The sequence below is a fragment of the Pristiophorus japonicus genome, chromosome 19, assembly GCF_044704955.1.
Source record: "Pristiophorus japonicus isolate sPriJap1 chromosome 19, sPriJap1.hap1, whole genome shotgun sequence".
NCBI classification, from domain to species: Eukaryota; Metazoa; Chordata; class Chondrichthyes; family Pristiophoridae; genus Pristiophorus; species Pristiophorus japonicus.
Genome location: NC_091995.1, coordinates 177,468 through 321,646, shown reverse-complemented (window position 1 = coordinate 321,646; position 144,179 = coordinate 177,468). Strand labels below are relative to the sequence as shown.

Here is a 144,179-nt window from a genome sequence, read left to right as displayed (position 1 = left end):
CTGCAATCAGCGACCTGGCTTCACAGCCGTCGCCCTCCTGCAGCACGCACTGCTCCCTGCAGTGGTATGCACCGCACGCTGCTCCCTCCAATGGCCCCGGCCTGCTGATAGTCTTGCAGGCTGGGACCACGCCGATTTCCGGGCCATCTGCAAATTAACAAATAAATGTTAAAGGGAACCTTAACATGTCAAATGATGCACTCCAGACTCTCACCGGCAGACACCGCGTGCTCCATCTCCAGGGCACACCCGGGCGCAAACATAAAGAAAAACGTGCAATTATATATCATCATCACAGGCAGTCCCTCGGGATCGAGGAAGACTTGCTTCCACTCTAACAGTGAGTCCTGAGGTGACTGAACAGTCCAATACGAGAGCCACAGTCCCTGTCACAGGTGGGACAGACAGTGGTTGAGGGAAGGGGAGGGTGGGACTGGTTTGCCGCACGCTCCTTCCGCTGCCTGCGCTTGGTTTCTGCATGCTCCCGGCGACGAGACTCGAGGTGCTCAGCGCCCTCCCGGATGCACTTCCTCCACTTAGGGCGGTCTTTGGCCCAGGGACTCCCAGGTGTCGGTGGGAATGTTGCACTTTATCAGGGAGACTATGAGGGTGTCCCTGTAACGTTTCCTCTGCCCACCTTTGGCTCGTTTGCCGTGAAGGAGTTCCGAGTAGAGCGCTTGCTTTGGGAGTCTCGTGTCTGACATGTGGACAATGTGGCCCTGCCCAGCGGAGCTGGTCGAGTGTGGTCAGTGCTTCGATGCTGGGGATGTTGGCCTGGTCGAGGACACTAACGTTGGTGCGTCTGTCCTCCCGGGGGATTTGTAGGATTTACATAGCGACTTTCACGACCACCAGATGTCTCAAAGCGCTGTACAGCCTATGAAGTAATTTTGGAGTGCAGTCACTGTTGTAATGTGGTAAATGTGCGGAGGGGGGAGCGGGCAGGTCAGAGGGCCTCCTCGTAGGACTGCTCCTGGGCCTCGAGGGGGTCATTCAGCCTGACTGCCTGCCTCTCTTCCGTGGTTACATCCGGGCCAGGTTGTCCCTGGAGATGGCCCGGTATATCGCGGCCTTCTGCGATAGGTGGGTGCCGGAGGGACTGCAGTGCATCATCACCCCCGGCAACCAAATTTTAATTTTATTTGTTTAATGTTCAAAGTTTAACTTGTGAATTTTTGCTTCTAGTGCCCCCTTTTAAGGGGAGCACTTGATTTATAGTTTTACTTAAAATAGTTGTAAGGTGGGAAATGCGGCAGCCAATTTGCGCACAGCAAGCTGCCACAAACAGCAATGTGATAATGACTCAGATAATCTGCTTTTTGTGATGTTGGTTGAGGGATAAATATTGACCAGGCAATGAATGAATGAATCTTCATAGAATCTCAGAAATTTACCGCACGGAAGGAGGCCATTTCAGCCCAGCGTGTCCACACCAGCCGACCAAGAGCTATCCGGCCTAATCCCACTTTCCAGCTCTCGGTCCGTAGCCCTGTAGGTTATGGCACTTCACGTGTTTATCCAAATGCATATCTTCGAAATGGTGCCAAGGGATATTTACATCCAGCTGAGATGGGCCCTCAGTATAATATCTCATCTGAAAGACGGCCCCTCCGACAGTGCAGCGCTCCCTCAGTACTGACCCTCCGACAGTGCGGCGCTCCCTCAGTACTGCCCCTCCGACAGTGCGGCACTCCCTCAGTACTACCCCTCCGATAGTGCGGCACTCCCTCAGTACTGCCCCTCCGACAGTGCGGCACTCCCTCAGTACTGCCCCTCCGACAGTGCGGCACTCCCTCAGCACTGCCCCTCCGACAGTGAGGCGCTCCCTCAGCACTGACCCTCCGACAGTGAGGCGCTCCCTCAGTACTGACCCTCCGACAGTGCGGCACTCCCTCAGTACTGCCCCTCTGACAGTGCAGCACTCCCTCAGTACTGCCCCTCCGACAGTGCGGCACTCCCTCAGCACTGCCCCTCCGACAGTGCGGCACTCCCTCAGTACTGCCCCTCCGACAATGCGGCACTCCCTCAGTACTGCCCCTCCGACAGTGCGGCACTTCCTCAGTACTGCCCCTCCAACAGTGTGGCGCTCTCTCAGTACTGCCCCTCTGACAGTGTGGCGCTCCCTCAGTACTGCCCCTCCGACAATGCGACTGGCTGGGGACTCCCAGGTGTCGGTGGGGATGTTGCACTTTATCAGGGAGGCTTTGAGGGTGTCCCTGTAACGTTTCCTCTGCCCACCTTTGGCTCGTTTGCCGTGAAGGAGTTCCGAGTAGACCGCTTGCTTTGGGAGTCTCGTGTCTGGTATGTGGACAATGTGGCCTGCCCAGCGGAGCTGACCGAGGGTGGTCAGTGCTTCGATGCTGGGGATGTTAGCCTGGATGAGGACACTGATGTTAGTGTGCCTGTCCTCCCAGGGGATTTGCAGGTATCTTCCTTCTGACCCACAACCTTGTGACTCAGAGACGAGAGTGCTGCCCACTGAGCCACAGCGATGAGTAATATTTGCGGCGATTGTTAGCGGCCTATGTGTGCACAGGTTTGACACTGCCTGCAATTTCTGCGGTCTGGAGGAGTCCGTGCTCCACGTGTATGTACAGTGTGCGAGGTTGCAGCCCCTGTTTTATTATTTAAAGGGGCTGCTCCTCAAATTCTGGCTGCACTTCAGTCCCACCCTCCTGATCTTTGGGCACCCTGTGCGGAGGGGAGCGGGCAGGGCGGAAGGCCTCCTCGTAGGACTGCTCCTGGACATGGCCAAGATGGCCATTAATCGGTCCAGGCAACAGGCGGTCGAGGGGTTCATTCAGCCCGACTGCCTGCCTCTCTTCCGCGGTTACATCCGAGCCAGGCCGTTCCCGGAGATGGAGCACGCGGTGTCCACCGGTACGCTCGCGGCCTTCCGCAAGAGGTGGGTGCCGGAGGGACTGGAGTGCATCATCACCCCCGGCAACCAAATTTTGATTTGATTGGTTAGGTTCTCTTTGAACGTTTTTGGTTAGTTTGCAAGTTCCAGTGGCTGTGCCCCTTTAAGACTCTGAGGGGGCTCGACAGGGTGGATGCAGAGAGGATGTTTCCCCTCGTGGGGGAATCTAGAACTAGGGGGCCTAGTCTCAGAATAAGGGGCCACCCATTTAAAACATAAATGAGGAGGAATTTCTTCTCTCAGAGGGTCGTGAATCTTTGGAATTCCCAGAGAGCTGTGGAGGCTGGGTCATTGAATATATTTAAGGTGGAGATAGACAGATTTTTGAGCGATAAGGGAATCAAGGGTTATGGGGAGCGGGCAGGGAAGTGGAGCTGAGTCCATGATTGGATCAGCCATGATCTTATTGAATGGCTGAGCAGGCTCGAGGGGCCGAATGGCCGACTCCTGCTCCTATTTCTTATGTTTTGTTCTTATGTTTAACAAGAGGGCACAGGATTGAATTCAAATGGCAAGTCGCCTGTTTTTAAAAGAGTTGTGAGTTAGTAACTGATAATGCAGTTGTAACTTGTTTGATTCTCAAAGGGTATATTTTAGGCACAAGTTTGAATGAACTCTGTGTTTTCATTCATTGCACATGGATTACTTTTGTCTATAAAATACTGGAATCGAATATAAAAGCAAAGAAATCAGGCTCGAACTTTATAAATCACTGGTTAGGCCTCAGCTGGAATAATATGGACAATTCTGGGCACCACACCAGCAAAGATGACCACTTAGCCTGACATCGGTAGTGGGGAAAATATTGGAATCAATTATTAAAGATGTAATAGCAGCGCATTTGGAAAGCAGTGACAGGATCGGTCCAAGTCAGCATGGATTTATGAAAGGGAAATCATGATTGACAAATCTAGAATTTTTTGAGGATGTAACTGGTAGAGTGGACAAGGGAGAACCAGTGGATGTGGTGTATTTGTACTTTCAAAAGGCTTTTGACAAGGTCCCACACAAGAGATTAGTGTGCAAAATCAAAGCACATGGTATAGGTGAGTGGGCAAATACATGGCAGTTGCAGTATAATGTGGATAAATGTGAGGTTATCCCCTTTGGTGGCAAAAACAGGAAGGCAGAATATTATCTGAATGGTGACAGATTAGTAAAAGGGGAGGTGCAACGAGACCTGGGTGTCATGGTACATCAGTCATTGAAAGTTGGCATCCAGATACAGCAGGCGGTGAAGAAGGCAAATGTTATGTTGGCCTTCATTGCGAGAGGATTTGAGTATAGGAGCAGGGAGGTCTTACTGCAGTTGTACAGGGCCTTGGTGAGGCCCCACCTGGAATATTGTGTTCAGTTTTGGTCTCCTAATCTGAGGAAGGACATTCTTGCTATTGAGGGAGTGCAGCGAAGGTTCACCAGACTGATTCCCGGGATGGCAGGACTGACATATGAAGAAAGACTGGATTGACTAGGCTTATATTCACTGGAATTTAGAAGAATGAGAGGGGATCTCATAGAAACATATAAAATTCTGATTGGATTGGACAGGATAGATGCAGGAAGAATGTTCCCGATGTTGGGGAAGTCCAGAACCAGGGGTCACAGTCTAAGGATAAGGGGTAAGCCATTTAGGACCGAAATGAGGAGAAACTTCTTCACTCAGAGAGTGGTGAACCTGTGGAATTCTCTACCACAGAGAGTTGTTGAGGCCAGTTCGTTGGATATATTCAAAAGGGAGTTAGATGTGGCCCTTACGACTAAAGAGATCAAGGGGTATGGAGAGAAAGCAGGAAAGGGGTACTGAGGGAATGATCAGCCATGATCTTATTGAATGGTGGGGCAGGCTCAAAGGGCCCAATGGCCTACTCCTGCACCTATTTTCTATGTTTTTATGTTTCTAAGTTTATTGTAAACACTAATTGCAAAACATTTTTAAAAACTTGGAAAAATACATATTTTTTGTAACACATTTATTAACTTTAATTGAAATGAATGTGGAGTTTTTTTTATTTTTTATTCGTGTTTAGGTGTTGGGGGGGCAGGGTTTCTCATTCATAATAATGAGAACTCCTACTTACTTACCAAGCTTCTGGTCTACAGGCCGGTTTTGATACCCACCCTCCTTGTCTACTGGTGTCTACTGTACATGGTCCATGTCTCTGAGCCATACAGGAGGGCGGGTATTACTACAGCCCTGTAGACCATGAGCTTGGTGGTAGATTTGAGGGCCTGGTCTTCAAACACTCTTTTCCTCAGGCGGCCGAAGGCTGCTCTGGTGCACTGGAGGCGGGGTTGAATCTCATTGTCGCTGTCTGCTCTTGTTGATAAGAGGCTCCCGAGGTATGGGAAATGGTCCACGTTGTCCAGGGCCGCGCCGTGGATCTTGATAACTGGGGGGCAGTGCTGTGAGGCGAGGTCAGGCTGGTGGAGGACCTTTGTCTTACGGCAAACGAGCCAAAGGTGGGCAGAGGAAACGTTACAAGGACACCCTCAAAGCCTCCCTGATAAAGTGCAACATCCCCACCGACAACTGGGAGTCCCTGGCCAAAGACCGCCCTAAGTGGAGGTAGTGCATCCGGGAGGGCGCTGAGCACCTCGAGTCTCATCGCCGAGAGCGTGCAGAAACCAAGCGCAGGCAGCGGAAGGAGCGTGCGGCAAACCAGTCCCACCCTCCCCTTCCCTCAACCACTGTCTGTCCCACCTGTGACAGGGACTGTGGTTCTCGTATTGGACTGTTCAGTCACCTAAGAACTCATTTTAAGAGTGGAAGCAAGTCTTCCTTGATTCCGAGGGACTACCTATGATGATGATGGCTCAGAGACATGGACCATGTACAGTAGACACTTCAAGTCGCTGGAGAAATACCACCAACGATGTCTCCGCAAGATCTTGCAAATCCCCTGGGAGGATAGACGCACCCCAAGTTAGTGTTCTCAATCAGGCCAACATCCCCAGCATCGAAGCACTGACTACACTTGATCAGCTCCACAGGGTAGGCCACATTGTTCGCATGCCTGACACGAGACTCCCAAAGCAAGCACTCTACTCGGAACTCCTTCACGGCAAACGAGCCAAAGGTGGGCAGAGGAAACGTTACAGGGACACCCTCAAAGCCTCCCTGATAAAGTGGAACATCCCCACTGACACTGAGCCCTCCACATCCTTTGCGAATTATTTTAAATCTATGACCTCGCACTATTGACCAGTGGGAATAGTTTGACTCCATCTCCTCTATCAAAACCTTGCATTATCTTGAAAACCTCAATTACCTCTTGACCTTCTCTGTTCCAAGGAGAAAAGTTCTAAATGTTCCAACATCTCTTTATAACTGATTACATCTCTGTAATCTTCTCTAACCCCATTATATAAGAACATAAGAAATAGGAGCAGGAGTCGGCCATTTGGCCCCTCGAGCCTGCTCCGCCATTTAATACGATCATGGCTGATCCGATCATGGACTCAGGTCCACCTCCCTGCCCGCTCCCCATAACCCCTTATTCCCTTATTGGTTTAGAAACTGTCTCTGTCTTAAATTTATTCAATGTCCCAGCTTCCACAGCTCTCTGAGGCAGCGAATTCCACAGATTTACAACCCTCTGAGAGAAGAAATTCCTTCTCATCTCAGTTTTAAATGGGCGGCCCCTTATTCTAAGATCATGCCCCCTAGTTCTAGTCTCCCCCATCAGTGGAAACATTCTCTCTGTATCCACCTTGTCAAGCCCCCTCATAATCTGATACGTTTCGATAAGATCACCTCTCCTTCTGAATTCCAATGAGTAGAGATCCAACTTCCTCAACCTTTCCTCATAAGACAACCCCCTCATCTCCAGAATCAACTGAGTGAACCTTCTCTGAACTGCCTCCAATGCAAGTATATCCTTTCGTAAATATGGAAACCAAAACTGCACGCAGTATTCCAGGTGTGGCCTCACCAATACCCTGTATAACTGTAGCAAGACTTCCCTGCTTTTATACTCCATCCCCTTTGCAATACAGGCCAAGATTCCATTCACTGATCACTTCAGGTGCACATCCAGGTACTGTTTAAAAGTGGTGAGGGTTTCTGCCTCTATCACCCTTTCAGGCCGTGAGTTCCAGACCCCCACCACCCTCTGGGTGAAGACATTTCACCTCAAATCCCTCTAAACCTCCACCCCCCCCCCCACCCCGCAATTACTTTAAATCTCTGCCCCCTGGTTGTTGACCCCTTTGCTAAGAGGAAACAGGTCCTTCCTATCCAGGCCCCTCATCATTTTATACACCTCAATCAGGTTTCAGTTGTGATCCTGACCAACAGATCCATTACAGATCCAATCCACGTCCGGACCCGGGGTCAAGCAGGGCTGGGTCATCGCCCCAACCCTCTTCTCAATCTTCCTCGCTGCAATGCCCCACCTCACACTCAACAAGCTCCCCGCTGGAGTGGAACTAAACTACAGAACCAATGGGAACCTGTTCAACCTTCGGCGTCTCCAGGCCAGATTCAAGACCGTTCCAACCTCTGTTGTCAAGCTACAGTACGCGGACGACGCCCGCGTCTGCGCACATAGAGAGACTGAACTCGAAGCTTTATATATGCAACACTATGTAACCAGCATTCTACCACCACCAGAGGGCGTATCTGTTGGAGTCCCAAGGGATCCCAGCATCCCTTGGGAGCACTGTATACCTCACATGCTGTACCAACACTCTGGAGTCAGAATAAAGAGACTAAGGTCACACTTACTCATGTCTACAGTACTCAATCACATTACTTTATTCTGGACATAACAACTGGCGACGAGATAATGAACAATCACGCGAATGCAGAGAACTGTTGGTATCCTGGAGAAATTCTCAGAAGGGGACGATTGAGAGGCCTTCGTGGAGCGACTCGACCAATACTTCGTGGCCAACGAGCTGAAAGGGAATGAGAACGCTGCCAAACGAAGGGCGATGCTCCTCACCGTCTGCGGGGCAACAACCTATGGCCTCATGAAGAATCTTCTTGCTCCGGTGAAACCAACAACCAAATCATGTGAAGAACTTTGTACGCTGGTCCGGGAGCACCTAAATCCGAAGGAGAGTGTTCTGATGGCAAGGTATCGATTTTACACATGTCAACGGTCTGAAGGCCAGGAAGTGGTGAGCTACGTCGCCGAACTAAGGCGTCTTGCAGGACATTGCGAATTCGATGGATTCCTGGAGCAAATGCTAAGAGACTTTTTTATGCTTGGCATTGGCCATGAGGGTATCCTTCGCAAACTATTGACTGTTGAAACACCGAACCTGAGCAAAGCCATAACGATAGCCCAGACATTTATATCCACCAGCGATAACACCAAACTAATTTTGCAGCACAAAGATGTTTCGGCAAGTACTGTACACAAAGTAACGGTGTTTTCAGGCAGGAGTGCATAGGGCAGAACGTACACACCTGCAGCTGCACGACCTCAGATGACCCAGAGTCCGCCATCAAACATTAATGCGAGGCAGTTAACACCTTGTTGGTGCTGCGGAGGTGATCATCGAGTCCATCAATGCCGCTTCAAACACTATGAGTGCAAAGGCTGTGGAACAATGGGACACCTCCAGCGAATGTGCAGACGAGCTGCAAACCCTGCAAACCACCACGTTGCAGAGGAGGATCGATCCATGGCGGATCAAACTGAACTAGAGACTTGAACCAAGGAGGCGGAAGTGTACGGGGTACACACCTTCATCACGAAATGTCCACCGATCATGTTAAAAGTTTAACTAAACGGAATTCCAGTATCCATGGAACTGGACACGGGTGCGAGTCAGTCTATCATGAGCAAAAAGGCCTTTGACAGGCTGTGGTGCAACAAGGCACACAGGCCCAAGCTGAGCCCCATTCACACCAAGCTGAGGACTTACACCAAAGAGCTGATCCCTGTAATTGGCAGCACAGCAGTAAAAGTCTCCTATGATGGAGCAGTGGACGAACTCCCACTATGGATAGTACCAGGAGATGGCCCCACACTGTTCGGCAGAAGCTGGCTGGGAAAAATCTGCTGGAACTAGGACGACATCCGAGCGCTTTCATCCGTCGACGACGCCTCATGTGCCCAGCTTCTGAGCAAGTTTCCGTCGTTGTTTGAGCCAGGCATTGGAGGTTTCTTGGGGGCGAAGGTGCAGATCCACTTGGTTCCTGGTACACGTCCCAACCACCACAAGGCACGGGCAGTGCCATATCTGATGCAAGAGAAAGTGGAAATTGAGCTGGACAGAGAAGGCAACATCGCTCCGGTGGAGTTCAACGAGTGGGCCAGTCCGATTGTTCTGGTTCTCAAGGGCGATGGCATGGTCAGAATTTGTGGGGACTATAAATTAACGATTAACAGTTTTTTGCTGCAGGACCAGTACCCGCTACCCAAGGCAGACGACCTATTTGCGACGCTGGCATGAGGAAAGACGTTCACCAAGTTGGACCTGACCTCAGCCTACATGACGCAGGAACTGGTGGAATCTTCGAAAGGCTTCACCTGCAGCAACACGCACAAAGGTCTGTTCATCTACAATAGATGCCCGTTTGGGATACGATCGGCCGCGGGCTATTTTTCAAAGGAACATGGAGAGTCTGCTAAAGTCGGTTCCGCGCTCCGTGGTTTTCCAGGACGTCACACTGATCACAGGTCGGGACACCATCGGACACTTGCAGAACCTGGAAGAGGTTCTAAGTCGGCTAGATCGTGTGGGACTCAGGTTGAAACGCTCGAAGTGTGTTTTCCTGGCACCAGAGGTCGAGTTCTTAGGGAGAAGAATCGCGGCAGACAGCATCAGACCCACCGACGCCAGGATGGAGGCCATCAAGAACGCGCCAAGACCACAGAACGTGACGGAGCTGCGGTCGTTCCTGGGACTCCTCAACTATTTTGTTAATTTCCTACCCGGGTTAAGCAGCTTGCTAGAACCCCTACATGTGTTGCTATGCTAGGGAGATGACTGGGTATGGGGGAAATCACAAGAGACTGCTTTTGAGAAAGCCCGAAATCTGTTATGTTCCAACAAACTGCTTGTCCTGTAGGATCCTTGTAAACATTTAGTGCTAGCTTGTGATGCGTCTTTGTACAGGGTCGGGTGTGTTACAACAATCAAACGAATTGGGAACATTGCAACTGGTCGCTTCTGCGTCCAGGAGTCTGTCCAAGGCCGAAAGGGCCGACAGCATGATTGAAAAAGAAGCTCTGGCATGTGTTTATGGGGTAAAAAAAAATGCATCAGTATCTGTTTGGGCTTAAGTTTGAGTTAGAAACTGACCATAAGCCGCTCATATCGCTATTCTCAGAGAGCAAAGGTATCAATACCAATGCCTCTGCTCGCATCCAAAGATGGGCGCTCACGCTGTCTGCCTATAACTATGTAATTCACCACAGGCCAGGCACAGAGAACTGCGCTGATGCTCTCAGTCGGCTACCATTGTCCACCACCGGGGTGGAAATGGCACAGCCTGCAGACTTGCTCCTGGTGATGGATGCATTTGAAAACGAAAAGTTACCCGTTACGGCCCGCCAGATCAGGACCTGGACCAGCCAGGATCCTTTACTGTCCTTGGTAAAAACTGTGTCCTCCATGGGAGCTGGTCCAGTATCCCAGCGGAGTTGCAGGAAGAGATCAAGCCATTCCAGCGAAGTAAAGATGAAATTTCCATGTAGGCGGACTGTCTTTTGTGGGGTAATCGCATAGTTTTGCTCAAGAAAGGCAGGGAAACATTCATATGCGACCTACACAGTACCCATCCAGGCATAGTAATGATGAAAGCTATAGCCAGATCCCATGTGTGGTGGCCTGGCATCGACTCATATTTAGTGTCATGTATGCGCCAATGCAACACTTGCTCTCAACTGAGCAATGTACCCAGGGAGGCACCGCTAAGTTTGTGGTTATGGCCCTCCAAACCGTGGTCTAGGATCCACGTTGACTTCGCTGGACCGTTTCTAGGCAAAATGTTCCTGGTTGTTGTGGATGCTTATTCAAAGTGGATTGAGTGTGTAATAATGTCTGTAAACACGTCCACTGTCACCATCGAAAACCTACAAGCCATGTTTGCCACACACGGCCTGCCTGATGTCCTTGTGAGCGACGAAGGCCCGTGCTTCACCAGCGCTGAATTCAAGGAATTCATGACCCGCAGTGGGATCAAGCATGTCACATCTGCCCCGTTGAAGCCCACATCCAATGGCCAGGCAGAACGGGCAGTCCAAACCATCAAGCAAAGCTTGAAATGCGTGTCGGAAGGCTCCCTGCAGACCCGCCTGTCTCGAGTCCTACTCAGCTACTGCACCAGACGCCACTCACTCACCGGGGTTCCCCCAGCCAAGCTGCTCATGAAAAGGGCGCTCAAAACAAGGCTGCCTCGAGCCTGATTTCCATGATCACGTGGAGGGCAGGCAGCATCAACAAAGCATGTACTATAATCGCACAAATTTGTCACGCGATACTGAAGTCAATGACCCTATATTTGTATGCAACTATGGACATGATCCCAAATGGCTTGCTGGCACTGTTATAGCCAAAGAAGGGAGTAGGGTGTTTCAGGTCAAACTCGCAAATGGACTAACTTGCAGAAAGCATTTGGACCAAACCAAACTGCGATTCACAGACAGCCACGAGCAACCTGAAGAGGACACCACCAACTTCGACCCTCCGATACACACACAGGTGGCAACCGACATCACGGTTGACCACAAAGCTGAACTCAGCAGCCCAGCAAAGAACCAACCAACTTACCTGCACCTGCATTTGTACCGAGACGATCGACTAGGGAGCAAAAGGCCCCAGGTCGTTTCACCCTGTAAATAAGTGCACTATTGACTTTGGGAGAGAGTGGTGTTATGTATGTAACACCGTGTAACCAGCATTCTACCGCCACCAGAGGGCGCATCTGTTGGAGTCCCAAGGGATCCCAGCATCCCTTGGGAGCACTGTATATAAGCAGGCCTCCCATGCTATACCAACTCTCTGGAGTCAGAATAAAGAGACTAAGGTAGATTATAGAGATTATATAGATTATAGAGACGGGGTAGACTTGAGGAGGAATTCATAGAATGCATACGGGATTGTTTCTTAGAACAGTATGTTACAGAACCTACAAGGGAGCAAGCTATCTTAGATCTGGTCCTGTGTAATGAGGCAGGAATAATAAACAATCTCCTAGTAAAAGATCCTCTCGGAATGAGTGATCACAGTATGGTTGAATTTGTAATACAGATTGAGGGTGAGGAAGTTGTGTCAGAAACGAGCGTACTATGCTTAAACAAAGGGGACTACAGTGGGATGAGGGCAGAGTTGGCTAAAGTAGACTGGAAACACAGACTAAACGGTGGCATAATTGAGGAACAGTGGAGGACTTTTAAGGAGCTCTTTCATAGTGCGCAACAAAAATATATTCCAGTGAAAAAGAAGGGTGGTAAGAGAAGGAATAACCAGCCATGGATAACCAAGGAAATAAAGGAGAGTATCAAATTAAAGACCAATGCGTATAAGATGGCCAAGGTTAGTGGGAAACTAGAAGATTGGGAAAATTTTAAACGACAGCAAAGAATGACTGAGAAAGCAATAAAGAAAGGAAAGATAGATTACGAAAGTAAACTTGCACAAAACATAAAAACAGATAGTAAAAGCTTTTACTGATATATAAAACGGAAAAGAGTGACTAAAGTAAATGTTGGTCCTTTAGAAGATGAGAAGGGGGATTTAATAATGAGAAATGTGGAAATGGCTGAGATCTTAAACAATTATTTTGCTTCGGTCTTCATAATGGAAGACACAAAAACCATGCCAAAAATTGCTGGTCACAGGAATGTGGGAAGGGAGGACCTTGAGACAATCACTGTCACTAGGGAGGTAGTGCTGGACAGGCTAATGGGACTCAAGGTAGACAAGTCCCCTGGTCCTGATGAAATGCATCCCAGGGTATTAAAAGAGATGGCGGAAGTTATAGCAGATGCATTCGTTATAATCTACCAAAATTCTCTGGACTCTGGGGAGATACCAGCGGATTGGAAAGCAGCTAATGTAACGCCTCTGTTTAAAAAAGGGGGCAGACAAAAGGCAGGTAACTATAAGCCGGTTAGTTTAACATCTGTAGTGGGGAAAATGCTTGAAGCTATCATTAAGGAAGAAATAGCGGGACATCTAGATAGGAATAGTGCAATCAAGCAGACGCAACATGGATTCATGAAGGGGAAATCATGTTTAACTAATTTACTGGAATTCTTTGAGGATATAATGAGCATGGTGGATAGAGGTGTACCGATGGATGTGGTGTATTTAGATTTCCAAAAGGCATTCGATAAGGTGCCACACTAAAGGTTACTGCAGAAGATAAAGGTACGCGGAGTCAGAGGAAATGTATTAGCATGGATAGAGAATTGGCTGGCGAACAGAAAGCAGAGAGTCGGGATAAATGGGTCCTTTTCGGGTTGGAAATCGATGGTTAGTGGTGTGCCACAGGGATCAGTGCTGGGACCACAGCTGTTTACAATATACACAGATGACCTGGAAGAGGGGACAAAGTGTAGTGTAACAAAATTTGCAGATGACACAAAGATTAGTGGGAAAGCGGGTTGTGTAGAGGACACAGAGAGGCTGCAAAGAGATTTAGATAGGTTAAGCGAATGGGCTAAGGTTTGGCAGATGGAATACAATGTCGGTAAATGTGAGGTCATCCACCTTGGAAAAAAAAACAGTAAAAGGGAATATTATTTGAATGGGGAGAAATTACAACATGCTGCGGTGCAGAGGGACCTGGGGGTCCTTGTGCATGAATCCCGAAAAGTTAGTTTGCAGGTGCAGCAGGTAATCAGGAAGGCGAATGGAATGTTGGCCTTCATTGCGAGAGGGATGGAGTACAAAAGCAGGGAGGTCCTGCTGCAACTGTACAGGGTATTGGTGAGGCCGCACCTGGAGTACTGCGTGCAGTTTTGGTCACCATACTTAAGGAAGGATATACTAGCTTTGGAGGGGATACAGAGACGATTCACTAGGCTGATTCCGGAGATGAGGGGGTTACCTTATGATGATAGATTGAGTAGACTGGGTTTTTACTCGTTGGAGTTCAGAAGGATGAGGGATGATCTTATAGAAACATTTAAAATAATGAAAGGGATTGACAAGATAGAGGCAGAGAGGTTGTTTCCACTGGTTGGGGAGACTAGAACTAGGGGGCACAGCCTCAAAATACGGAGGAGCCAATTTAAAACCGAGTTGAGAAGGAATTTCTTCTCCCAGAGGGTTGTGAATCTGTGGAATTCTCTGCCCAAGGAAGCAGTTGAGGCTAGCTCATTAAATGTATTCAAGTCACAGATAGATAGATTTTTAACTGCATCTGCCATGTATTTGCCCACTCACCTAACCTGTCCAAGTCACCCTGCAGCCTCTTAGCATCCTCCTCACAGCTCACACCGCCACCCAGCTTAGTGTCATCTGCAAACTTGGAGATATTACATTCAATTCCTTCATCTAAATCATTAATGTATATTGTAAAGAGCTGGGGTCCCAGCACTGAGCCCTGCGGCACCTCACTAGTCACTGCCTGCCATTCTGAAAAGGACCTGTTTATCCCAACTCTCTGCTTCCTGTCTGCTAACCAGTTCTCTATCCACATCAATTCATTACCCCCAATAACATGTGCTTTAATTTTGCACAACAATCTCTTGTGTAGAATCTTGTCAAAAGTCTTTTGAAAGTCCAAATACACCACATCCACTGGTTCTCCCTTGTCCACTCTATTAGTTACATCCTCAAAAAACTCTAGAAGATTTGTCAAGCATGATTTCCCTTTCATAAATCCATGCTGACTTGGACCGATCCTGTCACTGCTTTCCAAATGCGCTGCTATTTCATCCTTAATAATTGATTCCAACATTTTCCCCATTACTGATGTCTGGCTAACTAATTTCCCATTTTCTCTCTCCCTCCTTTTTTAAAAAGTGGGGTTACATTAGCTACCCTCCAGTCCATAGGAACTGATCCAGAGTCAATAGACTGTTGAAAAATGATCACCAATGCATCCACTATTTCTGTACTGTAGCTCGATGACAGAGCAAGTTATTAATTAAATGGAGAAAGATTGCAAAGTGCTGCAATACAGCGGAACCTGGGGGTCCTTGTGCATGAAACAAGGTACAGCAAGTGATCAGGAAGACCAATGGAATCTTGGCCTTTATTGCAAAGGGGATGGAGTATAAAAGCAGGGAAGTCTTGCTACAGTTATACAGGGTATTGGTGAGGCCACACCTGGAGTACTGCGTGCAGTTTGCTTTCCATATTTACGAAAGTATATACTTGCTTTGGAGGCAGTTCAGAAAAGGTTCACTAGGTTGATTCCGGAGATGAGGGGGTTGACTTATGAGGAAAGGTTGAGGAGGTTGGGCCTCTACTCATTGGAATTCAGAAGAATGAGAGGTGATCTTATCGAAACGTATAAGATTATGAGGGGGCTTGACAAGGTGGATGCAGAGAGGATGTTTCCACTGATGGGGGAGACTAGAACTAGGGGGACATAATCTTAGAATAAGGGGCTGCCTATTTAAAACTGAGATGAGGAGGAATTTCTTCTCTCAGAGGGTTGTGAATCTGTGGAATTCGCTGCCTCAGAGAGCTGTGAAAGCTGGGACATTGAATAAATTTAAGACTGAGATAGACAGCTTCTTAACCGATAAGGGAATAAGGAGTTATGGGGAGCAGGCAGGGAAGTGGAACTGAGTCCATGATCAGATCAGCCATGATTGTATTAAATGGCGGAGCAGACTTGAGGGGCCGTATGGCCTACTCCTGCTCCTATTTCTGATGTTTTTGTATCATCATAGGCAGTCCCTTGGAATCGAGGAAGACTTGCTTCCACTCTTGAAATGAGTCCTTAGGTGGCTGAACAGTCCAATACGAGAACCACAGTCCCTGTCACAGGTGGGACAGATAGTCATTGAGGGAAGGGGTGGGTGGGACTGGTTTGCCGCACGCTCCTTCCGCTGCATGCGCTTGATTTCTGCACGCTCTCGGCAATGAGAGTCGAGGGTGTCCTTGAAATGTTTCCTCTGCCCACCTTTGGCTCAATTGCAGTGAAGGAGTTCCGAGTAGAGCGCTTGCTTTGGGAGTCTTCTCTCGGGCATGCGGATAATGTGGCCCGCCCAGCGGAGCTCATCAAGTGTGATCTATGCTTCAATTCTGGGGGCATTGGCCTGGCCGAGGACCCTAATGTTGGTGCCTTTGTCCTCCCAGGGAATTTGTAGGATCGTTGGTGGGATTTCTCCAGCGACTTGAGGTGTCTACTGTACATGGTCCATGTCTCTGAGCCATACAGGAGGGCGGGTATCACTACAGCCCTGTAGACCATGAGCTTGGTGGTAGGTTTGAGGGCCTGGTCTTCAAACACTCTATTCCTCAGGCGGCCGAAGGCTGCACTGGCGCACTGGAGGCGGTGTTGAATCTCGTTGTCAATGTCTGCTCTTGTTGATAAGAGGCTCCCGAGGTCTGGGAAATGGTCCACGGTGTCCAGGGACGCGCTGTGGATCTTGATGACTGGGGGACAGTGCTGTGCGGCGAGGACAGGCTGGTGGAGGACCTTTGTCTTACGGATGTTTAGCGTAAGGCCCATGCTTTCATATGCCTCAGTAAATACGTTGACTATATCCTGGAGCTCAGCCTCTGTATGTGCGCAGACGCAGGCGTCGTCCGCGTACTGTAGCTCGACGACAGAGGTTGGGACAGTCTTGGATCTTGCCAGGAAGTGACAAAGGTTGAACAGGTTCCCATTGGTTCTATAGTTTAGTTCCACTCCAGCGGGAAGCTTGTTGAAAGTGAGATGGAGTATTGCAGCGAGGACGATCGCGAAGAGTGTTGGTGCTTGACCCCGGGTCTGGACGTGGCTTGGGTTTGTGCTGGATATGTTGGTCTGGATCACGGCTTGCATGTCATCCTCAGACCTGATTGAGGCGAATAAAATTATGAGGGGCTTGGATATAGTTGATAGGAAGGACCTGTTCTCCTTGGCAGAGGGGTCAACAACCAGGTATAAATTCACGGGATTGGGGGTAATATATTAGCATGGATGGAGGATTGACTAACTAACAGAGAACAGAGTCGAGATAAATGCTTCATTCTCGGGTTGGCAACCAGTAACTAGTGGGGTGCCGCAGGGATCAGTGCTGGGACCCCAACTATTTACAATCTATACTAACGACTTGGAAGAAGGGACTGAGTGTAACGTAGCCAAGTTTGCTGATGATACAAAGAAGGGAGGAAAAGCAATAGAAACATAGAGAAACAGAGAAAATAGGTGCAGGAGTTGGCCATTCAGCCCTTCTAGCCTGCACCGCCATTCAATGAGTTCATGGCTGAACATGCAACTTCAGTACCCCATTCCTGCTTTCTCACCATACCCCTTGATTCCCCTAGTAGTAAGGACTTCATCTAACTCCTTTTTGAATATATTTAGTGAATTGGCCTCAACAACTTTCTGTGGTCGAGAATTCCACAGGTTCACCACTCTCTGGGTGAAGAAATTCCTCCTCATCTCAGTCCTAAATGGCTTCCCCCTTATCCTTAGACTGTGTCCCCTGGTTCTGGACTTCCCCAACATTGGGAACATTCTTCCTGCATCTAACCTGTCTAACCCCGTCAGAATTTTAAACGTTTCTATGAGGTCCCCTCTCATTCTTCTGAACTCCAGTGAATACAAGCCCAGTTGATCCAGTCTTTCTTGATAGGTCAGTCCCGCCATCCCGGGAATCAGTCTGGTGAACCTTCGCTGCACTCCCTCAATAGCAAGAATGTCCTTCCTCAGGTTAGGAGACCAAAACTGTACACAATACTCCAGGTGTGGCCTCACCAAGGCCCTGTACAATTGTAGCAACACCTCCCTGCCCCTGTACTCAAATCCCCTCGCTATGAAGGCCAACATGCCATTTGCTTTCTTAACCGCCTGCTGTACCTGCATGCCAACCTTCAATGACTGATGTACCATGACACCCAGGTCTCGTTGCACCTCTCCTTTTCCTAATCTGTCACCATTCAGATAATAGTCTGTCTCTCTGTTTTTACCACCAAAGTGGATAACCTCACATTTATCCACATTATACTTCATCTGCCATGCATTTGCCCACTCACCTAACCTATCCAAGTCGCTCTGCAGCCTCATAGAATCCTCCTTGCAGCTCACACTGCCACCCAACTTAGTGTCATCCGCAAATTTGGAGATACTACATTTAATCCCCTCGTCTAAATCATTAATGTACAGTGTAAACAGCTGGGGCCCCAGCACAGAACCTTGCGGTACCCCACTAGTCACTGCCTGCCATTCTGAAAAGTCCCCATTTACTCCTACTCTTTGCTTCCTGTCTGACAACCAGTTCTCAATCCATGTCAGCACACTACCCCCAATCCCATGTGCTTTAACTTTGCACATTAATCTCTTGTGTGGGACCTTGTCGAAAGCCTTCTGAAAGTCCAAATATACCACATCGACTGGTTCTCCCTTGTCCACTCTACTGGAAACATCCTCAAAAAATTCCAGAAGATTTGTCAAGCATGATTTCCCTTTCACAAATCCATGCTGACTTGGACCTATCATATTACCTCTTTCCAAATGCACTGCGATGACATCCTTAATAATTGATTCCATCATTTTACCCACTACCGATGTCAGGCTGACCGGTCTGTAATTCCCTGTTTTCTCTCTCCCTCCTTTTTTAAAAAGTGGGGTTACATTGGCTACCCTCCACTCCATAGGAACTGATCCAGAGTCAATGGAATGTTGGAAAATGACTGTCAATGCATCCACTATTTCCAAGGCCACCTCCTTAAGTACTCTGGGATGCAGTCCATCAGGCCCTGGGGATTTATCGGCCTTCAATCCCATCAATTTCCCCAACACAATTTCCCGACTAACAAGGATTTCCCTCAGTTCCTCCTCCTTACTAGACCCTCCGACCCCTTTTATATCCGGAAGGTTGTTTGTGTCCTCCTCAGTGAATACCGAACCAAAGTACTTGTTCAATTGGTCCGCCATTTCTTTGTTCCCCGTTATGACTTCCCCTGATTCTGACTGCAGGGGACCTACGTTTGTCTTTACTAACCTTTTTCTCTTTACATATCTATAGAAACTTTTGCAATCCGTCTTAATGTTCCCTGCAAGCTTCTTCTCGTACTCCATTTTCCCTGCCCTAATCAAACCCTTTGTCCTCCTCTGCTGAGTTCTAAATTTCTCCCAGTCCCCAGGTTCTCTGCTATTTCTGGCCAATTTGTATGCCACTTCCTTGGCTTTAATGCTATCCCTGATTTCCCTTGATAGCCACGGTTGAGCCACCTTCCCTTTTTTATTTTTACGACAGACAGGAATGTACAATTGTTGTAGTTCATCCATGCGGTCTCTAAATGTCTGCCATTGCCCATCCACAGTCAACCCCTTCAGTATCATTCGCCAATCTATCCTAGCCAATTCACGCCTCATACCTTCAAAGTTACCCTTCTTTGTATGAGGAGGACACAAAAAACCTGCAAAAGGACATAGACAGGCTAAGTGAGTGGGCAAAAATTTGGCAGATGGAGTATAGAAACATAGAAAATAGGTGCAGGAGTAGGCCATTAGGCCTTCGAGCCTGCACCACCATTCAATATGATCATGGCTGATCATGCAACTTCAGTACCCCACTCTTGCCTTCTCTCCATACCCCTTCTCTCCATGCTTCCTGATCCCTTTAGCCGTAAGGGCCACATCTAACTCCCTTTTGAATATTTCTAATGAACTGGCCTCAACAACTTTCTGTGGTAGAGAATTCCACAGGTTCACAATTCTTTGAGTGAAGAAGTTTCTCCTCATCTCGGTCCTAGATGGCTGACCCCTTATCCTTCGACTGTGACCCCTGATTCTGGACTTCCCCAACATCGGGAACATTTTTCCTACATCAAACCTGTCCAATCCAATCAGAATTTTATATGTTTCTATGAGATCCCCTCTCATTCTTCTAAATTCCAATGAATATAAGCCTAGTCGATCCAGTCTTTCTTCATATGTCAGTCCTGCCATCCCGAGAATCAGTCTGATGAACCTTCGCTGCACTCCCTCAATAGCAAGAATGTCCTTCCTCAGATTAGGAGACCAAAACTGCAAACAATACTCAAGGTGAGGCCTCACCAAGGCCCTGTACAACTGCAGTAAGACATCCCTGCTCCTATACTCAAATCCTCTCACTATGAAGGCCAACATGCCATTTGCTTTCTTTACTGCCTGCTGTACCTGCATGGCCAACCTTCAATGACTGATGAACCATGACACCCAGGTCTCGTTGCACCTCCCCTTTTACTAATCTGTCACCATTCAGATAATAATCTGCCTTCCTGTTTTTGCCACCAAAGTGGATAACCTCACATTTATCCACATTATACTGCATCTGCCATGCATTTGCCCACTCACCTAACCTGTCCAAGTCACCCTGCAGCCTCTTAGCATCCTCCTCACAGCTCACATCGCCACCCAGCTTAGTGTCATCTGTAAACTTGGAGATATTACATTCAATTCCTTCATCTAAATCATTAATGTATATTGTAAACAGCTGGGTTCCCAGCACTGAGCCCTGCGGCACCCCACTAGTCACTGCCTGCCATTCTGAAAAGGACCCGTTTATTCCCACTCACTGCTTCCTGTCTGCCAACCAGTTCTCTATCCACGTAAATACACTATCCCCAATACCATGTGCTTTGATTTTGCACACTAATCTTGTTATATATGTAAACCTGTAAATACCTTGTTTAACCACCAGAATCCCACAATTACTTGGGAGCACCTGTACATAAGGAGGCCTCACAGGCTGGAGAGGCACTCTGGAGACCTGTAATAAAGAACTACGGTCACACATTACTTGAAGCTTACAGTATCTGGTCAGATTCTGTATTCAAGACATAACAGCTGGCGACGAGATACAGATGACGAACCCCACCGCAACAATGCAGAGCACCGTGGGCATCCTGGAGAAATTTTCGGAGATGATTGGGAAACCTTCGTGGAGCGACGCGACCAATACTTTGTGGCCAACGAGCTGGAAGGAGAAGCGAACGCTACCAAATGAAGGGCGATCCTCCTCACCATTTGCGGGGCACCAACGTATGGCCTCATAAAAAATCTGCTCGCTTCAGCGAAACCCACAGAAAAGTCGTACGATGATTTGTGCACACTGGTCTGGGAGCATCTAAACCTGAAGGAAAGCATTCTGATGGTGAGGTATCGGTTCTACATGTGCAAGAGGTCTGATGGCCAGGAAGTGGCGAGCTACGTTGCCGAGCTAAGGCACCTTGCAGGATATTGCGAATTTGAAGAATACATGGAGCACATGCTCAGGGACATCTTTGTACTTGGCATTGGCCATGAAGTAATACTTCGCAAACTTTTGACTGTAGAGACCCCAACCTTGAGTAAAGCCATAGTGATAGCCCAGGCGTTCATTGCCACCAGTGACAATACCAAACAAATTTATCAGCACATGAGTGTTGCTGCAAGCACTGTGAACAAAGTAATGTTGTTTTTGAATCGTAACGGAGAGGGCAGGACTCACATGCCTGCAGCTGCACATCCGCAGATGTCTCAGAGTCCACCATCAAGAGTGGTGAATACAAGGCCATTAACACCTGGTTGGCGCTGCGGGGGTGATCATCGTTTCTGTAGTGTATGTAGGCACCTTTAGTAATGACTCCACGAGGCAGGGTATGGTACTTAAACTTTGCAGACCTGCAGTCCTTTATTAGCAGCTCCTGAGTGCTGACAACAAGCTGTGTGTTCCTTTTTATACTGGGTTACCTGCCGTGTGCAGGCAACCCCTGGGTCTCCAGCAACAGCACCCTCTAGTGTACCAGTACGGTGTGTACAGTACTAGGCTACATTCAATGTTGCATACAGTGTTACAGACATCACACAGTGAACAGGCATGCCTACACAACAATACTCCCCCTTGAGCATTTTTCATATCCTAGTTGTCATGACTAGGGGAGGTGATCAGTGGTGAGCTGGAATACGGGATCACGAACTACACGCTCAACATGTCTAACCTCAGCAACTTTCAGCATTTTACAGAGGGGGGGAAGATTGGGATACTTTAGTGGAAAGATTGGAACATTTCTTTATAGCCAACGACCTGGACGGGGACACACAGGCCACACTACTGAACAAACGCAGGGACATCCTGCTTAGCAGTTGTGGGCCCACCATCTATGGTCTCATCAGGGACTTACTAGCCCCGGAGCAGACAATCACCAAGAGCTATGAGGAACTTGTAACAATCATACAGGAACAGCTAAAACCGAAAGAAAGCATCCTCACAGGCACTGGTTCTACACTTACCGGCGACCTGAGGGCAAAGGCATTGCCAAGTACACTGCACACTTAAGACGACTAGCTGCACCGTGTGAGTTTGGCGACCACCTTAATGAAGCACTAAGGGATATATTTGTCATGGGAATCGGCCACGAAGGCCTCCTACACAAATTGCTCTCGGTGACATCACGGTCACCCTGCAGAAAGCAATTCAAGTGAGCCAGGCCGACATGATTTCGGCCAGCGACTCCAGGCGAATACTGAGCCAGGACTCTACACCGGCGAGCACAGTGCACCGCATGGACACTTCTAAAGACAGAAATGCTGCCCCGAGTCCCGCAACCCTGAGTCTGCCACATGGGGCAAACCCGATGGTCCACCAGTGCCGCTACAAAGACTATGCATGCAAAGGCTGCAAAGAAAAAGGGCACCGTCAGAGAATGTGCAGAAAAGGCTGTACTCACTGTGTCTCTGATGAGTTGGCTGATCACCGGGGCTCTGACACAGATGAAGATGAAGCTGCTCTAACCCTGGGAGAGGAGTATGGAATCTTTACCTGCTCCACCGGGAAGTTCTCCATGGATGATGGAAGTGGACATCGACGGGGTCCCAGTCTCCATGGAGATCGACACAGGGGCGAGCCAGTCTGTGATGAGCCAAAAGACCTTTGAAAAAATTTGGAGGAATCCTGCCACTCGACCAAAACTGTCTCCTATCCAGGCAAAGCTGCTCACCTATACCAAAGGTAAAATCCAAATTGTTGGCAATGTAGACGTCCAGGTCTCCCAGGGCGGCGTGTTGCACAAACATTGCATGACAGTATTACAGACATCACACAGTGAACGGGCATGCCTACACAACAATTTCCATTCATGCCGATTCAAAAGATACGTTTGCAAGGGCTGTGGAACAATGGGACACCTCCAACGTATGTGCAGGCGAGCTGCAAACCCTGCTAATCCTGCAAACCATCATGTTGCAGAGGAGGACAGATCCACAGTGGATCACGATGAACCAGAGCCTCAGATTGAGGAGGCAGCATTTACCACAAAGTGTCCCCTGATAATGCGGAAGGTTGAATTAAATGGACTCCTGGAGTCCATGGAGCTGGACACGGGCGCGAGCCAGTCCATAATGAGCAAAAAGACTTTTGATAAATTGTGGTGCAGCAAAGTCTCAAGGCCGGTCCTGACTCCCATTCGTACTAAACTGAGAATGTACTCAAAAGAACTGATTCCTGTAATCAGCAGTGCTACCGTAAAGGTCTCCTACGATGGAGCGTTGCACAAGTTACCACTCTGGGTGGTACCGGGCGATGGCCCACACTGTTCGGCAGGAGCTGGCTGGGAAAGATACGCTGGAACTGGGATGACGTCCGAGCACTCTCGTCCGTTAACGACACTTCGTGTGCTCAGGTCCTAAACAATTTCCCCTCGCTGTTCAAACCAGGCATCGGGAAGTTCCAAGCAGCAAAAGTGCAGATCCACTTGATTCCGGGGGCGCGACCCATCCATCACAAGGCGAGAGCAGTACCGTACATGATGAAAGAGAGGGTGGAGATCGAGCTGGATCGGCTGCAACGAGAGAGCATCATTTTGCTGATCGAATTCAACGAGTGCGCCAGTCCAATTGTTCCAGTCCTTAAGGAAGACGGCACCGTTAGTTACTTCGTAATCACCACAGATTCTATCAATTGTTTCTCCCTGCAGCATCAATACCCACTACCAAAGGAAGACGACCTATTTGCGACACTGGTGGGAGAAAAACATTCACGAAGCCGGATTTGACCTCGGCCTACATGACGCAGGAGCTGGAGGAACCATTGAAGGGCCTCACCCGCATCAACACACACAGAGGTCTCTTCATTTACAACAGATGCCCGTTTGGGATTCGATCAGCCGCAGCGATATTCCAGAGGAACATGGAAAGCTTGCTGAAGTCGGTCCCGCGCATCGTGATCTTCCAGGACAACATCTTGGTTACAGGTCGGGATACCATCGAGCACCTGCAGAACCTGGACGAGGTTCTTAGTCGGCTTAATCGTGTGGGGCTCAGGTTAAAACGCTCAAAGTGCGTTTTCCTGGTGCCTGAAGTGGAGATCCTGGGGAGAAGAATTGCGGCGGATGGCATCAGGCCCACCGATTCGAAGACGGAGGCAATCAAGAACGCACCGAGACAACAGAACGTGACGGAGCTGTGGTCGTTCCTAGGACTACTGAACTAATTTGGTAACTTCTTAGCACACTGTTCGAACCACTGCACTCTTTACTGCGTAAAGGAGATGAATGAGTATGGGGTAAAAGCCAAGAAAATGCCTTTGAGAAAGCTCGGAAACTGTTATGCTCAAACAAATTGCTTGTGTTGTATGATCCATGTAAGCGTTTGGTACTAGCATATGATGCGTCATCATACGGTGTCGGGTGTGTATTGCAACAAGCTAATGAATCTGAGAAATTGCAACTGGTTGCTTATGCATCCAGAAGTCTGTCTAAGGCCGAGAGGACCTACAGCATGATCAAAAAAGAAGCGATAGCGTGTGTTTATGTGGTAAAGAAAATGCATCAATATCTGTTTGGGCTCAAATTTGAATTGGAAACCGACCATATGCCACTTATAGCCCTCTTTTCTGAAAGTAAGGGGATAAATATGAATGCATCAGCCTGCATCCAGAGATGGGCGCTCACTTTGTCCGCATACAGCCACAGGCCAGGCACAGAAAACTGTGCCGATGCTCTCAGTAGGCTGCCATTGCCCACCACAGGGGTGGAGATGGCACAGCCCGCAGATTTAGTTATGGTAATGGAAGCATTCGAGAGTGAGCAATCGCCTGTTACCGCCCGACAGGTTAGAACCTGGACGAACCAGGACCCCTTACTGTCCTTAGTAAAAAAACTGTGTGCTCCACGGGAGTTGGTCCAGTGTCCTGTTAGAGATGCAGGAAGAACCAGGACCCCTTACTGTCCTTAGTAAAAAAACTGTGTGCTCCACGGGAGTTGGTCCAGTGTCCTGTTAGAGATGCAGGAAGAAATAAAGCTGTACCAACGGTGCAGAGATGAAATGTCTATACAGGCAGACTGCCTCCTGTGGGGTAATCGGGTAGTGGTGCCAAAAAAGGGCAGGGACACTTTCAATAGTGACCTCCACAGTACCCACCCAGGCATTGTAATGATGATAGCGATAGCCAGATCTCACGTGTGGTGGCCCGGTATCGATGCAGACTTAGTGTCCTGCGTTCACAAATGTAATACATGTTCACAGTTAAACAATGCACCCAGGGAGGCGCCACTAAGTTTATGGTCTTGGCCCTCCAAACCGTGGTCCAGGGTCCATGTCGACTAAGCAGGCCCGTTCTTGGGAAAAATGTTCCTTGTGGTTGTAGATGCGTACTCCACATGGATTGAATGTGAGATAATGCCTGCAAGCACGTCCGCTGCCACCATTGAAAGCTTGTGGGCCATGTTTGCCACGCACGGCCTGCCTGATGTCCTTGTGAGTGACAATGGGCCATGCTTTACCTGTGCCGCATTCAAAGAGTTCACGACCCGCAATGGGATCAAACATGTTACATCTGCCCCGTTTAAACCAGCATCCAATGGTCAGGCAGAGAGAGCAGTGCAAACAATCAAGCAAGGCTTGAAGATGGTAACTGAAGGCTCACTGCAGACTTGTCTATCCCGAGTCCTGCTTAGTTACTGCACAAGACCCCACTCGCTCACTGGGACTCCCCTCGCTGAACTGCTCATGAAAAGGGCACTTAAGACAAGGCTCTCATTAGTCCACCCTGATCTACAGGAACAGGTAGAGAGCAGGCGGCTTCCACAGAATACATATCATGATCGCGCAAATGTGTCACGCGAAATCGAGATTAATGATCCTGTATTTGTGTTGAACTATGGACACGGTCCCAAGTGGCTTCCTGGCACTGTCGTGGCCAAAGAGGGGAGTAGGGTGTTTCGGGTCAAACTTTCAAATGGACTCATCTACACGAAACACTTGGACCAAACCAAACTCAGATTCACGGACTATCCAGAACAACCCACAATAGACTCTACCTTTCTCAACCCCCCCCAACGCACACATAAGTGGCAACCGACCCAGCGGTTGACCACGAAGTAGAACCCATCATCTGCAGCAGCCCAGCAGGACTCATCACCCCCAGCAGCCCAGCAAGGCCAGCTGGACAGCAGCCCAGCGAGGGCCCAACAAACAACTCACCAAAACCAGCATTTGTACTGAGACGATCCACCAGGGAAAGGAAGGCCCCAGATCGACTCACCTTGTAAATAGATACACTATTGATTTTGGCCGGGGGGGGGGGGAGTGTTGTTATATATGTAAACCTGTAAATACCTTGTTTAACCACCAGAAGGCTCATCCCCTGGATCCCATAATCCCTTGGGAGCACCTGTACTTAAGGAGGCCTCACAGGTTGGAGAGGCACTCTGGAGACTTCTAATAAAGGACTACGGTCACACATTACTTTAAGCTCACAGTATCTGGTCAAATTCTTTATTCAACACATAACAAATCTTTTGTGTGGGACCCTGTCAAAAGCCTTTTGAAAGTGTGAGGTCATGCACTTTGGCAGAAAAAAAATCAAAGAGCAAGTTATTATTTAAATGGAGAACATAGAAACATAGAAAATAGGAGCGGGAGTAGGCCATTCGGCCCTTCGAGCCTGCACCATCATTCAATAAGATCATGGCTGACCATTCACCTCAGTACCCCTTTCCTGCTTTCTCTCCATACCCCTTGATCCCATTAGCCGTAACTCCCTCTTGAATATATCTAACGAACTGGCCTCAACAACTCTCTGCGGCAGGGAATTCCACAGGTTAACAAATCTCTGAGTGAAGAAGTTTCTCCTCATCTCGGTCCTAAATGGCCTACCCCTTATCCTTAGACTGTGACCCCTGGTTCTGGACTTCCCCAACATCGGGAACATTCTTCCTGCATCTAACCTGTCCAGTCCCGTCAGAATCTTGTATGTTTCTATGAGATCCCTTCTCATCCTTCTAAATTCCAGTTGATCCAGTCTCTCCTCATATATCAGTCCCGCCATCCCGGGAATTAGTCTGGTGAACCTGCGCTGCACTCCCTCAATAGCAAGAACGTCCTTCCTCAGATTAGGAGACCAAAACTGAACACAATATTGCAGGTGAGGCCTCACCAAGGCCCTATACTACTGCAATAAAACCTCCCTGCTCCTATACTCAAGTCCCCGAGCTATGAAGGCCCCAGCGTTTACATTGTACATTAATGATTTAGACGAGGGGATTAAATGTAGTATCTCCAAATTTGCGGATGACACTAAGTTGGGTGGCAGTGTGAGCTGCGAGGAGGATGCTATGAGGCTGCAGAGTGACTTGGATAGATTAGGTGAGTGGGCAAATGCATGGCAGATGAAGTATAATGTGGACAAATGTGAGGTTATCCACTTTGCTGGTAAAAACAGAGAGACAGACTATTATCTGAATGGTGACAGATTAGGAAAAGGGGAGGTGCAACGAGACCTGGGTGTCATGGTACATCAGTCATTGAAGGTTGGCATGCAGGTACAGCAGGCAGTTAAGAAAGCAAATGGCATGTTGGCCTTCATAGCGAGGGGATTTAAGTACAGGGGCAGGGAGGTGCTGCTACAGTTGTACAGGGCCTTGGTGAGGCCACACCTGGAGCATTGTGTACAGTTTTGGTCCCCTAACTTGAGGAAGGACATTCTTGCTATTGAGGGAGTGCAGCGCAGGTTCACCAGACTAATTCCCGGGATGGCGGGACTGACATATGAGGAGAGACTGGATCAACTGGAATTTAGAAGGATGAGAAGGGATCTCATAGAAACATACAAGATTCTGACGGGACTGGACAGGTTAGATGCAGGAAGAATGTTCCCGATGTTGGGGAAGTCCAGAACCAGGGGTCACAGTCTAAGGATAAGGGGTAAGCCATTTAGGACCGAGATGAGGAGAAACTTCTTCACCCAGAGAGTGGTGAACCTGTGGAATTCTCTACCACAGAAAGTTGTTGAGGCCAATTCACTAAATATATTCAAACGGGAGTTAGATGAAGTCCTTACTACTCGGGGGATCAAGGGGTATGGCGTGAAAGCAGGAATGGGGTACTGAAGTGCATGTTCAGCCATGAACTCATTGAATGGCGGTGCAGGCTAGAAGGGCTGAATGGCCGACTCCTGCACCTATTTTCTATGTTTCTATGCCATTTGCCTTCTTCACCGCCTGCTGTACCTGCATGCCAACTTTCAATGACTGATGCACCATGGCACCCAGGTCTTGTTGCACCTCCCCTTTTCTAATCTGCAGCCATTCAGATAATATTCTGCCTTCGTGTTTTTGTTCCCAAAGTGGATAACCTCACATTTATCCACATTATACTGCATCTGTCATGCATTTGTCCACTCACCTAACCTGTCCAAGTCACCCTGCAGCCTCTTAGCATCCTCCTCACAGCTCACACTGCCACCCAGCTTAGTGTCATCTGTAAACTTGGAGATATTACATTCAATTCCTTCATCTAAATTGTTAATGTATATTGTAAATAGCTGGGGTCCCAGCACTGAGCCCTGTGGCACTCCACTAGTCACTGCCTGCCATTCTGAAAAAGACCCGTTTATCCCGACTCTCTGCTTCCTGTCTGCCAACCAGTTCTCTATCCACGTCAGTACATTACCCCCAATACCATGTGCTTTGATTTTGCAAAGTGCTGCAGTACAGCGGGACCTGGGGGTAACTTGTGCATGAAACACAAAAGGCTAGTATACAGGTACAGCAAGTGATCAGGAAGGCCAATGGTATCTTGGCCTTTATCGCAAAGGGGATGGAGTATAAAAGCGGGGAAGTCTTGCTACAGTTATACAGGGTATTGGTGAGGCCACACCTGGAGTACTGCGTGCAGTTTTGGTCTCCGTATTTACGAAAGGATATACTTGCTTTGGAGGCAGTTCAGAGAAGGTTCACTCGGTTGATTCCGGAGATGAGGGGGTTGACTTATGAGAAAAGGTTGAGGAGGTTGGGCCTCTACTCATTGGAATTCAGAAGAATGAGAGGTGATCTTATCGAAATGAATCAGATTATGAGGGGGCTTGACAAGGTGGATGCAGAGAGGATGTTTCCACTGATGTGGGAGACTAGAACTAGGGAGCATGGTCTTAGAATAAGGGGCCGCCCATTTAAAACTGAGATGAGGAGGAATTTCTTCTCTCAGAGGGTTGTAAATCTGTGGAATTCGCTGCCTCAGAGAGCTGTGGAAGCCGGGACATTGAATATATTTAAGGCGGAGTTAGACAGATTTTTGAGCGATAAACATAGAAACATAGAAAATAGGTGCAGGAGTAGGCCATTCGGCCCTTCTAGCCTGCACCGCCATTCAATGAGTTCATGGCTGAACATGCAACTTCAGTACCCCATTCCTGCTTTCTCACCATATCTCTTGATTCCCCTAGTAGTAAGGACTTCATCTAACTCCTTTTTGAATATATTTGGTGAATAGGCCTCAACAACTTTCTGTGGTAGAGAATTCCACAGGTTCACCACTCTCTGGGTGAAGAAATTCCTCCTCATCTCGGTCCTAAATGGCTTCCCCCTTATCCTTAGACTGTGTCCCCTGGTTCTGGACTTCCCCAACATTGGGAACATTCTTCCTGCATCTAACCTGTCTAACCCCGTCAGAATTTTAAATGTTTCTATGAGGTCCCCTCTCATTCTTCTGAACTCCAGTGAATACAAGCCCAGTTGATCCAGTCTTTCTTGATAGGTCAGTCCCGCCATCCCGGGAATCAGTCTGGTGAACCTTCGCTGCACTCCCTCAATAGCAAGAATGTCCTTCCTCAGGTTAGGAGACCAAAACTGTACACAATACTCCAGGTGTGGCCTCACCAAGGCCCTGTACAACTGCAGCAACACCTCCCTGCCCCTGTACTCAAATCCCCTCGCTATGAAGGCCAACATGCCATTTGCTTTCTTAACCGCCTGCTGCACCTGCATGCTAACCTTCAATGACTGATGTACCATGACACCCAGGTCTCGTTGCACCTCCCCTTTTCCTAATCTGTCACCATTCAGATAATAATCTGTCTCTGTTTTTACCACCAAAATGGATAACCTCACATTTATCCACATTATACTTCATCTGCCATGCCCACTCACCTAACCTATCCAAGTCACTCTGCAGCCTCATAGCATCCTCCTCGCAGCTCACACTGCCACCCAAATTAGTGTCATCCGCAAATTTGGAGATACTACATTTAATCCCCTCGTCTAAATCATTAATGTACAGTGTAAACAGCTGGGGCCCCAGCACAGAACCTTGCGGTACCCCACTAGTCACTGCCTGCCATTCTGAAAAGTACCCAGTTACTCCTACTCTTTGCTTCCTGTCTGCCAACCAGTTCTCAATCCACGTCAGCACACTACCCCCAATCCCATGTGCTCTAACTTTGCACATTAATCTCCTGTGTGGGACCTTGTCGAACGCCTTCTGAAAGTCCAAATATACCACATCGACTGGTTCTCCCTTATCCACTCTACTGGAAACATCCTCAAAAAATTCCAGAAGATTTGTCCAGCATGTGAAGGGAGTGAGGGGTTATGGGGAGCGGGCGGGGAAGTGGAGCTGGGTCCATTATCGGATCACCACGATGGTATTAAATGGCGGAGCGGCTCGAGGGGCCGGATGGCCGACTCCTGCTCCTGCTCCTGTTTCCGATGTTCCGGTATAAAGGGAGTTGGATTAGTATTTGAAGGCGGGAAGACTGGCGGGCGGCGGGAGTGGGCCGGGCCGCAGGGCCCTCCATGTCAGGATTGGCCCTCCTTGACCATGGTTCAGAGTGCATGAACCATGACCTCCCCCCCCCTGCCCCCGCGGCTCAACCAATCACCGCCCGCCGCTCCACCCAACCCGACGCCCACCTCAGCGCCAAAAGGCCCAGCCAATCAGCAAAGGGGGCGGGGGGGGGTGGGGAGACGCTGGGACAACGGGAAGCAAAGACGTCGAGCGGCCCAATGGGCGAGCAGAGGCGAAAGGAGAGCTGCCAATCGGGAGAGGGGAAGCGGAGGGGGCGGGTAGGATGGACCAATGGGAAGCGGGCGTGGTGCGGGCGGACCAATCGGGAGAGCAGACGCGCTGGTGGTTGGTGGGGGGGGGGGAACGACCAATGGGAAAGCGGCGTGGAGCTGAACGAACAATGGGGGTGGAAAGCACCAATGGGAAGCGGGCGTGGTGCGGGCGGACCAATCGGAGGAGCAGACGCGCTGGTGTGGGGGGGCGAGGGTGAAGGAACCAATGGGAAAGCGGCGCGGAGCTGAACGAACAATGGGGGTGGGAGCACGAATGGGAGGAGGGGGCTGAGCGGGCGGACCAATGGGAAGAGCTAATAGCGAGGGTTTTGGGGGCCCCGCGCGGGGCGCGGCAGCCAATGGCAGGCGGCGACAGGGTGCGGGCTGAAGGGTTGGCGGCCAATGGGAGCGGCTGTTGCGGCGTGTTGCGCTGGCGGTTGTCCGGCCGGTCGCTGAAGGCGGGGAGAGAAGGGGAGCTTTTGTTGTTGTTGTTGTTGTAGCGTGAGGCGGGGGGGAGGGGGAAAGATGGCGCCGGCCGCCATCGGCCGCTGAGGGGGGAGAGAGAGAGGCGGGGGGGAATGGCGCTGCGGCGGGGGGCCGGGGTGGTGAACCTCCTGTCGGACGAGGACGGCGAGGCCCAGGCCCAGGCCCAGGCGGAGGCCCAGGCCTCGGGGACCCGCGCTCGGCGCCGGGTCAGGCTGCAGCGGGCGGCCCAGGGCCGGGCCCCCGGGGAGGAGGAGGAGGAGGAGGAGCGGAGGGACCGGGACCGCGGCCTGGTGCGCCTCGAGAACCAGCAACTGTTCGCTGAGGTAAGTGAGTGAGGGGGGAGAGGGGAGGGGAGTGAGTGTGGGGGGGGTGAGGGGAGTGAGTGTGAGGGGGGAGTGAGTGAGGGGAGTGAGTGTGGGGGGGGAGTGAGTGAGGGGAGTGAGTGTGAGGGGGGGGGTGAGGGGAGTGAGTGGGGGGGGGGAGTGAGGGTGAGGGGGCGGTGGAGGAGGTGAGGGGAGTGAGTGAGGGGAGGGGGTGAGGGGGCGGTGGAGGAGGTGAGGGGAGGGGGTGAGGGGAGGGGGTGAGTGTGGGGGGGGAGTGAGTGAGGGGAGTGAGTGTGAGGGGGGGGGTGAGGGGAGTGAGTGGGGGGGGGGAGTGAGGGTGAGGGGGCGGTGGAGGAGGTGAGGGGAGTGAGTGAGGGGAGGGGGTGAGGGGGCGGTGGAGGAGGTGAGGGGAGGGGGTGAGGGGAGGGGGTGAGTGTGGGGGGGGAGTGAGTGAGGGGAGTGAGTGTGAGGGGGGGGGTTGAGGGGAGTGAGTGGGTGAGGGGGCGGTGGAGGAGGTGAGGGGAGTGAGTGAGGGGAGGGGGTGAGGGGGCGGTGGAGGAGGTGAGGGGAGGGGGTGAGGGGAGGGGGTGAGTGTGGGGGGGGAGTGAGTGAGGGGAGTGAGTGTGAGGGGGGGGGTGAGTGAGGGGAGTGAGTGTGAGGGGGGGGGTGAGGGGAGTGAGTGGGGGGGGGGAGTGAGGGTGAGGGGGCGGTGGAGGAGGTGAGGGGAGTGAGTGAGGGGAGGGGGTGAGGGGGCGGTGGAGGAGGTGAGGGGAGGGGGTGAGGGGGCGGTGAGGGTGAGGGGGGAGTGTAAGAACATAAGAATTAGGAACAGGAGTAGGCTATCTCGCCCCTCGAGCCTGCTCCGCCATTCAACAAGATCATGGCTGATCTGGCCGTGGACTCAGCTCCACTTACCCGCCCACTCCCCGTAACCCTTAATGCCCTTATTGGTTAAAAATCTATCTATCTGTGATTTGAATACATTCAATGAGCTAGCCTCAACTGCTTCCTTGGGCAGAGAATTCCACAGATTCACAACCCTCTGGGAGAAGAAATTCCTTCTCAACTCGGTTTTAAATTGGCTCCCCCGTATTTTGAGGCTGTGCCCCCTAGTTCTAGTCTCCCCGACCAGTGGAAACAACCTCTCTGCCTCTATCTTGTCTATCCCTTTCATTATTTTAAATGTTTCTATAAGATCATCCCTCATCCTCCTGAACTCCAACAAGTAAAGACCCAGTCTACTCAATCTATTATCATAAGGTAACCCCCTCATCTCCGGAATCAGCCTAGTGAATCGTCTCTGTACCCCCTCCAAAGCTAGTATATCCTTCCTTAAGTAAGGTGACCAAAACTGCACGCAGTACTCCAGGTGCGGCCTCACCAATACCCTGTACAGTTGCAGCAGGACCTCCCTGCTTTTGTACTCCATCCCTCTCGCAATGAAGGCCAACATTCCATTCGCCTTCCTGATTACCTGCTGCACCTGCAAACTAACTTTTTGGGTCAGGACCGCCCTCCGGGAGCTGCCTGTCTTTTACAAGGAACTCACCAGGGTCTGGAACAAAGTCTCCACCAAGCGCAGCTCTCCGCCGGCTGGAGTGGCGGCTGTCCTGCAGGAGCCGCTGCTCGGGAATCCGTACCTCCACGACCGAGGTTTTATGTGGCGGTCGGACGAGAGGGCTGTGGCTGGTGAGGTGACCAGGGTCAGGGACCTGCTCGATGGCGGAGGAGCGGGCTGGATGGCGCCAGACACGCTGGCGCGGCGCTTAAATTCTGCCAACGTCCGCCACGCGGCCGCTGCCATCGAGTCGCTAAAAAGAGCTCTGGGCCCCGACTCCGTTAGGTGCATCGAGGAGGCTCAAGCACGTGGGGAGATCCCGTCCGGACGGACCCCCTCATCGGTGCCAAACCCCGGAACCTCCCTCGGGAGCCAGCGCCTCACAACTTGAGCCGCCTCGAGGAAATCCCCTCCGTGCCTTTCAGTTCCGCACGGAGGGGTTTCCTGTACGGGCTGCTCCTGCACACTCTCAACTTTGCCATCCTCGCCGGCCGTCCGGACACGCCATGGCGTACCATCTTGCCGTCCGGAGGAGGCGGGGGTCCCCGATGGAGGGCACTCTACGCAGGGGTCCTCCCACTATTTGTCGGGGACTTGGCCTGGAGGGTGGTGCACGGAGCAGTGCCATGCAATAAATTTTTAAGCCGGTTCACGGACTCCCAGGCCGCCTGCAATTTCTGCGGTCTGGAGGAGTCCGTGTTCCATGTTTTTATTGAGTGCACGAGGTTGCAGCCCCTGTTCCATTATTTGAAGGGGCTGCTCCTGAAATTCTGGCTGCACTTCAGTCCCACTCTCCTGATCTTTGGGCACCCTGTGCGGAGGGGAGCGGGTAGGTCCGAAGGCCTCCTCGTAGGACTGCTCCTGGGCACAGCCAAGGGTGCCATCAGCCGGTCCAGACAGCGGGCGATCGAGGGGGTCGTTTAACCTGACTGCCTGCCTCTCTTCCGCTCTTACATCCGGTCCAGGGTGTCCTTGGAGATGGAGCACGCGGTGTCCACCGGTACGCTCGCGGCCTTCCGCGAGAGGTGGGCACCGGAGGGACTGGAGTGCATCATCACGCCCGGCAACCAAATTTTAATTTGATTTTATGTTTTTAAGTTAATTTGTTTTAATTGCCGGTGCTTTTAGTGTCCCCCTCCCCTTTTATAGGGAGCACTTGGAGAAAAATTCAATTCTGTGCCCAAAAAATAAAAAAGGGCATTGTAAATGTTGGTGTTTCCCCCAGATCGGGGGGGCACGGTTTAATGTTTTTTGTTTGCTCCTAAAAGAGTTTCATGCACAAGGACCCCCAGGTCCCTCTGCACCGCAGCATGTTGTAATTTCTCCCCATTCAAATAATATTCCCTTTACTGTTTTTTTTCCCAAGGTGGATGACCTCACATTTTCCGACATTGTATTCCATCTGCCAAACCTTAGCCCATTCGCTTAACCTATCCAAATCTCCTTGCAGCCTCTCTGTGTCCTCTACACAACCCGCTTTCCCGCTAATCTTTGTGTCATCTGCAAATTTTGTTACACTACACTATGTCCCCTCTTCCAGGTCATCTATGTATATTGTAAACAGTTGTGGTCCCAGCACCGATCCCTGTGGCACACCACTAACCACCGATTTCCAACCAGAAAAGGACCCATTTATCCCGACTCTCTGCTTTCTGTTCGCCAGCCAATTCTCGATCCATGCTAATACATTTCCTCTGACTCTGCGTACCTTTATCTTCTGCAGTAACCTTTTGTGTGGCACCTTATCGAATGCCTTTTGGAAATCTAAATACACCACATCCATCGGTACACCTCTATCCACCATGCTCGTTATATCCTCAAAGAATTCCAGTAAATTAGTTAAACATGATTTCCCCTTCATGTATCCATGCTGCGTCTGCTTGATTGCACTATTCCTATCTAGATGTCCCGCTATTTCTTCCTTAATGATAGTTTCAAGCATTTTCCCCACTACAGATGTTAAACTAACCGGCCTATAGTTACCTGCCTATTGTCTGCCCCCTTTTTTAAACAGAGGCGTTACATTAGCTGCTTTCCAATCCGCTGGTACCTCCCCAGAGTCCAGAGAATTTTGGTAGATTATAACAAATGCATCTGCTATAACTTCCGCCATCTCTTTTAATACCCTGGGATGCATTTCATCAGGACCAGGGGACTTGTCTACCTTGAGTCCCATTAGTGAGTGAGGGGGCAATAAGGTGAGAGGGGAGTGAGCGTGAGTGAGAGGGGGGGGGAATGAGTGAGCGTGAGTGATGGGGGGGATGAGTGAGCGTGAGTGATGGGGGGGGGGGGGATGAGTGAGTGTGAGTGAGGGGGGGGATGAGTGAGGGGAGGGGGTGAGGGGGAGGGAGCAGGTGGGGGGGGAGGAGAGTAAGGGAGGGAGGAGTGAGTGAGGGGGTGGGGTGAGGGGGAGGAGAGATTGAGTGTGTGGGGAGAGAGAGAGAGAGAGAGAGAAAGAAACGGGGGAGGGAGGGAGGAGGGTAACTAAGGAATGAGTGGGGCCATTTAGAGACCATAATACTATCGTGTGTGGAGGCGAAAGATGTGGGCAAGGTTCCTAATGAATACTTTGTATCTGTTTTTGTAAAAGAGGGGGGTGATGCAGACACTGATATCGAGGAGCAGTGTGAAATATTAGACAAGGTAAACATAATGAGAGAGTAATATTAAGGGGCATAGCATCTTTGAAAGTGGATAAATCCCCAGCCCCGGATGAAATGTATCCCAGGCTGTTGAGAAGCTAAAGAGGAAATAGCAGAGGCTCTGACCATCATTTTCCAATCCTCTCTGGCTACAGGTGTGGTGCCACAGGATTGGGAGACTTAATGTGGTACCTTTGTTTAAAAAGGGAGAAAGGGATAGGCCGAGTAATTACAGGCCAATCTCGGTGGTGGGAAAGTTATTGGAAAAAAAATCCTGAGGGACAGGATAAATCTTGATTTAGAAAGACACGGATTAATCAAGGACAGTCAGCATGGATTTGTTAAGGGAAGGTCGTGTCTGACTAACATGATTGAATTTTTTGAGGAGTTAACCAGGAGGGTCGATGAGGGCAGTGCATATGATGTCGTGTATATGGATTTTAGCAAGGCTTTTCATAACATGGCTAACTTCACGAAAGTAAAAGCCCATGGGATCCAGGGCAAAGTGGCAAGTTGGATCCAAAATTGGCTCAGAGGCAGGAAGCAAAGGGTAATGGTCGATGGGTGTTTTTGTGACTGGAAGGCTGTTTCCAGTGGGGTTCCGCAGGGCTCAGTACTGGGTCCCTTGCTTTTTGTGGTATATATTAATGATTTGGACTTTAATGTCGGAGTATGATTAAAACACTTGCAGAGATACAAAAGTTAGCTGTGTGGTTGATAATGAAGAAGAAAGCTGTATACTGTCACGTGGGCAGAACAGTGGCAAATAGAATTCAATCCGGAGAAGTGTGAGGTAATGCATTTGGGGAGGGCTAACAAGGCAAGGGAATACACATTAAATGGGAGGACACAGAAGTGTAGATGAACAAAGGGACCTGGGAGTGCAGGTCCACAGATCCCTGAAGGTAGCAGGCCAGGTAGATAAGGTGGTTAAGGCGGCATATGGAATACTTGTCTTTATTAGCTGAGGCATGGAATACAAGAGCAGGGAGGTTATAGTTACCACATTACAAGAAAGATGTGATTGCACTGGAGAGGGTACAGAGGAGATTTCCGAGGGTGTTGCCTGGACTGGAGACTTTTAGCTATGAGTAAAAATTGGATAGGCTGGGGTTGTTTTCTTTGATACTGAGGGGAGACCTGATTGAGGTGTATAAAATTGAGGGGCCTGGATAGAGTGGATAGGAAGGACCTGTTTCCCTTGGCAGAGGGATCAACAACCAGGGGGCATAGATTTAAAGTAATTTGGGGGAGGTTTAGAGGGGATTTGAGGGGAAATGTCTGATGGGGGTCTGGAACTCACTGCCTGAAAGAGTGGTAGAGGCAGAAACCCTCAGCACATTTAAAAAGTACTTGGATGTGCACCTGAAGTGCTGTAACCTACAGGGCTACGGACCCAGATCTGGAAAGTGGGATTAGGCTGGGTAGCTCTTGGTCAGCCGGTGCGGACAAAATGGGCCGAAATGGCCTCCTTCCATGCAGTAAATTTCTGAGAGCGTGGGGTGGGGAGGGGAACTGAGACAGCCCCTGGGGAGAGGGAGGGAGGGAGGGAGGGGTGGGATCAGACCCTGTCCACAGCTGGGACAGAGGAAATGGACTCCCGAGTTTTGGGAGGAACAAACTCCCAATGCCTCCTTAACCACTTTATCTACTTGTCCTGCTACCTTCAGGGGTCTGTGGACTTTCACGTCTCTTTGTTCCTCTACACTTCTCAGTGTCCTACCATTTAATGTGTAGTGCCTTGCCTTGTTAGCCCTCCCCAAATGCATTACCTCACACTTCACACGATTAAACTCCATTTGCCCCCTTTCTGCCCACCTGACCAGTCCATCGATATCTTCCTGCAGTCCGCAGCTTTCTTCTTCACTGTCAACCACACGGCTAATTTTGTATTAAAAATAGGCTGTATAGATATGTCTCCTAACTCGCACCAAGTCCCGTTCACCCATCACCCCTGTGCTTGCTGACTTACATTGGCTCCTGGTTAAGCCAAGTGTCGATTTTTAAATTCTCATCCTTGTTTTCAAATCTCTCCATGGTACCCGCCCCTCCCCCCATCTCTCTAATCTACTCCAGCCCCACAACTCTTGCGATCTCTGCGCTCCTCTAACTCTGGCCTCTTGAGCATTCCTGATTACAGTCGCTCCACCATCGGTGGCCGTGCCTTCAGCTGCCTGGGCCCCAAGCTCTGGAACTCCCTCCCTAAACCTCTCCGCCTCTCGACCTCTTTTCCTTCATCTAAGACACTCCTTAAAACCTACCCCCCCCACCATCTGTATTTACAATCTAATAATGACTTGGATGAAGGGACCGAGTGTAATGTAGCCAAGTTTGCTGACGATACAAAGATGGGTGGGATAGCAAGTTGTGAGGAGGACACAAAATCTGCAAAGGGCTATAGACAGGCTAAGTGAATGGGCAAACATTTGGCAGATGGAGTATAATATGGGAAAATGTGAGGTAATCCACTTTGGCAGAAAAAATAGAAAAGCAAATTATAATTTAAATGGAGAAAAATTGCAAAGTGCTGCAGTACAGAGGGACCTGGGGGTAATTGTGCATGAAACACAAAAGGTTAGTATGCAGGTACAGCAAGTGATCAGGAAGGCCAATGGAATCTTGGCCTTTATTGCAAAGGGGATGGAGTATAAAAGCAGGGAAGTCTTGCTACAGTTATACGGGGTATTGGTAAGGCGGAGATAGACAGATTTTTGAGTGATGAGAGCGAAGGGTTATGGGGAGCGGGCAGAGAAGTGGACCTTTGTCCATGATCTTATTGAATGGCGGAGCAGGCTCGAGGGGTCAAATGGCCTCCTCCTGCTCCTATTTCTTATGTTCTAATATATCCTTGTGTGGTTCGGTGTCAAATTTTGATTGATAATGCTTCTGTGAAGCGATGTGTTACTACGTTAAAAGGTCTATATAAATACAGGCTGTGTGTGAAGGATGTTTGTCTATATAGTTCAAATGTCACTGAGATTATACAGTTTCCCTTGTACAGAAAAGGCCTGGAAATACACAGCAGGTCACTGAGGAAAAAGCAAAAAGGCCAGCAGGTTTACACTCTTGTCGATGCTGCATCGCAAATGGCAAATAACTAAACTTATTGAAAATAGCGAGATTGTGTGTTTACAATGTCTTTTGCGAAGTATAAATCAAGAAATAATGGAGGCTTGTAAGAAAGGTACTGCAATAACCATGGGTGATTTTCATCTTCATATTGATTGGACAAATCAAATTGGCACAGGTAACATAGAAAATAGGTGCAGGGGTAGGCCATTCGGCCCTTCGAGCCTGCACCACCATTCAATATGATCATGGCTGATCATGCAACTTCAGTACCCCATTCCTGCTTTCTCTCCATACCCCTTGATCCCTTTATCCGTAAGGGCCACATCTACTCCCTTTTGAACATATCCAATGAACTAGCCTCAACAACTTTGTGGTCGAGAATTCCACAGGTTCACCACTCTGGGTGAAGAAGTTTCTCCTCATCTCGGTCCTAAATGGCTTACCCCTTATCCTTAGACTGTGACCCCTGGTTCTGGACTTCCCCCAACATCGGGAACATTCTTCCTGCATCTAACCTGTCCAATTCCGTCAGAATTTTATATATTTCTATGAGATCCCCTCTCATCCTTCTAAATTCCAGTGAATATAAGCTTAGTCGATCCAGCCTTTCTTCATCTGTCAGTCCAGCCATCCTGGGAATCAGTCTGGTGAACCTTCGCTGCACTCCCTCAATAGGTATCCTTGAGGAAGAGTTCATAGTGTATTCAGGATGGTTTCTTGGAACAATACGTTGTGGAACGCAACCAGGGAGCAGACTATTTTAGATCTAAAGTGTAACGAGTCTGGATTAATTAATCTCGTAGTGGAGGATCCTTTTGGGAAGAGTGATCATAGCATGGTAGAATTTAAAATTCAGTTTTAGGATGAGAAAGTTGGGTCTCAAACTAGTGTCCTGAACTTAAATAAAGACAATTACAAAGGTATGAAGGAAGAGTTGGCTAAAGTGGGAAAATAGATTAAGTAGATAAGCAGTGGCAAACATTTAAGGAGAGATTTCAAAGCTCTCAGCAAAGATATTTTCCAGTGGGAAAGAAAGACTCTTAAGAGAAGGATGTACCATCCATGGCTAACTAAGGAAGTAAAGGATAGTGTTAATACGGATTCTTTTTCCCTCAATCTGTTTCAGCGAATACACTGACACGAGCACCTTGCCTTTTCTGTAAAGGACCTTTATTGAAGATTCTCCGGCCGGGACTTGTCAAGACAAAGGGACACTCTCAATCAGAGCCTGTTTACCTTCCCCTGGACAAGCCCCTTTACAGCGCGAAAAGCACAGTAGTTATACATTTTCAAAACAGAACACATTTGATTAGCACTTGGTCTATCCAATCCCTTTCTGCCCCCCCCCCCCCCCCGAGTACGTCCAATGGGAGGCAAGAAAGTCTCCCAATTAGGGCTGGTGTCAGGGTCAGGTTAGTTATAGCTTTGCTACACTGTCTTCCCTTATCAGTAAAGAACCCAATTAGTTTCTCTTCCTCATCAGTAGAAGCTATTACTTTTCCCCTCCTATCTAGGATTGCTTTCTTTCTTTGTGCTGCCTTGCGTCTTTCTCATGACCCGTATCTAACCTCAACTTCAACTCTTGGTAACCCCTTTTTTTTCTGTTGATTCTGCAGTTGTCTGAATCTTGATATTTCTTTAGCTATTTTCCCATGATTCCCTATCTCCATCCTTTTGCCACATTCTCTATCCATCTACCACATTCGCAACCTTTCTTTACACATTCTCAACAGTATCAAATTGGAGAACAGTGGAATGCCAGAAGATTGGGAATTTTTGAATGTTGAGAGTCCAGGGTTTTGGGGAGCGGGCAGGGAAGTGGAGTTGAGGCCAGGATCAGATCAGCCATGATCTTGTTGAGGAAGGGATAGCCCTGTATTTGAAAGAACATAAGAAATAGGAGCAGGAGTAGGCCACCTGGCCCCTCGAGCCTGCTCCGCCATTTAATACGATCATGGCTGATCTGATCATGGTCTCAGCTCCACTTCCCCGCCCGCTCCCCACAATCCTTGAATCCCTTATCATTCAAAAAGCTGTCTTTCTCTGCCTTAAATATATTCAATGATCCAGCCTCCACAGCTCCATGGGGCAGAGAATTCCACAGATTTACAACCCTCAGAGAAGAAATTTCTCCTCCTCCTCAGTTTTAAATGAGTGGCCCCTTATTCTGAACTGTGACTCCTGGTTCTAGTCTCACCCACGAGGGGAACCATCCTCTCTGCATCTACCTTGTCAAGCCCCCTCAGAATCTTGTAGGTTTAAATAAGATCACCCCTCATTCTTCTAAACTCCAATGAGTATAAGCTCAACCTTCTCGTCATCTCCGGAATTAACCTCGTGTAGTCACTATTGTAGTGTGGGAAACACAGCAGCCAATTTGCGCACAGCAAGCTCCCATAAACAGCAATTTGATAATGACCAGATAATCTCTTTTTTTTAAATGTCATGTCGATTTGAGGGATAAATATTGGCCGGAACACCGGGGATAACTCCCCTGTTCTTCGAAATAGTGCCATGGGATCTTTTACATTTACCCGAGAGGAGAGACGGGGCCTGGGTTTAAGGTCTCATCCAAAAGACAGCCCCTCCGATGGTGCGGCGCTGCCCCTCCGCCGGTGCGGCGCTCCCTCGGCGCTGCCCCTCCGACAGTGCGGCGCTGCCCCTCGGCGCTGCCCCTCCGACAGTGCGGCGCTGCCCCTCGGCGCTGCCCCTCCGACAGTGCGGCGCTGCCCCTCGGCGCTGCCCCTCCGACAGTGCGGCGCTGCCCCTCCGACAGTGCGGCGCTGCCCCTCGGCGCTGCCCCTCCGACAGTGCGGCGCTGCCCCTCCGACAGTGCGGCGCTGCCCCTCCGACAGTGCGGCGCTGCCCCTCGGCGCTGCCCCTCCGACAGTGCGGCGCTGCCCCTCCGCCAGTGCGGCGCTCCCTCGGCGCTGCCCGGGAGTGTCGGCCTAGATTTATTTTGTGTGCTCAAGTCCCTGGAGTGGGACTCGAACCCACAATCTCTGACTCAGATATCCACTGAGCCACAGCTGACATTGAAGCGGAAATGTGTTTGCTCGGCAAGGCAATTAGAATGGCACTTTTTTTTGAGAAGTTAAATAAATTAACTTTTTCTTTTCATACTTATTTATGTCGCATTCAGTGGAGCTCCTCAATACTGAGGCTGCTGGTAATGGAGTCGGCCTTGCCTCAGTGATAGCACTCTCGCCTCTGAGCCAAGAAATTGTGGTTTCAAGTCCAGTTCCTTGTGCACACAATCCAGGCTGATACTTCAGTGCTGTACCGAGGGAGTGCTGCATTGCCGTCTTGCGAGTGAGACGTTGGATCGAGGCTCCTGCCCCCTCGGGTCGGCACAAAAGATGTATTGGCACCCCTGGTGTGCTACCAACGTTTATCTTTCACCCAGTATCACTAACAACTGATCTGGTTGTTTATCTGTTTGAGGAGTCTTGCTGTGCACAAATTTCCTATGTTGCCATCATGACTACACTTTTTAAATTAAAAAAAAACTTCACTGGTCGTGAAACACTGGGAAGACCCTGGGGTTGTGAAAGGTGCTTTCTAAAGGCAAGCTATTTCTAATGCTAATTCTTAAGACCATAACACCCAAGAGTGGGACAGCTTTAACTAAACTCTCCATAACTTCCTAAGGGAGTCAAGTGAGCCGTAGGATATCATGTTTACCCATGAAGCGTTGAGACATATTTAAAATGCCCCCCCCCCCCAGTCACTCTCCTTAGGATCAGGAGCGCCCATCTCCATCTGTTGTCCGTGTTTCCAAGGCCAAAGGTTTCTAACCGTCAGGGTACTCTCGATACCTAGGATTACATCGGATATATAGCCCAGAAACAGGCCATTCGGCCCAACTAGTCCATGCCGGCATTTATGCTCCACTCAAGCCTCCTCCCGTCTTTCCTCCTCGAAATCCATCAGCATAACCCTCTATTCCCTTCTCCCCCATGTGCTTGTCCAGCCTCCCCTTAAATGCATCGATACTATTCGCCTCAACCACTCCCTGTGGCAGCGAGTTCCACATTCTCACCACTCTCTGGGTAAAGAAGTTTCTCCTGAATTCCCCATTGGTTTCTTGGTGACTGTCTTATATTGATGGCCTCTAGTCCTCTCTGCCAATAATCTATCCATGCGATCCTGTTGTACAGTTTCAAATCGCAAATTTTGTGGAAGTATAGTATTTAAATGGTGGTGGCTTGGGAAGTGTCAATGTACAGAGGGACCTGGGTGTCCTTGAACACCAGTCATTGACAGCAAACCTGCCGGTGCAACAAGCAGTTAGGAAGGCAGGTGGTATGTTGGCCTTCATTGCAAGAGGATTTGAGTACAGGAGCAAGGATGTCTTACTACAGTTATACAGGGCCTTGGTGAGACCTGGAGTATTGTGTACAGTTTTGGTCTCCTTACCTAAGAAAGATATACTTGCCGCAGAGGGAGTGCAGTGAATATTCACCAGACTGATTCCTGGGATGGCAGGACTGTCGTATGAGGAGAGATTGGGTCGACTAGGCCTGTATTCACTAGAGTTTAGAAGAATGAGAGGGGATCTCATTGAAACGTATAAAATTCTGACGGGGCTGGACAGTCTGGATGCGGGGAGGATGTTTCCCTGGGCTGGGAAGTCTAGAACAAGGGGTCACAGTCTCAGGATACGGGGTAGGAAATTTAGGACCGAGATGAGGAGAAATGTTTTCACTCAGAGGGTGGTGAACCTGTGGCATTCTCTACCACAGAAGGCTGTGGGGGCCAAGTCACTGAATATATTTGAGGGAGAGAGATAGATTTCTCGATACAAAAGGCATCAAGGGGTATGGGGAGAAAGTGGGAATATGGTGTTGAGATAGAGGATCAGTCATGATATTGAATGGCGGTGCAGGCTCAAAGGGGGCCGAATGGCCTACTACTGATCCTATTTTCGATGTTTCTGTGTCGTTGTAAATATCTAAATTGGCAGGTTAAAAATGTCGGGTGGGTGGCCAGATTCGTTGCACAAAAGTTAGTCATCTTTTTGTCGTGCTGGATTGCAATTGAAGCACATGCGTTGCGACCATCTGTTCTGGTATCTAGCGTCACTTTGCATTGTGTGTGACTTTCTCGGAAGCTGACAGTTTATTGTGAAGGAACTGCAGAAAGCTGAAACGAAACAGCAAATCTCGTTTCCTGCTTGGATGTAAACTTTGAATATAAGTTCACTTAATGGATGCCACTCTCTGTACAGCCAATGAAGTACTTTTGGAATGTACATAAGAAATAGGAGCAGGAGTCGGCCATCTGCCCCTCGAGCCTGCTCCGCCATTCAATACGATCATGGCTGATCCGATCATGGACTCAGCTCCACTTCCCCGCCCGCTCCCCATAACCCTTCACTCCCTTGTCATTTAAACATATGTCGATCTCCATCTTAAATATATTCAGTGATCCAGCCTCCACAGCTTTCTGGGGCAGAGAATTCCAAAGATTTACGACCCTCTCGGAGAAGAAATTCCTCCTCATTTCCGTTTTTAAATGAGCGATCACTTATTTTGAAATTGTGGCCCCTAGTTCTAGATTCCCCCACGAGGGGAAACATCCTCTCTGCATCTACCCTGTCAAGTCCCCTCAGTATCTTGTACGTTTCAATAAGATCACCTCTCATTCTTCTAAACTCCAATGAGTAGCGGCTCAACCTTTCTTCATAAGACAACCCCTTCATCCCAGGAATCAACCTCGCGTAGTCACTGTTGTAATGTGGGAAACGCGGCAGCCAATTTGCGCACAAGCAAGGTCCCACGCACCCATCATATCACCATAGGCAGTCCCTCGGAATTGAGAAAGACATGCTTCCACTCCTGAAGTGAGTTCTTTGGTGGCTGAACAGTCCAATATGAGAGAGACAGTCCCTGTCACAGGTGGGACAGATAGTCGTTGAGGGTAAGGGAGAGTGGGACTGGTTTGCCGCCGCTCTTTCCGCTGCCTGCGTTTGGTTTCTGCATGCTCTCGGCGATGAGACTCGAGGTGCTCAGCGCCCTCTCTGATGCACTTCCTCCACTTAGAGTGGTCTTGGGCCAGGGACTCCCAGGTGTCAGTGGGGATGTCGCACTTTATCAGGGAGGCTTTGAGGGTATCCTTGTAGCGTTTCCGCTGCCCGCCTTTAGCTTGTTTGCCGTGAGGGAGCTCCGAGTAGAGCACTTGCTTTGGGAGTCTCGTGTCTGGCATGCGATGTGGCCCACCCAGTGTAGCAGATCGAGTGTGGTCAGTGCTTTGATGCTGGGGATGTTGGCCTGGTCGAGGACACGATCGTTGGTGCGTCTGTCCTCCCAGGGGATTTGTAGGATCTTGTGGAGACATCGTTGGTGGTATTTCTCCAGCAACTTGGTGTCTACTGTACATGGTCCATGTCTCTGAGCCATACAGGAGGGCGGGTATTACTACAGCCCTGTAGACCATGAGCTTGGTGACAGTTTGGAGGGCCTGGTCTTCAAACACTCTTTTACTCAGGCGACGGAAGGCTGCACTGGCGCACTGGATCTCGTCGTCGATGCCTGCTTTTGTTGATGGGAGACTCCTGAGATATGGGAAGTGGTCTACGGTGTCCAGGGCCGCGCCGTGGTTCTTGATGACTGAGGCAGTACTGTGCGGTGAGGACAGGCTGGTGGAGGACCTTTGTCTTACGAATGTTTAGCGTAAGACCCATGCTTTCATGCACCTCGGTAAATATGTCGACTATTGGCCCCAGGACACTGGGGATAACTCCCCTGCTCCTCTTTGAAATAGTATCATGGGATCTTTTATGTCCACCTGAGAGGCCACTCTGTCAATGACCAAAGCAGCAATGAGCTTTTCTATCGAGGTTTGTGGAGCATCTTTCAGTTGTGCTATTTATTGGCAATCTGTTTTCTGAGGCATACATCAATTGCTTTGCCTCCAGGATTTTTGTCCAAACTCCACGGGGCCTAAATTATCCTTGCATGTAGTGTGGCTCCTGGTTAAACAACGCCTTGATTTCAAAATTCACATCTTTTTTTTACAAATCCCTCCATGGCCTCCTCCCTCCCTATCTCTCATCTCCTCCAGCACCCCCCCACCCCCCCCCCCCCCCCAAAAGATGTCTGTGCTCCTCTAATTCTGTCCTCTGGAGCATCTCTGATTATAATCACTCAACCATTGGTGGGTGTGTCTTCAGCTGCAGTACAGTGGGACCTGGGGGTCCTTGTGCATGAAACACAAAAAGTTAGTATGCAGGTACAGCAAGTGATCAGGAAGGCCAATGGAATGTTGGCCTTTATTGTAAGGGGGATGGAGTATAAAAGTAGGGAAGTCCTGCTTCAACTGTACAGGGTATTGTTGAGGCCACAACTGGAGTACTGCGTACAGTTTTGGTCTCCTTACTTAAGGAGGGATATACTTGCATTGGAGGGAGTTCAGAGAAGATTCACGAGGTTGATTCCTGCGACGAAGGGATTGTCTTATGAAGAAAGGTTGAGTAGGTTAGGCCTATACTCATTGGAGCTTAGAAGATTGAGAGGTGACCTTATTGAAATGTATAAGATAAGAGGGGACTTGACCGGGTGGATGCAGAGAGGATGTTTTCCCCTCGCGGGGGAACTTAGAACTAGGGGGCATAGTTTCAGAATAAGAGGCGGCCCATTTAAAACGGAGATGCAGAGGAATTTCTTCTGAGGGTTGTAAATCTGTGGAATTCACTGCCCCAGAGAGCTGTGGAGGCTGAGTCATTGAATAGATTTAAGGTGGAGAGAGACAGATTTTTGAATGGTAAGGGAGTGAAGGGTTATGGGGAGTGGGCAGGGAAGTGAAGCTGAGTCCATGATCGGATCAGCCATGATCTTATTGAATGGCGGAGCAGGCTCGAGGGGCCAAATGGCCGACAACTCCTATTTCTTATGTTATTGTTCAATCCTCTGCCTGAGGTTGATCAGGTACAGCTTGTTTTTTTCCTCGCTATGTGGAAGTGGGAGGCTGATTTCAGTGCCCTGGGCTTTAAATTTAACTCCCATGGGTGTGCAATGCTGCTCAGTCAAAAACCCCAGTGAGCTCAGAAAAAAATTGTGCTGAGTGCTACTTCGAGAGATTAAAATAGGTGAAAATAATGTGTCTGGATCTGTGATCTGCCGATTGTTTGCTTAGAGGGTAGTTTGTTACCTAGTATTGGGTCGTTGGACTGACTGATTCCCAGTTCTGCTTTTCCTTTCAATAGCAAACCCAAGAGCTGGAGGGAACACTGTCCTGTTAATCACGTAGAATCATAGAAATTTACAGCATGTAACACAACTTTTTAAAAAAGGGAGGGAGAGAGAAAGCGGGTAATTATAGACCGGTTAGCCTGATATCGGTAGTGGGGAAAATGTTGGAATCAATTATTAAGGATGAAATAGCAGCGCATTTGGAAAGCAGTGACAGGATCGGTCCAAGTCAGCATGGATTTATGAAAGGGAAATCATGCTTGACAAACCTTCTGGAGTTTTTTGAGGATGTAACTAGTAGAGTGGATAAGGGAGAACCAGTGGATGTGATGTATTTGGACTTTCAAAAGGCTTTTTGCCAAGGTCTCACACAAGAGATTAGTGTGCAAAATTAAAGCACATGGTATTGGGGGCAATGCATTGACATGGATAGAGAACTGGTTGGCAGACAGGAAGCAAAGAGTAGGAATAAACGGGTCCCTTTCAGAATGGCAGGCAGTGACTAATGGTGTGCTGCAGGGTTCGGTGCTGGGACCCCAGCTATTTACAATATACATTAATGATTTGGACGAAGGAATTGAATATAATATATCCAAGTTTGCAGATGACACTAAGCTGGGTCGCAGTGCGAGCTGCGGGGAGGCTGCAGGGGGACTTGGACAGGTTAGGTGAATGGGCAAATGCATGGCTGATGCAGTATAATGTGGATAAATGTGAGGTTATCCACTTTGCAAAAACAGCAAGGTAGATTATTATCTGAATGGTGACAGGTTAGTAAAAATGCAGGTGCAACGAGAGCTGGGTGTCATGGTACATCAGTCATTGAAAGTTGGCATGCAGGTACAGCAGGCGGTGAAGAAGGCAAATGGTATGTTGGCCTTCATAGCCAGGGAATTTGGGTATTGGAGCAGGGAGGTCTTACTGCAGTTGTACAGGACCTTAGTGAGGCCTCATCTGGGATATTGTGTTCAGTTTTGGTCTCCAAATCTGAGGAAGGATGTTGTTGCTATTGAGGGAGTGCAGCGAAGGTTCACCAGATTGATTCCCGGAATGACAGGATTGACATGTTAGCGTTAGTGTTTTCTTAGAAGAATCACTCAACACTCAGAGTCGGTTCCAATGCTGATGCAGCTTTTATTACGCTCAGCGGGGAGGAAAAACTCAGGACCGTATCCAGGTTTCTCTCCACAGAACAAAGGGTTACATTCACTTTTATATGTTTCACAACAGTTACAAACAGTTTACTGCAGTTACACAGCCCATCACGGTTGGACACAAGCCAATCACAACGATTATAGATTACATATAGGTTCTTTTAACCCAATAGAATTCCCCTTATGTCTCAGGAACCATGTGTTCGTCTTTTGTCAGCTTGGGCTGATTGATATAGGTTCTCTCACTAGTTCTTTCTTCTTGGAGAAATAATTGGTTTCTAACCTTGTTTACAGGAGATGGGTTCTCTTATCTCTTTCTTCCTGGGGAATTAATTGGTTTATGGCCTTGAATACGGGAGATGGGTTCTCTCCTCATTATTCTTATCCTGCATCCAAGGCATTCCTATAGTGGGCCTCACAGGGTTATTGCTCGGTCATTGAACATTCAACAGTTCACAGCTTGACTACCTGATTTCCCATCATGCCTGGGCAGCCATTTTATGTGTGGCCACTTTAAACTTATATGCGTTTAGATATATCTAGCAGGTGCCTAATGCCTAGTATTCTGCTATATTCTAAAGGTGCCTACCTCCTACAACAGACATATGAGGAGAGACTGGATCAACTGGGCCTGTATTCACTGGAGTTTAGAGGGATGAGAGGGGATCTCATAGAAACACACACAATTCTGACTGGACAGGTTAGATGCAGGAAGAATGTTCCCAATGTTGGGGAAGTCCAGAACCAGGGGTCATAGTCTAAGGATAAGGGGTAAGCCATTTAGGACTGAGATGAGGAGAAACTTCTTCACTCAGAGTTGTTAATCTGTGGAATTCCCTATTGCAGAGAGTTGTTGATGCCAGTTCATTGGATATATTCAAGAGGGAGTTAAATATGGCCCTTAGGGCTAAAAGGATCAAGGGGTATGGAGAGAAAGCAGGAAAGGGTTACTGAGGTGAATGATCAGCCATGATCATATTGAATGGTGGTGCAGGCTCGAAGGGCCGAATGGCCTACTCCTGCACCTATTTTCTATGTTTCTAAGTTTCTCCCCTCGGCCGCCTCTGTTCCATAGAAAACAGACCCAGCCTATCCAATCTTTCCTCATAGTTAAAATTCTCCAGCCCAGGCAACATCCTGGTAAATCTCCACTGTACCCTCTCCAGTGCAATCACATCTTTCCTGTAATGTGGTGACCAGAACTGCACGCAGTACTCCAGCTGTGGCCTAACCAGTGTTTTATACAGTTCAAGCATAACCTCCCTGCTCTTGTATTCCATGCCTCGGCTAATAAAGACAAGCATTCCGTATGCCGCCTTAACCACTTTATCTACTGTTGTGTATCTGTAAAGCATGCACTCCCATGTTCTGCCACCAGGGAGCTCATCCCCTGAAGTCCCAAGGGATCCCAGCATCCCTTGGGAACACTGTATATAAGCCGGCCCCTAAGGACTGCTCCTTACTCTGGAGTGTCTTATTAAAGACTGAGGTCACTGTTACTTTAACCTCCCTGTGTGCAGTCTCATATGTGTTAGGAATACAATATCTACCTGGCCTGCTACCTTCAGGGATCTGTGGACATGCACTCCAAGGTCGCTTTGATCCTTTGCACTTCTCAGTGTCCTACCATTTAATGTGTATTCCCTTGCCTTGTTCACCCTCCCCCAAATGCAGTACCTCCCACTTCTCCGGATTGAACTCCATTTGCCACTGTTCTGCCCACCTGACCAGTCCATCGATAACTTCCTGCAGTCCGCAGCTTTCCTCTTCATTGTCAACCACACGGCCGATCTATTTGTATCACCACCTTTCTCTAACCTCCTCCAGCCCTACAACTCTGTGCTCCAGTTCTCCAATTCTAGCCTCTTGCATATCCCTGATTTCAAACACCCACCATTGGCGGCTGTGCCTTCTGCGCTGCAATTCCATTCCTAAAGCTCTCTGTGTCTCTCTCCTCTGTTACAATGCTCTTAAACCGAGCTTTTCGACATTTGACCGAATAGCTCCTGATGTGGTTCGGTGTCAAATTTTCTTTGATAATCGCTCCTGTGAAGCGTCTTGGGATGTTTTACTACATTAAAAGCGCTGTATTTCTTTTAATGTTGAACTTGGCAGAGGAGTATAATGTTGGAAAGTGTGAGGTCATGCACTTTGGCAGAAAAAAAATCAAAGAGCAAGTTATTATTTAAATGGAGAAAAATTGCAAAGTGCTGCAGGACAGCGGGACCTGTATGTAGGTACAGCAAGTGATCAGGAAGGCCAATGGAATCTTGGCCTTTGTTGCAAAGGGAATGGAGTATAAAAGCAGGGAAGTCTTGCTACAGTTATACAGGGTATTGGTGAGGCCACACCTGGAATTCTGCGTACAGTTTTGGTTTCCATATTTACGAAAGGATATACTTGCTTTGGAGGCAGTTCAGAGAAGGTTCACTCGGTTGATTCCGGAGATGAGGGGGTTGACTTATGAGGAAAGGTTGAGTAGGTTGGGTCTCTACTCATTGGCATTCAGAAGAACGAGAGGTGATCTTATCGAAACGTATAAGATTATGAGGGAGCTTGACAAAGTGGATGCAGAGAGGATGTTTCCACTGATGGGGGAGACTAGAACTAGGGGGCATAATCTTAGAATAAAGGGACTGCCCGTTTAAAACTGAGATGAGGAGGAATTTCTTCTGAGCATTGTAAATCTGTGGAATTCGCTGCCTCAGCTGTGGAAGCTTGAACATTGAATAAATTTAAGACAGAGATAGACAGTTTCTGAACCGATAAGGGAATAAGGGGGCGGGCAGGGAAGTGGAGCTGAGTCCATGATCAGATCAGCCATTAAATGGCGGAGCAGGCTCGAGGGGCTGTATGGCCGACTCCTCCTATTTCTTATGTTCTACAAGACTTTTTTTGGCACCCAATTATAGGAAGGTTTAAAAGAATAGAAAATGTGCAGTGCAATAATGGAGAGAGTTTAGAAGTTAGCACTTCAGTATAGCTGAACTGATCATGGTTCATAATCCTGAAGACTTGTGTGCAAGGATTGCTCAGCAAGTTGTAAAATGCACAAATTTAAGATTGCAAAAATGATGGATGAAGGTTAACTGCGGGTGATTAGAGTGCAAATATTCTGCTGCAAAGTGTCGCAACCATCTTCAGCCAGAAGTGCCGAGTGGATATCAGCCTCCTCCTGAGCTCCCCACCATCACAGGAGCCAGTCTTCAGCCAAATCGGTTCACTCCTTGTGACATCAAGAAGCAGCTGAGCACACTGGATACAGCAAAGGCTATGGGCCCTGACAGCATCCCGGCTGTCGTGCTCCAGAACTAGCCGCGCCTCTAGCCAAGCTGTTCCAGTACAGCCACAACACTGGCTCCTACCCGACGATGTGGAAAACTGCCCAGGTATGTCTTGTCCACAAAAAGCAGGACAAATCCAATCCGGCCAATTACCGTCCTGCCAGTCTACTCTCAATCATCATCAATGCGATGGAAGGTGTCGTCGACAGTGCCTTCAATTGGCACTTACCAATCATCATCATAGGCAGTCCCTCCTAAAGTGAGTTCTTTGGTGGCTGAACAGTCCAACACAAGAGCCACAGACCCTGTCACGGGTGGGACAGATCTTCGTCGGACTGTGGGGTGGTGGGATTGGTTTGCCGCACGCTCCTTCTGCCTGTGCTTGGTTTCTGCATGCTCTCGGCACTGAGACTCGAGGTGCTCAGCGCCCTCCCGGATGCACTTCCTCCACTTAGGGCGGTCTTTGGCCAGGGACTCCCAGGTGTCAGTGGGGATGTCGCACTTTCAGGGTGTCCTTGTAACGTTTCCGCTGCCCACCTTTGGCTCGTTTGCTGTGAAGGAGTTCTGAGTAGAACACTTGCTTTGGGAGTCTCATGTCTGGCATGCGAACTATGTGGCCTGCCCAGCGGAGCTGATCGAGTGTGGTCAGTGCTTCGATGTTGGCCTGGACAAGGACACTGATGTTGGTGCGTCTGTCCTCCCAGGGGATTTGCAGGATCTTGTGGAGACATCGTTGGTGATTTATCTCCAGCGACTTGATGCGTCTTCTGTACATCGTCCGTGCCTCTGATCCATACAGGAGGGCGGGTTGACAAGAGGCTCCCGAGGTATGGGAAATGGTCCAGGGCCGCGCCGTGGAGCTTGATGACTGGGGGGCAGTGCTGTGCGGCGAGGACAGGCTGGTGGAGGACCTTTGTCTTACGGATGTTTAGCGTAAGGCCCATGATTTCATGTGCCTCGGTGAATACATCAACTCACCAATAGCCTGCTCACCGATGCTCAGTTTGGGTCTGCCAGGACCACTCGGCTCCAGAACTCATTACAGCCTTGGTCCAAACACTGACACAAGAGCTGAATTCCAGAGGTGAGGTGAGAGTGACTGCCCTCAACATCAAGGCAGCATTTGACAGAGTGTGGCATCAAGGAGCCCTAGTAAAACTGGTCAATGGGAATCAGGGAAAACTCTCCACTGGCTGGAGTCATACCCAGCACAAAGGAATCTGGCTGTGGTGGTTGGAGATCAATCATCACAGCTCCAGGACATCGCTCAGGAGTTCCTCAGGGCAGTGTCCTCGGCCCAACCAGCTTCAGCTGCTTCATCAATGACCTTCCCTCCATCATAAGGTCAGAAGTGGGGATGTTCGCTGATAATTGCAGTGTTCTGTGACTCCGGCAGTGCGGCGTTCCCTCAGTACCGCCCCTCCCGTAAGTAAATGGCTGGGGCTGCGCTATCAGAAACTTCAGTCTTTGAACTGATCTACTTGGATAACCTAATTACATTTTTATTCTAATACTTTAAGTGAGTTCCTAGAAAGCAGTTACTAGGTGGAGAGAATTGGATGTGAATAGAAACAACTTCACAACAGCCCAAAGAGTGTCTCACTCATTTATGTGTATTTTTATTCACAATCCTTCAGTTTGAAAACAGCAAGCATTACCATTGTGCTATACATAAATTTCCTCAACCCCGGTATAGACTCCAACCTCCAGATATCTGTTAATCAAGATTTAAACACTTTGCAAGCTTCCAATCTTCCAGAGAAAGTACTTAAATCCCATTATTACATTGCAGCTTGTGTCACTCCTGTGTACCCATTAGTCTCTATATAAACTGCCTGAGCTACTTTGATCAAGCAGCTGGCAATCTGAAAGAAAATCCAACAGCCACAATAATTAGTGTGTAACTGTCCTCAGGACCTATTAACATTCAACTGCCAGTGAGCCTCCTTCCTCCACTGGTTCACAATGACGCTTCGAGTAAGACACTTGATTGTGGAGTATATATGGAGTATAAATGACCGGCCCAACTAGACATGGAGAGCGCCTTTCGGTTTCTAGTTCTACCTTTCAAGCCCTGTGAAAACCATGCTCCTTTATACACTATGTTTTGCCTACATCAAAGGTGTATGTCAATGATAAGACCTCAAGATGTAGCTGTTCCTGAATCTCTTGAAAACAGTCCATTCATATAAACCGTGTAGTTGTTTATTCCAAAGCTACTTCCCTTAAACAAGACTTCCTGACTTAACTGTTCTTGAATCCTCTAAAGAGTAGGCTTTATGAACCTTTATCTTTCTATGCTATAGTTAATGAATCCCTCTGCCTATGCTTATTACACTAGCCACTAAAGGTGCACTTTAATCACTCATGGCTGACATCATTACTCTGTTATTTCCTTGCACAGTACTTTTCATAACACTCGACACTAAAAGCAGAAGACAAGCCATGTTTCCCTCTCCCGACACTTCAGCGCCATCCTGTTTATCTTGAAAAGTCCGTTGTTCTAAGATACAAGGAAGTTTGACTGTTAACCCTTAACTCCCCAAGATGTCCAACATATCACTCACTCGCCAGGATGTCCAACACCTATTTAGATTACTTTCCTTACAAGGTAGATTAGATCAAGATCCACCTGAGCAGTTAAATATAATAATGTTTTAGACACCAGATTACTTGTAAGCAATGACATGGGAGATTAGTTAAGGACCGATTTACCAAGTGGATACTACCAGGGGGAAATTTCACTCACTGACCATCCATATCAAGAAATCCTGGTGCGCTGCCCACAACTTTCCGTCCATTGAAATCACCATCTGCACCTTGTGCTTGGAAAATTAGCCAATAGTGTTTCATAATATTTTTGAGTCCACCAATTAAATAAGATATACAAGTAAAGTAAATTGCAAGAGTTTCCTGTGTTATCTTCGGAGCTTTAAGCCGCTTCTTTTGTGGAAAAAGTGAATTACAAATTTGTCTGTGGTTATTAAAATTAATCATTGTCCGAATTTTATCACCAGTCATATAAGAATGTGAGACACAATGATAAAGGTTAGTGAAAGAAAATCAACAGTATTCACCGAGTAGATGCAGTGAAAATACCGAAATGTGAAAGGCTTCATTAGATTTGAACAGCTTAATTCTTGAAGCTCTGACAGGGTAGGGGATTACGCATTGTTATCAGTTTATTGTGCCTACACTGATTAATACAACTTCTTAGGAAAAGAGGAAACCATCACATGATATAATTCAAATTTCCTATATGGGGGCCATGTCTAAGATAACCCACTACTTTCCAGCCCAAAAACTCAACAACAAAAAATCTATGACCCACGTACAAGATAATGGTCAACATTACAACAGACCCTATCGCTCGAAATTATGTGTTCAAATGCAATAGATGATCAGTCTTCAATTAACTGACTGGGCCAAGATCGGGAGAAGATGTAGCCCCTAACTGAGCAACAGTACCATCCATTCCAATGACCTGTGTATAAGGTGACCCCCCCACCCCACTTAATTTTAATGCAAACTGTGATTTAAATTTATAGCCTTATAAGCAAGTGTATACAGACAGCAACATTAATCCAGTTTGTCATGACGATGAAGAGCTCAAATGCCAGATAGCAGAAACTAAGATTTAGGAATTTAGGATTGGAAGGGAACATGGATGAACCTTTTTTTTTAAACCCAAATGGGAATAAGAGGTGTGGAGTAAGTTCTAGGATGGAGCATAAATCAGTGGATTTGTTTCTGCACAGAATGAAATGAAAGACACTATGGCTGGATTTTTGACTGGGTTATGCCTCAGTTTGTGCCCCGGAGGGGCGGTAAATGGTGTTTCTAGGCATAACGCTGGGCTTCCAGCTTTCCATCGCCCGGCCGGCAAATTCGGCTCATTGTTTGCGGTGCTCAAAAACTTACCGCCCCACCATCAATTTTCACTGAGATCATGACGTCAGTCGTCGTGAAACGCTCTGCTACTGCCCAGGATGCAAAATTCAGCCCTTACCCTCATTTAATGCCTGCCCCACAAAATGTCTGAAAAATGAGGCGTTCCCAGGGTGCAGCAGGCAGTATTGGCAGTTTAATAATTGGAACGATGAGGATCCTACATCCCAGGTCACATTGACTACAACTATTGCACACATCACACTTGAAGCTCCGACTTGCAAACTTCACTTTTATCCACCCTTACAACTTCAGTGAGAGAATTTAATGGGGGCATTATTAGTTCGACAGCATATCATTCTCCATGCTATTGCCAGGTGGCGTCAAGCTAGAAGAAGGGCTCTTGGCCATGTTGGCCCACGGATGAGGAGAGGCCGAAGACATCTGGGGAGGAGAGCTTACCCCCCACTGGGCTTACAGGCATCAACGCTCATACCTCCAGGTCTCTGAGGAGCAGTGTATGAGAAGTCTATGCTTCTGAAAGGAAGTGCTGACAGAGATATGCCATCTCCTACAAGTAGACCGATCGCTCTGGAGACAGCCTTCAATACACCCCTCAGGTATCTGAATTCATTGTGGTGTGCTGCATGTTGCATAGCTAGACCACCATGAGGGGCCAGGCATTGCCAGGGGGGATTGCAGGCCCACCTCAGGAGAAGGAGGATGATGATGAAGAGGAGCCTGGCGAGACCCCCATTGGATCGCCACACCACCCACAGGGGAGGCAGCGTGCAGATACTGCTGGACCAAGAGTCAAACATCGCCAGCTCGTAATGGAACGGTAAGGGGCTTCACCCAGGGAGTGGTGAGCCTATGGAATTCTCTGCCACTGAGAGTTGTTGAGGCCAGTTCACTAAGTGTATTCAAGAAGGTGTTAGATGTAGTCCTTACTACTAGGGGGATCAAGGGGTATGGCGAGAAAGCAGGAATGGGGTACTGAAGTTGCATGTTCAGGCATGAGCTCATTGAATGGCGGTGCAGGCTCGAAGGGCCAAATGGCCTACTCCTGCACCTATTTTCTATGTTTCTATGTTTCCCTCAGTGCAGCCCCTCCCTCAGTGCAGCCCCTCCCACAGTGCAGCCCCTCCCACAGTGCAGCCCCTCCCACAGTGCAGCCCCTCCCACAGTGCAGCCCCTCCCACAGTGCAGCCCCTCCCACAGTGCAGCCCCTCCCTCAGTACCGGCCCTCCCACTGTGCGGCGCTCCCTCAGTACCGCCCCTCCCTCAATGCAGCCCTTCCCGTGAGTGTCAGTTTAATTACTATATTTTATGTTTTCTATACCTCTTGAGCTAACAAATTTCAGTGAGGGGTTGTAGATGAGCAGGACCACGTGGCTTTAGGTGTGACAGAACTGCAATGGTGCAGTTCTCTTGTCCGTGCATCCCCCCCATATTCAGACATGTAATTTACTTCGGACAGGCGCTTAACCCGAGCTGCTCTGGACTTTAAATATGAAGGCTGGAGCTCCGGAGTTTGACTCGTTACGTCGCTCAATTCAAGTGACTGCACAGACCAGGAGGAAAGCTCTGGATCAGGCTCACGTCATCCAGCTGCTTCCCAGCAGTGGTGGTTTTAAATCCAAGGCCATGTACAACTGCAGTAAGACCTCCCTGCTCCTATACTCAAATCCTCTTATTATGAAGGCCAACATACCATTTGCCGCCTTCACCGCCTGCTGTACCTTATATTCACTGGAATTTAGAAGAATGAGGGGATCTCATAGAAACATATATAATTCTGACGGGACTGAACAGGTTAGATGCAGGAAGAATGTTCCCGATGTTGGGGAAGTCCAAAACTAGGGGTCACATTCTAAGGATAAGGGGCAAGCCATTTAGGACTGCGATGAGGAGAAACTTCACTCAGAATTGTGAACGTGTTGAATTCTCTACCACAAACTTGTTGGGACCAGTTCGTTAGATATATTCAAAAGGCAGTTAGATGTGGCCCTTACGGCTAAAGTGATTAAGGGGTATGGAGAGAAAGCAGGAAATGGGGTATTGAAGTTGCATAATCAGCCATGATCTTATTGAATGGTGGTGCAGGCTCGAAGGGCCGAATGGCCTACTCCTGCACCTAGTTTCTATGTTTATTTGAAAGGGTCGTTTGGTTTTGGCAGCAGGAGAAATGACATTGCTCCGCATGTGTTGGTGGGCCGATGCAAAGGTGGCGTGCTTGTCGACATTGGATTTGATCTGTGACTAATGCTTCTGCTTCTTGTCGTCTTTCTCCCCGACTTTTAGTTTGTGGAATTCTGCGCGACATTAACGGAAGAAAACCCGGAAGTGATCAACTTCTTGCAGCGGAAATACAGCAAGGCTTTCCCGGACTACTTGGCCTCCACGGAATTCCGCAACGTGCTGGGCCGCTGCCTGACCCGAGTCCAGGGCAAGAGGAGCAAAGTCTTTGTCTACATCAACGAGCTGTGCACGGCGCTCAAAGCCAACTCCCAGAAGACCAAGCTGGCCCTGACCAACCGGGAGAGCTCGAAGCAGCAGGGGCCGCCAGGGGGGCCCGAGAGCCAGCCTGGCGCAGACGCCAAGGAGCAGGAGGCCTGCCCCGACAGGACTGACGCAGAGTCGGGGGACGCGGCCTCCACGTCCGCCTCACAACCCCCCCTGCCGCTTGCCGCCGCCGCTGACAAGAAGCGGTCCGGCAGCGGGTCGCGGCGGCAGATCTGCTACCTGGAGAACCTGCTGAAGGTCTACGCCGACGAGATCAGGCGGCTGCAGGAGCGGGAGCTGGACCTGACCGAGCTGGAGGACGAAGACTCCTCCTACATCCAGGAGCACCGGCTGAAGAAGAAGATGGTGAAGATCTTCGAGAAGCTGTGCGAGCTGAAGAGCTGCTCCAGCCTGACTGGCCGGGTCATCGAGCAGCGCATCCCCTTCACCGGCACCCGCTACCCCGAGATCAACCGCAAGGTGGAGCGCTTCATCAACAAGCCCGACCACTTCCCCGACTACCAGGATATCCGCAACATCATGCACAAGGCCAGCGTGCGGCACACCCTGGGGCTGAGCCAACGGCAGATTCAGAGCATGGCCCAGGACGTGTTCCGGGAGGTGGGTAACCGGCTGCAGGAGCGGCGGCATCTCGACCTGGTCTACAACTTTGGCAGTCACCTCACCGACGATTATAAGCCAGGTGGGTCGGCGTTGGTAACGTGCAGGGGGTTTCCCCGGGGGGGAGGGAGGGGAGTGCGCCCATGGCGTACCCCGGGAACCATTCAAAGGGGGGGAGGGGGTGCTGCGAAATCTCTCCATTTCACGCACCAAGCTTTAACCGTTGCTTAGCGTGTGGGGCCCAGACGTTCCTTCCAAGTCTCATCTGTCTCATGTTCTTATAGACAGTTTCTTGACCGACACGGGGTTATGGGGAGCGAGCAGGGAAGTGGACCTGAGACCATGATCAGATCAGCCATAGAAAATAGGTGCAGGAGTAGGCCATTCGGCCCTTCGAGCCTGCACCACCATTCAATAAGATCATGGCTGATCATACACCTCAGTACCCCTTTCCTGCTTTCTCTCCATACCCCTTGATCCCTTTAGCCGTAAGGGCCACATCTAACTCCCTCTTGAATATATCCAACGAACTGGCCTCAACAACTTTCTGTGGTAGAGAATTCGTATTAAATGGCGGAGCAGGCTCAAGGGGCCGTATGACCAATCCTGCTCCTATTTCTTATGTTCTCAATGCCGAGTTGTCCGGGCAGAATTATATTTTGTTTGTGATTTGGGCCATTCGGCCCAACTGGTCCATGACGCCGTTTATACCCCACTCAAGCCTCCTCCTGTCTTTCCTCATCTAAATCTATCAGCATAACCCTCTATTCCCTTCTCCCCCATGTGCTTGTCCAACCTCCCCTTAAATACATCGATACTATTCGCCTCAACCCCTCCCTGTGGCAGCGAGTTCCACATTCTCACCACTCTCTGGGTAAAGAAGTTTCTCCTGAATTCCCCGTTGGATTACTTGGTGACTGTCTTAGATTGATGGCCTCTAGTTATGCTCTTCCTCACAAGTGGAAATACTCTCTCTATCCACTCTTTTTCAAAACCTTTCATGATTTTAAAGATCTCTAAGAACATAAGAAATAGGAGCAGGAGTCGGCCATTTGGCCCCTCGAGCCTGCTCCACCATTTAATACGATCATGGCTGATCTGATCATGGACTCAGCTCCACTTCCCTGCCCGCTCCCCATAACCCCTTAATCCCTTATCTGTTAAGAAACTGTCTATTTCTGTCTTAAATGTATTCAATGTCCCAGATTCCACAGCTCTCTGAGGCAGCGAATTCCACAAATTTAACCCTCAGAGAAGAAATTCCTCCTCATCTCTGTTTAAATGGGCGGCCCCTTATTCTAAGACCATGCCCCCTAGTTCTAGTCTCCCCCATCAGTGGAAACATCCTCTCTGCATCCACCTTGTCAAGTCCCCTCATAATCTGATAAGTTTCGATAAGATTATCTCTCATTCTTCTGAATTCCAATGAGTAGAGGCACAACCTACTCAACCTTTCCTCATAAGTCAACCCCCTCATCTCCGGAATCAACCGAGTGAACCTTCTCTGAACTGCCTCCAAAGCAAGTATATCCTTTCGTAAATATGGAAACCAAAACTGCACGCAGTACTCCAGGTGTGGCCTCACCAATACCCTGTATAACTGTAGCAAGACTTCCCTGCTTTTATACTCCATCCCCTTTGCAATAAAGACCAAGATTCCATTGGCCTTCCTGATCACTTGCTGTACCTGCATACTATCCTTTTGTGTTTCATGCACAAATACCCCCAGGTCCTGCTGTACTTGTTGGGTCACCCCTCAGCCTTTTCTTGTCAAGAGAAAAGGGACCCAGCCTGCTCATCCTTTCCTGCTACGTATACCCTCTCATCTCTATCATCATCTTTGTAAATCTTCTCTGACCCCTCTCCAGTGTCTTTTTACAATGTGCTGTATTTTGTGTTCACGCTGTAGGACGTCTGCATTTGTAGGAAGAAAAGTCTTTGTTTCCTGTTCAGGCACCCGGTGTCAAACAAAGTAATAACCTCCCTCCCCCCCTCCCGCCCCCAACACTTTTCCTCAGTCCTAGTCTCAGGAAAGCCGCCAGGCTGCACCACTGTGGCATTGGTGTTTCTGTATGGCCGGGCATCCCGTGGCCCGAGTGTGATGACGAACCAGGTGGACTGGTGATGTGTCACCGTGTCAAGTCCTATGACTTTCTGCACCTGATCGTGTGATCGCACCAGCTCGCACTACTGCTTGGAGGAAGTGGTGATGCAGCTGGTTTCTGTGATAAGCCCCTTCCTGCTGTGAATCATTTTCCGTACTGATTTAAGAACATAAGGAATAGGAGCAGGAGTCGGCCATTCGGCCCCTCGAGTCTGCTCCGCCATTCAATATGATCATGGCTGATCTGACCCTGGCCTCAACTCCACTTTCCTGCCTGCTCCCCATAACCCTTGCCTCCCTTATCACTCATCATCATAGGCGGTCCCTCGAAAGAGGATGACTTGCTTCCACGAGTTCACAGATGTTTCAGTGAAGGACCCGATGTTCCAGTCCTGAACTCCAGTTGAGGGGGTGGAAGATGCCTGTGCGTGGATTTGTTTAGCGTGTGGTGGCCATTGCACACCAGCCAACGCATGGGCTTGACAGAGCTCGGTCTTTATCCAGTGGCAAGAGTTAACTAGGACGACTGGAGACCTGCTCTGCTGTACGGACCTAGTGCGCTCACATATCGCAGTGTGGGCTGGCCCATGCTGCCCCTGGGCCCCGTACCCTCATTGGCCGCACCTTCGCCCACAACGTCCCAGGGCCTGGCCCTCCAGCTCTATTTATAGCCCCGACCTGCGGTGGTGTTCTCTCACAGGTCGGGGGGGGGGGAGCCACTATGTCCCAGGGCCCGGCCCTCCAGCTCTATTTATAGCCCCGACCTGCAGTGATGTTCTCTCACAGGTCGGGGGGGGGGCCACTATGTCCCAGGGCCTGGCCCTCCAGCTCTATTTATAGCCCGACCTGCGGTGGTGTTCTCTCACAGGTCGGGACAGCCCACGATCATCATTAAAACATCTGTCTATCTCCACTTTAAATATATTCAATGACCCAGCCTCCACAGCTATCTGGGGCAGAGAATTCCACAGATTTACAACCCTCAGAGAAGAAATTTCTCCTCATCTCAGTTTTAAATGGGCGGCCCCTTATTCTGAGACTATGCCCTTGTTCTAGATTCCCCCAAAAGGGAAACATCCTCTCTGCATCCACCTTGTCCAGCCCCCTCAGTATCTTGTACGCTTCAATAAGATCGCCTCTCATTCTTCTGAACTCCAATGAGTATTGGCCCAACCTGCTCAACCTTTCTTCAGAAGACAACCTCTTGAATCTTCTCTGAACTGCCTCCAATGCAAGTATATAAATACGGAGACCAAAACTGTACGCAATACTCCTTGAGAATCTGCAAAGGGATATAGACAGGCTAAGTGGGCAAAAATTTGGCAGGTGGAGTATAATGTGGGAAAATGTGAAGTTATCCACTTTGGTAGGAAAAATAAAAAAGCAAATGACTATTTAAATGGGGAGAGATTACAAAGTGCTGCAGTACAGCAGGACCTGGGGGTACTTGTGCATGAAACACAAAAGGATAGAATGCAGGTACAGCAAGTGATCAGGAAGGCCAATGGAATGTTGGCCTTTATTGCAAAGGGGATGGAGTATAAAAGCAGAGAAGTCCTGCTACAGTTATACAGGGTATTGGTGAGGCCACACCTGGAATACTGCATACAGTTTTGGTCTCAATTGAGGAAGGGTATACTTGCATTGGAGGCAGTTCAGAGAAGGTTCACGAGGTTGATTCCTGAGATGAAGGTATTGTTTTATGAAGAAAGGTTGGGCCTATACTCATTAGAGTTTCAAAGAATGAGAGGTGATATTGAAACTTATAAGATTCTGAGGGGGCTGAACAGGGTAAATACAGAGAAGATGTTTCCCCTCGTGGAGGAATCTCGAACTAGGGGCTAAAGTTTCAGAATAAGGGGCCGACCTTTTCAAACTGAGATGAGGAGGAATTTCTTGGGGTTGTGAAGCTCTGGAATTCTCTGCCCCAGAGAGCTGTGGGGGCTGGGTCATTGAATATATTTAAGAGAAATAGACAGATTTTTGAACGATAACAGAGTAAAGGGTTATGGGGAGAGGGCGGGGAAGTGGAGCTGAGTCCATGATCAGATCAGCCATGATGGTATTGAATGGCGGAGCAGGCTCGAGGGGCCAGGTGGCCGACGACTCCTATTATGTTCTCGAGACAGTGAAGCCATCGGTATAACACAGCTCAGCTGCCCGTGTCGCTCTTCACCAGTGTCTTCTCAAACCACAACCCTTCATAACGTCCTCTACCCTTCATTTCTTTGCCCCCCCTGCCACAACCCCATTGTAGAACATGAGAAATAGGAGCAGGAGTCGGCCATTCGGCCCCTCGAGCCTGCTCTGCCATTTAATACCATCATGGCTGATCTTCGACCTCAACTTCACTTTCCTGCCCTATCCCCATATCACTTAATTCCCTTCGTTTCCACAAATCTTATCGATCTCTGTCCTGAATATACTGAAAGACTGAGCCTCCACAGCCTTCTGGGGCAGAGAATTCCAGAGATTCACCACCCTCTGAGTGAAGAAGTTTCTCCTCAATCTCAGTCCTAAATGGCCAACCCCTTATTCTGAGACTGTGACCCCTGGTTCTAGACTTCCCAGCCCGGGGGGAAATCATATCATCATCATCATAGGCAGTCCCTCGAAAGGAGGATGACTTGCTTCCACGCCAAAAAAGGATGAGTTCACAGGTGTTTCAATGAAGGACCTAATATTCCAGGTCTTGAACTACATCCTGAAGGGTGGAAGATGCCTGTGCGTGGATTTGTTTAACGTGGGCTGGCCATCACACGGGCTTGACAGAGCTCGGCCTTTATCCTGTGGCAAGGGTTATCCAAGACGACTGGAAACCTGCTCTGCTGTACGGACCTAGTGCACACACATATTGCAATGTGGGCTGGCCCGTGCTGCCCCGGGCCCAGAACTCTCGCCTCTCCTGGGCTCCGATCACGTCCCTCCACAGTCTCTTGGGACTCTGTTGTACACCCAACAGCAGCTGTATTCATCGATATAACAGTCACTGTAATTCATTGTAAATGAGGGTCATGGCATGCTTCGAAGAGACACGATCGGGTGCTATATACATATAAATGCATATCCTTCTGTCATCGACCACAGGACAACCATCAATGTAATACTGTCAAGTCTAGGGCAGGGAAATATCCTCCCTGCATCTACCCTGTCAAGCCCCTCACGAATTGTACATGTTTGAGTTAGATCACCCCTCATTCTTTACGGGCCTACTCTGGTCAATCTCTCTTGGGGCGGTCCCCTCATTCGCAGGGGCTTGGTGGAGGGAGGAGGGGATTGGTGGAACTGGTAGGTTGATTTTCCGTTGCTCTGATGATTTGTGTCTTTATTCCCAGGCAAAGACCCAGCCATGGGGGACATGACCTTGGAAAAACGTCTGCGCTCAAACCGCTCCATCGCCCTCGGCCGCCTCAATGACGTGGTGAAGAAATATGCCGAGATCCAGGACATTGGCGAGATCGAGGAGGAAGAGAAGAGGAAGAAGAGGAGACAGCTTCAGTCCGCTGTCACCTCCACCTCCGAGGCCTCCAAAGCAGAGAGCCCCGGCGTCCAGGAGGGGCAAGAGGAGCTGCAAAAGGTGGAAGGAAGTGAAGGGAAAGGAGCAGAGGAGGAGGAGCAGGAGGATGCTGCTGGCTCAGAGGAGGAGGATGACGAGGAGGAGGATGATGACCTGTCGTCTGATCCAGACATTGAAGAGGAGCTCTCCAAAATTGAGGAAGTTGTAGAGGCTGAAGAGGAGCAACCAGAAGGTAACTACTGCGGTGCGCAAAGGCTCCACCTAATAAACGGGTTGTCGCATAAGAACATAAGAAATAGGAGCAGGAGTAGTCCCTTCGGCCCCTCGAGCCTGCTCCGCCATTCAATACGATCATGGCTGATCTGATCATGGACTCGGCTCCACTTCAGAGACTAGGGTCTTGAACTTAAGGAAAGGTAACTTCGATGGTATGAGACGTGAATTGGTTAGAATAGACTGGCGAGTGATACTTAAAGGGTTGACGGTGGATAGGCAATGGCAAACATTTAAAGATCACATGGATGAACTTCAACAATTGTACACCCCTGTCCGGAGTAAAAATAAAATGGGGAAGGTGGCTCAACCGTGGCAATGAGGGAAATTAAGGATAGTGTTAAATCCAAGGAAGAGGCATATAAATTGGCCAGAAAAAGCAGCAAACCTGAGTACTGGAAGAATTTTGTAATACAGCAGAGGAGGACAAAGGGTTTAATTAGGAGGGGGAAAATAGAGTATGAGAGGAAGCTTGCTGGCAACATAAAAACTAACTGCAAAAGCTTCTATAGATATGTGAAGAGAAAAAGATTAGTGAAGACAAACGTAGGTCCCTTGCAGTCAGATTCAGGTGAATTTATAATGGGGAACAAAGAAATGGCAGAGCAGTTAACCACATACTTTGGTTCTGTCTTCACGAAAGAAGACACGAAAAACCTTCTGGAAATACTAAGGGACCAAGGGTCTAGTGAGGAGGAGGAACTGAAGGAAATTCTTATTAGGCGGGAAATTGTGTTAGGGAAATTGATGGGATTGAAGGCCGATAAATCCCCGGAGCCTGATAGTCTGCATCCCAGAGTACTTAAGGAATTAGCCCTAGAAATAGTGGATGCATTGATCATTTTCCAACAGTTTATCGACTCTGGATCAGTTCCTATAGACTGGAGGGTAACTAATGTTACACCACTTTTTAAGAAGGGAGGGAGCGAGAAGGCGGATAATTATAGACCGGTTAGCCTGACATCAGTAGTGGGGAAAATGTTGGAATCAATTATTAAAGATGAAATAGCAGCACATTTGGAAAGCAGGGACAGGATCGATCCAAGTCAGCATGGATTTATGAAAGGGAAATCATGCTTGACAAATCTTCTAGAATTTTTTGAGGATGTAACTGGTAGAGTGGACAAGGGAGAACCGGTGGATGTGGTGTATTTGTACTTTCAAAAGGCTTTTGACAAGGTCCCACACACGAGATTGGTGTGCAAAATTAAAGCACATGGTATTGGGGGTGATGTACTGATATGGATAGAGAACTGGTTGGCAGACAGGAAACAGAGAGTCGGGATAAACGGGTCCTTTTCAGAATGAAGGAATTGAGTGTAATATCTCCAAGTTTGCAGATGACACTAAGCTGGGTGGTGGTGTGAACTGTGAGGAGGATGCTAAAAGGCTGCAGGGTGACTTGGACAGGTTAGGTGAGTGGGCAAATACATGGCAGATGCAGTATAATGTGGATAAATGTGAGGTTATCCACTTTGGTGGCAAAAACACAAAGGTAGAATATTATCTGAATGGCGGCAGATTCGGAAAAAGGAGGTGCAACGAGACCTGGGTGTCATGGTACATCAGTCATTGAAAGTTGGCATGCAGGTACAGCAGGCGGTGAAGAAAGCAAATGGTATGTTGGCCTTCATAGCTAGGGGATTTGAGTATAGGAGCAGGGAGGTCTTACTGGAGTTGCACAAGACCTTGGTGTGGCCTCACCTGGAATATTGTGTTTGGTTTTGGTCTCCTAATCTGAGGAAGGACGTTCTTGCTATTGAGAGAGTGCAGCCAAGGTTCACCAGACTGATTCCTGGGATGGCAGGACTGACATATGAGGAGAGACTGGATCGACTAGGCTTGTATTCACTGGTGTTTAGAAGGATGAGAGGGGATCTCGTAGAAACACATAAAATTCTGACTGGACTGGACAGGTTAGATGCAGGAAGAATGTTCCCGATGTTGGGGAAGTCCAGAACCAGGGGACATAGTCTAAGGATAAGGGGGCAGCCATTCAGGACCGAGATGAGGAGAAATCAGAGTGGTGAACCTGTGGAATTCCCTGCTGCAGAGAGTTGTTGATGCCAGTTCATTGGATATATTCAAGAGGGAATTAGATATGGCCCTTACGGCTAAAGGGATCAAGGGGTATGGAGAGAAAGCAGGAAAGGGGTACTAAGGTGAATGATCAGTCATGATCATATTGAATGGTGGCGCAGGTTTGAAGGGCTTGAATGGCCTACTCCTGCACCTATTTTCTATGTTTCTATGTTTGTATTAGCAATCTTGTTGTGTGAGGTCCCTTGGGGAAGTGTGACTATAATATGGTAGAATTTCTCATTAAGATGGAGTGTGACACAGTTAATTCAGAGACTAGGGTCCTGAACTTATAGAAAGGTAACTTCGACAGTATGAGACGTGAATTGGCTAGGATAGACTGGCGAATGATACTTAAAGGGTTGATGGTGGATAGGCAATGGCAGACATTTAAAGATCACATGGATGAACTTCAACAATTGTACATCTCTGACTGCCGTAAAAATAAAGCGGGGAAGGTGGCTCAACCGTGGCTAACAAGGGAAATTAAGGATAGTGTTAAATCCAAGGAAGAGGCATATAAATTGGCCAAAAAAAGCAGCAAACCTGAGGATTGGGAGAAATTTAGAATTCAGCAGAGGAGGACAAAAGGTTTAATTAGGAGGGGGAAAAATAGAATATGAGAGGAAGCTTGCAGGGCACATAAAAACTGACTGCAAAAGCTTCTACAGATATTTGAAGAGAAAAAGATTAGTGAAGACAAATGTGGATCCCTTGCGGTTAGGTTCAGGTGAATTTATAATGGGGAGCACAGAAATGGCGGACCAATTGAACAAATACTTTGGTTCCGTCTTGAGGGAGTGCAGCGAAGATTCACCAGACTGATTCAGGGGACGACAGGACTGACATGAAAGACTGGATTGACTAGGCTTATATTCAGTGGAATTTAGAAGAATTAGAGAGGATCTCAGAGAAGCATGGAAAATTCTGACGGGATTGGACAGGTTAGCTGCAGGAAGAATGGTCCCGATGTTAGAAGTCCAGAACCAGGGATCACAGTCTAAGGATAAGGGATAAGCCATTTAGGACCGAGATGAGGATAAACTTCTTCACTCAGAGTTGTGAACCTGTGGAATTCTCTACCTCAGAGTTGTTGAGGCCAGTTCATTCGATATATTCAAAAGGGAGTTAGATGTGTCCCTTACGGCTAAAGGGATCGAGGGGTATGGAGAGAAAGCAGGAGTGGGGTAATGAGGTTACATGAATCAGCCATGATCTTATTGAATGGCGGTGCAGGCTCGAAGGGCCAAATGGCCTACTCCACCTATTTTCTATGTTTCTATGTTCTAGATTTCCCCACGAGGGGAAACATCCTCTCTGCATCCACCCTGTCGAGCCCCCTCAGAATCTTAGATGTTTCAATAAGATCACCCTTCATTCTTCCAAACCCCAATGAGCAGAGGCCCAACCTCCTCAACCTTTCTTCATTAGACAACCCCTTCATCCCAGGAATCAACCTCGTGAACCTTCTCTGAACTGCCTCCAGTGCAAGTATATCCTTCCTTAAATACGGAGACCAAAACTGTACACAGTATTCCAGGTGTGGCCTCACCAATGCCCTTGAGATATTTTAAAGTATTCTAAATGCTGGGCCCCTTCTGCATAAAGTTTTGCAAGAGTTTTTTAATATTCATTCTCGGGTTGTGGGGGTATCGAGCAGTTATTGCCCATCCTTGGTTGGTCTTGACCTGCCGGTGCGAGGTGACACACTCGCCACAGAATATCCAGCCCCCGATCTCTAGTTGCCATTGCATTCATGTGACTGGGCCAGTTGAGTTTCTGGCTTGTTGGAGACGGTCATTGTGTGGCTCAAATGTTACTTTCCACTTGTCAGCACAAGCCTGGACCTTGTCCAGGTCTCGCTGCATGCTGGCACAGACTGCCTCTTTATCTAAATGGAGAAAGATTGCAAAGTGCCGCAGTACAGTGGGACCTGGGGGTACTTGTGCATGAAACACAAGGTTAGTATGCAGGTACAGCAAGTGATCAGGAAGGCCAATGGAATCTTGGCCTTTATTGCAAAGGGGATGGAGTATAAAAGCAGGGAAGTCTTGTTACAGTTATACAGGGTATTGGTGAGGCCACACCTGGAATACTGCGTGCAGTTTTGGTTTCCATATTTACGAAAGGATATACTTGCTTTGGAGGAAGTTCAGAGAAGGTTCACTCGGTTGATCCTGGGGATGAGGGAGTTGACTTATGAGGAAAGGTTGAGTAGGTTGGGCCTCTACTCATTGGAATTCAGAAGAACGAGAGGTGATCTTATCGAAACGTATCAGATTATGAGGAGGCTTGACAAGGTGGATGCAGAGAGGATGTTTCCACTGATGGGGAAGACTAGAATTAGGGGGCATGGTCTTAGAATAAGGGGCCACCCATTTAAAACTGAGATGAGGAGGAATTTCTTCTCTCTGAGGGTTGTAAATCTGTGGAATTCGCTGCCTCAGAGAGCTGTGGAAGCCGGGACATTGAATAAATTTAAGACAGAAATAGACAGTTTCTTAACTGATAAGGGAGTAAGGGGTTATGGGGAGCGGGCAGGGAAGTGGACCTGAGTCCATGATCGGATCAGCCATGATGGTATTAAATGGCGGAGCAGGCTCGAGGGGCCGAATGGCCGACTCCTGCTCCTATTTCTTATCTGAGGAGTTGCGAATGGAACTGAACACTGCAATCATCAACGAACATCCCCACATCTGACCTTGAGTGAGGGAAGGTCATTGGTTGAAGCAGCTGAAGAGAGTTGGGCCGAGTGCATTTCTCTAAAAGCAGTAATCTCTGTTTTTTTTCAAATGAACAGTCCTTTGCTTATAGTCAAGATTGGGAGGAAACCATACGAAACACATCCATTCAGTCTGTGAATTGCAGCATCATAGCCACACTGAAGATGCTTGTACCTGCCAGTGCCCTTCAGTGTTCGTGTGTTTCGGCGTGACGTTTTTAAATGCTGTTTTCCTTAATTCCAGTTCATTTATTTATGTTTTTCTTTGAACTTGTCAGTTGACCACTGGGTGCAGAGACACTGCACTCGGGTGAAGCAAGGTTAGAGGGCGGGGATTGAAACGTATAAGATTCTGAGGGGGCTCGACCAAGGTAGATGCAGAGAGGATATTTCCCCTCGTGGGGGAATCTAGAACTAGAGGGCATCATTTCAGAATAAGGGGTTGCCGATTTCGAACTGGGATGAGGTGAAATTTTTTTCTGAGGGTGGTGAATCTTTGGAATTCACTGCCTCAGAGAGCTGTGGAGGCTGGGTCATTGAATATATTTAAGGTGGAGAAAGACAGATTTTGGAGCGATAAGGGAGTGAAGGGTTATGGGGAGTGGGCAGGGCAGTGGAGTTGAGGCCCAGATCAGATCAGCCATGTTCGTATTGAATGGCGGAGCAGGCTCGAGGGGCCGTATGGCTGACTCCTGCTCCTATTTCTTGCATTCTTATGGCACCATCATCATCACAGGCAGTCCCTCCGAATCGAGGAAGACTTTTGCTTCCACTCTAAAAATGAGTCCTGAGGTGGCTGAACAGCCCAATACGGGAACCACAGTCCCTATCACAGGTGGGACAGACAGTGGTTGATGGAAGGGGAGGGTGGGACTGGTTTGCCGCACGCTCCTTCCGCTGCCTGCGCTTGATTTCTGCATGCTCTCGGCGACGAGACTCGAGGTGCTCAGCGCCCTCCCGGATGCACTTCCTCCACTTAGGGTGGTCTTTGGCCAGGGACTCCCAGGTGTCGATGGGGATGTTGCACTTTATCAGGGAGGCTTTCAGGGTGTCCTTGAAACGTTTCCTCTGCCCACCTTTGGCTTTGTAATGAAGGAGTTCCGAGTAGAGTGCTTGCTTTGGGAGTCTCGTGTCAGGCATGTGAACATGTAAGCGGGTGGACATTGGAGAGACCCATTTGACCCAGATAGATCGATAGACAGCAAGGTATGGCTTTTCCCACTGGACGTCACCGAGAGGTGCTCAGTTAGTATCCCACTGAAACACTAGTGGGGTGCACAGGAGGCACATCGTGGGATTAATTCTCTCTCCCCACCCCATGTTACGTATGACGTATGACCCATTCCTTACCTCGGTGTGCCTGAAGACATGCACCTTGCTGAGCACCTATTTCTTCTTGGGCAGGAGGGGGTCAAGTTCAGATAGCATAATCGGGAAGCAAGTATTTCTTTCAACTAAAGATTCCTCTCAAAATTTTAGGTTCGGCCTAAATTCTGTGTTTTGAGATTAAATATTTGTGCAAATGTGAGTGACATAAAAAATAGGAGCAGGATTAGGTCATACGGCCCCTCGAGCCTGCTCCGCCATTTAATATCATCATGGCTGATCCAATCATGGACTCAGCTCCACTTCCCTGCCCGCTCTCCATAACCCTTGACTCCCTTATCGCTCAAAAATCTGTCTCTCTTAATTTTATTCAATGTCCCAGCTTCCACAGCTCTCTGAGGCAGAAATTTTCACAGATTTACAACCCTCAGAGAAGAAATTCCTCCTCATTTCAGTTTTAAATGGGCGGCCCCTTATTCTAAGACCATGCCCCCTAGTTCTAGTCTCCCCCATCAGTGGAAACATCCTCTCTGCATCCACCTTGTCAAGCCCCCTCGTAATCTGATTCATTTCGATAAGATCGCCTCTCATTCTTCTGAATTCCAATGAGTAGAGGCCCAACCTCCTCAACCTTTCCTCATAAGTCAACCCCCTCATCTCTGGAATCAACCGAGTGAACCTTCTCTGAACTGCCTCCAAAGCAAGTACTGTATATACTCGCGTATCCTGCGATCTCGCGTATCCTGCGACCCCTAAATTTCCGTCCCCAAAACATGATTTTACCATATATCTCATGTATCATGCGAGTCACTTTTTTGAGATCGAATACAGACCTTAACATGAAACATCGAGTGGATTCTGCTCTCTCTCTCTGTGCTCTCTCTCCGCGCTCTCTCTCTCCGCGCTCTCTCTCTCCGCGCTCTCTCTCTCCGCGCTCTCTCTCTCTCCGCGCTCTCTCTCTCTCCGCGCTCTCTCTCTCTCCGCGCTCTCTCTCTCTCCGCGCTCTCTCTCTCTCCGCGCTCTCTCTCCGCGCTCTCTCTCTCTCCGCGCTCTCTCTCTCTCTCCGCGCTCTCTCTCTCTCTCCGCGCTCTCTCTCTCTCTCCGCGCTCTCTCTCTCTCTCCGCGCTCTCTCTCTCTCCGCGCGCTCTCTCTCTCTCCGCGCGCTCTCTCTCTCTCCGCGCTCTCTCTCTCTCTCCGCGCTCTCTCTCTCTCTCCGCGCTCTCTCTCTCTCTCCGCGCTCTCTCTCTCTCTCTCCGCGCTCTCTCTCTCTCTCTCCGCGCTCTCTCTCTCTCTCCGCGCTCTCTCTCTCTCTCTCCGCGCTCTCTCTCTCTCTCTCCGCGCTCTCTCTCTCTCTCCGCGCTCTCTCTCTCTCTCCGCGCTCTCTCTCTCTCTCCGCGCTCTCTCTCTCTCTCCGCGCTCTCTCTCTCTCTCCGCGCTCTCTCTCTCTCTCCGCGCTCTCTCTCTCTCTCCGCGCTCTCTCTCTCTCTCCGCGCTCTCTCTCTCTCTCCGCGCTCTCTCTCTCTCTCCGCGCTCTCTCTCTCTCTCCGCGCTCTCTCTCTCTCTCCGCGCTCTCTCTCTCTCTCCGCGCTCTCTCTCTCTCTCTCTCCGCGCTCTCTCTCTCTCTCTCCGCGCTCTCTCTCTCTCTCCGCGCTCTCTCTCTCTCTCCGCGCTCTCTCTCTCTCTCTCCGCGCTCTCTCTCTCTCTCCGCGCGCTCGCGCTCTCTCGCCGTGCTCTCCCCCCCTCCCCCGACCTCCGCGACTGACTCTCTCTCTTCCCCCCCCCCCGACCTCCGCGACTCTCTCTCCCCCTGAAGAGAAGAATTTCAGCAGGAGTCAAATGGATTTTTTTTTGCATTGGGTGGATGTAGTTAGTGGTGTGCTGCAGGAACTTGGCTTGTTTTCCACATAAACTAATGATTTGGTCATGAGTATCGAGGAACTAATATCAACCAGGGATATTCGATTTACAACCATCATGGAGAGTGAGAGGAGAAACCAAGAGAAATGTCTTTACATCGAGGATTGTTGGAGCATGCCGAGATTCAGCGTGGATACGGTCTGCTTAACAGCCTAACAGCCTAATCTTGGCCAGCACTTCACACCCGCAAATTTTATATCTCGCGTATCATGCGACCCCCCAAATTTAGGTTACAATTTAGGTCTTCAAAAGTCGCATGATACGCGAGTATATACGGTATATCTTTTCATAAATATGGAAACCAAAACTGCACGCAGTATTCCAGGTGTGGCCTCACCAATACCCTGTATAACTGTAGCAAGACTTCCCTGCTTTTATACTCCATCCCCTTTGCAATAAAGGCCAAGATACCATTGGCCTTCCTGATCACTTGCTGTACCTGCATACTAACCTTTTGTGTTTCATGTACAAGTACCCCCAGGTCCCGCTGTACTGCAGCACTTTGCAATCTTTCTCCGTTTAAATAATAACTTGCTCTTTGATTTTTTTCTGCCAAGGTGCATGACCTCACACTTCCCAACATTATACTCCATCTGCCAAATTTTTGCCCACTCACTTAGTCTGTCTATGTCCTTTTGCAGATTTTTTTGTCCTCGCACATTGCTTTTTCTCCCATCTTTGTATCGTCAGAAAACTTGGCTACGTTACACTCAGTCCCTTCTTCCAACTCGTTAATATAGATTGTAAATAGTTGGGGTCCCAGCACTGATCCCTGCGGCACCCCACTGGTTACTGATTGCCAACCTGAGAATGAACCATTTATCCCGACTCTGTTAGTTAGCCAATCCTCTATCTATTCTAATATATTACCCCCAATCCCGTGAACTTTAATCTTGTGCAGTAACCTTTTATGTGGCACCTTGTTAAATACCTTCTGGAAGTCCAAATACAGCACAACCACTGGTTCCCCTTTATCCACCCTGTTTGTTACATCCTCAAAGAATTCCAGCAAATTTGTCAAACATGACTTCCCCTTCATCAATCCATGCTGACTCTGTCTGACCGAATTTTGCTTTTCCAAATGTCCTGCTACTAGTTCTTTAATAATGGACTCCAACATTTTCCCAACCACAGATGTTAGGCTAACTGGTCGATAGTTTCCTGCTTTCTGTCTGCCTCCTTTTTTAAATAGGGGCGTTACATTGTGTTTCAGATGAGAAAGCGGATGTCAGCGAGGTTGAAGAGATGGAGGATCAGTCGGAAGGCTCCGCTCAGTCCTCCGATGACGAGGACAGCGACGATGACGCTGAATCGGTCGAGGGGCAGGTGGGAGGAGAGGGTTCCGACATTGCCTGCGCTGCCGAGGATGATGCCGGCTCCGATAGCGGGAGCAGCCCTGTCCGCACCACGCGGGCCGGCAACAACGAAAGCGGGAAAGTGGGGGCCGGTGACGGCGGCAGCCCCGGACCGAGGGTGGAGGAAGGAGTTGAATCGAGCAGCGAGGGCGGGGCAGTTGCGCCTGTGGAGGAAGGAGTCGGGTCTAGCAGCGAGAGCGGGGCGCTGCTCCCTGTGGAGAAAGGACTCTGGTCAAGCAGCGAGAGCGGGGCGGTGCCCCCTATGGAGGAAGCACTCGGGTCGAGCAGCGATCCTGTGGGGGAAGGTGTTGGATCGGACGGTGTGGGGAGCCCAGTTTGTGCTGCGAGCGGACGGGAGCAGTCCGACATGGAGGACAGCCCCGTGTGCGCTGTGGAGGAAGAAAGTGGAAGCGATGAGGCCCGTCCTGCAGCGGCCAAGCCCGGGGGAGCGAAAAGTGAACGACCCACGAGGCGCCCAAAGCGAAAGCGGGCGGACTCCAGTGGGCAGAAACTGGGCTCGCCGGCGGGCAAACCAAGCCCCAACGCTCCCTCCGAGCCGCACGAGGATATTTCAGCCGACGAGGATAAGGTTACAAACCATTTGTCTTCGCGCAAGAAATGCGATGCAGAAACGTCGCCCTATTCTGAGCCCAAATCTTTGACCACAAGCGGCGAGACAAACTTGGACAAAAGGCCAGTTATCAAGAAGGAGAATCTGGACATGTTGGAGACGGATAAACGCAGTCCAGACATTTGTTTAACGGCGGTGAATGGGAAGAAGAAAGACTCTCTGGACCTGAGTGATTCGCCAGTTGCGAAGAGAATTAAGCGAGGGGATGATGTGGCGAAACAGTAAGTAGAAAGTTGTACAGAAGTTCGTAATTTGTCCTTTTCCCATCCTTTTCCGGGCTGCAACTTTTGAGGGACCGGTTGTTGCCGCTGAGTGAGGCAGTCGGTCAGAGAGAGAGCTTCCTGTTCCTTACGTTGTACCATACTTTGTACCGATCTTGCACAAGCTGTCTCGATGGGGTTTCACGGGTCTGCATAGCCAGTGGGGGCCACTCCAGACCCCGGGGAGGTGACGGCAGCTGTGGCTACCTCCTCCCGTAAAATAACAACCTTGGGAGCTGTCGGCCCTGGACTGGAACATAGAAACTATGGGCTCAATTTTCCCCGAGCCCTTTTTCTGACGTGTTGCCAGAGTTGCGCCGCTTAATTAGGTAAATAAATGCGGCAGGCAAAAATCTCCGAAGTTTCCCCGATGTTTTGCCTCTAATCTGCAGCCGCGCAGCGTGGCCAATCGCCTCGGGGGTGGAGCCTGAGGTCTGCACTGGAAAATGGAGCCTTCTGCACATGCGCGGGGGGGAAAACTGACATTCTTGACGTCGCTGAAATGGCCGCGCATGTGCAGTCGAGCTCTGAGTGAAGTGCCATCCTGGCCAACTGCGATGAGCGCTCCCTTCACCCCGAGCCTCTCCGGGGTCTTCCCGCTGCTCTGTAGCCCCCAATTTCATGCCGGTCCAGATCCGTTCCGCCTCCCGCCCTTAGCCCAGCCGAGCGGCCTCCGCTGTACCGACCTGCACCGAAATCTTTAACTCTCTGCAAGGGTTTTCTCGAGAGGCCACATACGCTGGCCTAAGTAGAAATGGAGTAACTATTAGCTGGCCAAAGTTGCCTAAATGGTCAGAATTGGTGTCGGTGGCTGGTAACGCCCCCTTTTGAGGAAAAAAAAACTTACCGAAGAAAAACGTAACTAACTGAGTTACGCTGGTGCAAATTGATTGGGGAAACTGGGGATTTTTAAGTTAGGCCAGAAAAAGCAGCCTGCTTCAAAACACATACTGTTTTGGTACTGTTGGAGGGTTGACTCATCAGGGGAGAGCAGCAGCAGTCAAGCTATCTGCTGCACAGGAGGACAGGAAAAAGAGTGGAAGAGCGATAGTGGTAGGGGATTCTATTGCAAGGGGAATAGGTAGACGTTTCTGCGGCCGCAATCGAGATTCCAGGATGGTATGTTGCCTCCCTGGTGCAAGGATCAAGGATGTCTCGGAGCGACTGCAGGCCATTTTGGAGGGGGAGGGTGAACAGCCAGTTGTCGTGCCAACGATATAGGTAAAAAAATGGGATGAGTTCCCACAAGCTGAATTTAGGGAGCTAGGAGTTAAATTAAAGTAGAACCTCAAAGGTAGTAATCTCAGGATTGCTACCAGTGCCACGTGCTAGTCAGAGTAGGAATAGCAGGATAGCTAAGATGAATAAGTGGCTTGAGGAGTGGTGCAGGAGGGAGGGATTCAAATTCCTGGGACATTGGAACCTGGGGGAGGTGGGACCAGTACAAACCGGACGGTCTGCACCTGAGCATGACCGGAACCATTGTCCGGGGGGGGGGGGGGTGGTATTTGCTAGTGCTGTTGAGGGGTGAAACTAACATGGCAGGGGGATGGGAACCTCTGCAGGGAGACGGGGAAGTAGAATGGGGGCAGAAGCAAAAGAAAGAAGAAAAGTAAAAGTGAAGGGCAGAGAAACCCAAGGCAAAAATCAAAAAGTGCCACATTACAACAACATTCTAAAGGGGCAAAGTGTGTTTAAAAGACAAGCCTGAAGGCTCTGTGCCTCACTGCGAGGAGTATTCGTAATAAGGTGGACGAATTAACTGCGCAAGCAGCATTTAACGAATATGATGTGATTGGCATCACGGAAACATGGCTCCAGGGTGACCAAGGCTGGGAACTTAACATCCAGGGGTATTCAACATTCAGGAAGGATAGACAAAGGAAAAGGAGGTGGGGTAGCGTTGCTGGTTATAGAGGAAATTAACGCCATAGTAAGGAAGAACATTAGCTTGGAGGATGTGGAATCTGTATTTGTGGAGCTGCGGAATACCAAAGGGCAGAAAACGCTGGTGGGAGTTGTTACCACCAAACAGTAGTAGTGAGGTTGGGGATAGCATCAAACAAGAAATTAGGGATGTGTGCAATAAAGGTACAGCAGTTATCACGGGCGACTTTAATCTACATGTAGATTGGGCTAATCAAACTGGTAGCAATATGGTGGAGGAGGATTTCCTGGAGTGTATTCGGGATGGCTTTCTAGACCAATATGTCGAGGAACCAACTAGAGGGCTGGCCACCCTAGACTGGGTGATGTGTAATGAGAAAGGATTAATTAGCAATCTTGTGCGAGGCCCCTTGGGGAAGGGTGACCATAATATGGTAGAATTTTTTATTAAGATGGAGTGTGACACAGTTAATTCAGAGACGAGGGTCCTGAACTTAAGGAAAGGTAACTTCGATGGTATGAGACGTGAATTGGCTAGAATAGACTGACGAATGATACTTAAAGGGTTGATGGTGGATAGGCAATGGCAAACATTTAAAGATCACATGGATGAACTTCAACAATTGTACATCCTTGTCTGGAGTAAAAATAAAACGGGGAAGGTGGTTCAACCATGGCTAACAAGGGAAATTAAGGATAGTGTTAAATCCAAGGAAGAGGCATATAAATTGGCCAGAAAAAACAGCAAACCTGAGGACTGGGAGAAATGTAGAATTCAGCAGAGGAAGACAAAGGGATTAATTAGGAGGGGGAAAATAGAGCTTGAGAGGAAGCTTGCTGGGAACATCCAAATTTTGCAGTCGGTTTTTAATACAGATTGAGGGTGAGAAAGTAGTGTCTCAAACGAGCGTACTATGCTTAAACAAAGGGGACTACAGTGGGATGAGGGCAGAGTTGGCTAAAGTAGACTGGAAACACAGACTAAACGGTGGCACAATTGAGGAACAGTGGAGGATTTTTAAGGAGCTCTTTCATAGTACTCAACAAAAATATATTCCAGTGAAAAGGAAGGGCAGTAAGAGAAGGGATAACCAGCCGTGGATAACCAAGGAAATAAAGGAGAGTATCAAATTAAAAACCAATGCGTATAAGGTGGCCAAGGTTAGTGGGAAACTAGAAGATTGGGAAAATTTTAAACGACAGCAAAGAATGACTAAGAAAGCAATAAAGAAAGGAAAGATAGATTACGAAAGTAAACTTGCGCAAAACATAAAAACAGATAGTAAAAGCTTTTACCGATATATAAAATGGAAAAGAGTGACTAAAGTAAATGTTGGTCCTTTAGAAGATGAGAAGGGGGATTTAATAATGGGAAATGTGGAAATGGCCGAGACCTTAAACAATTATTTTGCTTCGGTCTTCACAGTGGAAGACACAAAAACCATGACAAAAATTGCTGGTCATGGGAATGTGGGAAGGGAGGACCTTGAGACAATCACTATCACTAGGGGGGTAGTGCTGGACAGGCTAATGGGACTCAAGGTAGACAAGTCCTCTAGTCCGGATGAAATGCATCCCAGGGTATTAAAAGAGATGGCGGAAGTTATAGCAGATGCATTCGTTATAATCTACCAAAATTCTCTGGACTCTGGGGAGGTACCAGCGGATTGGAAAGCAGCTAATGTAACGTCTCTGTATTTAAAAAAAAAAGGGTGCAGACAAAAGGCAGTTAAGTATAGGCCGGTTAGTTTAACATCTGTAGTGGGGAAAATGCTTGAAGCTATCATTAAGGAAGAAATAGCGAGACATCTAGATAGGAATAGTGCAATCAAGCAGACGCAACATGGATTCATGAAGGGGAAATCATGTTTAACTAATTTACTGGAATTCTTTGAGGATATAACGAGCATGGTGGATAGAGGTGTACCGATGGATGTGGTGTATTTAGATTTCCAAAAGGCATTCGATAAGGTGCCACACAAAAGGTTACTGCAGAAGATAAAGGTACGCGGAGTCAGAGGAAATGTATTAGCATGGATCGAGAATTGGCTGGCTTACATAAAGCAGAGAGTCGGGATAAATGGGTCCTTTTCGGGTTGGAAATCGGTGGTTAGTGGTGTGCCACAGGGATCGGTGCTGGGACCACAACTGTTTACAATATACATAAATGACCTGGAAGAGGGGACAGAGTGTAGTGTAACAAAATTTGCAGATGACACAAAGATTAGTGGGAAAGCGGGTTGTGTAGAGGACACAGAGAGGCTGCAAAGAGATTTAGATAGGTGAAGCGAATGGGCTAAGTTTTGGCAGATGTAATACAATGTCGGTAAATGTGAGGTCATCCACCTTGGAAATAAAACAGTAAAAGGGAATATTATTTGAATGGGGAGAAATTACAACATGCTGTGGTGCAGAGGGACCTGGGGGTCCTTGTGCATGAATCCCAAAAAGTTAGTTTGCAGGTGCAGCAGGTAATCAGGAAGGCGAATGGAATGTTGGCCTTCATTGCGAGAGGGATGGAGTACAAAAGCAGGGAGGTCCTGCTGAACTGTATAGGGTATTGGTGAGGCCGCACCTGGAGTACTGCGTGCAGTTTTGGTCACCTTACTTAAGGAAGGATACACTGGCTTTGGAGGGGATACAGAGACGATTCACTCGGCTGATTCCGGAGATGAGGGGGTTACCTGATGATAGATTGAGTAGACTGGGTCTTTACTCGTTGGAGTTCAGAAGGATGAGGGGTGATCTTATAGAAACATTTAAAATAATGAAAGGGTTTGACAAGATAGAGGCAGAGAGGTTGTTTCCACTGGTCGGGGAGACTAGAACTAGGGGGCACAGCCTCAAAATACGGAGGAGCCAATTTAAAACCGAGTTGAGAAGGAATTTCTTCTCCCAGAGGGTTGTGAATCTGTGGAATTCTCTGCCCAAGGAAGCAGTTGAGGCTAGCTCATTGAATGTATTCAAATCACAGATAGATAGATTTTTAACCAATAAGGGAATTAAGGGTTATGGGGAGCGGGCGGGTAAGTGGAGCTGAGTCCACGGCCAGATCAGCCATGATCTTGTTGAATGGCGGAGCAGGCTTGAGGGGCTAGATGGCCTACTCCTGTTCCTAATTCTTATGTTCTTACGTTCTTATGTAAAAGCTTCTATAGATTAGTGAAGACAGACATAGGTCCCTGGCAGTCAGATTCAGGTGAATTTATAATGGGGAACAAAGAAATGGCAGACCTGTTCCTTCACGAAGGAAGACACAAATAACCTTCCGGAAATACTAGGGGACCGAGGGTCTAGTGAGAAGGAGGAGCTGAAAGAAATCCTTATTAGTCGGGAAATTGTGTTAGGGAAATTGATGGGATTGAAGGCCGATAAATCCCCGGGACCTGATAGTCTGCATCCTGGAGTACTTAGGAAGTGACCCTAGAAATAGTGGATGCATTGGTGATCATTTTCCAACAGTCTATAGACTCGGGATCAGTTCCTATGGACTGGAGGGTAGATAATGTAACACCACTTTTTTAAAGAGGAGGGAGAGAGAAAACGGGGAATTATAGACTGGTTAGCCTGACATCAGTAGTGGGGAAAATGTTGGAATCAATTATTAAGGATGAAATAGCAGTGCATTTGGAAAGCAGTGACAGGATCAGTCCAAGTCAGCATGGATTTATGAAAGGGAAATCATGCTTGACATATCTTCTAGAATTTTTTGAGGATGTACCTAGCAGAGTGGACAAGGGAGAACCAGTGGATGTGGTGTATTTGGACTTTCAAAAGGCTTTTGACAAGGTCCCACACAAGAGATTGGTGTGCAAATTTAAAGCACATGTTATTGGGGGTAATATACTGACGTGGATAAAGAACTGGTTGGCAGACAGGAAGCAGAGAGTCGGGATAAACGGGTCCTTTTCAGAATGGCAGGCAGTGACTAGTGGAGTGCCGCAGGACTCAGTGCTGGAACCCCAGCTATTTACAATATACATTAGTGATTTAGATGAAGGAATTGAGTGTAATATCTCCAAGTTTACAGATGACACTAAGCTGGGTGGCGGTGTGAGCTGTGAGGAGGATGCTAAGAGCCTGCAGGGTGACTTGGACAGGTTAGGTGAGTGGGAAAATGCATGGCAGATGCAGTATAATGTGGATAAATGTGAGGTTATCTGAATGGTAACACAGAATATTATCTGAATGGTGACAGATTAGGAAAAGGGGAGGTGCAACAAGACCTGGGTGTCATGGTAAATCAGTCATTGAAAGTTGGCATGCAGGTACAGCAGGTGGTGAAGAAGGCAAATGGTATGTTGGCCTTCATAGCGAGAGGATTTGAGTATAGGAGCAGGCAGGTCTTACTGCTGTTGTACAGGGCCTTGGTGAGGCCTCACCTGAAATATTGTGTTCAGTTTTGGTCTCCTAATCTGAGGAAGGATGTTCTTGCTATTGAGGGAGTGCAGCGAAGGTTCACCAGACTGATTCCCGGGATGGCAGGACTGAGATATGAAGAAAGACTGGATCGACTTGGCTTATATTCACTGGAATTTAGAAGAATGAGAGGGGATCTCATAGAAACATAAAAAATTCTGACGGGACTGGACAGGTTAGATGCAGGAAGAATGTTCCCGATGTTGGGGAAGTCCAGAACCAGGCGTCACAGTCTAAGGATAAGGGGTAAGCCATTTAGGACCGAGATGATGAGAAATTTCTTCAGAGAGTTGTTAACCTGTGGAATTCTCTACCGCAGAGTTGTTGGGGCCAGTTCGTTAGATATATTCAAAAGGGAGTTAGATATGACCCTTACGGCTAAAGGGATCAAGGGGCATGGAGAGAAAGCAGGAATGGGGTTACTGAAGTTGCATGATCGGCCATGATCTTATTGAATGGTGGTGCAGGCTTGAAGGTCCGAATGGTCTTCTCCTGCACCTATTTTCTATGTTTCGATGTAAAAAAACTGGCACAAATCACTGGGGAAATTTGAGCCCATAGAAAATAGGAGCAGTAGTCGGCCATTCGGCCCTTCGATCATGGCTGATCATTCCATCAGTACCCCTTTCCTGCTTTTTCCCCATACCCCTTGATGGCGTTTGTGTCTAGAAATCTATCTATCTCCCTCTTAAATATATTCAGTGACTTGGCCTCCACAGCCTTCTGTGGTAGAGAATTCCACAGGTGAAAACATTTCTCCTCATCTCGGTCCTAAATTTCCTGCCCCGTATCCTGAGACTGTGACCCCTTGTTCTAGACTTCCCAGCCCCGGGGAAACATCCTCCCCGCATCCAGTCTGTCCAACCCCGTCAGAATTTTATACCTTTCAATGAGATCCCCTCTCATTCTTCTAAACTCGAGTGAATACAGGTCTAGTCGACCCAGTCTCTCCTCATACCACAGTCCTGCCATCCCAGGAATCAGTCTGGTGAACCTTCGCTGCACTCCCTCTGCGGCAAGTGTATCCTTCCTTAGGTAAGGAGACCAAAACTGCTCACAATACTCCAGGTGTGGTCTCACCAAGGCCCTGTATAACTGGAGTAAGACATTGTTTACATTGTACATTAATGATTTAGACGAGGGGATTAAATGCAGTATCTCCAAATTTGCGGATGACACTAAGTTGGGTGGCAGTGTGAGCTGCGAGGAGGATGCTATTAGGCTGCAGAGTGACTTGGATAGGTTAGGTGAATGGGCAAATGCATGGCAGATGAAGTATAATGTGGATAAATGTGAGGTTATCCACTTTGGTGGTAAAAACAGAGAGACAGACTATTATCTGAATGGTGACAGATTAGGAAAAGGGAAGGTGCAATGAGACCTGGGTGTCATGGTACATCAGTCATTGAAGGTTGGCATGCAGGTACAGCAGGCGGTTAAGAAAGCAAATGGCATGTTGGCCTTCATAGTGAGGGGATTTGAGTACAGGGGCAGGGAGGTGTTGCTACAGTTGTACAGGGCCTTGGTGAGGCCACACCTGGAGTATTGTGTACAGTTTTGGTCTCCTAACTTGAGGAAGGACATTCTTGCTATTGAGGGAGTGCAGCGAAGATTCACCAGACTGATTCCCGGGATGGTGGGACTGACCTATCAAGAAAGACTGGATCAACTGGGCTTGTATTCACTGGAGTTCAGAAGAATGAGAGGGGACCTCATAGAAACATTTAAAATTCTGACGGGTTTAGACAGGTTAGATGCAGGAAGAATGTTCCCAATGTTGGGGAAGTCCAGAACCAGGGGTCACAGTCTAAGTATAAGGGGGAAGCCATTTAGGACCGAGATGAGGAGGAATTTCTTCACCCAGAGAGTGGTGAACCTGTGGAATTCTCTACCACAGAAAGTTGTTGAGGCCAATTCACTAAATATATTCAAAAAGGAGTTAGATGTAGTCCTTACTACTAGAGGGATCAAGGGGTATGGCGAGAAAGCAGGAAGGAGGTACTGAAGTTTCATGTTCAGCCATGAACTCATTGAATGGTGGTGCAGGCTTGAAGGGCTGAATGGCCTACTCCTGCACCTATTTTCTATGTATGTTTCTATCCTAGGAGGAGGCAGGGTAGAAGTAGCTTCCTGTTTCGTCGACGCTCTACTCCAGTATTCCCAACACAAGGAATAAAGTCCAGAGAGAGAGAGAGACACGCTGGCCTTTATTGCAAGGGATTGCAGTATAACAGTAAAGATATCTTATTGTAATTGTGTACAGTTTTGGTCTCCTTTCCGAAGGAAGGATATACTTGCCACAGAGGGAGTGCAATGAAGGTTCACCAGACTGATTCCTGGGATGGGGGGATTGTCCTATGAGGAGAGATTGAGTGGACTAGGCCAATATTCTCTAGAGTTTAGAAGAATGAGAGATGATCTCATTGAAACACACAAAATTCTTAGAGGGATTGACAGGGTAGATGCAGGGAGGATGTGTCCCCCGGGCTGGGAGTCTAGAACCAGGGGTCACACAGTCTCAGGATAAGGGGTTGGCCATTTAGGACTGAGATGAGTGGTGAATGTTTGTAATTCTCTGCCCCAGAGGGCTGTGGAGGCTCAGTCGTTGAGTATATTTAAGACTGAGATCGATAGATTTTTGGACTCGAGGGGAATCGAGGGGTATGGGGATCGGGTGGGAAAGTGTTGATGTAGACGATCAGCTGTCATCTCATTGAATGGCAGCGCAGGCTCGAGGGGCCGAATGGCCGACTCCTGTTCCTAATTCTTATGTTAACAGCTTTTATAGCTGTAAGCACTTAACCCTATTCAGCTAGTTGCATAAGTTCATCTCTACTTTCCATTTCCGCATCGCTCGTGTCTCAAACCATTTCCTGAACCCAAACATTACATTGCCTGCCCCCCCCCCCCACGCTGCCCCCAGCTCTCTGCCCGACAGTTGGCCTTCTGACCAGAGAATCACTTTAATCGCTACTCTTTTTGGGAGTATCCAAGGTGAAAGCAGATTTGTTTGCAAGATTTCCTACTTTCTTGTGCCCAGACTAATTTTCAAGCTGCCCATTTCGTTTACAAACTTTCAACGGGAAGTTAAGGATCGAGAGGTGATCTGTTAACGCTTCAAAAGGATGACCTCATTAATTTAAAGGCTTTGGGGTTCAATAAGTTGGGTCCGTGGATTGGATATGTGGCTTGTGTAGCTTTGCTGAGTAACGCTGAGGTCTGTGTCGGGCAGGAGTTATCGCAGTTTCACGAGGGTCACAAACGGGGTTTTGAGAGTAATGACCGGATCGGGATATTAATTGGCTGTTCGCAAGCCACACATTCCCAAAGGTGCCCTGAATTATTTCCCGGATTCCAAAATGTCCAGTGAGCAACTCTTTCCCAACGCCCAGCCCCTAAAAGTGCAGGTACTCACCGGTGGTTGAAATATTCCACAGTAAATCTGCCACAGTGCTGCGTGGGAGAACGAGACACTGTGTGAATGAAGCTGGTTGCCTCGGCTGGAAAACTGCATCAATAACACCAGGTTTCATGGCTCAATGAAAGTGTTGCGCTGGACACTGCTGTGAAATGTGACCCCCCCCACCCAATACCCAATGGTTGAGTTCTTCTGTAACATCATTTGCTCTTGCAAAACTTAATCTGCAAATTACAGCAGTTAGGTGATGGTCTAAACCATTAAAAAGGTGTTCCAGTATTATAACACTCAGCGCAACCCCACATCCAGATGTACTGGAAAAGCCTAGTTTTCGGAATACGATCCTATATATTATAGCGTCCACCTGTACAGTTCCAAGTTTTTTAAAAAAATGATTAATTCACGGGATGTGGGCCTCGCTGGCAAGGCTGGCATTTATTGGCCATCCCTAATTGCCCCTTGAGAAGATGGTGGTGAGCTGCCTTCTTGAACCGCTGCAGTCCGTGTGGTGAAGGTGCTCCCACAGTGCTGTTAGGGAGGGAGTTCCAGGATTGTGACCCAGCGACGATGAAGGAACGGCCGATATATTTCCCAGTCAGGATGGTGTGAGACTGGGAGGGGAACGTGGAGGTGGTGGTGTTCCCATGGACCTGCTGCCCTTGTCCTTCTAGGTGGTAGAGGTCGCGGGTTTGGGAGGTGCTGCCAAAGAAGCCTTGGCGAGTTGCTGCAGTGCATCTTGTAGACGGTGCACACTACAGCCAGGGGGCGCCGGTGGTGGAGGGAGTGAGTGTTGAAGGTGGTGGGTAGCGTGTCGATCAAGCGACTGCTTTGTCCTGGATGGTGTCGAGCTTCTCGAGTGTTGTTGGAGCTGCACTGATCTAGGCAAGTGGAGAGTGTTCCATCACACTCCTGACTTGTGCCTTGTTCCAGTTACTGTCCCCGAGAGATGCTGCTGAAAGAACGTTCCACCTCGAGTTATCAATGTACAAGTTCACCTCACAAAGTTCCGATCCTGTGGTATCAGGCAGAACGGAGAGGCATCTTCATTCAGTGTCTGCCCCAGAGCGCAATGTGTTTGTAACCCTGGAATTCCATACTCCTGTTATACCCCCACCTGTCAACTACCCTGCCTCTCCTTCAGTCACTGGAAGGGTATTTTATCGTACTGCTTTCAGCAACAAACCTTTTTGTTTCTCCCACCCCCCCCCCCCCCCCAACCCCCCCTGCCTCCCACACGAGTTCTGGATTGTAAGACCGAGAAGTGTCAGAGAGTGTTGTGCCCCTGATTGCAGTTTCCCCAATGACCCTCTGGAAAGTTTTAGCTCCGTTGCGAGAGGTAATTGAGGGCGAGTCCTGGAGAAGTTGGAGGGAGTTCTTGACCCTTTCGGGAGCATTTGCCAACAGCTCCATGGGAGCCGTTTCCATCCGAGTCTCCCTCTCCACCCTGCCGCCCCCCCCATCGGGACTTTGTCTCTGCTAGGACTGGTCTCCAGTCAACACAGTCCGCAGTGAATGTGGTGGCCCAGCTTTATCACTGGGCCTGGGAATCTTCCAACTGACTGCTGGCTGGCTCCAGTGTAGGGAGGGGCAGTGCCAGTGGGCCCAGTGTTGGGAGGGGCAGTACCAGTGGGCCCAGTGTAGGGAGGGGCAGTGCCAGTGGGCCCAGTGTAGGGAGGGGCAGTACCAGTGGGCCCAGTGTAGGGAGGGGCAGTGCCAGTGGGCCCAGTGTAGGGAGGGGCAGTTCCAGTGGGCCCAGTGTAGGGAGAGGTAGTGCCAGTGGGCCCAGTCCAACATTCCATAGACTCTGGATCAGTTCCTATGGCTACCCTCCACTCCAATGTAACCCCACTTTTTAAAAAAGGAGGGAGAGAAAACAGGGAATTATAGACCGGTCAGCCTGACCTCAGTAGTGGGTAAAATGATGGAATCAATTATTAAGGATGTCATAGCAGCGCATTTGGAAAGAGGTGACATGATAGGTCCAAGTCAGCATGGATTTGTGAAAGGGAAATCATGCTTGACAAATCTTCTGGGATTTTTTGAGGATGTTTCGAGTAGAGTGGACAAGGGAGAACCAGTTGATGTGGTGTATTTGGACTTTCAGAAGGCTTTCGACAAGGTCCCACGCAAGAGATTAATGTGCAAAGTTAAAGCACATGGGATTGGGGGTAGTGTGCTGATGTGGATTGAGAACTGGTTGGCAGACAGGAAGCAAAGAGTAGGAGTAAATGGGTACTTTTCAGAATGGCAGGCAGTGACTAGTGGGGTACCGCAAGGTTCTGTGCTGGGGCCCCAGCTGTTTACATTGTACATTAATGATTTAGACGAGGGGATTAAATGTAGTATCTCCAAATTTGCGGATGACACTAAGTTGGGTGGCAGTGTGAGCTGTGAGGAGGATGCTATGAGGCTGCAGAGTGACTTAGATAGGTTAGGTGAATGGGCAAATGCGTGACAGATGAAGTATAATGTGGATAAATGTGAGGTTATCCACTTTGGTGGTAAAAACAGAGAGACAGACTATTATCTGGTGACAGATTAGGAAAAGGGGAGGTGCAACGAGACCTGGGTGTCATGGTACATCAGTCATTGAAAGTTGGCATGCAGGTACAGCAGGCGGTTAAGAAAGCAAATGGCATATTGGCCTTCATAGCGAGGGGATTTGAGTACAGGGGCAGGGAGGTGTTACTACAGTTGTACAGGGCCTTGGTGAGGCCACACCTGGAGTATTGTGTACAGTTTTGGTCTCCTAACTTGAGGAAGGACATTCTTGCTATTGAGGGAGTGCAGCGAAGATTCACCAGACTGATTCCCGGGATGGCGGACTGACATATGAAGAAAGACTGAATCAACTGGGCTTGTATTCAACGGAGTTCAGAAGAATGAGAGGGGCTCTCATAGAAACGTTTAAAATTCTGATGGGTTTAGACAGGTTAGATGCAAGAAGAATGTTCCCAATGTTGGGGAAGTCCAGAACCAGGGGTCACAGTCTAAGTATAAGGGGGAAGCCATTTAGGACCGAGATGAGGAGAAACTTCTTCACCCAGAGAGTGGTGAACCTGTGGAATTCTCTGCCGCAGAGAGTTGTTGAGGCCAATTCACTAAATATATTCAAAAAGGAGTTAGATGAAGTCCTTACTACTAGGGGGATCAAGGGGTATGGCGAGAAAGCAGGACTGAAGTTGCATGATCAGCCATGAACTCATTGAATGGCGGTGCAGGCTAGAAGGGCCGAATGGCCTACTCCTGCACCTATTTTCTATATTTCTATGTGTAGGGAGGGACCGTGCCAGTGGGCCCTGTGTAGGGAGGGACCGTGCCAGTGGGCCCTGTGTAGGGAGGGACCGTGCCAGTGGGCCCAGTGTAAGGAGGGACAGAGTGGCTCTGGATCCAGTGTAGGGAGGGACCGTGCCAGTGCATCGCTCTGTATGCCGGTGTCCGGAGTCCAGCAGCAAAACGTGGCGCTTGTCTTCAGTCAGCCTGACTGGGGTTTATTGTTGGAATGGGCCACATGGTCCCCTCTCTCTGCAGGGCCTGTAACTTATGTCGCCTCAGGTCCATTACTGGGCAGCTGTCGGCCTCCTGGAGCATTGGTTCAGAACGTAAAACCCCGGCAGGCCCTAGGCCCCTCGAGCCTGCTCCGCCATTCAGTAAGATCATGGCCGGTCTCTCCTCCACTTCGCTGCACTGTCCCCGTATCCCTCAAGTCCCTTAATGCCTGAAAAAACGACTGAGCCTCCACAGCCCTCCGGGGCAGAGAATTCCAGGACTCCCCAGCCCCTGAGTGAAGGAATTTCTCCTCATCTCAGTCCAAAATGGCCGACCCCTTATCCTGAGACTGTGAGCCCTGGTTCTCGACAGTCCAGCCCGGGGAGGAACATCCTCCCCGCATCTACCCTGTCAAGCCCTCTCAGGATCAATGAGATCACCTCTCATTCTTCTTAACTCTAGCGAATATGGGCCCAGTCTGCTCAATCTCCTCATAGTACAATCCCTCCATCCCAGGAATTAGTCTGGTGAACCTTCGCTGCACTCCCTCTGTGGCAAGTATATCCTTCCTTGGGTAAGGAGACCAGAACTGTGCACAATACTCCAGGTGCGGTCTCACCAGGGCCCTGTATAATTACTGAGCGATCTCGGCCAGGACCCTGCCAAGAAACCAGATCAGCAGCGGGAAAACAAAGCCTGAGGATCTACATTGGGAGCGGCGAGAGATCGGGGCGGAGGAGGGGCGAGAGATCGGGTCGGAGGAGCATCGAGAGATCGGGGCGGAGGAGGGGCGAGAGATCGGGGCGGAGGAGGGGCGAGAGATCGGGGCGGAGGAGCGGCGAGAGATCGGGGGGCGGAGGAGCGGCGAGAGATCGGGGCGGAGGAGCGGCGAGAGATCGGGGCGGAGGAGGGGCGAGAGATCGGGGCGGAGGAGTATCGAGAGATCGGGGCGGAGGAGCGGCGAGAGATCGGGGCGGAGGAGTATCGAGAGATCGGGGCGGAGGAGGGGCGAGAGATCGGGGCGGAGGAGGGGCGAGAGATCGGGGCGGAGGAGGGGCGAGAGATCGGGGCGGAGGAGTATCGAGAGATCGGGGCGGAGGAGCGGCGAGAGATAGGGGCGGAGGAGGGGCGAGAGATCGGGGCGGAGGAGCGGCGAGAGATCGGGGCGGAGGAGCGGCGAGAGATCGGGGCGGAGGAGGGGCGAGAGATCGGGGCGGAGGAGCGGCGAGAGATCGGGGCGGAGGAGCGGCGAGAGATCGGGGGGCGGAGGAGCGGCGAGAGATCGGGGCGGAGGAGTATCGAGAGATCGGGGCGGAGGAGGGGCGAGAGTTCGGGGCGGAGGAGCGGCGAGAGATCGGGGCGGAGGAGCGGCGAGAGATCGGGGCGGAGGAGGGGCGAGAGATCGGGGCGGAGGAGGGGCGAGAGATCGGGGCGGAGGAGCGGCGAGAGATCGGGGCGGAGGAGCGGCGAGAGATCGGGGCGGAGGAGCGGCGAGAGATCGGGGGGCGGAGGAGCGGCGAGAGATCGGGGCGGAGGAGGGGCGAGAGATCGGGGCGGAGGAGGGGCGAGAGATCGGGGCGGAGGAGCGGCGAGAGATCGGGGCGGAGGAGCGGCGAGAGATCGGGGGGCGGAGGAGCGGCGAGAGATCGGGGCGGAGGAGCGGCGAGAGATCGGGGGAGGAGCGGCGAGAGATCGGGGCGGAGGAGCGGCGAGAGATCGGGGCGGAGGAGCGGCGAGAGATCGGGGCGGAGGAGCGGCGAGAGATCGGGGGAGGAGGAGGGGCGAGAGATCGGGGGAGGAGGAGGGGCGAGAGATCGGGGCGGAGGAGCGGCGAGAGATCGGGGCGGAGGAGGGGCGAGAGATCGGGGCGGAGGAGGGGCGAGAGATCGGGGCGGAGGAGGGGCGAGAGATCGGGGCGGAGGAGGGGCGAGAGATCGGGGCGGAGGAGCGGCGAGAGATCGGGGCGGAGGAGCGGCGAGAGATCGGGGCGGAGGAGCGGCGAGAGATCGGGGCGGAGGAGCGGCGAGAGATCGGGGCGGAGGAGGGGCGAGAGATCGGGGCGGTGGAGCGGGGAGAGATCGGGGCGGAGGAGGGGCGAGAGATCGGGGCGGAGGAGGGGCGAGAGATCGGGGCGGAGGAGGGGCGAGAGATCGGGGCGGAGGAGGGGCGAGAGATCGGGGCGGAGGAGGGGCGAGAGATCGGGGCGGAGGAGGGGCGAGAGATCGGGGCGGAGGAGGGGCGAGAGATCGGGGCGGAGGAGGGGCGAGAGATCGGGGCGGAGGAGGGGCGAGAGATCGGGGCGGAGGAGGGGCGAGAGATCGGGGCGGAGGAGCGGCGAGAGATCGGGGCGGAGGAGCGGCGAGAGATCGGGGCGGAGGAGCGGCGAGAGATCGGGGCGGAGGAGCGGCGAGAGATCGGGGCGGAGGAGCGGCGGAGGAGGGGCGAGAGATCGGGGGGGAGGAGGGGCGAGAGATCGGGGGGGAGGAGGGGCGAGAGATCGGGGGGGAGGAGGGTACGGGGCCCAGAAGAGCCGAGGGCCCAGGGACAGCACGGACCAGCCCACACTGCGATGTGGGCGCACTGGGCCCGTGCAGCAGAGCTGGTCTCCAGTGGTCCTGGTTAACCCTTGCCCCTGGATAAAGGCCGAGCTCTGTCAAGCCCGTGTGGTGGCTGGTGTACAACGGTCACCCCACATTAAAACAATCCACCCACAGGCATCTTCCACCCCCTCAACTGGAGTTCAGGACTGGAACATCGGGTCCTCCATTGAAACATCTGTGAACACTTGTGGAAGCAAGTCATCCTGGTTTGAGGGACAGCCTACGATATAATTGCAGTAAGATATCGCACTCTCCTATTCCATCCCCCTTGAAATAAAGACCAACATAACATTTGCTTTCACAGTTGCTTGCTGTACCTGCATGTTAACTTTGTGATTTGTGTACAAGGACACCCATTTAATAGTTTCTCACCATTTAAAAATAAAAATACACACTTTTTCTTTTCATTCTACCAAAGTGAATAACCTCACATTTCCCACATTATACGTTGTAATGTCAAAGTTTGGAAAATCCTGGCCCTGCTTGTATTCCTTATGTCAATCATTGGCCGACTAAGGCGCTGACCCACTGTATCTGGAGCCCTTGCCTTTGAGGTGGGCAAGCCAGCAAGGACATCTTGTGTGTTTAAATAGTTACTGGCTGTGTCTCCTCGGTGTAGACTGAGCTCGGTGTTCAAAGTGGACGCCTGCCATCCAGTTAAAGCTGGCCTTTCAGGTGCTGTACTCAGGGCTATTGGCAGGTTCGAAGAGTGTCGAGTCTGTTTATTGTGGTGCAGATGTGTCCCACAAGTACGAGATAAATCATGTATGGGCAGCACAGCAGGGTCCAGCCAGGCAAAAGATTGCTGCGGCTGACTTAAATAAATACATAATTTATCTGGTGCCTTTCACAGACGTCTCGGTGCTTTACAGCCAATGAAGCCAATGTTGTCGCTGTTGTAATGTGGGAAACGTGGCAGCCAACTTGCACACAGCAAGCTCCCACAAACAGCAATGTGATGACCCAGATCATCTGTTTTTGTTATGTTGATTGAGGGATAAATATTGGCTCAGAACATGGGGGAGAACTCCACTGTTCTTCAAAATAGTGCCCTGGGATCTTTTATGTCCATCTGAGAGGGCCTTGGTTTAACGTCTCATCTGAAAGACTGCCCCTCCGGCAGTGCGGCGCTCCCTCGCCACTGCCCCTCCGGCAGTGCGGCGCTCCCTCGCCACTGCCCCTCCGGCAGTGCGGCGCTCCCTCGGCACTGCCCCTCCGGCAGTGCGGCGCTCCCTCGGCACTGCCCCTCCGGCAGTGCGGCGCTCCCTCGGCACTGCCCCTCCGGCAGTGCGGCGCTCCCTCGGCACTGCACTGGAGTGTCAGCCTCGGTTCATGTGCTCAAGTTCGTGGACTGACCAGAACCCAAAACCTTCTGGCTCAGAGGCGAGTGCTAAACACTGAGCCACAACTGACACAAGTTGTCTCCCTCCTGCTATTTTGATCTTTTAATACTGGTATTGCTTTTAATTAAAAAATAAATTCTAGTTGCCATCAATTTGTAATCTTTTGCCAGCTTGAGGGACAGCTGCTGTCTAGAATTGCAGCCGAATTGGCGAGCCACTCATGGCCCAGTGCACAGGCCGGGTCTTGGCCCCCTCCCTTTGTCTCACGTTGGGGTGCCTGGTGCACGATATGCCAGTCACAGTGAGACGACAAGGCTCCTGCAGCTGCCTTTACGTGGGGCTCTCTGGCCTGTTCGTGTTGTCGCCCAATGGTTATGGTACTCGATAAATCTGGGTCTGTTGGACTGGGAGCCAGTGTCGGTCAGCGAGCATGGTGGTGAATATGTGTGCACACTAGGTCCGTGCAGCAGAGCAGGTCTCAGTGGTCCTGGTTAACCCTTGCCACTGGACCAAGACCTAGCTCTCAAGCCCATGTGGTGGCTGGTGTGCAACGGCCACCCCACGTTAAACAAATCCACCCACAGGCATCTTCAGGATGTAGTTTGGGATCTGGAACATCGGGTCCTTCATTGAAACGCCTGTGAACTCATCCCTTTTTGGTGTCATCCTCGATTCGAGGGACTGTCTGATGATGGGTGGTAGGTGAGCAGGACTGGGGGCGAGTTAGGGTACGGACAGTACAGTTTCAGAGCAGCTCAGTGATGCCTATTGTCAGCTCGCCAATTAATTTTAGCGTAGGTTGACCCCAAACAGGTTAAACCTGGAGAAACAGCCTTTTATTGTGCTCGCCAATCTACACTGGCTCCCGGCTAAACAACACCTCAATTTCAAAATTCTCACCCTTGTTTACAAATCCCTCCATGGCCCTCACCCCTCCCTATCTCTGTAATCTCCAGCCCCAAGAGGTCTGCGTTCTAACTCTGCCCTCCTGACCATCCCTGATTATAATCGCTCCACCATCGGTGGCCGTGCCTTCAGCTGCCTGGGCCCCAAGCTCTGGAACTCCCTTCCTAAACCTCTCCACCTCTCTCCCTTCAAAATGCTCCTTAAAACCTCCCTCTTTGACCGCTTATTGAAAAGTGTATTATGAGGGGGGCTTGACAAGGTGGATGCAGAGAGGATGTTTCCACTGATGGGGGAGACTAGAACTAGGGGGCATGGTCTTAGAATAAGGGGCCACCCATTTAAAACTGAGATGAGGAGGAATTTCTTCTCAGAGGGTTGTAAATCTGTGGAATTCTCTGCCTCAGAGAGCTGTGGAAGCCGGGACATTGAATATATTTAAGACAGATACAGTTTCTTAACCGGTAAGGGGGTGGGTAGGGAAGTGGAGCTGAGTCCATGAGCAGATCAGCCATGATCGTATTAAATGGCGGAGCAGGTTCGAGGGGCCGAATGGCCGACTGCTGCTCCTATTATGTTATGGTCACCTGTGCTAATTTCTCCTTGTGTGGCTCGGTGTCACATTGTTTCGTCTTCTAACACTCCTGTGAACAGTTTTGGGACGTTTCACTAAACAACTTGTATGTATAATCATTTTAAGTGACGTTTAAACTGTTGAATTCTGTGTTTCACCGACTGTTTTTATTTACACCGGCACGCAGCAATGTCGAGGTGATCGAGCTGATGGAGTCTGATGAAGGCATGGAGGATCCACTGGTGGAGTGTACAGAGCCTGGTGTTGGAGTGAAGAGCCCCCGTCCTGCTGTGGATTCCACGCGTGCTGATTCCCCCCTCGTTAGTGTGGTCACTAGCTCACAACCCAGCCCTGTAAGACACAAAAGGGTAAACTGGTTTTAATTAACCTTGCTGTGCTTTCTTTCCTCTTGGCTCGGGACTGGTTCTTGCTGTGGGACAGGGCCGGGGTGGGTTGCTCAAGGGCCTTTCTGTGCAGTGGTTAAAGGAGAGGTCCTGAGAGGACAGACGCACCAACGTTAGTATCCTCGACCAGGCCAACATCCCCAGCATCGAAGCACTGACCACACTCGACCAGCTCCGCTGGGCAGGGCCACATTGTCCGCATGCCCGACACGGGACTCCCAAAGCAAGCGCTCTACTCGGAACTTCTTCACGGCAAGCGAGCCAAAGGTGGACAGAGGAAACGTTACAAGGACACCCTGAAAGCCTCCCTGATAAAGTGCAACATCCCCACCGACACCTGGGAGTCCCTGGCCAAAGACCGCCCTAAGTGGAGGAAGTGCATCCGGGATGGCGCTGAGCACCTCGAGTCTCGTCGCCGAGAGCATGCAGAAACCAAGCGCAGGCAGCGGAAGGAGCGTGCGGCAAACCTGTCCCACCCTCCCCTTCCCTCAACCACTATCTGTCCCACCTGTGACAGGGACTGTGGTTCCCCTATTGGATGGTTCATCCACCTAAGGACTCATTTTAAGAGTGGAAGCAAGTCTTCGATTCCGATGGACTGCCTATGATGATGATGGAGAGGTACTTCCCATGGAGTATCAGTTCAGCAATCAAGTGCTTCCGACGTGGGGAGATTTCTCCAACGCTGATTGGAGTTTTGTCCTTGGTGACGACCTCTCTGATTTGGCTGGGATTCTGGCATTGGCTCGTGGCCATCATCGAAACGTAATCTCATCCAAAACTCTGCTGCCCATATCCAAACTTGCACCAAGTCCCATTCACCCATCACCCCCTGTGCCCGCTGTCCCGACATTCGTTTCCGGTTTGGCAACACCTTGATTTAGAATCATAGAACGTTACAGCATGGAAGGAGGCCATTTCAGCCCATCGTGTCCGTGCCGGCCGACCAACAGCTACCCAGCCTAATCCCACTTTCCCGCTCTGGGTCCGTAGCCCTGGAGGTTACGGCACTTCAGGTGTACATCCAGGTACTTTTTAAATGTGGTGAGGGTTTCTGCCTCTACCACCCTTTCAGGCAGTGAGTTCCAGACCCCCACCACCCTCTGGGTGAAACAAGTTTTCCTCATCTCCTGTTAGGATTAAACAATTACTTAATGCCCCCTGGTTATTGACCTCTCTGCTAAGGGAAATGGATCCTTCCTCATTTTGCACACCTCGATCCAGTTTCCCTTCCGCTTCCACTGTTCCACAGTAAACAACTGCAGCCCATCCAACCATCGACAGGCTCCGCGCAGTACACCCATTTCCGGATGTCCAAAGCTGTAAGCCTCTGCACGGGACCGAGTTCACGGACAGGACCCGAATTGCCAGACCTTTCCCACAGCCTCGAAGGCTGCAGGGGGGAAATATTGGACTAGTGGATTGAAATAAAACCCCTCCCAACTTGGGAGGCAGTGTGTCCCCTCCTGTGGGAACCATTGCATGCTGCTTTCTGTCTGCTCATCGGCGAGTCCAGAGAACTGTGTTGTGGGCTACAAAATGCACGGTGAGTGTGTGATGGGTCATTGAGGCTGGATGCAGGTCTGGGAATACTCTTGGTCTTGGGACCATGCTGTCTGGCGGCCTATGCCAGTTCCACCTCGGTTATGGTAGTGAGGAGTGAACGGCAAAGTCCTGATCTACTGTCCGGCATTAACCAGTGACCAGCGCCTGGCAACGTGTATTGTGTGGGCTTTTATGTCCTGCTGTTTGGTCCCTTTCCACTGCATGTGTCGTAGAGAGAGCTGGTCATTGAAAATGATTGGAGTCTAGGTGGAGTTGTGAGGAGGATGCAAAGATGCTGCAAGGTGATTTAGATAGGTTGAGTGAGTGGGCAAACACATGGCAGATGCAGTATAACGTGGATAAATGAGACGTTACCCACTTTGGTAGGAAAAACAATGTATTATTTAAATGGCGATGGCTTGGGAAATGTCGATGTACAGAGGGATCTGGGTGTCCTTGTACACCAGTCATTGAAAGCAGACCTGCAGGTGCAGCAAGTGGTTAGGAAGGCAGGTGGTATGTTGGCCTTCATTGTAAGAGGGTTTGAGTACAGGAGCAAGGATGTCTCACTCCAGTTATACAGGGCCTTGGTGAGACCACACCTGGAGTATTGTGTGCAGTTTTGGTCTCCTTACCTAAGGAAAGATACACTTGCCATAGAGGGAGTGCAGCGAAGGTTCACCAGACTGTTTCCTGGGATGGCAGGACTGTTGTATGAGGAGAGATTGGGTCGACTAGGCCTGTATTCACTAGAGTTTAGAAGAATGAGAGGGGATCTCATTGAAAGGTATAAAATTCTGACGGGGTTGGACAGACTGGATGCGGGGAGGATGTTTCCCCGGGGCTGGGAAGTCTAGAACAAGGGGTCACAGTCTCAGGATACGGGGCAGGAAATTTAGGACCGAGATGAGGAGAAATGTTTTCACTCAGAGGGTGGTGAACCTGTGGAATTCTCGACCACAGAAGGCTGTGGGGGCCAAGTCACTGAATATATTTAAGAGGGAGACAGATAGATTTCTAGACACAAAAGGCATCAAGGGCTTTGGGGAAAAAGTGGGAATATGGTGTTGGGATGGAGGATCAGCCATGATCTTATTGAATGGCGGTGCAGGCTCGAAGGGCCGAATGGCCTACTGCTGATCCTAGTTTCTATGAGTCTGCACCAACAGCGATCCAGCCTGCTGTTGGTTTGGTTGTGTTGCCGGAGATCTTGGGTGTCCCTGTTCCCCAGGGCACATTGATCAATGCTCCCAGGCCTCTGCTTCCACCGTTTCAGCAAGTCCAAGTGCTGCTCCCAAACACTGGGCAGGGTTTGGGAGAGGAGCGGGCAGCAATCCTGGGGTCGTGGTGGTTTCTCACTCTCTGCACTGATTGGATTCTGGGATGTGATGGCACACAGCCAGTTCCTTTGCTGAGGTACCCACAGGCGGGTGAGCCTCGACCAGACACTGGGCAAGAGGCTGGGGAACATAGCATACGCAGCGGTGTAACGTGCCCCCCCTCCCTCCCGGGATTGTGGACGAGGTCTGTAACGCTCTCTGGGGCTGTGAGCAAGGAGGCCTGTTACTGGTTGTGTAATGCTCTCAGGGACTGTGAGCAAGGAGGCCTGTTGGTTGTGTAATGCTCTCAGGGACTGTGAGCAAGGAGGCCCGTTACTGGTTGTGTAACGCTCTCTGGGACTGTGAGCAAGGAGGCCCGTTACTGGTTGTGTAACGCTCTCTGGGACTGTGAGCAAGGAGGCCCGTTACTGGTTGTGTAACGCTCTCTGGGACTGTGAGCAAGGAGGCCTGTTACTGGTTGTGTAATGCTCTCTGGGACTGTGAGCAAGGAGGCCTGTTGGTTGTGTAACGCTCTCTGGGGCTGTGAGCAATGAGGCCCGTTACTGGTTGTGTAACGCTCTCTGGGACTGTGAGCAAGGAGGCCCGTTGGTTGTGTAACGCTCTCTGGGACTGTGAGTAATGGGGCCCGTTGGTTGTGTAATGGGGCCTGTTGGTTGTGTAATGCTCCCTGGGGCTGTGAACAAGTAGTTGCTGTGTTCTCTCTCGGGAGAAGCTTTCCCTTGCTGCCACCGTCCCACGTACCGTTGGAGCATGCCATGTGGGGGTTTCCGATCCTTCCTATCGTACAGCAGTGCCTCATGTGTCAATGTGTCTGCAACGCTCGGCTATTCCCTGCTCCTGATCGCCATCTGGTTTGTCCGGCATTGTGGATTTATTGACGACCACCTCCTCTCTGTGGCTACAAGGAAAGAACTTGCATTTCTGTCGAATATTGGCCTGTCACTTGCTGTCTCAGCACTGCACGTACAGTGACGCAAACGGAACATTTAACGGGCACTTGTGTGCAGGGACACAGGCTGCAGAGAGCTGTTCTTTAATGGCCATGCTGGTGAAGTATTGTAAAGTGTATCCTGTCAGGTGTGTGTGCGCGCGGGCCAAGTACAGAGAGCCGTGATGTTTTCCTCAGCTGCGAAACATTTCAGAGTTAGTCTCTTGCTTTGGAATTTAAAACAGCACTGTTAGTGAACCACACCATGCCCGGGAGATTATGGTGCGGGGCGAGAGAAGCAGAGATTTGAACCAGGCGACCGATCCCGAGGTTCCTGGGACTGCGCCGAGCTGGACTGTGGCTCGGGCAGCAGGTGGGACGGACTGTCGATAGGGTGCGAAAATTGCTGCTGCCCTTTGAATGGCATCTTGCGAGCATTATCTCCAGCCACAGGCTAAGAAACGAGAGAGAGAGAGAGACCCACGCCCTGTGTACAGGACAGTAAATCCAGGGGAGAGAGGGAGGGAGAGACACACACCCTGTGTACAGGGCAGTAAATCCAGGGGAGAGAGGGAGGGAGAGACACACACCCTGTGTACAGGGGAGAGAGGGAGGGAGAGACACACACACACCCTGTTTACAGGACAGTAAATCCAGGGGGGGGCAGAGAGAGAGACACACCCTATGTACAGGGCAGTAAATCCAGGGGGTGGGGAGAGAGAGAGACCCACGCCCTGTGTACAGGGCAGTAAATCCAGGGGGGGAGAGAGAGAGAGAGAGAGAGAGACACACACACACACACCCTGTGTACAGGGCAGTAAATCCAGGGGGGGGAGAGAGAGAAACACACACACACCCTGTGTACAGGGCAGTAAATCCAGGGGAGAGAAGGAGAGAGAGACCCACTCCCTGTGTACAGGGACAGTAAATCCAGGGGGGGGGGGGGAGAGAGAGAGACCCACGCCCTGTGTACAGGACAGTAAATCCAGGGGAGAGAGGGAGGGAGAAACACACACACACCCTGTTTACAGGGCAGTAAATCCAGGGAAGAGAGGGAGGGAGAGACACACACACACCCTGTGTACAGGGCAGTAAATCCAGGGCGGGGGAGAGAGAGAGAGAGAGAGACCCACGCCCTGTGTACAGGACAGTAAATCCAGGGGGGGGAGAGAGGGAGAGAGAGAGAGACACACACACACCCTGTTTACAGGGCAGTAAATCCAGGGAAGAGAGGGAGGGAGAGACACACACACACCCTGTGTACAGGACAGTAAATCCAGGGGGGGAGAGAGAGAGACACACACACACACCCTGTTTACAGGGCAGTAAATCCAGGGAAGAGAGGGAGAGAGAGAGAGAGACACACACACACACACCCTGTTTACAGGGCAGTAAATCCAGGGGAGGGGGAGAGAGAGAGAGAGAGAGAGAGAGAGAGAGACCCTGTGTACAGGGCAGTAAATCCAGGGGTGAGAGAGAGACACATCCTGTGTATAGGGCAGTAAATCCAGGGGAGGGGGAGAGAGAGACACACCCTGTGTACAGGGACAGTAAATCCAGGGGAGGGGGGAGAGAGACACACCCTGTGTACAGGGGCAGTAAATCCAGGGGAGGGGGAGAGAGAGAGACCCACACCCTGTGTATAGGGGCAGTAAATCCAGGGGAGAGAGAGAGAGACCCACACCCTGTGTATAGGGGCAGTAAATCCAGGGGGGAGAGAGAGAGAGAGAGAGAGACCCACACCCTGTGTATAGGGGCAGTAAATCCAGGGGAGAGAGAGAGAGAGACACCCTGTGTACAGGGGCAGTAAATCCAGGGGAGGGGGAGAGAGAGAGACCCACACCCTGTGTTTTGGGGCAGTAAATCCAGGGGAGAGAGAGAGAGAGAGAGACACACCCTGTGTATAGGGGCAGTAAATCCAGGGGAGAGAGAGAGAGAGAGAGAGAGAGAGACCCACACCCTGTGTATAGGGGCAGTAAATCCAGGGGAGGGGGAGAGAGAGAGAGAGAGAGAGAGACCCACACCCTGTGTATCGGGGCAGTAAATCCAGGGGAGGGGGAGAGAGAGAGAGAGACCCACACCCTGTGTACAGGAGCAGTAAATCCAGGGGAGGGGGAGAGAGAGAGAGAGAGACCCACACCCTGTGTACAGGGGCAGTAAATCCAGGGGAGGGGGAGAGAGAGAGAGAGACCCACATCCTGTGTACAGGGGCAGTAAATCCAGGGGAGAGGGAGAGAGAGAGACCCATGCCCTGAGTGAGCTGGAGGTTTATTACAGCTTGGGGTGGGCACGAGTTGTGGCCTGTCCAGTCATGCCCACACCGTACAGCTAACCTTTCTCCATCACTGCAACGGCGACGTATGCCACAGCATTGTAATGCATCCCGCTGTGAAGCTTTGTAATGCATCCCGCGAGCTGGTTGTGTGAACCACACGGCCTTTCCTTCAGCGGGGAGGAGTTTAAAAGGGCCTTGACTTTTGGTGATAGTGCGTGACTTGCTCCATGAGCTCGTTTTCTGACCCCCTGTTGCTTTGTGTCTCTGTTTCCAGGTGAACGTGGCAACTCAGTGTGACCCGGAAGAAATCATCGTCTTGTCAGATTCTGACTGAAGACTGTGGGTTGTCGGCCTCGCTCGCAGAGTACTGTAAATGGTCAAGGAAAGAAGGTGGGGGGGCGGGGGAGGGGAGGAGAAGCACTCACTGGTTCACCGTGCTCCTGTGCCCCTCTCTCTCTGGTATAATTTAAACATTGCAAGACGAAAGTTGAAGGCAGAATTTTGTTTTATTATGATATTGAGTTGGGTCTTGCTTCAGACCGAGAAATCTCCTGGAATTAATTCTCGGCCTGTTGGCCCGGCGGCTTCATTCAGGGTGCCAGGCCGCTGGCTGTATTGGTTTCCCCCCTCCTACTCTAGCCAGACACCCACTTTGCTCTTTCTGGGAGGTGTGGGCAGTGGGGGGGGGAAGAGAGATAGAGGGTCCGTTTTAAGGTAACAGGTTGTTTTCAAAATTGGTGTATAAATTAACTTGCTGTCATTTGTTGAGGTGCTTTCTCCAAAGCACTCTGTACAAAGTGCCATTGATGCATTTTCTGATCATCAAAGGGTAGCTGCACTTTTTAAAAAAAAATATATATCTCTTATATATAAAACACTTGTCAAGCAATCGCGTAAGCCCTTGACGCCTGTACTTTCCAAGCAGTTGGGAAACATCTGCCAAGCAATTAGACGGAAAGGGTTTAAGACAACGTTGCTCTGGGTCCTGATGTTAAACGGTAATTTTATAATTAACTGCACAACTTCCATGAAAATGTTCATAAGCATTTTTTAGTTTTTGAAACTTTTTTTCCGTCTTTCTTCAAATGTGATTCGGTTCCACGGGTACCTGCTGGTATCTGCTTGCACTGATCACAGGTAGCTCCTTTACCATGCTCACCGGTGAGCGTTGACCCACCTGTGGGCGGTGGGTGAATTGGGCAGAGGTTATCTCCGTCAAGCACAGTCCAACGTCCATGTACCCCGTGGGGTGAGAACTGGGGGCCTGGCCCTCTTTGTGCGCCCTCCCTACCTTCAGCGGTGGGGGGGGGGAGTGATCAACCTGGGACTAGCCTGCGCTCTCTAGCTCCCGATCCACTCCTGCAATGCAGCCCGCTGAAGCCTATTGTACCTTTTGTGTACACAGTCAGTGTGAACTGGGTGAGACCCTTCCCTCCCCTCCCCTCAATTATGAGCGTCTTTGCTAGCATCTCTGGCCCGAGTCCTTCCTTTTTATCGGACCTGTGCCACCTCCACTTTTTTTTTTAATTGCAGAGATAACTTCCTTTTAGTTCTATACTAAAAATTTAAGATAAAAAAATTTTTTTTTTTTATGAAGTTCCTGAGTGACTCTGAAACCTGGTTTGCCAGCTTCGCCTAAACTCCTGTCACCTTTCACCTCCTGCAAACGTTCTACTCGTTCCTGCCTCTTCAATTCCTTGCTTAGACTGGAGACAAGCTGCCGGGACTAGCTGGCTGATACTCCGATGCAGGCAGAGATAACGCAGCCAAGAAGCAAAATGGTGACCTGCGTGCACATGCACAGTTCTACACCAGAATTTAAAACACAGGTGACTCAATATTGGGTTTGGTAAAGTATTTACTGCGCAGAAACAGGCCTTTCGGCGGTGTCCATACCAGTCTCCTCTCACCCCATCACCATATCCCTCTGTTCCCTTCTCACTCGTGTTTATCCAGCTTCCCCTTAAATGCATCGATACTATTCACCTCAACTGTTCCCTGTGGTAAAGAGCCACATTCTCACCACTACAGAATTCTCTGCTGAATTCCCCGTTGGACGATCGTATGTTGATGACCCCCGAGTTCTGGTCTCCCTCCGAGGTGAAAATGACATCTTTACGTCTAACCTGTCAAACCCTTTAAGACCGCGATCAGATCAGCCTTCGGTCTTTATTTCTAGCACAGAGGCCCTCCGCTGGTTCAATCTTTGCCGATTCTAATAAATGCTTATTTTTGCATCTTCTCCAGTCCCTTTTATTATACGGAGAGCCGCACTGCACACAGTAACTCCCATAGTGCGGTCTCACCAAGCTTCTATGCAGATTTAACATTACCTTTATGCTTTTTAATTCTGTCCCTTTAATAACAAACCCCAGTGCTTTGCCTGCACTGTGTAGGGCCTTATTAACCTGTGTCGCTGAAAGCCTTTTCATTGATCCAAGGGGCTAAAGATGAGTGGTTCCACGAGCTAAGGACATCTAATCTGAGTAATGAATTTCTTGCTATTGAGGGGCCTATTTTCTATGTTTCTATGTCAACCTTTAATAAATACTTGAGTTGCAAAGTCCATCATCCCTGCCCCTTCTCACCCCTGCTGCCACACCCCCACCACACAACTATAGCAAATCCCAATCTTACATAAGGAATAGGAGTAGTAGGCCATACGGCCCCTCGAGCCTGCTCCGCCATTTAATACCATCATGGCTGATCCGATCATGGACTCAGCTCCACTTCCCCGCCCGCTCCCCATAACCCCTTATTCTCTTATCGGTTAAGAAACTGTCTATCTCTGTCTTAAATATATTCAATGTCCCAGCTTCCACAGCTCTCTGAGGCAGAGAATTCCACAGATTTACAACCCTCCGAGAGAAGAAATTCCTCCTCATCTCAGTTTTAAATGGGCGGCCCCTTATTCTAAGACCATGCCCCCTAGTTCTAGTCTCCCCCATCAGTGGAAACATCCTCTCTGCATCCACCTTGTCAAGCCCCCTCATAATCTTATACGTTTCGATAAGATCACCTCTCATTCTTCTGAATTCCAATGCATGCTAGCATGCAGAAAATGTGAAACGTTTCGCTCCACATCTTTGAGCAAAAGCTGTGATTTAATTTTTTTTTGATTCTCGGGGACCATGGTGCATCAGTCCTTGTCGAAAGGTGTGCTGTTTGGGCATTGTGACTCCATTGTCTTGAGGGAAGTTAAGTCTTGGCAGTCCGGCCCTGATTACTAAACGAGATGCTGGCTGGGTCTTCATTAGCATCTGCCAGTGCATGTTCAGTCGAGGGAAGTACTTTGTGTTTGAGATCGGCTACAAAGCCTTGGGGGGGGTGGGGGGGGGGGGGTTTGTAGCTGGGTTTACCGGTGAAAGCACCAACCATGAGAGAATGGTTGTGGGGCGTTCTGCTGCTGTAAAGGGCGGAGGGGTTGTTGGGCCAGATTTGATCCCCTCGATACTCTGCTTGAATGAGCTCATCGCCCCCCCCGGCCTCTGAGCTCCCGAGTTGAGGAGATTGGCCGGGATCCCTGCTTCTGAGACATAAACAGAAAATGCTGGGAAACGGTCCGAGAGAAACAGAGTTAACGTTTCAGGTCAATGAGTTCTGACCACGGGTCACAGACTTGAAACCTTAACTCTGTTTCTCTTTCTCTCTCCATAGATGCTGTGAATGTTCCCCAGTGTTTTCTGCTTCTTTCAAATTCCCTCTCCACATCCGCAGGATTTTGCCTTTCGTGAATTGCTGCTTCTGATTCTCTGCCTGGTGGAGCGCGTGTTGGTGGTGGGCATTGGGTCTCGCCCCCCCCCTAGTCAAATAGCCCAGAGGCACTCCGCAGTACAGCTCTGATTGGCTGCTTTGGCCACTGCCCCCTCCCCCCCCCCCCCCCTCCTGTGACACTGTACTGGAGAGGAGCCCGGGGGAGTTCGTCCTCCAGCCAACGACAGTAAAACCGATTAACTAGTCGTGTATCCCATCGCTGCTGTGGGATCGGCGCAAACTAACGGCCACGTTTCCTGCAGCGTGATGGCGACTAAACTTAAAAAGTACTTGACCGAGGTCAGGAAAGGTGCTGTGTAAATGCACGCCTGCTTTTCCCAGATTCCCAAACACTGCCTCGCGATCTGGCTCCGTTTAATGATGATGTAAAGGTGCAGGCTGCCTCCTCTATCTGGTGACATTTGGCCGTGCTGGAACAACTGTCGGATGTCAGACCATGTGAGGAGTTAGTTTCCTGAGTGACGGGAAGGTGTGATGGTGTTAGCGGGAGCACTACCCGTGGAGGAGCGATACTCCTTCCTGGCATCCCATCACGCAGCAGTTTACAGTAACGAGAGGCGATTAAATAATGTTCCTTTCTTTTTTAAAGGACTAAAGCCCCACCCCCAGTGATTTACATATATTTTTATGAATAATAATAGCTGGGAGTGTGGTTTTTTTATAAAGTTATTTAAAACTATTTAATGAATTGCAAGGGCGGTAATGGCATTGATGAACTAATTGCCTGTGTCGTTCGTGATCCCCCCCGCCCCGGCCCTGGCTCGCCCCGTGATCACCAACCACCTCGCATTGTCTGATCTCGGCCTCCAACCTCTGCTCTGCAGATACATCGCTGATTGGTCGCAGGGAGGTATCGGAGTGTTTGCTGTCTGACTTCCTTCTACTCTCTTCCCCCCCCCCCCCCCCCCCCCCCCCGATGTAATCTGGTACCCGACAGGGAGCGGAGTGAAGCCTCGATGGGCAGCTGTGGTCTGGGCCACATTGCTTCTCTCACATACTCAACGTTCGTTTTTGGGGGAATTTGACTTGCTTCTCTCGTTCTTTATCTCCGTCTGTCATGTGCTCTCCCCTCTCCCTCTGGCTCACCCCTCTCCTCTCCCCTCTCTCTCCCTCTGGCTCACCCCTCCTCTCCCCTCTCTCTCTCCCTCTGGCTCACCCCTCTCTCTCTCCCACCTCTCTCTCTCTCTCTCGCTCTCTCTCTCTCTCTCTCTCTCTCTCTCTCTGGCTCACCCCTCCCTCCCTCTCTCTCTTGGCTCACCCCTCCCTCTCTCTCTCTCTCTGGCTCACCCCTCCCTCCCTCTCTCTCTCTCTCTCCTCTCTCTCTGGCTCACCCCTCCCTCCCTCTCTCTCTCTCTCTCTCTCTCTCTCTCTCTCTGGCTCACCCCTCCCTCCCTCTCTCTCTCTCTCTCTCTCTCTCTCTCTCTCTCTCTCTCTGGCTCACCCCTCCCTCCCTCTCACTCTCTCTCTCTCTCTCTCTCTCTCTCTCTCTCTCTCTCTGGCTCACCCCTCTCGCTCTCGCTCTCGCTCTCGCTCTCGCTCTCGCTCTCGCTCTCCTCTCCCTCTCGCTCTCGCTCTCGCTCTCGCTCTCCTCTCGCTCTCGCTCTCGCTCTCCGCTCTCCCTCTCGCTCTCGCTCTCCCTCTCGCTCTCCCTCTCGCTCTCGCTCTCGCTCTCCCTCTCGCTCTCTCCCTCTCGCTCTCCTCTCTCTCTCTCTCTCTCTCTCTCTCTCTCTCTCTCTCTCTCTCTCTCTCTCTCTCTCTCTGGCTCACCCCTCCCTCTCTCTCTCTCTCTGGCTCCACCCTCCCTCCCTCTCTCTCTCTCTCTCTCTCTCTGGCTCACCCCTCCCCCTCTCTCTCTCTCTCTCTCTCTCTCTCTCTCTCTCTCTCTCTCTCTCTGGCTCACCCCTCCCTCCCTCTCTCTCTCTCTCTCTCTCTCTCTCTCTCTCTCTGGCTCACCCCTCTCTCGCTCTCGCTCTCGCTCTCGCTCTCGCTCTCGCTCTCGCTCTCGCTCTCGCTCTCGCTCTCGCTCTCGCTCTCGCTCTCGCTCTCGCTCTCGCTCTCGCTCTCGCCTCGCTCTCTCTCTCTCTCGCTCTCTCTCTCTCTGGCTCACCCCTCTCTCTCTTGCTCTCTCTCTGGCTCACCCCTCCCTCCCTCTCTCCCTCTTCTCTCTCTCTCTCTCTCTCTGGCTCACCCCTCCCTCCCCCTTCGCTCTCTCTCTCTCTCTCTCTCTCTCTCTCTCTCTCTCTCTGGCTCACCCTCCCCCCCTCTCTCTCTCTCTCTCTCTCTCTCTGGCTCACCCCTCCCTCCCCCCTCTCTCTCTCTCTCTCTCTCTCTCTCTCTCTCTCTCTGGCTCACCCCTCCCTCTCGCTCTCGCTCTCTCTCTCTCTCTCTCTCTGGCTCACCCCTCCCTCACCCCCTCTATCTCTCTCTCTCTCTCTCTCTCTGGCTCACCCCTCCCTCACCCCCTCTATCTATCTCTCTCTCTCTCTCTCTCTCTCTCTCTCTCTCTCTGCACTAGGTGTATTTACTCCCCATTGCAATTCATTACAGCTTCTGCCTCTTCTTCCCGCCCCCAACCTCCGCTTTTCTTGGATGAATGAATTGCTGTGTAAATTGGGCAGAAGGGTCGGGGTTGGTGTGAAGGTCACTCCTGCTGGTATATCTACAAAATGAATTCTTTCAATGAGCTGGTTTATAAATGGCAATATGAGGGAGCTTTTTTTAAAAAAAACGTAGACAACATTTTGATGTTGTTTTGGAGTGAATGGGATGCCACAACTAAAGGCCAGCCTGCCCCAGGGTTTGTTACTGGGGCGAGGGTCAGATGGACAACCCAGCAGTGCGTTCTATCACCGGTGGCATGAAAAGAGGGACAAGGAGAGCTCTCCAGGAGCTGGCCTGGCTTCTCCGTCACACTTGAGGGGAGGAGGGGAACCAGCGTTCCCCTGTGAAACGTTGCATCACCCAGGCCCTGCTGGTTGGAGGATGCTTTGCTGGGTTAAGAAGCTTTGGGCAGGGGTCTGGGGATGGGGAAACCCTTAAAAAAAAAAAGAAAAACAGGGATTAAGCGTTTACCTCAAGTGTGTTGTATACCTGAAGTTTTTTTAATTCCAAAGTTAATTTTCTATTGATGTCTTAGGAACAATTCAATTGCTGGTTTAGTGTCATATTAAAGGTACTTTTTTGAACAAGCAGAAGTGTCTTAATTCTTTGGAAACAGAATGCCAAATGTATTTTTCGAACAGAATAGCCCCCTGGTTCCACCCTGTCCTCTGCGTCACTGCCCAGCTTCACAGCCTGGTCTCATCATCATAGGCAGTCCCTCGGAATCGAGGAAGACTTGCTTCTACTCCTGAAGTGAGTCCTTAGGTGACTGAACAGCCCAATACGGGAACCACAGTCCCTGTCACAGGTGGGACAGACAGTGGTTGAGGGAAGGGGAGGGTGGGACTGGTTTGCCGCACGCTCCTTCCGCTGCCTGCGCTTGGTTTCTGCATGCTCTCGGCGACGAGACTCGAGGTGCTCAGCGCCCTCCCGGATGCACTTCCTCCACTTAGGGCGGTCTTTGGCCAGGGACTCCCAGGTGTCGGTGGGGATGGTGCACTTTATCAGGGAGGCTTTGAGGGTGTTCCTGTAACGTTTCCTCTGTCCACCTTTGGCTCGCTTGCTGTGAAGGAGTTCCGAGTAGAGCGCTTGCTTTGTAAGTCTCGAGTCGGGCATGCGGACAATGTGGCCTGCCCAGCGGAGCTGGTCGAGTGTGGTCAGTGCTTCGATGCTGGGGATGTTGGCCTGGTCAAGGACGCTAACGTTGGTGCGTCTGTCCTCCCAGGGGATTTGTAGGATCTTGCAGAGACAGCGTTGGTCGTATTTCTCCAGCGACTTGAGGTGTCTACTGTACATGGTCCATGTCTCTGAGCCATACAGGAGGGCGGGTATTACTACAGCCCTGTATTGTATTGTTCAGGTGCTTCAGGATAGCAGCTGTGCATCGTCTGGCCGATGTGCAGTCACTTACTGCTCTCCCCACAAGTGATGGACCTGGAACCGCACGTCCCACAACCTGTCCTGCAACCAACAGTGACCGGTTCAACTCCCCTTCCCCGCACGATGCCTGGGGCAGGCTGTACCTCCCACTCCAGCCACCAGCTCACGGCTATTTATCTGGTGCCCGCCCATCGGTGGCCAGATTTAGTCAGCTTAATGTCACACTGTGCCGCGGTGGCATTCGATGTCAGGAGCTGGGTATCGACAGTCCAGCTGGAGGAACGCTGGGCTCCTGGATCCAACCCAAGACAACAGACACAGGTCCGTTCGAGAGCCCTGTGTACACACAGACTGCATGCAGGCCCAGAATACATCTAGCCCCTCCCGATCTCTGTAACCCCTCCAGCCCGACACCCCTCCCTATCTCTGTAACCTCCTCCAGCCCGACACCCCTCCCTATCTCTCTAACCTCCTCCAGCCCGACACCCCTCCCTATCTCTGTAACCCCCTCCAGCCCCTACACCCCTCCCTTTCTGTCTAACCTCCTCCAGCCCGACACCCCTCCCTATCTCTAACCTCCTACACCCCTCCCTATCTCTCTAACCTCCTCCAGCCCCTGCACCCCTCCCTATCTCTGTAACCTCCTCCAGCCCTACACCCCTCCCTATCTCTGTAACCTCCTCCAGCCCCTGCACCCCTCCCTATCTCTAACCACCTCCAGCCCCACAACCCGCCGAGATCTCTGCGCTCCTCTAATTCTGCCCTCTTGTGCATCCCTGATTATAATCGCTCCACCATCGGTGGCCGTGCCTTCAGCTGCCGGCCCCAAACTCCAGAACTTCCTCCCTAAACCTCTCCGCTTTTCGACCTCTCTTTCCTCCTTTAAATCGTTCCTTTAAACCTCCCTCTGACCAAGCTTTGGGTCACCTACACTACTTTCTACTTATGTGGCTCGGTGTCAAATTTTCTGTCATAATATTCTTGTGAAGTGCCTTTGGACATTTCACTACATTAAAGGTGCTATAGATGTTGTTGTTTACACAGGCAAAACGCAGGCCCGGAATGCACCTGCTTACACGCAGGCCAGCAAACATGGAAATCTAATCAGGAAGAAAGTTTAGGAAATGCAGTGAAGGTGGGTGTGTGCTCTGGGCCCCAGCCCGTCAATCTGTATTGATCCATACTGCACTGAGGATTCTGCTGCACGCACTGCAAGAAATACCCTTCGCTTCTCCCTCTTCTCCCTCTTCTCCCATGCTGTCTCTTGGGCACCAGTCCATGGCATGCCTTTCACCCTATGCAACCATGCCCACGTGAGGTCTGTGTTAGTTACTAGAAGGCAACAGCCGCGATGCTTTGTGTGTGTCAGCTGTGGCTCAGTGGGCAGCACTCTCGTGCCTCTGAGTCAGAAGGTTGTGGGTTCAAGTCCCACTCCAGAGACTTGAGCACAAAAATCCAGGCTGATACTCCCAGTGCAGTTCTGAGGGAGCGCCGCAATGTGCTGTCGGAGGGGCAGAGCTGAGGGAGCGCCGCACTGTCGGAGAGGCAGAGCTGAGGGAGTGTCGGAGGGGCAGTACTGAGGGAGCGCCGTACTGTCGGAGGGGCAGTACTGAGGGAGCGCCGCACTGTTGGAGGGGCAGTACTGAGGGAGTGCCGCACTGTCGGAGGGGCAGTACTGAGGGAGTGTCGGAGGGGCGGTACTGAGGGAGTGCTGCACTGTCGGAGGGGCAGTACTGAGGGAGTGCTGCACTGTCGGAGGGGCAGTACTGAGGGAGCGCCGCACTGTCGGAGGGGCAGTACTGAGGGAGCGCCGCACTCTCGGAGGGGCTGTATTTTATGGGAGCGCCGCACTGTCTGAGGGAGCCGTCTTACATAAGAAGCAGGAGTCGGCCATTCAATGAGATCATGGCTGATCTTCTACCTCAACTCCCCATATCCCTTGATTCCCTTGATCTTTGTCTTGAATATACTCAATGACTGAGCCGCCACAGCCCTCTGGGGCAGAGAATTCTCCATGTGCAAACATTTCTCATTTCCCTATTTGGAAGAAGAGCAGGGGAGTTTTCCCCGGTGTCCTGGGCCAATATTTATCCCTCAATCAACATAACAAAAACCGATTATTTGGTCATTATCGCATTGCTGTGCACAAATTGGCTGCCGCGTTTCCCACAATACAACTGTGACTACACTTCAAAACATAGAAAATAGGTAAAAAGTACTTCATTGGCTGTGAAGTGCTTTTGGATGTCCATTGGTCCTGAAAGATGCTATATAAATGCAAGTCTTTTTCATGTTGGCTCGAGTGCATTATCTACATATTTACTTCGGGCCCAAATTTGCCCAGGAGTTGCTCTGTATTTTTTTGGAGCAACTTGATTTTTCTGGAATATTTTAAAAATCCCCATTCTGCACATTTAATTTGCGCCAGTGTAAGTGCGTTAGTTGGGATTTTTTTTTTAGTTTTGTTTTTTTTTTCAAAAGGGGGCGTTACCAGCCACCTCAGCCTGTTTTGGCCAATTAGGCCAAACTAACTTAGGCCAGCGTCTGGCCACACAGAAAACCCTTGCGGAGAGTTAAGAAATCAGCGCAGGTAGCCAGAGATTTAGGAGGGGGGAGGCGGTGAAGGGAAGTGCAGAGGACCTTGCAAAGCACTAAACATCTTCATAACAATATTCAAGAAGCATAAAAACTGTTGTATATGCTGACTATGGATATACTCTATGTGTAGTCACTGTGAGATTGTATAAGATGGAGACTTATTTACCTGATGTACTCTCAATAAGGTTCACCCTGTGTATATACATGTTGGCACCACTAGAGGGTGCAACTGGTGGAGACCGGGGGTTTCCTGCCCTGGTGGCAGGGCCCTGTGTAAAAGGCTGCACACCATGATTGCACAGCACTCTGGAGTTTGCAATAAAGGACCAAGGTCACTACAGTACATTATAGACATAACAAAAACCATAAATAATAAAATTTAAGTCCTACCTTCATAACCGGGAAGTCTGCCGGCCGGCCATCCGGTGCGGGAGGCTAGTCGGCCGGGGATAGGTGCGGGACTCTGACTTTCTCTCTCTCTCTCTCTGACGTGCAGCAGCCTGTCGCGTGTCATGAGGCCACTTGGCCTGCGATAGGGGCGGGACATCGGGTCTCCCACTGCAGAGGAGCTACTGCGCATGCACGCAACCTCCAGTGCACATGCACGCAACCTCCAGTGCACATGCACGAAACCTCCAGTGCACATGCACGCAACCTCCAGTGCACATGCACGCAACCTCCAGTGCACATGCACGCAACCTCCAGTGCACATGCACGCAACCTCCAGTGCACATGCACGAAACCTCCAGTGCACATGCACGCAACCTCCAGTGCACATGCACGAAACCTCCAGTGCACATGCATTGAGCTACCGGCACTCTTTTGGGCGTAGGGCCCTAGCTCCATCGCCTAATTGAATTGCCACGCCGCGCCAAGCACAAGAACAGTCGACAGAGCGGGGAGAATACGGGGATATCTTTTCGGCGCCGTTTTGAGCGTAGGAAGATGGCGCACCTCATGTGAGTGTGCCGAAAAAAACCAGAGGGCCAAATTTGGGCCCAATTTCTTACCTCTAGACTAGACTATTCTAAAGCATCCCTGGCCATCCTCCCACATTATACCCTCGGTAAACTTGAGGTCATTCAAAACTCTGCTGCCTGCATCCTAACTCGCACCGAGTCCCCACCACCCCTTGTGCTCGCTGACCTACACAGGCTCCCGGTTAAGCAACGCCTTGATTTTAAAATTCTCATCCTTGTGTTCAAATCCTTCCATGGCCCTCGCCCCTTCCTATCTCTGTAAGTCCCTCCAGCCCCACAAACCCACCAAGATATTTGCGCTCCTCAAATTTTGGCCGCTTGAGCATCCCCAATTTCAATCGCTCAACCATCGGTGGCTGTGCCTTCAGCTGCCTGGGCTTCAAGTTCTGGAACTCCCTCTCTAAACCTCTCTGCCTCTCCACCTCTCTTTCCTCCTTTAAGGTGTTCCTTAAAACCTACCTCTTTGATCAAGATTTGGTCATCTGCCCTAATATCTCTTTATGTGGCTCAGTGTCCAATTTTGTTTTATAATCGCTCCTGTGAAGCATCTTGGGACATTTTACATAAGAACATAATCAGAACATAAGAAATAGGAGCAGAAGTAGGCCATATGGCCCCTCGAGCCTGCATCACCATTTAATACGACCATGGCTGATCCGATCATGGACTCAGCTCCACTTCCCTGCCCACTTCCCATAATCCCTTAACCGATAAGGGAATAAGAAACTGTCTATTTCTGTCTTAAATTTATTCAATGTCCACAGCTCTCTGAGGCAGCGAATTTCACAGATTTACAACCCTCTGAGAGAAGAAATTCCTCCTCATCTCAGTTTTAAATGGGTGGCCCCTTATTCTAAGACCATGCCCCCTAGTTCTAGTCTCCCCCATCAGTGGGAACATCCCTCTCTGCATCCACCTTGTCAAGCCCCCTCATAATCTTATACATTTGGATAAGATCAACTCTACTCATTGGAATTCAGAAGAATGAGAGGCCCAACCTCCTCAACCTTTCCTCATAAGTCAACCCCCTCATCTCCGGAATCAACCGAGTGAACTTTCTTTGAACTGCCTCCAAAGCAAGTATATCCTTTCGTAAATATGGAAACCAAAACTGCACGCAGAATTCCAGGTGTGGCCTCACCAATACCCTGTATAACTGTAGCAAGACTTCCCTGTTTTTATACTCCATCCCCTTTGCAGTAAAGGACAAGATTCCATTGGCCTTCCTGATCACTTGCTGTACCCGCATACTAACTGATGCACTCATAATAAAGGATGAAACTGAGTACTGTGAACAATGAGCATGTGTGACCTTAGCTCCTTTAATGAGACCAGACTGCAGGTACCTTGTGGGTGGCCTGATTATATACTGTGCTCCTAAGGGATGCTGGGATACCTTGGCACTCCAACAGGTACGCCCTCTGGTGGAAGTGTGATACAGGTTGCAAGGGGTTAAATACATAACACGAACCTTTTGTATTTCATGCACAAGTGCCCCCAGGTCCCGCTGTACTGCAGCACTTCGCAATTTTTCTCCATTTTAAATAATAAATCTGCCCTAATAGCTCCTTATGTGGCTCGGTGTCCAATTTTGTTTGATAATACTGTGGAGCGCCTTGGGACATTTTACTACATTAATGGCACTAAATAAATGCAAATTGCTGTTTACTGTGCATATAAAACTGAATATGGAGAAACACTCCAACTGTAAGTAAGTAAGAGTTGTCAATCTCCACTGCGCTGTCAGAGAGGCAGCGACCATGAGAAGGTCCATTGGTACCACCCAAGGTCAGTCTCTCATACACCTTCCAACAGGTCAGTCGATGTTCCGTGGTGAATCTGGGAGCAGATCTGTTATAGCGGCTGGCTTAGCAGGCGGAATGGAAAGGAGATTTAGAAACTCAATTAGTAAGCGGAGCAGGGGTGGGGTTGGGGAAGAGAGAAATAACTCAGGACACAAATAAAGTCAGGCTTTGAAGAGAATGCTTCCTCACCTCGTACCCATGTGCATCAGCTACTCTTCGGATTGTGATACTCAGAACTCACTCCTGCAGCTCTTGTGGTTGACTTTGATAGAAAGAATTATAGTAACGCTGTCTCTTCCTCCTTTTCACCCACACTGTCTTCCTTGCCTATCATCATAGGCAGCCCCTCGGAATCGAGGAAGACTTGCTTCCACTCTCAAAATGAATTCTTAGCTGGCTGAACAGTCCAATACGAGAGACACAGTCCCTGTCACAGGTGGGGCAGATAGTCGTTGAAGGAAGGGGAGGGTGGGACTGGTTTGCCGCAAGCTCCTTCCGCTGCCTGCGCTTAGGGCGGTCTTTGGCCAGGGACTTCCAGGTGTTGGTGGGGATGTTGCACTTTATCAGGGAGGCTTTGAGGGTGTCCCTGTAACGTTTCCTCTGCCCACCTTTGGCTCGTTTGCCGTGAAGGAGTTCCGAGTAGAGCGCTTGCTTTGGGAGTGTTGTGTTTGGCCTGTGAGTGATGTGGCCTGCCCAGCGGAGCTGGTCGAGTGTGGCCAGTGCTGGTCAAGGTTGCTGATGTTGGTGCGTCTATCATCCCTGGAGATTTGTAGGATCTTGCGGAGACATCGTTGGTGGTATTTCTCCAGCGACTTGAGGTGTCTGCCGTACATAGTCCATGTCTCTGAGCCATACAGGAGGGCGGGTATTACTACAGCCCTGTAGCCCATGAGCTTTGTTATAGATGTATACTATAGATATACTCTCTGTGTAGTCACTATTGTTGCATAAAATGGAGCCTTGTTTACCGAAGGTACCATCAACAAGGTTCGCACTGTATACAACATGCTGGCACCACCAGAGGGTGCAACTGGTGGAGGCCCAGGGGTCACCTGTACACCACCGGTACCCAGATATAAAAGGGAGTCCACCATGTGGTATCTGTAGTGTATGGAGAAAGAGTCAGACTGAACACTGTGAGCTCAAAGTAATGTGTGACCTTAGTCTTTTATTGCAGGTCTCCAGAGTGCCTCTCCAACCTGTGAAGCCTCCTTAAGTACCTGTGCTCCCAAGGGATTATGAGAGCTCTTTTGACTCCAGGGAATGAGCCCTCTGGTGGCTGTATAGAGTATATACAAGTCCAGATACATAACAACATTCCCCCTTAAAGTCAATAGTGTAACTATTTACAATGTGAGTCGATCTGGGACCCTTCTTGCCCTGGTTGATCGTCTCGGTTTGAAAGCTGGTGTTGTTGAATTATTTGTTGGACCCTCGCTGGGCTGCTGTGCAGCTGGCCTTGCTGGGCTGCCTGGTGTGTTGGGCCCTGCAGGGTTGGATGATGGGTTCTGCTTCATGGTCAACCGTGGTGTCGGTTGCCACTGGTGTGTATGTTGGAGGATCAAAAAAGGTAGTGTCCAAGGTGGGTTGCTCAGGGTAGTCCGTGAACCTGAGTTTGATTTGCTCCAAGTTGTAAAGTCCTTACTCTACAGCATGAAACCACACGAGGCACCTTCCAGGGACAAGGCCACTCTGTGACCTTAACTCTTTATTACAGCACTCCAGAAGTGATGACCCTGCGTGGGACCTCCCTTTATACACCTGAGTGATCAGGCAAGGAGTGTCTCCCACAAGTTCACCCCCTGTGGTCAAGGTGTGCATCTGTGTTGAGTGTGTACAGTAATACAGGGGTGTTACATTGTAGTTACATACATGACATCACCTTCCCCCCGCCCCCCCCCCCCCCCAAGTCTTATCAGGGTCATAGGTTTGGTCTTTCAGGTGGTCTATGCCGCAGTTGGGGCTCTGGTTGTTGAACACTGACCTGAGTGTCTGTCACCTGTGGTGATTCCGGCCTGTCCGGGCTGACCGCAGGGACTGTGCATTCCTCTGATTGCTTTTATTGCATGTTCACTGGCGGTGTTGTGAGCTCCATCTCATGGTCTTCATCAGGTTCCTCCGTGTCATTGTTGAACCTTTTTTTTACTTGGTCCAGATGCTTACGGCATATCTGGCCATTGTTAAGTTTTACCACAATGACCCTATTCCCTTCTTTGTCAATTACAGTACCCTCGAGCCATTTGGGCCCCATGGTGTGATTGAGGACGAATACAGGATCATTTATTTCTATACATCTCCCCCTCGAATTACGGTCATGGTACTCGTTTTGTGCCTTACGCTTGCCCTCAACTATGTCGGTCAGGACTGGGTGGATGAGGGACAACCGAGTTTTGAGTGTCCGTTTCATTAGTAGCTCTGCGGGCGGGACCCCCGTGAGCGAGTGCGGGTGGGATCTATAGGCCAGCAGGAGGTGCGATAGGTGGCATTGTAGGGAGGGTCCTTGGATCCTGAGCATCCCTTGCTTAACGATTTGGACTGCACGTTCCGCCTGGCCATTGGAGGTCGACTTGAACGGCGCAGTCCTGACGTGGTTGATGCCATTGCCCGACATAAACTCCCGGAATTCATAGCTCGTGAAACACGAGCCATTATCACTAAACAGAATGTCCGGCAAGCCATGGGTTGCGAAGATCACACGTAGGCTTTCCACGGTGGTGGATAACATGCATGAATTCAGGATGATGCACTCGATCCATTTCGAGTACGTATCTACAACGATAAGGAACTTCTTTCCCATGAATGCCCGTGTAGTCAACATGAATGCGTGACCATGGCCTGGTGGGCCAGGGCCATGGGCTGAGCGGGGCCTCCCTGGGAGCATTGCCCAGCTGGGCACATGTAGTGCACCTGCGAACACAGTGTTCCGGGCCACCAAACGTGTGACCGGGCAATGGCCTTCATCATCACAATGCCTGGGTGCTCGCTGTGGAGTTCCCTGATGAATGCCTCCCTGCCGTTCTGGGGCATGACAACCCGGCTGCCCCATTGTAGGCAGTCAGCTTGGATGGAGAGCTCATCCATCCGTCTGTGGAATGGTCTGACCTCCTCAGGGCATGCTCCGTGTGCGGGCACCCAATCCCCCGGCAGGACACATTTCTTAATCAGGGATAGGAGGGGATCCGTATTTGTCCAGATTTTGATCTGGCGGGCTGTGATAGGGGAGCCTGCACTGTCGAAGGCATCGACGGCCATGACCATCTCAGCTCTTTACTCAGCTGCCCCCTCAGTGGTGGCCAGTGGGAGCCTGCTGAGCACGTCAGCGCAATTTTCAGTGCCGGGCCGGTGGGATGGAGTAGTCATAAGCAGCCAGCGTGAGAGCCCATCGCTGTATGTGAGCTGATGTGTTGGCATTGACAGCTTTGCTGTCTGACAACAGGGATGTTAATGGCTTGTGGTCCGTCTCTAACTCAAACTTCCTACCAAAGAGGTACTGATGCATTTTCTTTACACCATAGACACATGCAAGCGCTTCCTTCTCAACCATCCCATAGCCCCGTTCTGCTTGAGAGAGCGACCTGGAGGCATAAGCCACAGGTTGTAGCTGACCCTCAGCATTACCCTGCTGCAACACGCACCCAACCCCATAGGACGATGCATCACATGTCAGAACCAAATTTTTACAGGGGTCGTACAGGGTCAACAACTTGTTTGAACAAAGTAGGTTTTGCGCCCGATCAAAAGCCCGTTCCTGACAGTCCCCTCAAAACCAATCACAACCCTTACACAGGAGCACGTGTAGCGGCTCCAACAACATGCTCAAGTTCGGTAGAAAGTTCCCGAAATAGTTCAACAGTCCCAGGAATGAAAGCAGCTCCGATGTGTTGCAGGGTCTGGGTGCTCGTCGAATCGCCTCTGTTTTGGATTCGGTGGGCCAAATCCCATCTGCAGCAACCCTCCTGCCCAGAAACTCAACCTCGGGAGCTAAGAACACACATTTAGACTTCTTGAGTCACAGGCCTACCCGGACTAGTCGACGCAGCACCTCCCCAGGTTGTGGAGATGTTCCTTGGTGTCTCGACCCGTGATGAGGATGTCATCCTGGAATACGATCGTTCCAGGAATGGATTTAAGAAGGCTTTCCATGTTGCGTTGAAAAATCGCGACCGCTGATCGAATGCCAAACGGGAACCTGTTATACGCAAACAGTCCCTTGTGCGTGGTGATGGTGGTCAGTAGTTTAGATTCATCGGCTAGTTCCTGGGTCATTAGGCTGAAGTGAGGTCCAACTTGGTGAACAGCTTGCTGCCTGCCAGCGTGGCGAAGAGGTCCCCCGCTCTCAGGAGCAGGTATTGGTCTTGTAGGGACACCCGATTGATAGTGGCCTTGTAGTCGCCACAGATCCTGACAGAGCCATCCGCTTTTAGGATGGGAACGATGGGGCTCGCCCAGTCGCTGAATTCAACGGGCGAGATGATGCCCTCTCTCAACAGCCGGTCCAATTCGCTCTCGATCTTTTCCTGCATCACATACGGCACCACTCTGGCTTTGTGGTGCACTGGCCTGGCGTCCGGGGTGATGTGTATCACTACTTTAGTGTCTTTGAAAGTCCCGACGCCGGGTTGGAATAGTGAATCGAATTGTTGTAGGACTTGTGAGCATGAACTTCGCTCCACCGAGGACATTGCGTTAACATCCCCCCATTTCCAGTTCATCTCGGCTAACCAGCTCCTCCCCAACAGTGCGGGACCATTGCCTGGGACAATCCAGAGCGGCAGCCGGTTCACCAAGCCATCGTGTGTGACAACCAACATTGCACTGCCTAGCACCGGAATGATTTCTTTGGTGTAAGTCCGTAATTGTGTCTCGATACGTTCTAATTTGGGTCTACTGGCTTTGAGTGGCCATAGCTTCTCCAATTGTTGAACGCCCATGAGTGACTGGCTGGCCCCAGTGTCCAGCTCCATGCGTACAGGGATACTGTTTAATAAAACCCTCATCATCATTGGTGGTATTTTGGTGTATGAATTGTGAATATTCACCACATGGACCCACTGAACCTCGGTGTCCATCAATTTGCCCCAAAGAACCCTCTTCTGGTCCATCCGCCTCATATATCAATCTGGTTACAGACTTCCTGCACATAGGAGCTAAATGGCCACTGAGGTTGCAGTTTCTGCAGACAAACTGTTGGAATCTGCAAGATCTGGCTGTGTGTTTTCCCACACCTCCAGCACGAGTTAAAGTTTCCATTGTTGGGGACAAAAGGGCTATGGCCAGGAATTCCGCGCTGACTGTCCCTCAGACTATTCTTAGTGGGTGTCAATGGCCCCATCCCAGGCCGCATTGTCCACTGTGATGGCGTGAACATCTGTTCAGCCTGCCATTGTCTCTGTTGAGGTCCTATTCTGGGGTCTATTACTGCCTGGGGAGTGTCGGACTGCCCCTGCCTGCCTGCGGAGCTCTGAGTCGCGTTGATGATGTTGACTCCCTGATCCATCGCTGCGTTAGAGGCAGAATTATGGCGTAAATCATTTTTGTCTCTTCCTCCCCCGCCATGAAAGTTTGAGCTAACAACGCCGCCGCTTCCAAGGTCAAGTCCTTGGTCTCAATTAACTTGCAAAAAATTCCCGCATGACCGATGCCCTCGATAAAGAAGTCCCTTAGCATCTCCCCCCTGCAGGCGTCTGTGAACTTACAGAGGCTGGCCAAGCGCCGGAGGTCCGCTACAAAGTCCTTCACGACGTTGGTGGGTGTAGAATCTGTATCGAGCCATGTGTATGCTGCTCGCCGGTTTGAGGTGCTCCCCAATCAACTTTCTGAGCTCTTCAAAGGTTTTGCCCGGTGGCTTTTCGGTGCCGGTAAGTCCCTCATGAGCGCGTAAGTCTTTGACCCGCAGCTGGTCAGGAGATGAGCCCGTCGCTTGTCGGTCGCTGCATCCCCCAGCCAGTCTTTAGTAACAAAGCTTTGCTGAAGCCTCTCAACAAAATTGTTCCAGTCTTCCCCAACACAGTACTGTTCCTCTGTGCTACCGGTGGCCATTCTCGTGGGTCGTGAATTCCCGTTTCTCGTCGCCAATGTAAAGTCATAACTCTACAGTAAGAAACCACACGAGGCACATTCTGGGGACAAAGCCACTCAGTGACCTTAACTCTTTATTACAGCACTCCAGAAGTGATAACCCTGTGTGGGACCTTCCTTTATATACCTGAGTGATCAGGTAAGGAGTGTCTCCCACAAGTTCACCACTTGTGGTCAAGGTGTGCATCTGTGTTGAGTGTATACAGTAATACAGTGTTGTTACATTGTAGTTACAAACATGACACAAGTGTTTCCGGTGAATGAGTCCATTTGAAAGTTTGACCCGAAACACCCTGCTCCCCTCTTTGCCCACGACAGTGCCGGGAAACCACTTGGGACCTTGCCCATAATTTAATACAAATACAGGATCATTGACTTCAATCTCGCGTGACACATTTGCGCTATCATGGTATGCACTTTGTTGAAGCCGCCTGCTCTCTACCTGTTCATGTAGATCAGGGTGAACTAACGAGAGCCTTGTCTTAAGTGCTCTTTTCATGGGTAGTTCAGTAGGTGGGATCGCTGTGTGTGTGGGGTCTCGTGCGGTAGGTAAGCAGGACTTGGGATAGGCGAGTCTGCAGTGAGCCTTCAGTTATCCTCTTCAAGCCTTGCTTGATGGTTTGCACTGCTCTCTCTGCCTGACCATTGGACGCTGGTTTAAACGGGGCAGATGTGACATGTTTGATCCCGTTACGGGTCATGAATTCTTTGAACTCAGCACTGGTAAAACATGACCCGTGGTCGCTCACCAGGACATCGGGTAATTTGTGGGTAAACATGGCCCGCAGGCTTTCAGTGGTGGCAGCGGACGTGCTAGCCGACATTATCTCACATTCAATCCACTTGGAGTACGCGTCTGCAACCACAAGGAACATTTTACCCAAGAACAGGCCTGCATAGTCAACGTGTACCCTAGACCACGGTTTGGAGGGCCAAGACCATAAACTTAGTGGCGCCTCCCTGGATACATTGCTTAACTGTGAACATGTGTCACATCTGTGAACGCAGGACTCTAAGTCTGCATCGATACCGGGCCACCACACGTGGGATCTGCCTATCGCTTTCATCATTACGATGCCTGGGTGGGTACTGTGGAGGTCATTGATGAAAGCGTCTCTGCCCTTGGGGACCACTACTCGATTGCCCCACAGAAGGCAGTCTGCCTGTATAGACATTTCAGCTTTGCACCGTTGGAACAGCTTTATCTCTTCCTGCATTTCCACTGGGACACTGGACCAGCTCCCGTGAAGCACATAGCTTTTGACTGGAGATAATAAGGGGTCCTGGCTTGTCCAGGTTTTGATCTGCCGGGCAGTGACGGGTGATTGCTCACTCTCAAATGCTTCCATAACCATGACTGGTCTGCGGGCTGCGCCATTTCCACCCCTGTGGTGGGCAATGGCAGCCTACTGAGAGCATCAGCGCAGTTTTCTGTGCCTGGTCTGTGGCGGATGGCATAGTTGTATGTGGACAACGTGAGCGCCCATCTCTAGGTGGGTGGGGTGGATTGACCCATCCACCTCCACGGAGGTGTGTGGGGGGCCTGACCCATCCACGTCCATGCACGAACCTGGTATTGCAGTACTTCCGGGAACGGTGCAGTGGCTCTCGGCCTTTTGGCTAAGAGCATTGGCGCAGAGTGATCCTTGATGTGTGCAAGGTGACCTCTGGCGTTTGTGATTTGACAAAGAATTGGAAAGATTGGCAACGAAAAATTTAAAAAAACAAAAAAACTTGAGCGCCCATCTCTGGATGTGGGCCGATGCGTTGGTATTTATCCCTTTGCTCTCGGAAAACAGGGATATAAGTGGCTTATGGTCAGTTTCCAATTCAAATTTTAGCTCAAACAGGTATTGATGCATTTTCTTTACCCATAGACACATGCTAACGCTTCTTTTTCAATCATGCTGTCGGCTCTCTCAGCCTTAGACAGACTCCTGGATGCATAAACAACCGGTTGCAGTTTCCTGAAATCATTGGCTTGTTGCAATACACACCTGATGCCATATGACGACGCATCACATGCTAGTACCAAACGCTTACATGGGTCATACAACACAAGCAATTTGTTTGCGCATAACAATTTTCTTGCTTTTACAAAGGCATTTTCTTGGCTTTTGCCCCAAACCCATTCGCTCCCTTTTCATAGTAAGACATGTAATGGTTCTAGCAGTGTGCTGAGACCCGGTAAGAAGTTACCAAAGTAGTTCAGGAGCTCCGTCACATTCTGTGGCCTCGGTGTGTTCTCGATTGCCTCCGCCTTCGCGTTGGTGGGCTTGATGCCATTTGCTGCAATCCTCCTTCCCAGGAACTCTTCAAGCGCCAGGAAAACGCACTTCGAGGCTTTTAACCTGAGCTCCACTCAGTTGAGTTGCCCAAGAACCTCCTCCAGGTTCTGCAGATGCTCGACTGTGTTCTGACCTGTGACCAACACGTCATCCTGGAAGACCACGGTGTGCGGGACTGACTTCAGTAAACTTTCCATGTTTCTCTGGAATATCGCCACCGCTGATCGGATTCCAAATTGGCATCTGTTATAACCTTTGTGTGTGTTGATGCAGGTGAGGGCCTTCGATGATTCCTCCAGTTCCTGCGTCATGTAGGCTGAGTCAAATCCAGCTTCGTGAACGACTTTCCTCCCGCCAACGTTGCAAAGAGGTCATCGGCCTTTGGTAGTGGGTATTGGTCCTGCAGGGAGAAACGATTGATAGTTACTTTGTAACCGCCACAGATTCTGACGGTGCCATCTCCCTTGAGGGCTGGGACATTAGGACTGGCCCACTCGTTGAACTTGTCGGTGAAATGATGCCCTCTCATTGCAGCCGGTCTAGCTCGATCTCTACTCTTTTTCTCAATCTGCTCTCACCTTGTGATGGATGGGTCGTGCCCCCAGAATTAGGTGGATCTGCACTTTTGCTCCTTGTAATTTCCCGATGCCTGGTTCGAACAGCGAAGGAAATTTGTTTAAGACCTGGGCACACAAAGTGTCATCAGCGGGCGATAGCGCTCGGACGTCGTCCCAGTTCCAGCGTATCTTTCCCAGCCAGCTCCTGCCGAGCAGCGTGGGACCATCGCCCGATACCACCCAGAGTGGTAGCTTGTGCACCGCTCCACCGTAGGAGACCTTTACGGTAGCACTGCCAATTACAGGAATCAGTTCTTTAGTGTAAGTTCTTAGTCTCGTGTGAACTGGAGTTAAGACTGGCCTTGAGGCCTTGTTGTACCACAACCTTTCGAAAGTCTTTTTCCCCATGATGGACTGACTCGTGCCCGTGTCCAGCTCCATTGACACCGGGAGTCCATTTAGTTCAACATTCAGCATTATCGGGGGACAATTCGTGGTGAATGTGTGCAACCCATATACCTCTGTGTCCTCGATCTGAGGCTCCATGGATCTGTCCTCCTCTAGCAACATGGTGGTTTACAGGTTTAACAGGCTTAGCAGCTCGCCTGCACACTCGTTGGAGGTGTCCCATTGTTCCACAGCCCTTGCAAACATACTCTTTGAATCAGCATGAATGGAAACGATGATCACCCCCACAGTGCCAACAAGGTGTTAATGGCCTTGCATTCATCACCCTTGATGGTGGACTCAGACATCTGCAGACGTGCAGCTGCAGGTATGTGTGACCTGCCCTGTATGTTACGATTCGAAAACAACATCACTTTGTTCACAGTACTTGTAGCAGCACTTGTGTGCTGAGAGATTTGCTTCGTATTGTCACTGGTGGCAATGAACACCTGGGCTATCGCTATGGCCTTACTCAAGGTTGGGGTCTCTACAGTCAAAAGTTTGTGAAGTATGGTTTCGTGGCCAATGCCAAGTCCGAAAAAGTCTCTGAGCATGTGCTCCAAATGTCCTTCAAATTCTCAATGTCCTGCAAGGCGCCTTAGCTCGGTGACATAACTCGCCACTTCCTGGCCTTCAGACCTTTTGTAGGTGTAGAACCAGTACCTCGCCATCAGAACGCTTTCCTTCGGGTTCAAATACTCTCGGACCACCCTCTGGGTGAAGACATTTCCCCTCAAATCACATCTAAACCTCCCCCCAATTACTTTAAATCTCTACCCCCTGGTTGTTGACCCCTCTACTAAGGGGAATAGGTCCTTCCTATCCACTCTTTCTGGATTTAAAAATTCTCATCCTCATTTTCAAATCCTTCCATGGCTTCGCCCCTCTGTAACCTCCTACAGCCCGACACCCCTCCCTATCTCTGTAATCCCCTCCAGCCCTACACCCCCCCCTATCTCTGTAATCCCTTCCAGCCCTACACCCCTCCCTATCTCTGTAACCTCCTCCAACCCCTACACCCCTCCCTATCACTGCAACCTCTTCCAGCCCTATACGCCCCCCTATCTCTGTGACCTCCTCCAGCCCCTACACCCCTCCCTATCTCTGTAACCTCCAGCCCCTACACCCCTATCTCTGTGACCTCCTCCAGCCCCTACACCCCTCCCTATCTCTGTAATCCCCTCCAGCCTCACAACCCTCCCTATCTCTGTAACCTCCTCCAGCCCTACTCCCCTCCCTATCTCTGTAACCCCCTCCAGCCCTACACCCCTCACTATCTCTGTAACCTCCTCCAGCCCTACACCCCTCCCTATCTCTGTAACCTGCTCCAGCCCCTACACCCCTCCCTATCTCTGTAACCTCCTCCAGCCCCCTACACCCCACCCTATCTCTGTAACCTCCTCCAGCCCTACGCCCCTCCCTATCTCTGTAATCCCCTCCAGCCCTACACCCCTCCCTATCTCTGTAACCCCCTCCAGCCCTACTCCCCTCCCTATCTCTGTAACCCCCTCCAGCCCTACACCCCTCCCTATCTCTGTAACCTCCTCCAGCCCTACACCCTCCCTATCTCTGTAACCTGCTCCAGCCACTACACCCCTCCCTATCTCTGTAACCCCCTCCAGCCCTACACCCCTCCCTATCTCTGTAACCTCCTCCAGCCCCTACACCCCTCCCTATCTCTGTAACCTCCTCCAGCCCCTACACCCCTCCCTATCTCTGTAACCTCCTCCAGCCCCTACACCCCTCCCTATCTCTGTAACCTGCTCCAGCCCCTACACCCCTCCCTATCTCTGTAACCTCCTCCAGCCCTACACCCTCCCTATCTCTGTAACCTGCTCCAGCCCCTACACCCCTCCCTATCTCTGTAACCCCCTCCAGCCCTACACCCTCCCTATCTCTGTAACCTCCTCCAGCCCTACACCCCTCCCTATCTCTGTAACCTCCTCCAGCCCTACGCCCCTCCCTATCTCTGTAACCTCCTCCAGCCCCCTACACCCCTCCCTATCTCTGTAACCTCCTCCAGCCCCTACGCCCCTCCCTATCTCTGTAACCTCCCTCAGCCCTACAATCTTCAGAGATCTTGGACCATCCCTGATTATAATCGCTCCACCATCGGTGGCCGTGCCTTCAGCTACCTGGGCCCTAAGCTCTGGAACTCCCTCCCTAAACCTCTCTGCCTCTCTCCTCCTTAAAACCCATCTCTTTGACCAAACTTTGCCCACCTGTTCTAATATCTGCTTCCGTGGCTCTGTCTCAAATTTTGTTTTATAACGCTCCTGTGAAGCGCCTTAGGACATCTTACTATGTTAATGGCGCCGTATAAATGCAAGTTATTGTTGGCTGGAACACAAGAATGAGAATTTTATAATCGTAAAGCATGCGCGAGTGCAACTGAAAGGGTTCCATTTCCCAACATTGACATCCTTCTCCTCTTATAAATAAAAGAAATGGAACAAATGTATTCACAGGCGGTCCCGCGAATGAGGATGACTTGCTTCCACAAGTTCGCAGATGTTTCAACGAAGGACCCGTTGTTCCAGTCCTGAACTCCAATTGAGGGGCTGGATTTGTTTAACGTGGGGTGGCCGTTGCACATCAGCCACCACACGGGCTTGACAGAGCCCAGGAGAGCACGAGTTCAGGGCCCAGGAGAGGCGAGGGCCCAGGGGCAGCACGGACCAGCCCACACTGCGATATGTGGGCACACTAGGTCCGTGCAGCAGAGCAGGTCTCCAGTCGTCCTGGTTAACCCTTGCCACTGGACCTTGCTCTGTCAACTTCCACCCTTCAGGATGTAGCTCGGGATCTGGAATATTCGATCCTTCATTGAAACACCCGTGAACTTTTTGATATGGAAGCAAGTCATCCTCGATTCGAGGGACCGCCTATGATGATGATGATTGACAGAGCTAGGCCTTTATCCAGTGGCAAGGATTAACCAAGATGGCTGGAGACCTGCTCTGCTGCACGGACCCAGTGCACAAACATATCGCTGGCTCATGCTACCCCTGGGCCCTCGCCTCTTCTGGGCCGCGTACCCTCATTCGCCGCACCTCCGCCACGATCCCTCACCGCTCCTCCGCCACAAACATTCACCACAGCTCCGCCACGATCCCTCACCGCTCCTCCGCCACAAAAACAAACGTATAACATAAGACATACAGTCGTTTTCCTGAACTCATCAGATTGGTATATTCTGGCTATGAAGCTGTGCATCTGATAATACTATCGCCACAAGCTGGTGTGCCATTTCTCTGGAAATCAACCTGTTAATGATGCCACCCGTACTAAAGATAGTGACACTTGCACAGCCTGGAGCTGAGCTAAGCCTCTGTTCTCCATCCTGTATCAGGTCTGCCACCATTGTGATTGGCAGGAGCCAGTGGAGAAAAAAGTAGAGCGACCAGGAACACAAATACCTTCAATCTCCGCTGCAAAAAAAACTTCAATATCTTTCTAACATGAGGAACTAGGAAGCCATTTTAATGATTATTTGTATGCCTGGGTTTTAAGCAGTTCCAGTCAGGCTAAATCTAAAGCCCAGTATCTTCTTGATTTTCTTTTTCGTGATCTGTTTCGCTCTCTTCTTCGTCGTCCTGATGTTGTTGTTGCGGACGGAGAGACAGGAAACAATTACAAAACGGGGAAAGGAGTTAAGGCAGTGTCACGGTTATTTCAGCACATTTACCCTTATTACTTAGACTGTCCCGTGACGTAATGCTCACCGGATTAGATCGCCCTGCCCTACTCCTTCAGAGTGGGAGGTAGTGGATAGAGTGACAAGGGGCCCATTCGCTGCCACCCACTACAGACATTGACCCCCTGTAACTCAACTCAACACAGGAGCTCTCTGCACAGATTAGCGTGTGGAGCAGTCAGCCACAATCCGTTGATGGAGCAAAGCCTATACATTTGTTTGGAAGATAATTAAGAACATAAGAAATAGAGCAGGAGTTGGCCAATGGCTCTTCGAGCCTGCTCCACCATTTAATTCGATCATGGCTGATCTGATCATAGACTCAGGTCCACTTCCCTGCCCGCTCCCCATAACCCCTTATCGGTTAAGAAACTGTCTTAAATATAGTCAATGTCCCGGCTTCCACAGCTCTCTGAGGCAGAGAATTCCACAGATTTACAACCCTCTGAGAGAAGAAATTCCTCCTCATCTCAGTTTTAAATGGGCGGCCCCTTATTCTAAGACCATGCCCCCTAGTTCTAGTCTCCCCCATCAGTGGGAACATCCTCTCTGCATCCACCTTGTCAAGCCCCTCATAATCTTATACGTTTCGATAAGATCACCTCTCATTCTTCTGAATTCCAATGAGTAGAGGCCCAACCTACTCAACCTTTCCTCATACGTCAACTCCCTCATCTCTGGAATCAACCGAGTGAACCTTCTCTGAACTGCCTCAAAAATTGTTTGAGAAAGGAGGGACATTAAAGAGTACTCTGAAATTCGTTACCGCCCATTTTGCGACGTTAATCCAGGCGGAGCGGTAAGTTTAGTGCTGCTGATAAATTTGTTGGAATTGAGGCCAAGAGCTGACAGGAGCGGTAAATCAGCCGTTACACACCTGACCCAGGGGTGGCGGGCGCTAATGTAAATGCTCGCATTAAATTCTCGAATCAACTGCGCATGCTCCGAAGTCTGATTTGAAATCCCGGCAAAAGTTTTCAAAATCGCTTGTTTTCAAGCTGCGTTGTTGTGTCTGACTGTCGCTGCAAACTCGGAGGCTCATGCACCGTGGTCCGTGCAAATGTTGCACTGACTGTGACCTCCCGAGGGAAGTGCTCCCTTGTCCCCTTTAAGGAGCTGCCAGTTAACGACCGCGGAAGACCATACCGACTGCTTTTACAGACGTGATTAGTGGCGGTCGCTCAATGAGGCGGCTGGACCGAATTTAACAAGCGGGGTGCTGATGTGATCATCGCACCTGACTGATAGTCAGCAGTCGGGCGCCAGGGTACCGTGCTCCGGTTAGCTCTCAACCGAATTTTCCAGTGGGGCGCTAACAGCTGCATGCCCGGTCACTAAGTTCTTACAGATGCCCCCTTCTGGCCACTAACTGAGGTGCTAGACAACCACATTCCCATCCCTATTTGTCTGACAGGCTAGCTTGTGTGTGTGGGGCCCTTAAACAAACGAGGGGAAAATTGGTCTCCGCCCGCAGACCTCATGGTGACTCCGCAGCCCGTCTTACACCATAGCCTGTTCCATCAACGTCAATCGAACACAATATCTGGGTGTACAGCGGGCTGCCAATTTGTTATCGCCGTTTTGACTAATTCCATACGTGAGAGGTGAAGGATTACAGAATTACTCGTTGCTGCCTCACCAACGAGGCCAGTGTTCATGGTGGGGCAGGTTATAGAAGGTTCATTGACTGGCTGGTAGCAATATAGAGAGAGAGTCCTTGGAGGATCTGCCGCTCTCTTGGTGAGGCTCCAGTGAGAGGCCCGATTATACTGGGTAGCTCTTGTTTCTGGGAGTTTCCCAGTCGCCTTGTGAGGGGATGGAGCCTCCCCACCCACCTGCCCCATAAAAGACCAACGGTGACCAGGGCCAGAGCCAGGGCAGGGACTTCCTCCGCCAGGGGTTCTCAATCCTTAGAATTAAGTTACGAGGACTCATCATCATAGGCGGTTCCTCCAACGAGGATGACTTGCTTCCACACCAAAAAGGATGAGTTGGTAGATGTTTCAACAGAGGATAAATGTGAGGTCATCCACTTTGGGGGCAAAAACACGAAGGCAGAATATTATCTGAAAGGAGGCAGATTAGGAAAAGGGGAGGTGCAACGAGATCTGGGTGTCATGGTACATCAGTCATTGAAGTTTGGCATGCAGGTACAGCAGGCGGTGAAGAAGGCAAATGGTATGTTGGCCTTCATAGCGCGAGGATTTGAGTATAGGAGCAGAGAGGTCTTACTGCAGTTGTATAGGGCCTTGGTGAGGCCTCACCTGGAATATTGTGTACAGTTTTGGTCTTCTAATCTGAGGAGAGACTGGATCGACTGGGCCTGAATTCACTGGAGTTTAGAAGGATGAGAGGGGATCTCATAGAAACATATAAAATTCTGACGGGACTGGACAGGTTAGATGCAGGAAGAATGTTCCCGATGTTGGGAAAGTCCAGAACCAGGGGTCACCATCTAAGGATAAGGGGTAAGCCATTTAGGACCGAGATGAGGAGAAACTTCTTCACTCAGAGAATTGTGAACCTGTGGAATTCTCTACCACAGAAAGTTGTTGAGGCCAGTTCGTTAGATATATTCAAAAGGGAGTTAGATGTGGCCCTTACGGCTAAAGGGGTCAAGGGGTATGGAGAGAAAGCAGGAAAGGGGTACTGAGGTGAATCATCAGCCATGATCTTATTGAATGGTGGTGCAGGCTCGAAGGGCCGAATGGCCTACTCCTGCACCTATTTTCTATGTTTCTATGACCCAATGTTCCAGTGGAAGATTCCTGTGGGTGGATTGTTTTAACGTGGGGTGACCGTTGCACATCAGCCACCACATGGGGCTTGACAGAGCTTGGCCTTTATCCAGTGGCAAGGATTAACCAGGATGACTGGAAACCTGCTCTGCTGCACGGACACATATCGCAGTATGGGGTGGCCCGTGCTGTCCCTGGGCCCTCGGCTCTCCTGGGCCCCGTGGACTCAGAGCATCAGTGAAGCACAATATGCCAAGTGAGGTGATGTGTACCAAACTCTGCACTGGCAGCGCGAGTCTCACTGGTGTTTTCCAGGCCAGGCAAACAATCCCCTTGCTCAGGAAAGGCCAAGGGCAGTATATCCGGGCGCCATGGCATGGCAAGCCTGGGCAATGAAACACCTTCCCATCCCTGGGTTCTGGTGGTTTCTGGTCATCATCATCATCACAGGCAGTCCCTCGGGATCGAGGAAGACTTGCTTCCACTCCTGAAGTGAGTTCTCAGGTGGCTGAACAGTCCAATACGGGAACCACAGTCCCTGTCACAGGTGGGACAGACAGTGGTTGAGGGAAGGGGAGGGTGGGACTGGTTTGCCGCACGCTCCTTCCGCTGCCTGCGCTTGGTTTCTGCACGCTCTCGGCGACGAGACTCGAGGTGCTCAGCACCCTCCCGGATGCACTTCCTCCACTTAGGGCGGTCTTTGGCCCAGGGACTCCCAGGTGTCGGTGGGGATGTTGCACTTTATCTGGCCAGCACCAGGGATGTGCCTAGAGTGGTGTTTGATAAAATGCTCACTGGGACAATAGAAAAAGGTGGTACTAGTTGAGTTGAAGTGCAGCAAAGGGAGGTGGGATTGGGTAGTTTTGGAGAGGGGGGCGGGGGGTCATAGAAGGCAGGGTAAGAGGGTGGTCACCCTTGCGGGTGGAGGAGTGATGAGGGATTGTAACTGAGATTTGGTGGGTGATCGTGACGGAGGTTCGGTGAATATTTGGTGCGGCAGGAGATCGTGGTGGAGGTGCGGCGAATGTTTGTGGCGGAGGTGCGGTGAATGAGGGTTTGGGGCCCAGGAGAGGCGAGGGCCCAGGGGCAGCACGGGCCAGCCCACTTGAAATGTGTGCGCACTCGGTCCGTGCAGCAGAGCTGGTCTCCAGTTGTCTTGGGTAGTCCTTGCCACTGGACCAAGATCTAGCTCTGTCAAGCCCGTGTGGTGGCTGGTGTGCAACAGTGACCACATGTTGAACAAATCCAACACAGGCATCTTCCACCCTTCAATTGGAGTTCAGGACTGGAAAATCGGATCGTTCATGTGGATAAATGTGAGGTTATCCATTTTGGGGGCAAAAACAGGAAGGCAGATTATTATCTGAATGGTGACTGATTAGTAAAAGGGGAGGTGCAACGAGACCTGGGTGTCATGGTACATCAGTCATTGAAAGTTGGCCATGCAGGTACAGTAGGCGGTGAAGAAAGTAAATGGCATGTTGGCCTTCATAGTGAGAGGATTTGAGTATAGGAGCAGGGAGGTGTTACTGCAGTTGTACAGGGCCTTGGTGAGGCCTCATCTGGAATATTGTGTGCAGTTTTGGTCTCCTAATCTGAGGAATGATGTGCTTGCTATTGAGGGAGTGCAGCAAAGGTTCACCAGACTGATTCCCGGGATGGCAGGACTGACATATGAGAAAAGACTGGATCGGCTAGGCTTATACTCATTAGAATGTAGAAGAATGAGAGGGGATCTCATAGAAACGTATACAATTCTGACGTGACTGGACAGGTTAGATGCAGGAAGAATGTTCCCAATGTTGGGGAAGTCCAGAACCAGGGGACACCGTCTAAGGATAAGGGGTAAGCCATTTAGGACCGAGATGAGGAAAAACTTTTTCACTCAGAGAGTTGTGAACCTGTGGAATTCTCTACCGCAGAGAGTTGTTGAGTCCAGTTTGTTGGACATATTCAAAAGGGAGTTACTGCTAAAGGGATCAAGGGGTATGGAGTGAAAGCAGGAAAGGGGTACTGAGGTGAATGATCAGCCATAATCTTACTGAATGGTGATGCAGGCTCGAAGGGCCGAATGGCCTACTCCTGCACCTATTTTCTATGTTTCTATGAAACATGTGAACTCTTGTTGAAGCAAGTCATCCTGATTCGAGGGAGCGTCTATTATAGTGATGTTTTGTGCCCAGCTGTCCAATGTAAAGTGCCACTGGACTCACAAACTGTGGTGAGGTCAATGCTGATGATCCTGGCAAATATCGGCCTCTATAATATCGTCAAATCTGAGGTCCGTGCTCACTTCCTGCCAGCACCAGTATAAATTGCAGTGCCTGTGTCTCTGTGAACTGGCTCACACTGTCATTACACAATCTGCCCACTGGCTGGCTTCCTGCACCGTTTCAGAACGTTTCAGCGAGTTCCTCTCTCCGGAAATTCTCAGCCTGTTTTTTGCTCAGGTAAAATTTTACATTCAAATGTAGTCACTTTTGTTTTAAGATTTGAATTTTGAATGTGATTGTGCTTTCCTATTTTAGGCACTTGGCCTTCCTTCCCCATCCTCCCAACCCATTTATAAAGACAGTGGATTCTCGCCTGCTCCTTGGGATCTGTTTTATAAACTTCTTTTACATTTAAATATACACTTTCAAAGATCTCAGTTGAAATTTTCAAGACTGGGACTGACAGATTTTTGTTGGTTGGGATATTGCAGCAAAGGCGGGTAAATGGAGTTAAGATAAAGCAGTCATTGATGGCGGATCTGGCTTGAGGGGCTGAATGACCATCTCCTGTTGCTAGGTCCCTGTATAGGGGATGAATTTACAATTGCCTCCTGTAACTTCAGTGGGATCCCTTGTGAACCCCGCCTTTATCCAAAATTCCCAAAAATAGAGCAGGTGATTGGGGGAGGCCCTGCAGAAATTCAGGCCCACACTGCCCTGCCTGCTCACTAGAGGTGATTTTTATAAATCATTATATAGTACGATGTGGGCTCTGGTGGCACTGCGATTTCAAGCCTTGCGCTCCGTTAATTGTGGATCTGCCTCCGCTGGAGATGTTACCGTGCACGCTGTCCCCTCAGCAACTGTTCCTAGTACCATACTAGCTCCTGAAGTGGTCAGATTCTTCCCCTCACCTCTGCCTGGTAACGTGGCCCAGCGGATCGATGAGTGCTGGATGGGCTGTAAATTTTATATTATGGTGTCATAGTCAGAAGGTCGTGCGTTCAAGTCCCACTCCAGAGACTTGAGCACATAAACCTAGGCTGATACTCCCAGTGCAGTACTGAGGGAGGGGCAGGGCTGGGGGAGCGCCGCACTGTCGGAGGGGCAGTACTGAGGGAGTGCCGCACTGTCGGAGGGGCAGTACTGAGGGAGTGCCGCACTGTCGGGGAGGCATTACTGAGGGAGTGCCGCACTGTCGGAGGGGCAGGGCTGGGGGAGCGCCGCACTGTCGGAGGGGCAGGGCTGGGGGAGCGCCGCACTGTCGGAGGGGCAGTACTGAGGGAGTGCCGCACTGTCGGAGGGGCAGTACTGAGGGAGCGCCGCACTGTCGGAGGGGCAGTACTGAGGGAGCGCCGCACTGTCGGAGGGGCAGTACTGAGGGAGCGCCGCACTGTCAGAGGGGCAGTACTGAGGGAGCGCCGCACTGTCGGAGGGGCAGTACTGAGGGAGTACCGCACTGTCGGGGAGGCATTACTGAGGGAGTGCCGCACTGTCGGAGGGGCAGTACTGAGGGAGCGCCGCACTATCGAAGGGGCAGTACTGAGGGAGCACTGCACTGTCGGAGGTGCTGTCTTTCGGATGAGACGTTAAACCAAAGGCCCGTCTGCTCTCTCAGGTGGACGTATAAGATCCCAGGGCACTATTTTGAAGAAGAGCAGGGGAGTTATCTCCGGTGACCTGGGGCCAATATTTATCCCTCAATCAACATCACTAAAACAGATGATCTGATCATTATCACATTGCTGTTTGAGGGAGCTTGCTGTGCGCAAATTGGCTACTGCGTTTCCCACATTACAGCAGTGATTACACTTCATCAAAAGCACTTCATTGGCTGTAAAGCGCTTTGGGACATGCGGTGGGTGGTGAAAGGTGCTATATAAATGCAAGGCCTTCTTTCTTTCTTTGAGGCATTCCAATGTTTCAGTCTGGCTGCCAGGGAGGGTTGGACCAGGAGCAGGGCGCTATTTATTGCTTTCGTTTGTGGTTGAGGATGGACAGATTCTGAACCCTGGGCATGGATAGGCCCCTCCCCCTCTATCCTTCTCATCCTCCGTCCTCCCAAACCTCTCCTCCTTCCTTCTCCCCCAACCACTTTCCCCACCTTCTCCTTTCACAAGGCCCTCTTTCCCCATCTCCTCCTCCTCCTCTCCTGCTTTACCTCCATGTCCTGTGCTTCCCGCTACACGTTGTCTCCACTTCCTCCATCTCCTTCTCCTCTTCCTCTTTCCTCTCCTCACCAACCTGTTCTCTTCCCTCCACCACCCCAACCCCTTCTCCCCTCTCCCTCTCCGCTCTTTGTCCCCTCCCCTTACACCCTCCCTTCCTGCAGTGCCACCATGGATACCTTTGCATGGTTAGTTGCCACTTCAAAATGTGGGGACTAGGACATTCGCTGCCAAGGCCGGCATTTATTGCCCATCCCTAATTGCCCCTTGAGAAGGTGGTGGTGAGCCGCCTTCTTGAACCGCTGCAGTCCGTGTGGTGAAGGTGCTCCCACAGTGCTGTTAGGGAGGGAGTTCCAGGACCTTGACCCAGCGACGATGGAGGAACGGCCAATATATTTCCCAGTCAGGATGGTGTGAGACTGGGAGGGGAACATGGAGGTGATGGTGTTCCCATGCACCTGCTGCCCTTGTCCTTCTAGGTGGTAGAGGTCGTGGGTTTGGGAGGTGCTGCCAAAGAAGCCTTGGCGAGTTGCTGCAGTGCATCGTGTAGATGGTACACACTGCAGCCAGGGGGCGCCGGTGGTGGAGGGAGCTTTGACAACAATCTAACAGCTTTGGTGATCATTTGTTGGTGGCGGCCACAAACAACCAGATTTTATTGAGTTTATTTCCACAACTTGCTTAGTAGGATTTGAATTTATAACCTCTGGGTTCTAATCGAGTACCATAACCACATACCCTAAAAAAGAAATTCGACCCAAAGGAAATACCGACTCACTCCAGTATAAAATAATAATTCTCCAACATACAGCCACCATGACACTTCCTGCCCCGCCTCGTTATGTGCATCTAATAATATCTATAACATAATAAAATGTCTGCTTCTATTATGATGTAATTGCTGCTCACTGTTTCCCTCTGTATTTGACATCTCATCATCATAGGCAGTCCCTTGGAGTCAAGGAAGACTTGCTTCCACTCTAAAAGTGAGTCCTTAGGTGGCTGAACAGTCCAATACGGGAACCACAGTCCCTGTCACAGGTGGGACAGACAGTGGTTGAGGGAAGGGGAGGGTGGGACTGGTTTGCCATCTACTGCCATGCTCTGTCCCTCAGCTCCACTCTCTGTTCACTGGCTCCCGGTGCTCGACTCTCTCTCTTCCATTCCTTGGCCCTGAGAGTGCTCCTGGCCGAGTGAGCGAGCCCTGAAATCGGCGTGGTCCCAGCCTGCAAGACTATCAGCAGGCCGGGGCCACTGCAGGGAGCAGCGTGCGGTGCATACCACTGCAGGGAGCAGTGCGGTGCATACCACTGCAGGGAGCAGTGCGGTACATACCACTACAGGGAGCAGTGTGCGGTGCATACCACTGCAGGGAGCAGCGCGGTGCATACCACTGCAGGGAGCAGTGCGGTGCATACCACTGCAGGGAGCAGTGCGGTGCATACCACTGCAGGGAGCAGCGTGCGGTGCATACCACTGCAGGGAGCAGTGCGGTGCATACCACTGCAGGGAGCAGTGCGTGCGGTGCATACCACTGCAGGGAGCAGTGTGCGGTGCATACCACTGCAGGGAGCAGTGCGGTGCATACCACTGCAGGGAGCAGTGCGGTGCATACCACTGCAGGGAGCAGTGTGCGGTGCATACCACTGCAGGGAGCAGCGCGGTGCATACCACTGCAGGGAGCAGTGCGGTGCATACCACTGCAGGGAGCAGCGTGCGGTGCATACCACTGCAGGGAGCAGTGCGGTGCATACCACTGCAGGGAGCAGTGCGTGCTGCAGGAGGGCGACGGCTGTGAAGCCAGGTCGCTGATTGCAGTGCAGACAGGCACAGCAGGAGGGGCGAAGGAGCGGCGAGAGTTTGTAGAGGGAAGTGATCGGGGCCCCCGGAGAGGCGAGGGTTCGGAGCCCAGGAGAGGCGAGGGCCCAGGGGCAGCACGGACCAGCCCACACTGCGATGTGGGCGCACTGGGCCCGTGCAGCAGAACTGGTCTCCAGTGGTCCTGGTTAAACCTTGCCCCTGGACCAAGACCTCGCTCTGTCAAGCCCGTGTGGTGGCTGGTGTGCAACGGTCACCCCACGTTAAACAAATCCACCCACAGGCATCTTCCACCCTTCAGGGTGTAGTTCGGGATCTGGAATATTAGTTCGGGATCTGGAACATTGAAACACCTCTGAACTCATCCCTTTCTGGCGTGTAAGCAAGTCTTCCTCGCTTCGAGGGACTGCCTATGATGATGATTCCCTCAGCAGTGGGAATTTTAGTATGTGTGTCGTTCCGGGTTGACCTTCAAGAAGCTGGCCGCACGGTATATTGGTGAGGCCACACCTGGAGTATTGTGTTCAGTTTTGGTCTCCTAATCTGAGGAAGGACATTCTTGCTATTGAGGGAGTGCAGCGAAGGTTCACCAGACTGATTCCCGGGATGGCGGGACTGACATATGAAGAAAGACTGGATCAACTGGGCTTATATTCACTGGAATTTAGAAGAATGAGAGGGAATCTCATAGAAACATTAAAATTCTGACGGGACTGGACAGGTTAGATGCAGGAAGAATGTTCCCGATGTTGGTGAAGTCCAGAACCAGGGGTCACAATCTCAGGATAAGGGGTAAGCCATTTAGGACCGAGATGAGGAGAAACTTCTTCACTCAGAGAATTGTGAACCTGTGGAATTCTCTACCACAGAAAGTTGTTGAGACCAGCTCGTTAGATATATTCAAAAGGGAGTTAGATGTGGCCCTTACGGCTAAAGGGATCAAGGGGTATGGAGAGAAAGCAGGAAAGGGGTACTGAGGGAATGATCAGCCATGGTCATATTGAATGGTGGTGCAGGCTCGAAGGGCCAAATGGCCTACTCCTACTATTTTCGATGTTTCTATGTTTCTATGCACCGATAGGTCAGAGATCATGACGTTCGATTGATCCTTGGAGATCTGTCAGTAAATATTCTGACCACATTCAAAACGGGCTAAAGCAATGTATTTTTTTCATGTAATAACTAGATCAAAAAAAAATCCAGTTTAAAAAAACCTTTGCTTTTTAAGGATGCTTATATAATATTTGTCTGTGCAATCTGTTAATGGAGGTGTCCCCCTGTTTTCCATTTGTTTCATGTAGAGCAAGAAAGCAGGCAACCTTTGGTGTCATGGCCAGGAAACATACTTCAGGTTGTGTGTATAAATACTGCAGGTAGAGAGCCACGCATCACTTAATCTCAAATGGTGCGGTTTGCAATTAAACCCGAAGAGATTAAAAGGAGAATGTCTGGCTCTCCCAGGAGTAATTCGAATGCTGCAGGCTAGATTTTCTTTGTCACCATCTGGGCACGACGGCTGCATCTGCTGAGAGCACCTCTGGCAAGTTTGGGCTTGTGATTTTCTGCAGGTGGTGTGGGCCTGAACATCTGACTGGGGCTCACGTGTGCAATGCTGAAAATGAAAATCTAGGCCGTGCGTATTATATAGGCACAGGTAACGGAGCAAATTCAACAAGTTCACACTTCCAGAACAAAGCATTGCTGGCTGAATCTATCCTATTGTTTAATGGCCCATTATGGAACTTGGGAAGTGGGGAATATCATGGAGTATTATTAAATATTTATTTGGGAATATTGGGGAGAAGGGTATAAGAAATAGGTACAGGAGTAGGCACATGGCCCCTCGAGCCTGCTCCGCCATTCAATAAGATCATGGCTGACTGATCATGGACTCAGCTCCACTTCCCTGCCCGCTCCCCATAACCCTCGACTCTCTCATCATTCAAAAGCATCTTTAATGCTTTTCAATAATGTTAAAGCATACAACTGAAACGATCAGCCAGTTATATATCATATAAACTGGTAAAGTGGCAGATACGGGTACAGCAATGATGTAACAGCAAAAGTTTGAAAAATAATAATTACCTCTTGATTTTCTTCTATCATTTTGGTTATCTTTTCTACAAAGAGAAAAAAAAAAACCATTCAGGACCGCAAGTAGTTTCAGCTTTAAATTCAACTAATGTTTTTTTTCCTACCCTGGCTTTTAGTGTCACTTAAACCGCTCTCTTCCCAAAGTGATTTAAGTGTAAAAGGTTGTCGCCATGCGATGATAAAATGTAACCAAAACAAGCAGTGAACTTTTCGGGAAGCAGAGTCTGGAATGGGGAGTTCTATTTTGCTCATTGCTTCCATTTCAAAGAAAACAGACTGGCCACATATCTTGTAATGCTTTTATAAATAAAAATGACAATCTTATGGACACCATCGAGCGTGAAGTCCCTTCTTGCTAGCTCGCTTCGATAACATGAACTGCAAGGAACACTTCAGCTCGGCTCCATTACAGACAGCCATTCCAGAGCCACCGGGGCCCCAGCATCGTTTCAAATCAACATTCTATAATGCTAGCATGGCTGGGAATGATTGGATTATCATCGTTCAGTATCTGTGCAAAATGGCACAGAAACCGGCGCATCGCAAATCTCAAGGTCAGCTTGTTTGAATATCTTGTTTGTGCTTACTGTGTACCATGCCTGGTGCACAAGGAATAGGAGCAGGAGTTGGCCATACGGCCCCTCGAGCCTGCTCCGCCATGCAATAAGATCATGGCTGATCCGATCATGGACTCACCTCCACTCCCCATAATCCTTTACTCACTTAACGCTCAAAAATCTGTCTATCCCCGCCTTAAATATATTCAATGACCCAGCCTCCACAGCTCTCTGGGGCAGAGAATTCCACAGATTTATAACCCTCAGAGACAAAATTCCTCCTCATCTCAGTTCTAAATGGGCGGCCCCTCATGTGCATGCCTACGTGGCCATTACACAGAATGTTTGCCTAGTCTCACAGCTCCTGGCACACAAAGCACACCTACAGTCAGAACTTTAACTCTTGCATTCTATTTAGTCACAGAGATTTTTTTTAATTAAATGCTTTCCTATCCTTGTTATGGTGTTAAGCAAAGTGGGTGGCAGTCAAAGAAGAATAAAACCATATATTGACCAGTTTGCCTCAACAGTAGTGAAGATATGAGAGCATTTTATTGCGAGACATCAGTGTTCAACTAAAGAATGTATAGACCATATATTGGGTAGGTCTTCATAGTTTTTAGATGGAAAAAGCCATCCATCACAAATCCATTGGACTTATTTGAGCAGTTAACCAAATCAGCAAAGCAAAGCGATACAACTTTGGACATAACTTACTTGGACATGCAGAAGTCATTGGACAAAGTTTCACATGCAAGTCTTTTGAAGGGAGATTTAGGATGGTGGAATAAATGGCAAACTGGCTCGGTTGGTCCAACACAGGTAAGGCAACAGAAAGCAGAAGCTGATAATTAATGGGAGATGCTGGCTCTGCTGCTGTTTATGCTGTTCATAAACATTCTGGGAGAGAGTATTTACAGAAGTTGAAGTCTGACAGATAGTATGAAGGGTTGTAAGGAAATAATGATCGATTGCTCCCATTGGTCACGAGAAGGCACCATTGTAAGATAACCACAAGAATTAAGGGAAGGTCAGGAAAAAGATCTTGAAGCATGGAAATTTACAGCACAGAAGGAGGCCATTTCGGCCCATCGTGTTCACACCGGCCGACAAAGAGCCACACGGCCCTTGGTCAGCAGACCTGAAAGTTACATATAAACCTATAAACAATGTCAGAGAGGTAAAGCGCATCCGGCCCAATCAGTCCGCCTCTCACAACTGCGATACCCCATGTATCGCAACATTTTACACTCCACCCCACCCGGAGCCATGCCATCTCCTGGGAGAGGCAAAAAAAACAGCTAAAAACCCAGGCCAATTGGGGCAACAAATCTGGGAAAATTCCTTTCCGACCCATCCAGGCGATCGACACTAGTCCAGGAGATCACCCTGGCCGTATTCGATTCCCTGCAGTACTTACCATTATACCTGTGCCGTCCAACAATAGGTCATCCAGTCTAATCCCCCTTACCAGCTCTAGGTCCGTAACCCTGCAGATTAGGATGTGGAATTGAGTGGGTACGATGTGGAATTCTCTGCCACAAATCATTGACGTAGCAGAGTCCATAAATTGTTTCAAAAAAGGATTCGACTGTTGGTTGAAAAAGAGGAATATTAAGGGGGAGCGAGCAATTGCATGAAAGGTGGTTTATGTGGAGAAAACACTTGAAGAGACTTTGATGGGCAAGTTGGCTGTTTCGGTATTGTAAGATTGTACGGGAGTGAAATCGGTTAACTTTAGCCGTGCGAAACTGTACTGCAGGGAATCGAATATTGGATACATATTTCAGGACAAACATAGATCTTCTACGCTGCTGGATCTCTGGGGATCCATGGATTTAATCTACGGAATGTAACTTGCCAACAATTCGATAGTATGGGTTGTAAAGTTTGATTAATAACCTCGTGTTGCACACAAACTTTCGAGCAGGCAGAGTTGAAACTTTGCAAAGTTTCACCTTATTGGAGGTTAGATATGTCACCTCTCTGGAAGGCCATGAACCCGAAACGCTAACTCTGTTTCTCTCTCTCTCCAAAGATGCTGCCTGACCTGCTGAGTGTTTGCAGCATTTTCTGTTTTGTACTAACGATTCCCCGCTTAATGCGCAAATATCACGGGGCACACAAATCTATAGACACGAGTTACAGAACGTACATTCGGCATAGAGTACTTGACAACGAACTTCCAGCATCTGCAGAGAGTGCTTCAGCTCTTCCTTCTACATGCCCTGAAAAGATTTGCAAATTATTTGTAGCATGCCTCTTGTACAACATCGCCATAGGGCAATAAGCACTTCAGATCTTTCAAACGAGAAAGGTTGCAACGATAATCACGAGATAATTTACTCCAGCTACACTTCCAATCTACAGCAACATACTGAGGACATATTCTAAACCATTCTAAACCAATGTGACTTGACGAGCAAACAGAGCATTTTAAAGCTCTGCATGTAAAAACCGGAAATATTAAGCCCTATCCGTCTATCAAGAATTCTAATACACGTGACAACTCTACTAAATAATGAACACAAGTCAAAGCTTTGTGAAAAATATAATTTTATTAAATAATGTGTGGTTACTATTTATATTTTATAGTCCACTTTTTCGTTCGTGAACTTTTTCGTGTGGGCAATAATGGTCTTTTTCTTAAAGTGGCGCGTTTAGTGGAGGAAGTACAGGCCCCAGCCCCACTGGGAGATGTGTTCCCATTAGTTACAGTGCTCGCATCCTCTGTGCTGCTGTACTGCGCGGAGCTTTGGCTCTCCACCACTTCCGTGAGGAGGCTGACGACAGAGTCTGCCTCCTCGCTGATCTGAGCTAAGCCCTCAAGCACTGTCGTGTGTACTTTCTGAAGGCTGGAATCTCCCTCGATGAGGCCGATGCGCACAGTATTCCTTATGTCCGACAGGCCCATGCAAAGGACATCCTGGATCTTGCCCAAGCCAGTCCGCACAGCGGTCAGGTGCTCTGCGATGCCACGCTCCAAGACATGCTGCAATCCCGTGAAGCCGGTCTGAATTTTGGATTCCAGATCCCCGACACCCAACTGCATGCTTCTGTGCACGGTGTGTAAATCAGTGTGGAAGGAGGCCTGTAGATCTGCCATGGCAGACTGTAGGTCTGTGAATAGGCCTCCAACAGCCGTATCTTCCGCCTCCAGCACCCCGGAGAGTTCATCGTGGAACATCAGGGCCAGAAGATCCTGCGATGCTGCGTTGACACCCCCAGCTGGTAGATGCCAACGCCTGCGTGGCCATCCAGATGTTCCAGCGAGGGCCGCAGTGATTGGGGTGGAGGTGGAAGGCTGTAACGGTTTGCCGTGTGTGATTACCGCGGGGCCAGTCCCCGCAGAGTGTCTGGCGGGGGTGGGTGCAGTGACAGCGGGTGTGTCGGCTGCAGTCAAAGTGCCAGCGGGCCTGGCGAGGGTAGGCGGCGTGGTTTCGGTGGGTGTGACGAGGGTGGTGGCACTGATGGCAAGGGTGGCAGTGGTGGGCGTGCTATCGGGCAGGGCAGGGGCGGTGGTGGGCGTGACACTGGCTGCAGGGGTGACCGAAGGTAAAGTGTCGGTGGAGGGTATGCTATTAATGCTGTTGGTCAGGCTGGTGACAGCAGAGGCGGGGGCAGTGTTGGTGGTAGGGTTGGCAGCAGCGGATCTTGTGGAGGCGGTGCCACTGGCAGAAGTAATCGGTTTGACAGTAGTGGCAGTGGAGGTGGTGATGGCAATCTCTCCTTGCTGTCTTGCAGGCTTCTGCTCCAACAGTAGACCTGGCTTTTCTGTATATAGATTAAAAAAATCTTTATGTACTGAGGTAATCATGGTTCACACATAATAAATTAGTGATTATTTATAATTACATTATGAAGGTATGACAGAATAGTTAATGTCTGACTGGACGAGGGATGTGGACTGGCATTAGGGGCATGGCAACTAATTTGTTAAGTGCATCATCTTTTTTAAAAATAAAAGCTCGAATCACCATAATGTGTAATTGTCCCATAAGTGCACTCCTCTAGATCCTTTAATTGATTCTAGTGTCAAGAGTTACACCAGCAACTCTGCAATGGTTGACACTAGCCAAAATTCATACTTTCCTAAACCCCACTCCCACCACCACAAATCCTGACTACCTCCCTTGCAACTTCCAGCTTTCGTCCAACAGCTCATCAAACTCTTGTGCTTTCATAGAGACATAGAAATGTACAGCGCAGAAGGAGGCCAGTTCGGCCCATCGTGTCCGCGCCGGCCGACAAAGAGCCGCACGGCCCTCGGTCAGCAGCCCTGAAGGTTACATATAAACCTATGAACAATGACGGAAAGGCAAAGAGCACCCAGCCCAACCAGTCCGCCTCACACCACTGTGACATCCCTTATACTGAAACATTCTACACTCCACCCCAACCGGAGCCATGTGATCTCCTGGGAGAGGCAAAAACCAGATAAAAACCCAGGCCAATTTAGGGAGAAAAAAACCTGGGAAAATTCCTCTCTGACTCATCCAGACGATCGACACTAGTCCAGGAGATCACCCTGGCCGTATTCTATTCCCTGCAGTACTTACCATCGAATCTGCACCGTCCAACAAAAGGTCATCCAGTCTAATCCCAATTACCAGCGCTAGGTCTGTAACCCTGCAGGTTACTGCACTTTAAGTGTCCATCCAACCATCTCATAAAAGTGTTGAGGGTTTCTGCATCCACCACTCTTCCAGGCAGTGAGTTCCAGATCCCCACAACCCTCTGCGTAGTAGTAGTTGTCATCAATCCCGTTGTGCCTTTGGTGGGTTACAGAGCAAGAGAAGGAACGGGGGGAGGGGGGGTTATGGCTGCTCAATCATTGAAGGATCACGAGTGGTGTGATGAGATTATTTGGAAGGGTCAATAAGGTTGCATTGCTGGTGTTGTGTATGCAACCCGAGGTAACTTGTATCATACCGCCACCAGAAGGCATACCTGTTGGAGTCCCAAGGGATCCCAGCATCCCTTGGGAGCACTGTATATAAGCCTCCCATGCTGTACCAACACTCTGGAGTTTGAATAAAGGAGCTAAGATCATACTTAGTCACAGTACTTCGTTACATTACTTTATTATGAGCATAACAATTGTCGACGAGATAACGAACAACCACACGAAAATGCAAAGAACTGTTGGTATCCTGGAGAAGTTCTCAGAAGGGGACGATTGGGAGGCCTTCGTGGAGAGACTCGACCAATACTTCGTGGCCAACGAGCTGGAAGGGGACGAGAACGCTGCCAAACGAAGGGCGATCCTCCTCACCGTCTGTGGGGCAACAACCTATGGCCTCATGAAGAATCTTCTAACTCCAGTGAAACCAACAACCAAATCGTATGAAGAACTGTGTACGCTGGTCCGGGAGCACCTCAATCCGAAGGAATGCGTTTTGATGGCAAGGTATCGATTCTACACGTGTCAATGGTCTGAAGGCCAGGAAGTGGTGAACTACGTTGCTGAACCAAGGCAGGACATTGCAAATTCAATGGATTTCTTGAGCAAATGCTAAGAGACTTCTTTGTGCTTGGCATTGGCCATGAGGTAATCCTTCGCAAACTACTGACTGTTGAAACACTGAACGATAGCCCAGGCATTTATATCCACCAGCGATAACACCAAACAAATTCCGCAGCATAAAGACATTTCGGCAAGTACTGTACACAAAGTAACGCTGTTTTCAGGCAGGAGTGCATATGGCAGAACATACACACCTGCAGCTGCACGACCTCAGATGACCCAGAGTCCGCCATCAAACGTTAATGCGAGGCAGTTAACACCTTGTTGGTGCTGCGGAGGTGATCATCGAGTCCATCAATGCCGCTTCAAACACTATGAGTGCAAAGGCTGTGGAACAATGAGACACCTCCAGCGAATGTGCAGACCAGCTGCAAACCCTGCAAACCACCACGTTGCAGAAGAGGATCGATCCATGGCAGATCAGGCTGAACTAGAGACTCGAACCGAGGAGGCAGAAGTGTACGGGGTACACACCTTCATCACGAAATGTCCACCGATCGTGCTAAAAGTTGAACTGGATGGAATTCCAGCATC

At 49.9% G+C, this 144,179-nt stretch overlaps 2 protein-coding genes across 3 annotated transcripts in view; one reads left to right on the top strand and one right to left on the bottom strand.

The window, feature by feature from the left end:
• Positions 1-31,869: 31,869 nt before the first annotated feature.
• On the top strand, positions 31,870-105,001 carry daxx (death-domain associated protein). Of its 2 annotated transcripts, none has more exons than XM_070861103.1 (6): positions 31,870-32,100; positions 58,195-59,098; positions 64,456-64,869; positions 74,168-75,161; positions 94,021-94,186; positions 100,600-105,001. In XM_070861103.1, the coding sequence occupies exons 1-6, from the start codon at positions 31,870-31,872 to the stop codon at positions 100,657-100,659; spliced, it is 2,769 nt and encodes a 922-aa protein (XP_070717204.1). In that variant the 3' UTR covers positions 100,660-105,001. The 2 variants fall into 2 exon arrangements, with proteins under 2 accessions (XP_070717204.1, XP_070717203.1); XM_070861102.1 differs by having other exon boundaries at positions 94,021-94,201.
• Positions 105,002-138,473: 33,472 nt separating this feature from the next.
• Positions 138,474-144,179, bottom strand: part of LOC139230605 (uncharacterized) — a 92,501-nt gene continuing 86,795 nt past the window's right edge. The window contains exons 6-7 of the mRNA XM_070862424.1: positions 140,835-141,892; positions 138,474-138,482 (exon numbers count right to left, since the gene is read on the bottom strand). Of these exons, the coding sequence (XP_070718525.1) occupies positions 138,474-138,482; positions 140,835-141,892 (1,067 nt within the window). The remainder of the gene's footprint in view (positions 138,483-140,834; positions 141,893-144,179) is intronic.

Coding starts and splice junctions, on each gene's coding strand:
- daxx (XM_070861102.1), top strand. CDS start 31,870: ATGGCGCTGCGGCGGGGGGCCGGGGTGGTGAACCTCCTGTCGGACGAG. Junction 32,101..58,194: donor ACCAGCAACTGTTCGCTGAG/GTAAGTGAGTGA, acceptor CCCGACTTTTAG/TTTGTGGAATTCTGCGCGAC. Junction 94,202..100,599: donor GCCCTGTAAGACACAAAAGG/GTAAACTGGTTT, acceptor CTCTGTTTCCAG/GTGAACGTGGCAACTCAGTG.